Source organism: Muntiacus reevesi, chromosome 18 (genome assembly GCF_963930625.1).
Source record: "Muntiacus reevesi chromosome 18, mMunRee1.1, whole genome shotgun sequence".
Lineage (NCBI taxonomy): Eukaryota > Metazoa > Chordata > Mammalia > Artiodactyla > Cervidae > Muntiacus > Muntiacus reevesi.
The window spans coordinates 12,492,305-12,614,200 of record NC_089266.1 but is presented as its reverse complement, the minus strand read 5'-3'; the positions used below and the strand labels follow the sequence as shown (position 1 = coordinate 12,614,200).

General features: G+C 50.8%; 8 protein-coding genes, 1 long non-coding RNA gene and 3 other non-coding genes across 14 annotated transcripts; 6 read left to right on the top strand and 6 right to left on the bottom strand.

The window, feature by feature from the left end:
• Window positions 1-2,211: 2,211 nt before the first annotated feature.
• TRNAM-CAU (transfer RNA methionine (anticodon CAU)) lies at window positions 2,212-2,283 on the top strand. The gene has a single exon. It is a non-coding gene; the product is annotated as a tRNA-Met (tRNA).
• A 232-nt stretch (window positions 2,284-2,515) lies between these two features.
• TRNAQ-UUG (transfer RNA glutamine (anticodon UUG)) lies at window positions 2,516-2,587 on the top strand. Its single transcript has one exon. It is a non-coding gene; the product is annotated as a tRNA-Gln (tRNA).
• Window positions 2,588-4,804: 2,217 nt separating this feature from the next.
• Window positions 4,805-23,607, bottom strand: NARF (nuclear prelamin A recognition factor). The gene is made up of 11 exons (XM_065910956.1): window positions 23,453-23,607; window positions 22,445-22,525; window positions 19,415-19,558; window positions 16,992-17,124; window positions 13,746-13,880; window positions 9,796-9,914; window positions 9,092-9,221; window positions 8,829-8,892; window positions 7,789-7,926; window positions 7,360-7,517; window positions 4,805-6,463 (listed from the first exon to the last, which is right to left on the bottom strand). The coding sequence occupies exons 1-11, from the start codon at window positions 23,477-23,479 to the stop codon at window positions 6,222-6,224; spliced, it is 1,371 nt and encodes a 456-aa protein (XP_065767028.1). The 5' UTR covers window positions 23,480-23,607; the 3' UTR covers window positions 4,805-6,221.
• On the bottom strand, window positions 14,653-16,311 carry LOC136149877 (ubiquitin-like protein 5). The gene is made up of 2 exons (XM_065910513.1): window positions 15,169-16,311; window positions 14,653-14,877 (listed from the first exon to the last, which is right to left on the bottom strand). The coding sequence occupies exons 1-2, from the start codon at window positions 15,263-15,265 to the stop codon at window positions 14,753-14,755; spliced, it is 222 nt and encodes a 73-aa protein (XP_065766585.1). The 5' UTR covers window positions 15,266-16,311; the 3' UTR covers window positions 14,653-14,752.
• A 5,649-nt stretch (window positions 23,608-29,256) lies between the features above and the next one.
• On the top strand, window positions 29,257-34,405 carry CYBC1 (cytochrome b-245 chaperone 1). The gene is made up of 6 exons (XM_065910959.1): window positions 29,257-29,381; window positions 30,199-30,240; window positions 31,047-31,120; window positions 31,684-31,780; window positions 32,357-32,501; window positions 32,895-34,405. The coding sequence occupies exons 1-6, from the start codon at window positions 29,297-29,299 to the stop codon at window positions 33,013-33,015; spliced, it is 564 nt and encodes a 187-aa protein (XP_065767031.1). The 5' UTR covers window positions 29,257-29,296; the 3' UTR covers window positions 33,016-34,405.
• On the bottom strand, window positions 29,376-31,064 carry LOC136150225 (uncharacterized). The gene is made up of 4 exons (XR_010659755.1): window positions 30,606-31,064; window positions 30,119-30,286; window positions 29,869-30,010; window positions 29,376-29,654 (listed from the first exon to the last, which is right to left on the bottom strand). It is a non-coding gene; the product is annotated as an uncharacterized lncRNA (long non-coding RNA).
• A 906-nt stretch (window positions 34,406-35,311) lies between the features above and the next one.
• On the bottom strand, window positions 35,312-50,699 carry HEXD (hexosaminidase D). 3 transcript variants are annotated; one of them, XM_065910953.1, is made up of 14 exons: window positions 49,987-50,699; window positions 49,635-49,684; window positions 48,452-48,592; window positions 45,198-45,307; window positions 42,474-42,561; window positions 41,229-41,393; window positions 39,923-40,106; window positions 38,983-39,054; window positions 38,657-38,852; window positions 37,830-37,912; window positions 36,962-37,040; window positions 36,785-36,886; window positions 36,478-36,567; window positions 35,312-35,874 (listed from the first exon to the last, which is right to left on the bottom strand). In XM_065910953.1, exons 3-14 carry the CDS (start codon window positions 48,533-48,535, stop codon window positions 35,688-35,690), a joined length of 1,440 nt encoding a protein of 479 aa, XP_065767025.1. In that variant the 5' UTR covers window positions 48,536-48,592; window positions 49,635-49,684; window positions 49,987-50,699; the 3' UTR covers window positions 35,312-35,687. The 3 variants fall into 3 exon arrangements, with proteins under 3 accessions (XP_065767025.1, XP_065767026.1, XP_065767027.1); XM_065910954.1 differs by lacking the exon at window positions 36,785-36,886; XM_065910955.1 differs by lacking the exons at window positions 48,452-48,592; window positions 49,635-49,684; window positions 49,987-50,699 and adding an exon at window positions 44,769-44,995.
• Window positions 50,506-67,315, top strand: OGFOD3 (2-oxoglutarate and iron dependent oxygenase domain containing 3). The gene is made up of 9 exons (XM_065910958.1): window positions 50,506-50,690; window positions 53,141-53,358; window positions 56,499-56,574; window positions 57,718-57,760; window positions 59,532-59,596; window positions 60,518-60,574; window positions 60,841-60,994; window positions 63,070-63,193; window positions 65,266-67,315. The coding sequence occupies exons 1-9, from the start codon at window positions 50,617-50,619 to the stop codon at window positions 65,400-65,402; spliced, it is 948 nt and encodes a 315-aa protein (XP_065767030.1). The 5' UTR covers window positions 50,506-50,616; the 3' UTR covers window positions 65,403-67,315.
• LOC136150367 (U6 spliceosomal RNA) lies at window positions 51,661-51,767 on the top strand. Its single transcript, XR_010659801.1, has one exon. It is a non-coding gene; the product is annotated as a U6 spliceosomal RNA (small nuclear RNA).
• Window positions 67,316-77,179: 9,864 nt separating the features above from the next.
• Window positions 77,180-78,334, bottom strand: UTS2R (urotensin 2 receptor). Its single transcript, XM_065908903.1, has one exon. It carries the CDS (start codon window positions 78,332-78,334, stop codon window positions 77,180-77,182), a length of 1,155 nt encoding a protein of 384 aa, XP_065764975.1.
• An 11,375-nt stretch (window positions 78,335-89,709) lies between these two features.
• Window positions 89,710-90,762, bottom strand: LOC136150102 (testis-expressed protein 19.2-like). Its single transcript, XM_065910874.1, has one exon. The coding sequence runs from the start codon at window positions 90,760-90,762 to the stop codon at window positions 89,710-89,712; it is 1,053 nt and encodes a 350-aa protein (XP_065766946.1).
• A 20,448-nt stretch (window positions 90,763-111,210) lies between these two features.
• Window positions 111,211-112,239, top strand: LOC136150101 (testis-expressed protein 19.2-like). The gene has a single exon (XM_065910873.1). The coding sequence runs from the start codon at window positions 111,211-111,213 to the stop codon at window positions 112,237-112,239; it is 1,029 nt and encodes a 342-aa protein (XP_065766945.1).
• The last annotated feature ends 9,657 nt before the right edge of the window (window positions 112,240-121,896 follow it).

The following is a 121,896-nucleotide window of genomic DNA, read 5'->3' as shown; positions in this document are numbered from 1 at the left end:
GGCCCGGGCGTCCATCAGCGCGTCCCCGCGGAGGGGCAGCTCCGGAAGGCAAGCTGTCTAACGTGCGGCACGCAGGGTACCCTTACCCACGCCGCAAGCTGCGAAACCCACACATCCCACGCGGGAGCGCGGGAGCGCGGCGTCGCACGCAGACGTCCTCAGGACACGTGACTGCCCAGCCACGTGACCGCGCCCACATGACCGCCGGCGCCGCCGCGAGGGAGAAGCCTGGTTCTGTAGAGACCCGGCGCGATCCCGGGTGACTCCGTGGGCGGGCGCACGCCGTCCGCTGCTTCAGTCGCCGACAAGTGGAGCGGGTGCTGGGCTTGGCCGGGGGCCCAGGGTCACGGGTCGACAGGGCTTTAGGCCGAAAGCGAGGCGGCCTCCTCCCGAGCTCTTTCGCTTTGCTGCTGCGCTCTCACTTCTCGGGTGTGCTGAGGAAATACACAGGCGCTGTCACGCCTTTCTAGGGCACTGCCTCTGGGCGGTGAGGTACTGAAAAGGGAAATCCGTTCCCAAGAGCAGAATCCTGTCACAGTAAAGCCCCCTGGTTTGCCGGGAGCGGTGTTGTGTAGGGTGTGGTGAAGACAGTGGGGGTCCCGAAGGGAAAGCAGATTAAATCCAGGTGCGGACTTAGGGTCTCTTCCAACGTGGCCTAGCTCTTAGGTGGCTGGCTGCCCGCTCTGTCCGCAGCCAATATTGGGATGGAGGCTTGGTCACTAAAACTTGTACGTGAGGGTCAGCCAAGGCAGTTTTTCCTCTCTTGGTGGGAAACTCCATGTTGTCTCCTTCCCTGTCGCCACAGCTAGTTCAGTCCAACGGTGAAACCTCAGCAGAATGGCTGAAAAGAGTCTGACAGACATCTGCAGACTAGCTAGGCAACCTGGGTCAGCCTTTCCCACGGTAGAGACCTTTGGAAGAGGTTTCGCGTGGAGCATGACTCTTCTCAAATTCTGCACCCATTCGGAGAAGTCCCTCCGCACATGTTATCAGAAAGCTCTTTGACCCCTGCCCCGGGCATTGATGAGATGTGCGGCCCAGAGGCGTTCCCCGTGTCTTCTCCCAGTGGCTACCTTTTCCCCTCCGATGTACCTATGTAGTTAGATTTATCAGGCTCAAGCAATATCCTAGATGCTTTGGGCGTGATATCCCTTTGGAAGCTAAAAAAGGATACAAATGAACGTATTTACAAGACAGACACAGAGTCACAGAGGTAGAATGAATGAGTGAATTTATGGTTACCAGAGGAGAAGGGGGGAGGATTCTTAGGGAGTTAGGGATTGACATGTACACACTGCTATATTTAAAAGGGATAATGAACAAGAACCTACTACTGTATATATAGCTCAGGAACTCTGCTCAATATTATGTAACAATCTAAATGAGAAAAGAATTTGGAAAAGGATAGATACATGACTATGTATAAAAGAATCACTTTGAGGTATACACTATACTCCAACATAAGAAGTTTAAAAAAAAAAGTTCCAATCCTTTGATTGGTGTGGTGCTCAGAGTCTGGCCATAGAATTCCAGTAGTTTCAGTCTCTGTATTTCTTTTTCCTGTTGATTCTGTTGGTGTAAGAAAGGAGACAGCTTACTATCTGCAACAGTAAGCTTCATGGACAGTTCTTACATGAAAAGTCTCAACACAAATTCAAAGATTTCCCCCCACAAAGGATTTATATTCAGAATATTCTTGGGAGAACAGTTTTTACCTCTTTGAAATGCAAAGTTATTTTTAATGTTTTGCTTTGAATTAGAAAGCTGAACAGCAAGATTTTGTAACACTTTAAGCAGTTTCATATGAAAGAAACAGCTTCCTTGGCTATGGGGGAAGAAGTAGGTCAAGAGAAGAAACTGGATTAAAAGGAAAGTTACTGACAATTGGACAGATTAGGAATCTTTCAAATGATGGGGAGAAATGCTGCTTTTGCTCTTTTCTGAAATGCAGCCAGCATCACTGCAATACAAATCCTGCTGCCGTCGTCCAGGGACACTCTGGGTAAAGATTGGGCTGCTTGACATTTACTAAACAGCAGAAGAGGGCAGAAATTTCTCTTGATAAGCAGTTGAGGGAGGGAGAGCAAAAATCCACTTTATGAAAATGGGCACTGGCAGGAGGGTCCTTCCCTGAGTCCAGTTCTGTCTGCTGGTCTGCGCCCCAGGAAGCTTGGGGTAGTCAGAGGCAGACTCAGGAAAGGAGTACATTACAGCAGAGTGGCGCAGCGGGAGCGTGCTGGGCCCATAACCCAGAGGTCGATGGATCGAAACCATCCTCTGCTATAAGCTCACGTTTTTGCCTGCTATATGGCTTTTGGGTCCCCAGCTGTGGGACAAGGTTGAGCTGTGGACCCTGGTGTCAGGGGTGACAGCTAGTTCTATGGCGTCACCATCAGCACTCTGGACTCTGAATCCAGAGATATGTCGAAGTTGTAGTGGAACCTGTGTACCTCTCTTGTCCCATCCCAGGGGCACTTAGGCCAAGAGTGGCCTGCAAGGGGACATGATGACATGTGGTTCTATGGTGTAATGGTTAGCACTCTGGACTTTGAATCCAGTGATCCGAGTTCAAATCTCGGTAGAACCTGTTTCGCCTGTGGCCATTTTTGTCTTCCCCTCTTGTGTCCCAGGCAGTGGGACACGGGGACATGGTCTGGCACAGGACAGGCAGCAACTCTGAGACCCTGGTCTATCTGATCACCAGTGCTCCCCTTCCCCCAGAAGCCACATTAGGGATGTCTTTGTTCTTTTTAATGTCCTCCCTGCCCAATTTGACTTTTTCTTTTTTTTAAAGGACCAGGGGAATTCCCCAGAAGTCCAGCTGCTGGGACTCTGCATTTTCACTGCCAAGGGCCCAGGTCCGATTCCCTGGTTAGGGAACTAGGATCCCACAGGTCGTGCCATGTGGCCAAAAAGTAAAAAGTAAAATAAGAGACCAAAGGAGCTAATACTCTTTGTCCTGAGATGGCTCATCATGCACCCTTTAACCTCTGGAATCCCACGTCAGGACAATTACTTAACCTTCTCCACTGGCGAGCTTTCAGTGCAGGCTGTTTACTCTTTGTACAAACACAGAAAAGGGTCCTTTCAGGTACTGCCCACTTGGCACCTGGGTGGCTACTGTCATAGGGAAGAACATCATGCCTAGAACTTTTCATGAAGCGTATAAGAAATGTCTATATAGATCTGATTTAAAAGCAAGTCTTTACAAGGAGACAGGAAGATAAGTTTTTCCTTGAATAAATCCAGGTTTTTTGCAGCTTCAGTGTAGCTTTAGAAATACTAGTATGTCTCATACAATTCACTACTTGCATGAGTCACTAAGAGTAACTACCCTTCACCCTTAGAACTGTGCTTACAAGTTCTTTCATCAAGGTTTTGGAAACGTCCACATAAAACTAATGTGGAACACTTCTTACAGGGACATGGAAAAGAAGATACTATTTTTCTCAATTAAAAAGCCAGACTTTAAAAAAAAAAAAAAGCCAGGCTTTTCACAGCTTCATAAGCAGTAGCCTTCAATGAGTGCCTGGTTCTTTATCCAATATAGTACACCTATGACTCAAAAACACCGAAGACCAAAAAAAAAAAAAAAAAAAAAAAAAAAAAAAAAAAAATCCCCAAACACATGATTTATCTTTATTCAGAAAGTCCAGGGGCCTCTGCCCAAGTTTGAGGCCAGGTCCTCTACTTCCCTGAACATCAGAGTTGAGGGTTCACTTGCTTTAGACGGACTCTATGCTTGCTGTTACTGATCAGGAGCAAGGCCAGTGCCTGTGTGGAAGGAGGTGGTGTGTTAAGTGCCAAGGTTGGGCCCGAGGTGGGAGCCCATATTTGGTGGCCAAGTGGCCTGTGTGTTGCCTGCCTGAGCTGCAGTCCCCTCGCCTAATGCATCTGACTAGACTGAGAGTGAGACCTGAGGTCTCACTGCAGGCGGTGTGTCCAGAGGCTTTTGTTGCTCAGCTTTGGGCCAGCAGGTGAGGCCACAGAACACCTTTAAGTCAGTGGCAGAGCTTAAGAGCCTCTAGACAGGCAGTGCCCTTGCTCCACACCCAAGGCCAGCAGCAAACTGATGTGTGAGCAGTGCATGAACTCCAATCCTCACTCCAGCAGAGCTGCGAAGGAAGGACCAGCATGTACACTGGTTACAACTGGCCCAAGCTCAGAGGCGAGGCAGAAATGGAACTGAGAAATCTTGATTCTGAGAAGTTGGTCCAGGGCAAGAGCACCAGTCAGCAGCTACTTACCAGGATGGCCAAAACACACACACACAGGTACCCATGACACCAGAATTCAGGCAACAGCACTCCTGGAGGGCAGCTGCTGCGTGTGGTGCAAATCTGGACCTAGTCTGTCCCGCTCCTCATGCCAGCACGGCATTGCTCACTAGCAGACAGCCCCTGCACCCCACCCTAGCCCGACTGTGGGGCTGCCTCTCACTGACTGCTCGTATAATTTGAGTTATAATGAAGGAAAACAAACCCTTGTCCTACTTTCCTCTCACACAGCCATAACCAAAGGTGAGCTGCGGTTAGGACCTGATACCACATGTGAGAATACCCGGTCCCCTGGCCAAGGAGTGCCTTCGTTTTAGCCTGAACAGGTGGCTTTTGAGGCAAGAAGAGCCCACTCCGACTCCTGGCATCCCCCGCCCACAGAAGGCTTCAGGCAAAGATGGCCCTCTGGGGCTGTGCTGGCTCCGAAAGCACGAGGGAGGTCGCCTGGGGGTGCTGGTGAGGGAGGGCACACACAGGCCCCAGACTGGGGAGTAAGTGTCTGGTTCACACACTCTCCACACTCAGACACTCCTCAAGTGTTTATTCCATAATCAGTTACTGCAGAGGAGAGAAACCCAATTGTACATAGGTTGAAAGCAAAAAATATACAATTTCACACAATATATCCAGTTTTCAACCCCAATAGGCATACAGGTACAATACAACATAGAGTCAATGAAGTAAATCTAACAGTTCAGGCTTTATAAGCACTGAAGAATCCAAGAATGTTGCTGCCATCCATGTTAACAAAATTCAAGTGCTTTGAAGAACCAACTGGAGGCCTGTCCACAGATGTCTTTCGTTTCACAGGATGAGCCCTGATATGGAGTTTTGTGATTCTGTAATTTCCAATTCTTTGCTAGCCCTTTCTGTTTATAGGAAAACTGTTCTCTTCCATTTATCTTTAAGGCGAGCTCACACGAGCACTACATGCCAGGTTGGGGGGGGTCCCGTCAGGAGCCATGTGGCTAAGCCAGGCCCACAGTATGTGAGGATGATGGGGGGGCGGGTGGGGAGAGGCAAGACCATCGAGCAGCTGCCCCATCTGAGGATGGGGACAGAATGGCTGTCACCTGTCTGATCCCACCCAGAGAAGAACGAAGCAGGCGGACTCCTGACCGCACAGTCTGGCCTGAGCAGGTCAGCTGCCTCTACCGTCCTTCCATATGTAACACCTGTCACCCTTCGCAGGCCTCCCTCTGCCTTGAGGTGAGTTCACCGAAAGACTGAATGTGAAAGCATGAGCTTGGGGTATAAGCGGCCAGAGCCTGCCGGGCCCACAGTTAGACGGGCTGGTCCCAGGAGGCGGCTGCCACTGCACTCCGGCCACTGCGGCAGTGAGAAACACGGCCCACTGTTGCTAGAACTTTTTCTCTAGAGAAAATGAAAACCCAGATTCGTATGAGCCCCCCAATTCCAAAAGGATGCAGTTTCTTCACATTCTGGCAAAACCATTCTCAGGAATGAAAAACATGGTTTGTAAAAACAACAGCCAACTGGGAAGACCACAGACCATGGCCCACAACCCCCGCAGCCTGCCTGCTTCCTGTCATTGCCACATCAAATCTCTCTGGGGCATGTGAATCACAACTTCTGGGGTCTTAACTCTTCATAGGACACTTTTTGGATTTTTTTTTTAAGCCTGAAAGACAGCAGTCTGTCTCCATTCTTGTTCTTTGGAATATTTTAGTCTTAAAGGAAACTCAAATTGGGGCAACCCTTCTCTCCTGTTAAAATATTCCAATTACACACATATTATGAAGATAGCACCACATCGAACTGAGGGAGGGGGCTGCTGACAAATGGGGGTAGCAGAGGATTCTGAAAAACCAAAGTGGCAAAAGGAAAGCTGAGCTGTTTTCTTCAAGTGTCTCTGATACCCACACAGGGTAGCTCCTCCGTCCTCAGGCAATTGATAGGCCCGCCTCCCAGTCTCCTCGATCTTCACCACTTGATGTCTCGGCTGTCAGCGGGCTGCCCTGGGCCCTGGTACGCAGTGTGCAGGGCTTCCTGGACACGGGGGGAGTCGGTGCCGTCCAGCCACTCCTGGTACAACTCCTGCACGTGGGTGCTGGCCTCTGGGAGCTGCACGGGGATGTCAGCGTAGATGCCTTTCATCTTCTGCAGCAAGGCCTTGTCTGTGCGCCCATCTGCGGTCTGGGCTTGGCCTCTGCCATTAAGGCATCCTGAAAAACACAGGGCGCTTACTCTTCCCCTGCTTTCACCTTAAAGGGGAGATGATTCTGGAATAGCAGAGTGATGATGGCAGTGTGCAGTGTCTTGTGGCCAAAGCTTGGGCCCCAAGACCCGGGGCACAGGCTCACAACCCCAGGTGCTTCCTATTTTCTCCTCTTCATACTACGCAGGAAATGTTTTTACTTAAAGCTGAAATTACTTGGCAACCTTTTAGAACTGGATGGCTATGCATGCCCATCTGGATTTCCAGTTTCTCTTAGAATTCATCAAAACCAGGAGAGCACAGAAAGTATTAATGAACAGCTAAATCACTGGTGTCTGCATAAAGCCTTAGTGTGTGAGTCCACATGTGGGCTGCATCAGGGAGAGACGGGGGCTGGGGACCCATGAACCACACAGGAGCCCAAACCCAAACCCAAACACCTCGGACTGAATGAAGAACATGCCTTCTACACACTAGTGCTGTACGTGTGTGCATGTGTGCTAAGTTGCTTCAGTCATGTCCAACTCTTTGTCACACTATGGTCTGCAGCCCACCAGGCTCCTCTGTCCATGGGATTCTCCAGACAAGAACACGAGTGGGGTGCCATGCCCTCCTCCAGGGGGATCTTCCTGACCCAGGGATTGAACCCGAGTCTCTCATGTCTCCTGCATTGGCAGGCGGGTTCTTTACCACTAGCGCCACCTGTGCTACTTATTCTCAAACACGTAGATAATGTGATTTCTAAGATAAAATTCATTTAAAAGAACTTGCAGCAAATTTCCCAACCTCCCTACCCTTACCCCTTGGCAGCACCCAATGGTTACCCTCTGGCCCTCACATCTCACTCCTCATTTCCTACAGGGCTCAGAGGGGCCCAGCTCAGCCTGGCCTCTTGAGTCTTACCACCAGCACAGGCGAGAACCTCCACAAAGTGGTACGGGAACTTGCCCTTCTTCAGCTTTAGGACCACGTTCTGGATGTTTCGAAAGCCATAAGCTGCAGCAAAACGCAAGAGGACCTCTCCGCTCTTCTCAAGGGTGACCTCCTGGAAGTCTTTGTTCCTATGAAATCAACAATACAAACTATGACCCACAGGGTCCTTCCTCTGTGGTCAGAGAACTATTTCTAAGTTAGGGATGTTAGCAAAATTAAGTCTGTGAGTAACACATCAAAGACCTTTCCATCTTGACTGGTGTGAACTCTATAAATAGGATCTCCCCTCAGACCTGTAGCTGGCTGTAGCGGACAGGGGGTCCTATTACAGAGTTTACACCTGACAGGCAGTGCTGACCACACAGGCAGACGGACAGAGGCCTCCCCAGCCCCACGCACCTCAGGGCCCGGTAGGTGACCTCCCCCACGTCCTCGTTGAACAGCTCCTTGGCCGCGTGTCTGAAGATGTGTGCCAGGTACCCGTCAGAGCCGGCTCCATCATGGCGCCTCAGCTCCTCCTCCTTCACGTCACCAAACCTCACCAGGCAGGAAAAGAGAGGGCAAAAGTTAAACCCGACTCTCCAAGTTTTGGGATCCAAGGTCGCAAAACCCTTTGTAAGTACTTAGACTTAGGGCAAAAACCTCCTCTGTGCTGGAGTTCACTGGCCAACGTGAAGCCTGCAGGTGTGCCCACCACTGCCCAAGTGACTCCTCTGAGTGCACAGGCGTCAAGGCTCGACCCTGACAACCTCACAACTCGGGGCATGAGAACTGGGCATCTGAGGGCCACACAAGAGAGCATGCCACCATCTGTGGCCAGCCAGGAGGAGGCCTCTGGGTCCGCTTAGGCCCAAGCATGGGCTCTGGCCGTAAGGACACCAGCTGCTTGTTCTAAGGACTTCAGTCTGCCTTCCACCCCAGGGCCACATGTGGTCCTGACATCACTGCTTGGAGGACCTGCCATGCAGTCCGTGCCCTGAGGCACAGGATACAGTAGGAGTGTGGTTGGTGGTTGAGGCGACCACTGATGGCAGAAACCCAGGCTGTTGCTCTTGGGCAAACGGACCTCAGGGAGCCACTGTGTGGGGGTGCCGCCTCCTTCCCCCGTGAGATTCTGCCTCTATCCCTCGGTAGGTCCAGGTGTGATGTCAGGAACATGTGAAGTTCAGAAAGGAGGGTGTTGGTGTCCACACCAGACCACAGGCTGAATGGCATCCACTCAGCATGGTGCTGGCCATGTCCTTGTCAGAGCCAAGGGGTTGTAGAAGGGCGACAAGGTAGCTCGCCACGCCAGGGGCCATATCACACCTATGCCTCAGCAGGGCAGGTGGCCTCATTACAAAGGAGGAAGGTCCTGGGATGAGACCCTGGTAGAGATTACAAGGTCATACTGGAAGCCCCCAAGGGGCAAGAGTGCCCCTCCTTGCAGAAGCACTTACAGAGTGTCCAGGGCAGCATCTCTCACCGAGACGTCACTCTGCTCCATCATCTGAGCTATTTCACCTACAAGCAAAGAAGGAACATTAAGACGCCAGCAGTATCCCTGAGGACACATGTGCCTTCTGCTTTGCCCTGAAGGAGGAAGCTTCGCTGTGTCTCCAGGGTGGGTGTGGCTGTCAGGTCCTCATCCTGGACACACAGCAGCCGCCGGGCCGGTGCACTGGCCTGCCTCCCAGGGGCCTTTCCTGAGGCCCGCCCTCACCTGAGGTCAGCACGCAGTCAGTGCCCCGGGAACCCCGAGAGGCCATGGGGACGTCTTCCTGAAGGGCCTCCAGCTTCTTGTCATAGCACGGTGCCACAATGACATGGAAAATCTTGTCTGGGGACAGGTTCTGTGTAGAAAGAGCAAACCCATGATGGGGGCCGTGCAGAAGGGAGAAGGCAGCCAGAACGGAGCGGGCCTGGTGCTTTCCTGGGTCCAAGCTCCACCCCAAAGACCAAGTTCCTGAGCCGTGATGCCCCCAAGTCCACCCACAGTGTCACTGTGCTGCAGAACCACTGCCCAGACACTCACAGGGATAGGATCGCCACCTGTGTCCCCTGAACCAAGGGTACGATGATCAAACAAACATGGTGACCACAAGCTGCTGCTGGGCTGTAAATGAATGCACAGCCATTTCCCCACACTTTCCAGACGCTTCCCATGCAACCAGGCTGCCCCTCTCCATGTGCCCGGCTGAGCCAGAATCGCTGGCACCACTAGGAGCCGGCAGCTGAGTGACCGTCTTGGAGCCAGGTGTCTGGGCACCCCCTCTCTCATCAGGGCGTGGGCCCGAAACGACCATGCACATGCCTGGGGGAGACTCCTCCACCCTCCCTGGCTCCCTGAGCTCCATCAGCACCGGTCCTCACACGGAAGCTTGTCACCTGAACTCAACGCTGCCCCTGGGGAAAAGGCCAGCTTACCTGCCGTCTGGCAAAGTAGTCCTTCACCAGGGACCCCATGATCTGCTGGGGAGACTTGGCAGTGCAGAGGTGGGGGGTGACGGGGTGACCCAGCACCCGCTCAGCATAGCGGACCCAGCCTGAGGAGGGAAGGGGCCCATGTCAGCTCCTCACGGCTGCCCCATCGGAGTACAGCCGGGACACCTCATCTTCCAGCAGCCCCAGGCATACATGCCAGGCTCCCTCCATCAAGCCACCTCTCTTCAGAGGCTTGGCCATGGGAACCCCAGGGGCATGTGTCATGAGACAGGAGGGTGCTGGGGATGGGTGCCTCCCTCGGCCCCAGATCAGAGAGGACAGAGCAGGAAAAAGGGAGGAGTGGGGGTAGCAGGCTCCCCAAAATTGAGAACAAGCTTGGAGGAGCAGCTATGAGGCACTGTTTTGGGCAGCTTGGCTCCAGATCCCCCCTGCCAGCTGCTGAGCCACTCTCACAGCTAGGATGGGCAACTGCAGCTCAGAGAGGGGCCCACAGCCACCAGGCCCACAAGCTTCACCCATCTACTGGAATTTAACAGCCCAGTAACTGCCCACTTTTAGGACAATGAAATACGAGAAACCCACACCCCCTCAAGCAACACAATAAACAGCACCACCTGCAGTGTGCCCACGGCATGCCCAGCGTGGTGCGGAGCATCTCCCCTGAGCCGCTGACTCCCACCATGCCCTCTGAGTGCACCACTGCTGCCACGGTTCCCAGAGGGGACGCAGGATGGAGAGGCCAGTGGACCAGAGCCAGCAGCTCAACCTGCAGGGGTTAGAGCTCGCCCCCTTCTCCTGCTGGGTACGGTAATGAGTGTCTGGTGACAGAGTGGCACGTGTACCACAGCATCATGAGAGGGGTGGGGAGGGTGAGGAAACCTAGAGACAAGTTGCCCACAAGATCCCCAGGGCAGTCCACCTCCCCATGCCCACTCCTGTATGGAGGAGCAGCAGGCACCAGCCAGACAATCTCGTCTGAACTCAAACCACAGCCACCACCCGCTCGCCAGCCTGAGCACATGCAGGGAATGTCCATGGTCACTAGCAGAAGCCCCACAGAGAGATGCTGCTGCAGGACGGCTCCCCTCGTTCCCAGCCTCTGCACGTGTGCATGGAATGGTTCATGTTAAAACAGCAAACTAGGGAATTCCCAGCTGTCCAGTGGTTAGAGCTCACTACTCTGACTGCCAGGGCCCTCAGTTCAATCCCTGGACAGGGAACTGTGTAGGATGGCCAAAATAAATAAATAAAAGGGAAAAGAAAAACGATCAAAGGCCGTGGAGCATTTGGGGGCCCGAGGCCCCTCCCACCACAGGTCTGGCTTTGTCAGGGCCTGTGCACCCTGGTCTCGCCGCCTGCACACGCAGCTCGCCAGCAGACCCCAGCTGCAGGCTGTGTGCCATGAAGATTGGCACAAGATCAGGCAGAACACAGGCTGGAAGAGGCGAGCGCCCTGGGGGACCTCCTGGCTTGCAAGAGAAGACGACCAAACAGGGATGAGGAGGGAGAACCAGGTCACAGGATCCAGAGCACCTGTCACGAGACTGGAGTGGTAAGCACTTTCCCAATGGTACCCCTGATCAGAACTTGCTACCAGCACCAGCCGGGGGCCTGGTCAGCCCTGCTGGCTGCCCAGCTTTTTGGCAGCGTGGTGCAGACAGGGCACCCATGTCCTGCTCTGTCAGACCACCCACCTCTTCTCAGGGACCCTCCCTGAAGGCAGAGAAGAAACCTGCTCCAAGAAGTACCTAGTGCAAGGTGCCCACTCTATTCTCCTTGGATTGGAGAGATTACTTCCCACACTCCAGTTCAATGAGTGCTCCTGGCAGGTTCTCACAAAGCCCAAAGCCCTTGAGCACGTCCACAGCTGAGCAGCTCAATATGCCCTCGCCCACCCACCCCCACCAGGCAAAGGTGCACTGGTGAGGTGGCACTCCATCGGCTTGTGGGTAGCAAGAGCCCACCCAGATGTCCCTGTTCCAGCCAGGATGCGCTGCCCTCCAAGCAGTCTGAGGAAGCATTGCTGGGACACAGGGACCCTGCGTGCAGAAGCTGGTGAGTCAGTCCAGGGCCATCCACAGTCTGATTCTGCACACCAGATAAGATCATCCAACCTTGATGCTGCTTTAATTTATCGAAGTTGTCATAGGAAAGCAAAATGTCAGCGCCAAATCCTAGAAAAGGGTTAGTTTCGAAGCAGATCTCACCTCATCTCCCTGAATTTGAGAGGGGGCATAAACCTGAACAGTTACAGCTTTGACTGGCTTAGCTACGAAGAGTTCCTGGAAGAGAAAGCCTTATCATCTGAGAGCCCTGAAGAGCTCAAGGAGGCCACTGAAAGCAAATGCCAGGCTGGTGGAGGAGGGACAACTGGTGTGCAGCAGCAACAGGTGGCTCATGTCTCCACCAGCGCTGCCCTCACTCCTTGGACAGAGGGCATGTGCTTTCTGCAAGAATTCACCACCTGCCTACTACCCACATCAGCGGTGCTAGTTCCTGCCAGGAGTGGAGGCTTCCGTTTAGGCTCCATCCAACAGGGCTGCCCACAAAAGGGATCCATCACTATCTGCTGGGACGGTGTCAGGACAGCACAGGAATCCCTGTGATCCTGCTGACTGGAAGGTGGACGGGAACTCTGGAACCACTGCTCCAGGGGCACAGGCTGAGCTTGGGTCATTTTATGCTGCCTCTTTCTTGGGTGGGAGGGACTGAGCCAGTTGAGTGTGCCACTGAGTGAGGGCCCTGCAAGGAGCCGGTGCTGGAACCCCAGAGGCAGGGGTTCCACTGCAAGGCCTCTAGGGAGCTGGGCGGTTTCCCGGGGTCTCAGCTGTGCAAACCTACTCTTAAGCAGCTGTGCAAACATCTACAAGGACATAAACACAAAGGTGAACACCATGGCCCAGCAAAGTGTGCATTTAGTCAGTTTATGTGACTGGATACAGTCACTGCCTAACATGCCTGGAGAACTGGGAGCATCCCCCTGGGGGTTATCTTTCCAGAAGGATAAGCCCCACCTGATGCTGAGTGCCTCCTGCCAGCCTGTGGGCCACTGAAAAACATGCTCAGTTAATGAGTCGATCCATGTGCCTCTTAGACAGATGGCAAGTTTCCTCTCCATGGTTTTACAAGTGAATGGAAAGTATTTCCAAATTCTAAGCAACCATACATCAACATTCCATCTTATTAACTCATGATCCCAGTGACTGATAAGTGACATATAAAATGCTAGAAAAATTTGGAACCAGGAGGGATAAACTGAGATGAGAACTGTGAACAAAAACCCAAGATTAAGTAGACCACAACTCTCATAGACCTGATTTAGAAATAATTTTTCCCTAAATGTCACTAAATGTCACCAGTATAGCACTGCCTTCCTTCCCTTATGCATCATCTTTAGAATTTTCTTATTCCAAAATCTTCTATTTTTTCAGAATTCAAAAAACCTGTGATAAAATTTCTCTACTTCAGATATCAGGCTCTATATTATAACTAAAGATTTGTTTAAAAAGTGCTCCAAGATGGAATCTAGTATTAATGTAAAATAATTTTTTTTAAGTAATATTTTTTATCATGTAATATCTACTTAAGCTGGCAAAGGATCCATGGGTGTTCACCATATTACCTATAATTGTTTGGATGTTTGAAATACATACTTTGAAAAGAGATTTATTCTTAACACAGGATATGCCTGTCTCAAACTTCAGAAATATGGACAAATGAAGATAAGCTTAATTTACTTGGCTGTTAGGTTTCCCCATTAAATCACCCAGAATTAATAAATATATTGGTCGACATAAAACTACTCAAGGCCCGAGCTCCTCTTCAAGACCCACTGCCCCTGACCTTGCCCACTGCCTAGGCCTGCGCCCAGACAAACTGATGTGAAAGGGTGCATCAGGCCCCCACAGGCCTGGCAGCAGCCCCGTGCTCACCGGGACAGGCAGAGGTCAGCATAGGTAACGCGGGCTCCTCCTCATTGTGTTGGCGGAATCGACGCACAAACTCTTTCTGACTCTCCAGGATGCTGAAATCTGCAGCGATGGTTGTATCGAAGACATAATGCACCCCTGTGGGGAAGAGAGGTGCGTTGGGCTCCACATCACAGAATGTGAGATCGACCCTCAGTTCGCCTCGAAGACAAACTGAAAGGGCAGACTCCACAGACACTGCTAGATGCCCAAGTGCAGGACTGTGCCCTTTGCTCTCTCAAACAACAGCACGTATCACTTTTCACAATAAAGCACGTATTCTCCTGCTGCTTCTTTTCCCTTTACATCTATATTTACATAAACACCTTGCCATATTCCATATACAAATGAATGTAATTTTACAGGGTATTATTCTTCCAATTCACTGGCTAAATTAAACTCCAATCTGTAACAGTCTTTGATAGCTCTAAATAAAATGAGTAAACTGGCTGAGCATAGCTTTATAATGGTCTTAATTAATTACTATGTTGATTTTTAACTTGTCTTTTTTTTTTTTTTTTTAATATTTATTGATTTGGCTGTGTCATGCCTTCAGCGTCATGCCGGATTTTTCTGTGGCAGCGCATGGACTTGCTAGTTGTGCTGCACCAGCTCAGTAGTTGCTGATTGAGGGCTCCAGGGCACAGGGGCTTAAGTTACTCTGAGGCACATGGTGTCTTAGTTCCCTGACCAGGGATCGATCCTGAGTCCCCTGCATTGCAAGGCGGATTCTTAACCACTGGACCACCAGAGAAATCCCTAACTTGTCTTCTTAATAAATGTATGCTTCTTTGTTTTTAAACTACAGTTGATATACAGTATAAGGTACAGATGGGCAAAGTAGTGGTTCACAATTTTTTTTTTCAGTCTCTTAAGCTTTTATTAACATGAGTTTCCAAAAACAAGCATCCATATTAGTGTGGGGAGTGAGGGTGAGAGGAGGGGGAAGGGCAGGAAGAAGGAATTCTGCTCTATTGGTAATAAAGCTCCAAGTTCATCCCATCGTGGATTTCATAGTCCCCCAGAGACACGTGGTCCTTAAAAACTGTGTACCACTTCTTCAACATGATCTTGTTCCAATGGGTGCCAGTTTGGGCTGCGATCAGCTTCTTTTTTTTTTTTGATGCATTGGGTTTTTTAATTCAACAATATTCTTGCCTGAAAGCTCAAAAACTAATCATAGTTTTCATGCTATTGCCAACAGCTTTCAGGGCTTGTTAGAGTACATCCTTCTTTCAACAGAAACCAGTGCATATTTCAGGGCTGCTCTTAAGACAGGTATAGGAGTTCTTGTCCGTGGAGCGGAAGAATGGAATCCATAAACATGCAGACACTTATGGTACCAATTGAATAAAGGGGATGACAGAGGATAAGATGGTTGGAGGGCATGCGATCAGCTTCTTAAGGTCCTCGATGGTGTCATCTGTATTGCACTTAACGCGCACCTTCTTCCCCAAACGGTCGTTGCAAACAACCTCGATCATCCTGGCTCAAATAACCTGCACGAAGCAGATGCCACAACTTCCTCACGCTGCTGCTGAGCCCAGGCCAGAGTCGCCGCTCGGTTCATAATTTCTTAAAGTTATGCTACACTTATAGTTATCATAAAATATTTGCTGTAGGGAATTCCCAGGTGGTCCAGTGGTTAGGGCTTGGCGCTTTCACTGCTGTTGCCCAGGTTTAATCCCTTGTCAGGGAATAAGATTCTGCAGGTCTCGTGGCACGGCCCCCCCAAAATTTGTTTTTTTTGCTATACTCCCTGTGTTGTACAATATATCCCTGTAGCTTATTTTATACCTAAAAGCTTGTACCTCTTAATCTACCACCTCTATCACGTCCCTCCACTCTGCCCACTGGTAACCACTACTTTGTACTCTCCATCTGTCTTTTTCTGTTTTGTTATATTCTTGAGTTTGTTGTATTTTTCTTTAGATTCTACATGTAACAGATACCATACGGTATTTGTCTTTCTCTGTCTGACTTATTTCATTTGGTATCATACCCACCAAGTCCATTTATGTTGCTACAAATAAGTTCTAAATACTGGAAAATAAACCTAAGACAAAAAATATACTTTAAATAATTACAGTAAAATAAACAGAGCCAATAATTTTGCAACCAGTCTAAAACTTGATAGCAGTCAGTTATTCTTAAAAAGAAATACTATATCAAGTTAAAGAGTTACCTTAAAAAAAATCAGTTTCACTGTGGATACATTTTATTAACATATAACATCCAGCTAGTCTTAAAAAATCCCCCACCCCCTCCAAAATAGGGCCTTTCACTATGAGAAGGCAGAGCATTTTAAAACTTTGATCTCTGGTAACATTCAGTTAAGCTTAGGCTTTTTAAGATTAAAAGCATGAAGGATGACTTAAGGAGTCCTCGTCTGCAGCTGCAGCTTCAGTTTTGGTTGTGGCACGCTGTGCACCAACAAACAGCTCTGCACGGAAAGCAACATGCAGCAGCGAGGCAGGCAGGCTGGTGCGAGGATATTTAGTCTACGTGTCACTTTATTGCTAATCCCAATGTGTTTACATCTTTAAAAAGCCATTGAGGAACAAAAACAACTCTTACTTGGCAAACAGCTCAAGTTTTCCTCTTTAGAGCCTACCTGCAGGACACTTTAAGTCAAGGGGAAGTGAGAGTGTGACATGACAGACTAGCCAGAAGCATTCTTACTGCCCTTTATGAGGCAGTATTACTCTAGTACTCGTTCACATTTGAGTCCTCAGGTACTGAAATGACTAGCTTTCTCTCTTCACACAAAGGACACAGTCCATTCCCTTCCTGCTCTGCTCTTCAGAGAGTTTCCTGGCAAACCAGATGCCAATCATTGCAGACGTGATCCTCCATCAGATAACTGTAACCCCTGTGAGCCGAGCAATTTGACACTGCTGGGCAAGTGTGGGTCCCAGGTGTCCCCAGCTACATGCCCTAAGATGGTCATTTGCTGTCCCCAGAGGGGCCAGCACTGGCTGTAAGACAATACCCCATCTACATGGCAAGAGGGTAAGTGACACCTGCCTACCATGCGTGGGTCAGAGGCATGGTCCTCTTACGTTCCACAAGACTCTCAAAGAAGTTCTTATCTATCCTGTGCCCTTGAAAATTGAACTCTAGAGATAAAAAGGGCAGATAAAAACTCAAGTTATAAATTTGAATTATACCAAATCTATTTGCTACAAATAATATCAAAAGGCAGCTCACCAAGACTTTTGAGGAAACCACAGAGCCTTCTGGATGCATCAGTCACACTGAGGCTGAATTTAGCAGCAAAATAAGGCAAAGACTGAGGACACACTGACACTGCCAGCACCTTGTGCTTTGAGGTATCACATTTCTAGGAGAAATAGAGAAGAACATTGTGTATGTGGTGATTACAAAAGGAGTGAAAGTAAGACACTTTTATGAAAAGTCTAGAACAAACAGACTGTAACAGATGCCCAATGGAAAGACTAATAAAATACACAAGATACTGGCAAGCATAATTAAGGAAAAAGGAGAAAAAAATTTAGAATGAAAAATGAGACATCCCAAGAGATTTTGTCAATTTTAAGAACAATGTTAAATCAGAAATATTGAATATATACATCAATATTACATATAAAGGCAGTATCTTGATAAAATAGACACATTTAAAAGGAAAAATAAAAATTACATACCCATAAATAACTGAAACGATCCCTAACAATGAAGTTAAATGGAAATGGGGCCCCAAGGTCTGTCCCCAAGAGGCCTCAAGCCCAGGTCACTTAGTGGTAAATTTTAGCAAAATTTTAATTCCTAGATAATTCTCATCTTCTATGAACTCTTCTAATAAATACCAAACAAACAAATGTGAAACCAGCCTATCAACACCCTGAAACCAAAACCAGATGCTGGCAGTTCAAGAAATCCCTAGAAAAATATGAACAAATTGAGTTCAGAGGCGTGCTGACTCATCACGGACATGCAGGATGCAACCATGGGGAGCAGTGTGAGCGAGCATGTCAGGCATTAGAAAGTCAGCAGTGGGATCCCCTGACCTGGGGTCAGAGAGAAGATGCAGGATTATCATGACAGAGGCTGTTCAGGTCAGACACCACCTGCACATCAGGAAAAGTGGAAACTGGGACAGCAGTGTTCAGTGGCCACCATCCACTGCAGTCTACCTATGGACTGGCCACAGACAGGACAGTCTGGTCCTGTCCCCCCGCCCCTGCCTAGCAGCTCAGGTGAGACAATGCTGAGTCTGCCTGTCCCCTCTGGATGGGACCCCACCTTCATGTGATGCCTGGGAAGCCCACACCTGACAGGGCAATCAGGGCACCAACCTGGCACACACTGACCTCCGGCTCCCTGACAAGCTCCTATGATGCCCAAGTCAGCCAGGCACGGTTTCTGTGGTTTGTGACCAAGAGCATCCTAACGTAAATTTGGAAGCAGGAACAAGAGAGTACAAGTTTCAAATGCTAATGAAGAGGGTGGTCTGTCCCCAGCTTCAGCAGTCAGACTTGGCAATTCAAGTACTTCTGTCTGACACCCTGTCCAGGGAATTTCAAGGGCTCACCCCTCACTTCATTCTCACTTAAATTTCACCTCCTCTAAGGGAGCTGATCTGTGACCAAGCAGGAATCAGCCTGAGCCCCAGAGCTCAGGAACCCCAGAGTCCCAGGACCAGCAGAGAAATAGGAACTGCTTTTTCCTGTGGCAGCCCGGAGTGACTGACTCAGCCAAACCCAGAACCTCTTCCATTCCTAAGCTTTCAGTTTCATAAAATAACTAAGAATTTCCTTTTTAGGCTAGTTTAACTTGGGTACCCATTTTCTATAGCTGATATGCTGATTGGTGTGAGCATCTATGTCTCTTTAATAGTAAAAGACTGTAAAAATCTACTTAATGATAAAACTTCACCAGCATTCCCAGTGAAATCAGAAACAAGATGTTAGTATTATTTCTACCACCAATGTAATTTCAGGTTGATTTAAAGGTTCCAGACCATACCACCAGAAAAAATAAAATGTATACAGGTTGGAAAGAAATAAATTTGTTATTTGCAGTCAGTACACCCAGAAAGCAACCCGGGCCTCATGTGGTACCTGCACTGCCACGTGGGCCAGAGCACCCAGCACTGTGTTCAGAGCCCGTACAAACACTTCCTGGAAAGCAGCTGTGAGGGCTGCTCACCAGGTCAGACTGAGGGCAAACCAAGACATGCTTTTCGGCCTCATCTGCCTCCGTTTCTCCGTCTTTCCCTTTCACCTGTCTTCCTGAGTGACTTCGGGTAGTTCCATCTGTACAAGGGTCTGCAGGAATGAGCTAATGGACTGTGGCCCTAACCTCTGAGAAAGCCCCAGAGGCAGAGGAGCAGCAGCTCAGCCACCACGCCATCCCATGACCAAGCATGCGGAGGCCTCCCCCGAGCTAGGGGAGCCTGGCTGGTGGTGCCAGCCACAGCTGCTGCCCACATCAGTGAGGGAGTGTGACTGTGGGTGGGCTTTTATTGGCAGGGAGAGACTGCGGAGAGGGTCAGCTATCACAGGGGACACAAGCCAGGGCCAAGATGCACTCCCCAAGTCCCAGCAGAGGCTTCAAGCCTCACCTTGACGTCCACCCACCTCTGGTACCAGTGAGTGCCCGGGAGTCCATACCTTGTTAAGGTTCAGAACTTGGAAGAAGTCCTTGGCGTTCTGCTGGGAAACCTGGATTCCTTCCTCCGCAGACACACAGCTGTCACAGGCCAGGCAGTCACTCAGAAATATCTTGGCATCAGCCAATTTATGGAATTCTCCCTTCTGTGAAAAAAAAAGATGATGTTATGACTTGATTCTTCAACAGAAACTCTTTAATACTTGCTTCTTTAGGAAAAGTATCAGCACAAGCATAATACAGAAAACTGCCACAAATTCTCTGAGGGTCCCATAGATGGCAATGTGTGGGGAGTGGACTGGCACCATCAAATGCAGCTTCTCCTGCCCCCGTATCTTTCCCTGCTGCCTCTGGGGGCTCCTGAGTGGGTCTGCTCTGTACTCCCCGATGAGCTTGCCTAGTCCTTGGACTCTCCTCAGAAGCCTCCCTGACAGGCTTAGAACTGGCATAACTCACTGCTGACTTGTGGGCATCAGGGTTGTCACGCCATCCAAGTCTGAGTTGGGACATTCAAACTCACATCTCAGTGACTCTGTTCCCCTGGACACCAAGATGACAACCCTCTGCTGCGTCGTCTTCTCCTGGCTGCACCTGCGCTCACTCACTCCCTGCAGCCCACTCCCCAGGCTGAGGTCCACTAGAAGACAAGCCACACCTCTGCTGCTAGGGATCCCCTTCCCCATCACTCTCCCCACTCTAACTTCCAGTCGCCCTGGCCCTCCTTGCTCTGAGTCTCCCTGAGGGAAACACTCCCTAGAGAGCCTGGTTCACTCCTCAGACCCTCATGGACACCTGCCAGAACAGCTCTGAGCAACCTCTGGCACCTATGTGCTGGCTCTCTTCCCTGAAACGCAAGCTCTGAGGAAAGAACCTGTCTCATGCCCTTCTGTTCTCTGACATCCCCTGTATACAGAAGGTGTCAATAAATATGTGGTGGATGAACATACGAATATTCTGAAGCCTATTAGTGCCCTTGCAACAAATTAATGAAGTCTCCTGATGCTTGGTTGTACACTGCTCTTTCAAACAGGATTTGGGAAGCGAGGACTTGGGGGGTAGGGTGGCTCTCCTGTCCACAGCAGCGCCAAACAGGAATGCACGCTGTCACCTCCCTCCTCCACGGGTGCCTGTGTCACTGTGTAGTGCTCATTCTGGGGCCACGTTATGCTGCAGATGCTAATTCATGAGGTATGGATGGGAGGCAAGAGTTTGCCCTTCTAAAAAGCCCTGAGGGGGGGCCAGAGCAGCTGCTCCAAGGGTCTGAAGCACGTGGCCTGGCACACAGCCGGCATCTAATAGATGCTGTTGAGCTGCACTGAGAGTTCTGCCTCTGCTGCCCCTGTAGAGGTGCCCAGGACAACACTCTGAGCTGCCAGGGGAAGCAGGGCTTCCTCTCAGCCTGCTAGCCACATGCCATGCTCATCCTCCTAGAGCCCCTCATGGGCCAGGTCTGGTTCCTTCCCACCTGTCACAGTCCTTCCTCTTTCTCTTGTTCCATCCTAATCATGGGCATTTTCTATGGAAGCCTGTTCATCTCTCCTTCTCTCCAATTAGCCACACTTCTCAGAGCAGTTATCAGGCCCCCACTCAACCCCTCCAATCTCTGCCTCTAGGGAATGCTCTCCCTCCCAATATCCAGTCTGACATCCTGCAAAGTTTGTGTCCACGCAGCTCAAACTGCACTCTTCTCCCTGTGCTGCACCTCTTTTCCTGCTTCTGCCACTCTGGCTGGTCCATCCAGGCCCACCACCCTCAGCCTCCCCAAGTAGCTTCCTTCCTATTCTTCCCCTACTCTAGCCAGCTTAAGCCACCAGCCCTAAGACATGAGTCTGATTTGTCTCCTTACATTTCACACCTTCTCTGTGCCTGGTGAGCCTTCACCCCATTCCTGCACCCACCACCCTCAGGTCTCACCACCCCTTAGGATCCACTCCAGTAGCCACCTTCCTGACCTGTTCATCCTATCAGCGCATCCGCCCACTGTGCTGGAGGAGTGCCCACTTAAGCTATGAACACACATTATCTCCCAGCCACCATGGCTCTTGGAGAGAAGTAACCCAACTCCCCATGTCACTGATAAGGACATTGAGGCTCCCAGGGTGAGATGTCTGTCCAAGGCAGTGCGGACAAAGGGCAGGCGTGGGAGGCCCTGGGCCGGCTGCTCTGGGGCTGCAGAGCCCTCGGTGCTCCCTGTCTCTCTTCTGCCTCAGTGTCCCGGGTGCTTGTCTTATCCCCTGCTGCTCACCAAGCCCTACAGTCACCAGAGCACAGAGCAGAGCTGGTACACGAGAGGACCTGACCAACGCCTGTCTGACTCAATGTTGTATTAGGACTACTAGACTCAAGAAGACACCTGCTGCTTGCTTCTCCAATGTTGCCAATTCTCCTTTTCTAAAACCGGGACCAAAACTTTTTAAGGGAAGAAGGAACCTTAACCTCCCAGCACTGCGGCCTCCTCTATAAAACGAAGACAACTGTAGGGCTTATCTGAAATGCTCATTCTAGGCACAGAATGAGATCACATGTATAAAGTACTTTCTCGACTGCCTAGCTCAGGGTATGTATCCAATAAATGTAAACCGTCACTACTAGCTAAGAAAAACTTAACTCAAGAACTGAGAGAAGAAACCATTAGAAAAATAAAACTTACAGAATCATGAAATCCAAATTATTTTATAAATTTCTACCTAAAGCCCTATCTTTTCACTAAAAAAACAAAAACAAAAACCCAGCGGTTTAAATGTTACAAAACTATTTCTAAAAAAACAGCCAAGGATGACATTTTGACTTGTTCCTAACTTGGTATGCTTTGGCTTGGTGTATTCTGAGAAGACATGTTCTTACCTTGAAGATCATGTACCTCCAACTGACCTGCATGTTTGGCCTCTGGCATGGATTTTTTAGCCCCTTCATTTCTTGATTAATTTTTTTCTTGAAGCAATGATGTACCTGGTGACATGAGCCCCCAAAGAGAAGAAAAACAGCAGTAGCTGTTTACTCCAGGTTGACACAAAAACTGAAAAACTACTTGCCTCTCCATTCTCCTGGGCTGGACTTGGTACGTCGACTGATGCATTCTCTTGGTCATCGGTTTTTGTTTTTTTACTACATTCCTTGAAAAGGCAAAGGCACATATAAAAGAACAACTTTTAATCTAATTAAGAAAATTGTATATACTAGCTGACGAATTCATTTCATATCTAGAAACCTTTTCTACAGAAATAGAAGTACTTATAATTGCGGACACACAAACACACCCATACACATCTCTGTATCTGGACTGTTTGCAGGAAATGGAAACTAGAAGCAATGTGGTTTCTCCTGACAGGTAAATTGGTGCCCGACCACATGGACGCGTCTATATTTAAAATACAACAAATTAAGACTGTGTGTACTGCTCAGAAAATGTATCTCTTGTATAATATTAAGTGAAAGAAAGAGAAAGTGATCGAACAATATTTATGATAGGATCCAATTTTGAAAAAAACAGAAAAGTCCCCGTGCATTACAGCGTAGAAACAAGTGGATAAGGCTTTCACAGTTACTATGGTTACTCAGGTGGCAGGAGGTCCAGCCTCCGTTTCCTTTTTGCACTTCTGTATCGTTTTCGTTACTGTCAAACGCAAAAGTTTTTTGGTGGCATAAAATCCCTTAAAATCACTTTTGATCATCATGTCCCTCATTCACACCAAGGACGGTGTCTGCAACGACTGCGGACTGGTAGCTGATGTTGCTAGGTTTTTTTGGCAGCTTTTGGCTTCTAAGGTACTTTGAAAGGGTATATCTGCGCCCCGACATTACGGCCACCTCCGGGACACGGGAACAGGAACCGGACGCCTTGGTGGCCCACCCTCAGCCGCCTCCACCCCCGGAAAACTCGAGTTGCGGGCCAGCGCCCAGAGGTTCTGACAGGGAGGCAAAGGCGCTCGGAGCTGCCAAGCTTCCGACACCCCCGAGACTCCGGGCTTCGCGAGCTCAGGCTCCTCCGCGCCCCGGGCCCTGCCCCCAACCCGGCCCCGGACCAAAATCGTGGAGCCCACCTTCCGCGTGCAGTGCTCACACTTCATCTGGAGCCAGGCGGGCAGGTCTGGGTGCGCAGCCTGAGGAGAGCACCAGGAGACGCGGTCACCGCCGCCTGCCGCCCTTTGTTGTCGTCGCTCCAGTGCTGCCCTACCCCTAGTGGCTCGGCTCGGCCAATGAAAGCTCTGGGAGCGGATGCGCTACAACCCTGAACCAATAGGAGCGCAGGGAGAGCGGTGCGGCTCCACGCTACTGGGCTAGGCCTAGGCCAATGAGAACGAGGGAAAGGGGCAAATCGGGACCTAGAGCCAGTCGGAGCGCGCAGGGGCGGAGCTTGGCCCGCCCCGTCGGGACCTTGCGGAGGCCGTGGCCGATTCTTCCTTGGGTTTCCGCGGCGTGTGAATCTGGCTGCGGCTCTGAGTGGCCTAGCTGACGGACCCCAGGGGGCGGGCCGAGATCGTTACCAGGACGTTCTGGTGCGTCAGCTCAGTGCCAGACCCGCGCCGCCTTCCAGGTTTAGACTGGTAGAGACGGCGCCGCCCTGGTACGCCGCCATTTCCGCCCCGAGGCGCGTCACGTATGTCCGGCACGGAGGCAGTGCGCACGCGCGGCAGATCGGGAGCACGTGGCGCCGTCGGGAGCGGGTGGCGCCGTCGGGAGCGCGAGGAACGTGTGAAGCGTAGGTCGCCGATCCTGCGTCCTTCCGCTGCCGCTAGCAAATCAAGGTGGATACGGGACCAAATGACGTTGACCTTTGTCCCCTGGCAACATTTTTTGTAGTTAGTGCATGGTCATCCCGGCACCATCGGAAATGAGAACTGCGCCTGGAAAATAAAGCACTAGGGTGTGTCCATCAAAAACCAAGCAGTTCACGGGAATCTCAGGAATGGGCATTTCTCTCTCCTAACCTGGGGTTGGGGGGGGGGTCACAGGTCAGCAAAACATTCGAGGGTATTCCGAGTCCCAAAACCTTAAAATATTCCCCTTTAAAACTTTTTTTTTTTAACTATAGTTTTTGGTGCATACCGCTCTTTTACAACTTGCTGTCAGTTAAATTCAGGAGGTCCTATCTGGCTGCCAGATTAATACATTATTCAAATCTGTGTCAGCACCTCCTCTTGGAAAAACATTTTCAAGGGACTTCCATGGTGGTTAGGGTGGTTAAGAATCTGTCTTGTAGTGCAGTGGGTGCTGGCTCCATCCTTGGTCAGGGAACTAAGCCCAAGTGCCCCAACTACTGAAACCCATGCACCACAACTGGTAAGTCTGTGTGACTCAAGGAAAGATCCTGGATGCCACAACTAATACCCAAGGCAGCCAAATTAATTACTTAAAAAAGAAAACATTTTCAATTAGCAACTTAAAAGAATTTAGGTTGTCACTTATATTTTGTAAATGTTCTAAAAGTATAATGCAATATCATCATGTGTGGAAAAGGCAAGTTACAATTATTTAATTCATCAAAGGGTTTCCCAGGTGGCTCAGATGGTAAAGAATCCACCTGCAATGCAGGAGACCCCTGGGTTCTATCACTGGGTTGGCAGGATCCCCTGGAGAAGGGGAAGAAAGTGAAAGTCAATCAGTCCTCTCTGACTCTTTATGACACCATGGATTATACACAATCCATGGAAGTCTCCAGGCCAGAATACTGGAGTGGGTAGCCTTTCCCTTCTCCAGCAGATCTTCCTGACCCAGGAATCGAACCGGGGTCTCCTACATTGCAGGCAGATTCTTTACCAACTGAGCTATCTGTTCCATGAACAGAGAAGCCTGGTGGGCTGTGTGTAGTTAGTGTCCAGGTTTCCCCAAAGGTCTGTTCATTTTAGTTTCAATCTGGATCTGAATAAGGTTCACTGTTTCATTAGTCTGTATTTCAATTGGTTTGTGTGTTTCTTTCTTTTACAAAAATTTTGTTTCTAAAAATAAAATTAGTCTCACTTAGGAGTTCCCAGTTCTAAAGTTTTGGGGGTTTGTTTGTTAAATCTTCAGGTTCCATTCACATACCCCTATCTCTCCTTGCATATCATTGTTAAAAAATCAGGTTGCTCCATGGACGGAGGAGCCTGGTAGGCTACAGTCCATGGGATTGCAAAGTCTACACGATTGAGCAATTTCACTTCTCAGATTGTTTGACTGCAGGGTTTTCAGCAATTGCTGACTGCATCCATGTGTAGTTCTTTAGCATACTCTTGTTCTGAATTTTCAGTAAAGCATAGCAGGATCTTAGTTCCTGGACCAGGGTCAAACTTGTATCCCCTTTATTGGGAGCACAGAGTCTCAACCATTGGACTGCCAGGGAAATCCCAGGGAAAGACTACTTGCTAGGTGGTGTTGTGAAATCCCTCAGGCAGTTCTAGAGCCTGTCCTTTTGTGATGTTAATTTGCAACCATTGATGAGATGGCCTAGTTTCTTTAGGTTGATGTTTTAATCCTACCATTTCTTCATTAGCAGGACTGCTTCCATAATGAGAAATTTATTTTACTATTTGGTTATTCTGTTGAATTCTTCTGACAACACTAATAGTCTCTTTCCTTTTTGATACATTTCCTTGTACATTTCCTACTTTAGACCTGACATCTATATCACTGAAGGAACTCTGCTACAAAACCACTTAATGGGTCGCTGGGAAAGGTGGGGGATACTGGGTGCAGCTGGCCAGTGTGTACTATAAGAGCTGAACACTGGAGAAACCCTGTGCACTGTGGATCCAGGACAACAGAACCAGACCGAGAAGAGAAACTCTTCCTCTTGAAGTGTCTCCGGCACCTTCCATTGACAAACCTTAACATCATGCCATAGAGCACAGAAAAAAAAGGGGGGGGCTCAGCTGCATTTTCATAGAACAGGCAATACAGTTTGAATTTAAAACAAAGATGTAATGTATTGATAGCTGGTAAAATGTACAGATTTTATTCACTCAGTCCCCTATTTATGGATTTTGTATTTATTTCCAGTCTTTTGCTCTTACCTATATCCAGCAGGATTTTAATCAAATCAGACATCATTTGTTCTCTCATTTAACATTAACAGAAAGCCAGTGTAGGCTTCATTTTTAAATGGCTTGTACTCTGGTACAAAAGGTTAAGTTATGTCAAGGACTGTAATGCAAAGTGGAATTTTCTGGGTATCAATTCAGTTCTCCCTAAATTCTAAGGAATTACGATCACAAGCAGAGGGGACTTAAAGCAGGTGCTAAGCAATTCAAATGGACCTTCAAGATGGCATGTGATGGGACTTCCCTAGTGGTCCAGTGGTTAACAATCTGCCTTGCAGTGCAAGGGAGACAGGTTCGATCCCTGGTTGGGGAACTAAGATTCCCACATGCCTGCATGCCTCAACTAAGACCCAGCACAGCCAGATAAATAAATATTAAAAAAAAAAAAAAAAAAGATGGCATGTGATCTTACCACAGATGGCATTTCAAGGAAACAGAATGTGAGATGAGGCATCAGGTCAGGGAACCTGCCACATTCAGGCAGAACCTATTTTTGTTACAGCTCAGAGCATAAGCTCTCTGGGTGTGGTTCCCAGAACAGCAGGCACCAGCATGCGTACATTTCAAGCCCTATCCATCGCTGGAATAGATCCAATGGTTTGTGTTTCAAGAGCCCCACCAGGTGATTCTGAACCACAGGCGGAGAGTACATAGAGACTGGTGAAATAGAAAAGTCATCTCCAAATTTTTGACATCGTGCCTATATTGGTAAAACATCTAGGGTTATGCATACCTATGTGTGTTTATTTCTTTATAGACTGTGTATATATCTTAGGTAAATTATAGGACACATGAGAATAGACATAAAAAGTAGGAATACAAGCTCTAGTATGTTCTTCCAGCACTCCATAGATCATCTTGACCATCCCAGTTTGGAGGCAGTGGCTGTGTGATAGAGGCTCTCAGGTTTCAGGTAGGGTCCTTCTCTGTTGGGAAATAGGCAAATCAGAGTCCTGCTTGGGGCCTCATCTAGGGCCCATCTAGAGCGTTTTGGTGGAGAGTGGAGCAGGGAGGCCACCTAAGCGGCCATTTCAAGGTCTTCCTGGAAAAACTGTCTCTTACTACAATCCTCCTTCCCCAACACTGGGGCAAGTTTAGGAGGGGCAGAAAAACTGCCCTCACGAAAATGTGAATTTCCCAGCTACACTGAGTTTTTTGGGGGTCAAGGATCTCTAGGTCTCCCCTACCCTCCTCCACAGTGCCTTGCAGCGCTGTGCAGATTTTTCAACCTGTTGATACTCTTACTGAGTTCGCAATTGAATCTGCAGAGCAAATTGGGAGAATTCACATTTTTACAATAATTTTCCAAACCATGAACAACTATTTTAGTTCTATTTTAATGTTTCCCATTGAAGTTTTTACAGAATCTACCATAATGTTTGTACGTATCCATTGTGAGCTTAAATACATACTTCACGTTTTCTTACCATCTTAAATGGCTGTCTCGTGCTTACAATTTCACCTACCTCTGCGGATCCTCTAAAACTTGTAACCCCAGGCGCTATGTGTTGAGCGCCGGGGCCCGCAAAACCCATGGCAACCTCCGCAATCTCTACTGATTTGTAGCCAACCTCATTCTAGAGCCCCGCCAGTCCTCTCCTCTCGCGGCCTGAATCGAGGCCCCGGAAGTCAGGAGCCGCGCGCCCCGCCCCGCCCCCGAGTCCGGAAGCCTACTGTCCCATCCGCCCCCGCGGGTCCGGAAGTCAGCTGGTCCCTCCCCCAGCTCCGGAAGTTGGCGGCCGGCGGCTTTTGAAGTCGCGAGGTCCCGCCCGTCCCGCCTCCGCGCCTGCAGGTTTGTGTCCGCTGTGAGCGTCGGGGCCGTGCCACGGTTGCGGGTGGGGGGCGCGGGGCGTGCTGGGGGGCGGCTCCCGCAGCCGGGGTCCTTCCGGGAGCGCGGTCTTGGGACCCGGCCCGGGTCGATGCCCCGGGTGCCTGGTAGCGCTCGAGGCGAGGGGGGTGCACAGTGTGGCTGCAAGGGTCAGTGAAGAGTGTCTTAAGTAGCCCGTGCAGGTGACAGGAGTGATCTCGCCCCGCGGGCGGCTGAGTCGCGCGTGAGACAGGCGAAGCCAGTCAAGGGGAGGGAGCCGGGGATATCGCAGGATCTTGGCTTCCTTTGTGTGAATTGAATCCACTCTTTGTTGTCAGAAATTTGACTTAGCTTTACAGAGAATACCTGAAAAGCGACCCAGAACGGGGACCCTGGAGCCAGCATTTTGAACTTATTGCATCGTGCAGGGCAGAATTCTCCACGTGTGGAAGATCAATCCCCTTTGCTGACTGGTTCATTAAGCTGGTGGTCAGACCGTCCAAACCCTCCGCTGGGTGAGGACTGTTGTCTCCGCAGCTGCAGGAGCTGACTTTTTCGGTCAGTGCCTCTCATCAAACCATGCCTCTCATCAAAGAGACTTTCAGTTCTCTTTTTCATAGGCCTGTACAGGGAAATGTGGGTGTTCTGGTACGTTCTGATAGGGTGCCAGAAGTTTGAAGGCTGCTGGGGGCTAACGGTTTCCAAGAGACTAAGGTTTCCAGGTAGGAAGTGGGCAGGTGATGATCAAGTGTTGATGCTTTGTGAGCCAGAGCAGGGGACATAGCCCCAGTGCAACCATTACATCTGCGCAAAGAACCTTCCTTACAGAGGACATGGGTCCCTGGGGGGTTGACTTGCCTGACCACAGAGACTGCAGTCAGCACAGGCTGACTGGTTCCTGAACCTGTGTGGACCTTGTTAGTGGGCAGCTGGGCATCCTGTCCTGGAGAGGAGCTCGGTTCTTATCTGTTAGCAGTGGCCCGAGGGCTGCAGCTGTCTCTTTGTGTCCTTCCCCAGCTGTCCTGGTCTCCTGTTGAAGGTGGTGGCAGCACGTTCCAGGGATGTATATGCAGGTAGAGTCGCGCACCAGCTCCTGCCTCCATCTGAAGAGGGCTCCAGGCATCAGATCCTGGTCCCTGCTGGTTGGTAAGGATGTTCGTATTTCTCAAGTTAAAAATCCAACTTTAAAAAAGGATGAAGATTAAAATTTTCCTTGGTTCTGCTACCCCAAGAAGTAGCAACTATTATGTCTTTCCAGCTTTCACCCTTTTCAAGTGCTTTTACAGAGGGTCAGTCTTGTGTTTTTTCACCATTTAACATCCTTTGGTTAATAGTCTTCATGCGCCTGTGAGGTCCCTGTATTTCGTTTTTTGCTTGCTTTCATACGCCCAGTCTCCCGTATGTGATTTAAGTCAGGGCCTGTGTGATGGAGACAGTGAGGAGTAAGGGTTGGGAGGCCCCTTGTCCTCTATCCCTGTCAATCCCCATTGCCCTGCACTCCCTGGGCAGCTACACGTGTTGATTGGAACTGAGGTGTGAGGGGAGGTGCTGCTGCACCTTTGGCAGCCTGGCTCTGGGCCTTCTTTCCGGGGACTTCTCCTGTTTTGTCTCGTGCAGGGTCGTGATTCTTTACCTGCAGTCTTGTCTTCATTCCACACAATGTGCTGTCAGTGGATGAAACCCACATCAGGTTCCCCTTTCTGGTTCCCCCGTCAGCTCTGGAACCTCAGCATAGACATGTGACCAGTGAATACTGTGACTGATGTAGAACATTCCTGTAAACAGACTTCCTGGTTGTTTCCACAACTTCGGAGCCTGGCGGTTTTCTTGCCCCCTTACTCCTTGTTCTTAGCCATCCCTGGCAACGGGAAGGGGCTGCTTACCTGGGTCTGCGGGTTCGGGGAGGAGGTGGTCTCTGGGCTAGTGGTGGCCCAATGGGAAGGTACCTGTTTTCTCCCCACAGGAATCTTGTCGACTGGCCTGGCTGCTGCCTACTACAGTGGAGGTGAGGAACGTCATCTGCTCCGCCCTGCCCCTAGAAGCTTCCTTAGCTGATTGGAAAATAGAGAAGAAAAGGAAACCCTGTCATTTGTAATCTGATAGGCATGGTTTTGGGGATTGCCCCTGCCTCTAAATGGGGCTTCCCTGGTGGCTCAGATGGTAAAGAATCTGCTTGCATTGTGGGAGACCTGGTTTCTATCCCTGGGTTGGGAAGATCTCCTGGAGAAGGGAATGGCTACCAGCTCTTGCCTAGGAAATGGACAGAGGAACCTGGCAGGCTATAGTCCATGGGGTCATAAGGAATTGGACATGACTGAGCGACTAACACATTCACTTTCTGCCTCTAATGGTTTGCAGGCATGGTCTCACCTTCATGTGCTGGTGTTTCCCCCACAGCTTGCATTCATTTACATCAGCATTTTCATGTCATAAAATATTCAGAAAGGCACTCTGATGTCTGCCTCAGGTCTTGTGGCACGTATAGTCTGTGCTTTCAGCAGCTCCCTGGAAGTAGTCTCTCCTCTCTGCTGTCACACATGGTGCCATGATCGTCACCTCGAGGAGTCACCTAGGTGGAGAGCTGAGGGCAGAGCTGGTGGACCATGTCCTGTCCTGAGTGATAGGGCCCACAGTGATGGCCTTGACAGGGGTGGGGTGTCCTTGGAGGCATGGGCAGTCAGCTGGGCCCCCAGGGGCCACTCCTGCCCAGTGTCTGGGAAGCACCTATTCTGGGAGGAGGCACCCCCTGCAGGCACTTTGACTTTTGCCCCTCTGCCACCTAGCCATCGCGGTCTCCTGTTTGCTCCCCAGATAGTCTGGGCTGGAAGCTCTTCTACGTCACGGGCTGTCTTTTTGTGGCCGTGCAGAACCTGGAGGACTGGGAGGTAAGGCTGATGCAGGAAGGGTACCCAGGCTTTGGGGCTCCTGGGTTACCCTGCAGGGCATGTCAAAGGAAGAAAGACTCCAGGGGCCTAATGCCCTCTACCTCAATCCTGAAATGTGAGCCCAGTGGTTTCTGGCCAGCTAGACTTGGCCCCTGGACATTGCCTTTTTGTGACCATTTGTGGGCCACAGAATCCTCTGAAGCTGCTCTCCTAGATGTTCTAGAAGGGCGAGGCCACCTCCCTCGCCTCCGTTCTGTCCTTCCTCATGTGTCCTTTGGGTTGCTTGGCCCCAGTATTGTTCCCTGACCTGTTCCCTCATTTGATGACCTTATCCTCAGTGCTCACCTCTCTCAACTGTGGAGAGAAGTACCTGCTTCTCTTTACACCCGAGACCCTGGAGGGGTCCGGCTGCAGGAGTCTGGGGTTCTGACTGGGATGGGAAGGAAGAGGGCTGCCTCCTTGAGTGTCTGCTCTGGGGAGGGTGGGGACAGAGTTGGCGAGTTTGCGTGTATTGGACTGGCGCACAGGCCAGCAGCCAGATGACCACCTTGTGGCTGATCTAGGAAGCGGTCTTCAACAAGAGCACCGGGAAGGTAGTGCTGAAGACATTCAGCTTGTATAGGAAGCTGCTGACTCTCTGCAGAGCAGGCCATGACCAAGGTAAGGCATGAGGAGTGAACAGGACATGGTTTACTCTGGGGTGGATGGAAGGCAGTGAGAGTTTGTGTGACCTGGGAAGGGGAAGCTGGCTGCTCGGTCACCGGAGCTGTGTCCTGCCTCGTGGATGCTATGTGTACCCAGATGTGCCCTGGACCAAAGAAAATTGCTGGGCAGCCCCCAGCTCAGTGACTGACCATTAGAGACCAGGAAGGAATTTTCCAGCAGTTAAGGAAAATGAGGCAGAAAGCTGGGCAGTACCATGCTTAGCCATCCCCTGACATGTTAGACTGAGAGAACAGGTGGGCTTTTCAACGCAATAGGCCTGCCGGATGTTTCCTCTCTCTCAGACTGGATGTTAACTGGCAGTCACACGACCCTGTGCTGTGGTCACTTCCTGTGACATCTAATGTTGGGTCCCAGCATCCTCTGGGCCTCCGACCTGGAGTGACACGGGCTCCTTCATGACAAGCAGGCTCTAATCCTCTGCACTGTGTCCCCAAAGCCACTGTGCCAGCATCCAGGATAGAGGGGCAGGGTGGGCGGGGGACATGGCCACTGACCTGGCCCCGCCCACAGTGGTGGTCCTGCTCAGTGACATCCGGGACGTGAACGTGGAGGAGGAGAAGGTCCGGTACTTCGGGAAGGGCTATGTGGTGGTGCTTCGGTTCGCCACAGGCTTCTCCCACCCCCTCACCCAGAGTGCTGTCATGGGCCACCGCAGGTAAGCCAAAGACAGGGGCGATGGGCCACGGCTGCCCACTATGCCCTTGCCCCCAAGCATAGTGGCCCTCATAAGGGACTGTGGCAGGACAGAGAGAGAGGATTCAGGAACATGGAGGAGGTGGGGCTTGGGGAGACAGGCATGGTACCACCTGCTAGGGAGTATCAGGGGTCCCTGAAGGGATAGAGAGGGGAGGGGCACATCAGGGGTGCATGGAGGCCTGGGTTAAGGTCAGGTGAGGGTGGGGACCAGGATGTAAGGTGTGCGGTCCTGGCGGGGAACCCTAGAGGGTGATGCCTGTGAGGAGACTGGCGTGGTCTTCTGGCTCCTGCTGGGAGGCCAGGACCTCTGCCACGGTGACCTGTCCTCCCTCCTGGTGCCGGCCTGGACCAGCGATGTGGAAGCCGTTGCCAAGCTTATCACTACTTTCCTGGAGCTGCACCGCCTGGAGAGTCCCGTGGAGCTGTCTCAGAGCAGTGACAGTGAGGCCGACGGCCCGGGAGACCAGAGCTGACCTCCATGGTGCCCCTCAGCATGGTTCTGATGGAGCCCCAGCAGGACTGATGGGCCGCCTTCGAGTCCTCCTCCTCGGCTCTTGGCTGTGTCCCTGGCAGCCCCAGGGCAGGACCCTCAGCCATTCCTGCTGCTTGCTTCTGTCCTCCAAGCGAAACCACAGTGGGACCTTCTCTGCAGGCTGATCGGCCTCTTCCTGGAATCAGACAGCCTGCTGGGGCAATAGCCTGGTGTGGACAGGCCAGACCTGCCAGCCACGTGGGGCTCAAGGCCTCTGAAATGGGACGGACCCCAGGATCCCAGGGCACGACGTGTCGGACTGAGTTCTCTGGGTCAGGGTCTTGGCCAGAACTCGGTCCTGCAGGTTGCAACAAGGTTTCGGCAGGCGGGTGTGGCTCCTGACTGGGTCAGCCTCTGAGGATGCTCTCTGCCTGTTGTTCCTGCGAATCCCAGTTCCTGCCCTGCTCCCCATGTTCATCCCTCCCACCAGCCAGACATCCTCAGTGGTTGGAAGTGAGGTGCTCACCCGCGAGGTCCTGGTGCTCAGGGTGGATACCAAGGGGCCCATTTGCTTGGTGTGCTGTTGCCATAGTGAGGCCTCTACAACCCCAGATGGCTCATCTCGAGTCCAACTGAGGCAGGAATCAGATGGTGGGCTCCAGGTTAGACATTCACAACTGGCCTCCTGTTTGCATTTCATGGGGTAGGAAGATGGGCTTCAGGATGTATACCTACAACTAGGAACTTGTATTTCCTGAGACAAGAGATAGGTGGGTTCCAAGTAAGGCATTTAACTTTCCCAGGTGCAGAGCCATTTTGTGGGGCAGAAAGAAATGGGCTTCAGGATGTATAGGTACAACTAGCCTCCTCTTTGCTCTCCACAATGGAAATAACAGAAACAGGGTAAATAGTGTTTGTCTCTTTTAAACACCTTAAGGGAATAGTCATGCAAGGACAAAGAGGGGCAAAACCCTGTTTTGAGTAAAGGATTAAGGGATGTCCACTCCTTCCTTTTGGGACAAGGGAGACACTGCATATATGCAGAAAGGTTCCTTGGGGGTCAAAAGTCAGGGGATAATGCAGGCCATAATGAGTTTTGCTCCTCCCAGAAGCCTTCAGTTGGAGATCCATCTTGGCTGAGAGGTGCAGGCACACCCTGGGGAGTGTCTCAGGGTGGACCAGGTGTGGAAAAGAAATCAGATAACTGGCTGAAGGTAAATACCCGAAGAACTGACCTATATACATGACTTAACCACCTCTTTACAGCGTTCCTCCTTCTGAGGGGGACACCCGCACCCTTTCTCTCTGGGTGTGCATCTCTGCCTTGCTTCTCTCCTAACAAACCAGTTCTTTGCGCTCTTCCGCTTGTTATTATGTCTCAATAAACGTACCTGCATTAACAATTTTTGCCTCCTTGATAAATGCATTTTTCACCAGGGGCAAAGATCAAGGGAAAACCAGCTTCTAGCCTTTTAGCCCTTGCTGGTCTGGTGGCCAGGATTGCTGGTTCTCATCCGGGATACCAAGGTTCAATTCCTGGGTATTAAGGGAATTAAGATCTCACCTCATACCACCGCTCACTGCTGCCTCACCCAGATCACAATCAGTATTGCAGCTGGGCTCTCACAGGGAGGGTAACCTCCTGCCCCTGCCCCAAGTGTAGGCAGAGGTTTTCTCTTTAGTTCAGTTGCTCAGTCGTGTCCGACTCTTTGCGGCCCCATGAATCGCAGCACACCAAGCCTCCCTGTCCATCACCAACTCCCGGAGTTTACTCAAATTCATGTCCATTGAGTCACTTAAAAACTTGCACCCATCCTTTGGAACCCATATTCCCAGCTTATCTCAAACCCTGGTGGTTGGGCCTGTTTGTATGTGGCCAGAATGGGCCAGGCTCATGACTGCCCCTCAGCAGGGCCTGGGCAGCTGGCTGCAGCCACCCCCATGGAATCTGAGTGCCAGTCACACTGACCCTCACCTGCGCTGTTGGTTTTCTGCTTTCTCTGAAACCAGGTTCCTCCAAGGTATAGCATGTGCCAAGAGCATCTCGGGGAATCCACAAGGCTTGCACTGGGAATGACCTGGTAGACCCATAGACCCAGGGTTCTGAGGCTGCCTGGGTGAGAGCAACTTGAGGGAACTCCAGAGAAAGGAGATCCTCTCCTTTCTAAGTAATGGCTGCCAGCCAAACCTATGGGGACACAGTCACTTAAACATGCCAAAGTTAGGTTTCCAAATGGTTAAGTCTGGAGTGCTTTTCTCTTAAAAGGTGTGACAGGCTGTACACTGGTTTCTGGTGTGTCCATCCCAGGACTGGAGGAGGCTCCAGGACCAGAGGGATAGTGTTTGGCTGACTCTTCTCCCTGGGAGCTGGGTTGGGCGAGAAGGGTCTCCAGGGCATTGTGAGGGCCCCACTGTAAGCAGCCCGGGCCAGAGTAGTAATGAATCCTTTTGAATTCCTAGTAGCATGATTTCTGGATTCCACTCTCCTTTTTATTTCAAAAGAAAGTTCTGATGCTGACCACTGCACAGGCCCAGGGGGCCTTTTCCTTCCATATTTACTCTGTGGCTGCTGCCCGCTGGCATGGCTGTCCAGGACTCAGGAGGGGCACATGGGGCCGGGTGCAGCTAGACAAGGGTGCTGGGCTGCTGAAAGCCTGTTCTTGGCCTCTCCCCTCAGGGGTCCTGACCTGAGTCCTGCCTGGGGCTGGCTGCCTCACCCAGGTCCTGTAGCAGAGCCTGCAGCCGCCGCAGGCTGGGGTGCACGTTCTCCTCCAGCCACTCCTCCACCGTGTCCGGGTAGAAGACACGCTGCATGGCAGCCTCCAGCTCCCCTGCGAGGGTGTTCCACCTGGCCAGGAGACTGAGAACCAGTGAGACAGTGAGCCTGCCCAGTGAGGGCCCTGGGGCATATCTCATAGCCTCCAGAACCCCACAGGTCAGGACATCCTGGGCTTCAGTTTACTCATCCATGGAACTGAGCCCTTTGCACCAGCCTCATAAGGTTGTTGGGAATCAATCAGTGACTGTCAGTTTGACCTCTGAAACTAGCAGGCACTTCACAACTGGCTGGCAGGGTTTTTCTTGGTGCCTGAACCTGCTGTGACAGTTGAAGGCATCTTATACTCAGTGGGGACAGTCTGTGTTGGCCTCTGCTCACAGAGCTGGGGGAGCGGTGGGGAAGGCAGGCTGGGACCCTGTCCCCGTGGTGACACATGCGGCCACAGCCCTAGGCAGTCTGGTCCTACCAGGAGCCCTGGACCTGGCTCGGGGCGTCTGGTGACCCTCAACCCTCCCAGGCAGGAATGCCCCAGCTTCTCTAACACCTAAGGGCACAGCTGATTCAGTCAGGTCACCCAGGAGTCGGTGGCTGGGATACCTAGTCAGCTCATCCAGAAGGTTACCAGTGCGCAGTGGAGGGTGGGCAGCCCTGGGGATGGACACAGCAGGGTGGGCTGTGGGCTACCTGAGTGCCTGGGGCTGGATGTGCTCGATCATGACGGGATGGATGAGCTTCCTCCTGCGATGGTAGGGGCTGAACCAGCCGGTCACGTACCTGCAGTGGAGTGGGGGCCGGGGGGCAGGGGGCAAATAGACACACATAGGTGGGTGCACTGTGGCTCATAAGGCAGCCTCAGTGGTTGTAAAATAAGACCTTTGAAAATCTGGTAGAGACTTTTAAAAGTTGTTTTCCACCCAGGAAGCTTCCCTGCAGTATTAGCTGGCCCTTGCCCTGCCAGGAGGTGGTGGGGGTCACGCCCCTGCCTGCTCACCTGTCCCTCTCCAGCAGCGCGTCCACGGAGCTGCACAGATGGAGGCTGATTTGTATGATGAGGGCCAGGATGTCGCTGCCAGGGAAGGAGCCAGCACCCTCACTGCACAGGGAGCCGACATACTGAGGAAGGGCCCAAATGTGAGGGGAGAGGCAGGGCAGGGGCTGAGGGTGTTACCTCCTAAAATCCATTTCCTCCAGGCTCGAAACCCCAAGAAAGTTCTCCACTCTTGCTTTGACATTTTCAGCAAAGTCTCCTGAAACCAACCATAGATGGAGGTCAGAGGGGCCTCTGGAGGAGGTGGCCTGGACCCTGTGCTGGCTGGACCTCCCGGCCTTTGGGCACGGGTGGTGGGCAAAGTAGTCGAGAAGGACCACTGGCCAGGTCCAGCCACACACATGCTGACTTCAGGGATGGATGAGCCCAAGGCCACTGCAGCCTGGCGGGAAGCTTAGAAAAGGGTAGAGTCCCAGTATCTGTCCTTCCACATCCTTGTGGTTCAGCATAATCCTAAGTGTGTTCATTATTCAGTCCTCACTTTCTTCAACCATCTTAACATCTTTCTGCTCCAACACCACATACATCATCAATTAAATTCCCACCTTGTCTCGAATGGGAGTTTACATAACCAGGGCTTCGCCATCAAGCATGTCTGCTGGTTTCTTCCATCTCTAAGCATCTCTGCCTGCACCTGGCTGCTCCCACGAGAACCAGAAGTGAGGGAGCTGCCCTCGCTGGGGGCCACACCCACTGACTGGGCACTCAGGATATTTACACAGTGAGGATGGGCCCTTTCCTGCACCCTGTCCATGATAAGCTTTCTTGTGGGCTCCCTCTGCCTGAGGGGCCCGTCCCCCTACCTTCCTGGCCTCTGTCCTGGGTTTAGGCTTGAAGACCCAGGCTGCACTGGGGTGGGTGGGCAGGTGAATCAGGGCCATGGTGTGTTCCCCTCACCCTCAATGGTTGGAAGACCACAGTCCAGCCAGTGGAGGTGGCAGTTGGAGGCCCCGGGACTTGGCTTCCTGGGAGGAGCAGGGGACCATACCGTGCAGCAGCGCCTGCAGACAGACGGCCAGGGACGGGATTCCCACGGGCAGCAGCTCGCACAGTACGGAGAAGTGGTCATACCTAAGTACGCGGGAGAGAGACTCAGCGGATGCTCGGGCATGAGCCACCACGAGACAGGACAGGGATCAAGAAGCTTCTGCTACTTCCTGAGCTTCCTTGGTTTTGTGGGTGTGCAGCGGGCAGTCACACTCGGATCCCACCCTGAGAACCTGCCTGCGCTTAACGCTCTGTAGCTGCCACCTTGAAATTCTTGGGAGTTCATCTCTGACTCAGCTCTGTGAGGGCAGCTGACGGTCAGCAGTCAGCCCCGCCTCCAACTGCCTCCCGTGGGGTCAGGGCCTCCTGCCCTTGGTGTCGGGGTTACCTGGCCTCCCCCTCAGCATGGGACCTGAGGCCAGGACTTGCTTAGGACAGGGGTTAACTTGTAACTCTACTTTTCAGATGGTGTGAAATTCTGAATGAGCTGGGTCTGTCTTCACGCCTCTCCCAAAGTGGCCGGGGTGGTGTGAACACGCAGAGCCACGCATGGTGCAGACAGAACATGCACCAGGAGGGCCAGTGCCCCGGGGCGCTAACACCCTGAGCCGCATCCCCTCAGCAGTGTGGTGTGGGGGGCTTGACCTCAAGGGGCTTGTTTTGTGCGACTGGTCCTCCCACACCCTCCTCAGAGTGCTGGTTGCTTCCCCTTGACAGAAGGAGAGAACTGAGGCCCAGACTGGATGGGCTGAGGAGGGCCATGTGTCCTGAGTGACGGGAGCCACTTCGACCCTACTGAGGGCATCCCTGGGGCCCATGTGGCCTCACCTCTGCCAGCCAGTCAGGATGATGCCCCGCAGCGTGTCCGCTGGCACGCTGCCTGCCACCTGCAGCCACTGCAGGTGGTTTCTGAGGTGGTACTCGATGGGGGTCAGGCTCTGGTTCACTCCTGTGGCCCCCTTGAAGGCGCTGGCGGCCCAGAGCCAGGAGAAGCCGCTCTTCCGGTACTTCTCCACAAGGAGCGCTGGGTGAACAAGTAAGAAGTGTGAGTGGCAGGCCCTGAGGAGGTGCAGCTGCGAAGCCTGGGACACTCGCTTGTCTGGGTGGAAAACCAAGAGGAGCCCATGACCGGCAGGCTCCGTTCTGGTACTGACCTTTGCCGTGGATGTCCAGGTCAGCCCCGTAGTCCCAGAGCACAGGCTCCATCAGCTGTGGTACCCTCGACCCTGGGAGTGGAGAGAGGCCATAAGGGTGAGTCCCTTCAGCCCTCCTTTCTTGCATTAAAATGGATTTAAGTACAGACTCGGTACTGCACTAAGCGTTTGGTTATAAACGCTGCAGCCGCCAGGCCAGTCAGCTCTGGAAGTGACTGGACACTGCTGGAGCTGCTAGGGCCGAGCCCCAGGCCAGCAGCCCCAGAACTCCCTCAAGAGAGGGAGTTGCACTGTCTGCATGCGGGGCAGGCCCAGGTGCAGCAGGAATGCACCGCTAAGCGGACTTATTTATAGTGAATTAAAACCTAAGTGGCCACATGTGGTAATGGTTGCAGCCAGGACACCTGGACCTTGCAGAAGCATTTGTGGCAATCTCCGCGTCTCACCCCAGAGCCTCAGGCTGGGCCTTGCTGGGCTTGGTGGGGGCCTCTGCGTCCCTCGACCAGCCAGTGTGAACCTCAGTGGAGGCCCCTACAGGGCTGGCCATGCAGGCGTGTGGGGCTGAGGGCCCCAGAAGCACTGGATGCTCTCATGGTCTGCTGGGGGCCGCTGCTCTGCAACCCATCCCTTGCTCCTGACGGTCGATGCCCCCCCAGGGCCTCATGCTACCCTCCAGGTCAGTCTCTCACAACCACCCTCCTGCAAGACCTTTTAGGGAAATAGCACTGTCATATGAGAAACACGTGAAAGTGGCCCTAATAATGGAGTGGTCTGGAACTAGAAGCTTCAGTGCAGCTCTATGACAGGGTCTAGGTCTCTCCTGAGCAGCTGGGGGCTCGGAGCACTCGGCTTCCACCCCTCGTGGCACCAGGAAGCCCCACTGCCGAGTGTGACCTGCAGCACCACCACCCCCCGCCCGCCAGGGCCGCGCTCCACCAACCTGAGAGCTGGTCCTCGGGGATGTCCCGCAGCATGTCGTCCCACATCAGGGGTGTTGTGGTGGGGTGCCGGGCCCGCACATGGCTGGCCACCGCCTCCATGTGGGACAGACACAGCTTTGCTTTGCTGTTGGGCTCCTGCTGCAACCACTGTCTTGAGGTCTCACCCTCTCCAAGGTAGTAGACCTAGGAGGAGACACAGGTGGGTTGGCCCCAGGACCATACATTCTCACCCATGGGTTCACGCTGTGGCCTGGGAGAATCTCAGGGCAGCTGCCCGTGGGGAGGAGGCAGTGAAGGGTGCCCCTGCCTTCTGCACTGACACCCAAACTCAGCTCAAAGACTCCCTTGAGCCTGGGCACAGGAGCACCACAGGAGCCAGAAGGTAAAAATGACCAGATGTCCAGCAATACAAGATGGATAAACAGAGTGTGGCCTGTCCACACGCTAGAATATCACTCAGCTGCCATGTAGATGAATGAAGCTGGAGAAGGTGAATGCATGCATGCAGCAGCATTTAATTTATGGGGTGCTGGGGCGGGGGGATAATGCAGAGGTGGAAAGGAGATATGGCTGCAGAGGCAGAAGGCGAGGGGGTGGGGAGATGAGAGGCCCTGCACTAGGCAGGGATGAGGGCTGCACAACACTGAGAATGACTAAAAAGTTACTGGATTGTTCACTTTCAATTGCTTTCAGTGGTAAATTCTATCTTACGTGTATTTTATTTTAAAAAAAAGTTTTTTTTTGAAGAGGATCAAACTCTGGAATAAAATGTCCACAAACCACTGTCCCAGCTCAGATGCCTGAGCTTAGACAAGCAGAGGTCTTTGGGTCACTGCTCGGTGACTTGTAGTCTTCCTAAGACCCTGTGTTTCTTGAGGACAAGGTGGGGCACCCCTGGGAACTGCCTTTCCAGCCAGTACTCCATGATCCTAAAGTGGGATTTCCTTTCTCTAACTGTCTAAAACTGCACTGTTTCAGGTGGAGAAAACTAACCGGCTCAAACTCAAGGCGACCTTGGCCCCAAAGACATAAACGTGAGGTAACTAGGGGCTGCTCTGCTGTCCCGTGGGTGCCTGAACCCCACTGCACCCTGCTTGGCTCAGCAGGTTTGCCCACAGATCACTTGTCAGCTGGGACCAAGGCCCTCACTGGGGCACATCTCCTCAGCCAGCCTTTCTTTATTCCTGGAGCTACTTTTCTAATTAAGGGAAGATCCCATGAGGTGGGAGCAGGTGACCTTGAGGCGAAGAGAAGGGGCTGCCGCAGACTTGGGGGAGCTGCCTGCTGGCAAGGGGAGGCACCCACCTCGTCACAGCCGACGTGGAGCCACCGGGCGCCCGGGTGCAGCTCCATTACCTGGTCGATCATGGTTCTGACCAGTGCCAGGGACTCCTCTTTGTGGGGGTTCAGGGTATTGGGGAAACGTGCCACTTCCCGGAGGTGAGCAAGAGCCTCATGCTTCAGCACAAACTGCGGGGAGACGATAGGAAAGCTGGCAACCCTGGGGAGACGCTTGCGCCCGAGCTCCCCACAGTTGGGCTCCTGCCCCTGCACGCTACCAGCCTCGTGTCCATTAGAGTTCCCAGAGGGGCCAGCAAGGCTGCCCTGGGCACGAGAGCCAGGGCTCTGAGCAACCTGGCTGCTTGGTCAACAGCCCTTCTCCTTTCCACCTCTAACTGGGCCGAGTAAGAAAGTGGACAAGACAGTCTCACTTCACAGCAGAATTACATCTGGGTGGACTTCTTGCTCACGTGAAGAGGCTGGCAAACTACCCACTCCCCACCACCCTGCCCAACACACACATACACACACACACACAAAACAAGTACAAAGTGGAACCATTTGTCAAAAACAACAATTTCAGGCCTCCAGAAACCAACCAAAGGTGAACAACAAATTGGGAAATGTTTGTTCATGAAAGACTGCCACAACTTTAGGTAAAAACAGATTCTGCAGCTATACACACACACACACACACACACGGGCCCGGGGGGGCTGGGTAGAAAGCAGAAGCCATGGCAGATTGAGCACTGGCTGAGCTCTTAAATGTGGCACCCCAGCCCCTGGGGCACAACGTGGAGCCTTACGGGCTTGGGCACAACTACTGCCCAAACTGCATGGAATCACCAGCTGTCAAGACAGAAGAGTGACCCCCTAAGAGCAAAAACTAAAAACAAAAATAAAAACCCAACAGAGGCATCTGTGGCCACACACAGCTGGGGAGACAGATTAAATCCAGGCAATTTACAACTAACCATAGGGAAAGAAGTCAGATTCACTATAACATATGATCTGAAATGTCCAGTTGTCAACCAAAAATTGAGACATGCAAATAACTGGAAAATGGGATAGACACTCAAAGGAAAAACAAGTCTATGGAAACTGACATTGCGAGGGCCTAGATGCTGTATTTATCAGACAACAGCACCTTAGCTGTTCACAGAGCCTCTCTATGCAGCGCTGAGCTGCTCCCTGCAGGTGGCTGACCCTGCCCGTGCACCCCTCAACCCCACACCCGGGTGTGAGGTAACTTCCCTTCTTCCCACTTACCTCCATGTGCCCAAATGTCTGCACCAAGGGAATGACCTCCAGCTCATTCAGTGTGGCCAGGTGCAGGATCTCTTTGATTTCGGAAGGGCTAGAGAGACAAAGACCACCCTAAGAGGTGCAGGCCAGCCTCCATTTAGGCTCCCAATCCTCGCTTGTCAGGTTCCTGGGGGACTCTACTGAGGAAACCAGTAAGATCACTAACTCTGAAAAGCCCAACAGGCATTCTTAAGTTTTCAGAGAAGACTTCCATGCTACAGTTCAGGAAAACGATGCTCTGTTATGTCATCAAGTAACAGTTAATTTCTTACCAACTATTCTGGCTCAAACTCTACAAGAAGCTAAAGTCATTTTACCAGAAACTGAGCCACACAAGGAATCATAGTCTAGAACAACGGTGGTAAGACAGGGCCTGAGGGTAAATTCACCGCTTGTTTCTGTACAGCCCATGACCTAAGAATGGTTTCAACATTTAAAAATTGTTGAGAATGATCAAGAAAAGAAAAACATTTTGTGACCTGTAAAAACTGTATGGGAGGGCTTCCCTGATGGCTCAGTGGTAAAGAATCCACCTGCCAATGCAGGAGACACGGGTTCGACCCCTGGGTTGGGAAGATCTCCTGGAAATGGCAACCCACTCCAGTATTCTTGCCTGGGAAACCCCATGGACTAGAGAGCCTGGTGGGTTACAGTTCATGGGGTGGCAAAGAGTCGGACGTGACTGAGTGACAAAAGAACAAAAATTGTATGGAATTCATCCTTCAGTGTCCACAAATAGGGTTTTATTGGGTCATAGCCATGCCTATTCATTATTATCACCTGTGGCTGCTTTTATCCCACAAACAGTTGTAACAGAGATGAGATGGGCTGCACAGACTGAAATATCTATTGTCTGGCCCTTTACAGAAAAGACTGGTGACCCCTTTAATAGAATTCCAAGACTAGGTGGAGTGGCTCATCTGAGGCGGTTAGTAACCCCATCTATTGGGGCTTTCCAGGTGGCTCAGTGGTAAAGAATCTGCCTGCCAATGCAGGAAATGCAAGAGACGTGGGTTCGGTCCCCAGGTTGGAAAGATCACCTGGAGTAGGAAATTGCAACCCACTTCAGTATTCTTGCCTGGAAAATTTCCATGGACAGAGGAGCCTAGCAGATTATAGTCCATGGGATTGCAAGGAGTCAGACATGACTGAGCATGCATGCGTTTGTTTATCCATCTACAAGTGGATAAAACCCTTGGAAGGAAGTCGCTGTCAGCACGCCTGAGTGTTCATCCAGGTCAACATCCTGCCACTAAGACCACTGAGGATGCCATCCCAGAAGGGCCCCTGACCACTCTACTCTGAGTTGTCATTTATGAATTCATCTCAATTTCTGTGTTTGAACCATCTCTGAAGTTAACCAGTTTTATAAATGAACTGATTATATAAGGTTCTATCTTTAAATATACCTTTTTCAAGCTTCACTGGAACCCTGGTACCTTTTTCACTTTTAAAAACAAAGGAACAGAACACATTTGTTGTACGAAGAAACACGAATACCTCTGCCATCATACCACATTAATGTTCTGGATCACGCCTTTCCTGTTTCCCATTCACAGGAATGGGAAGTGTGTTGGGAGTTCTGTCACATGGAGCCAAGCGTCCTCCAGAATGGTTAGGCTGCTCTACAGCCCACCAGCGGGAGGCTAGTTTTTGCTCACCCTCGTGGACACAGAGCACTATCATTTTGTTTTAAAAGCGTCTCCAATTTGGTAACCAAAATGGCATTTCATTGTTCTATTATTATCATATACTTCTTTCTTTTGGGGGGGACAAAAATGTTCTTTGTCCAATTTTCCTTTGGGCTATTTGTTATTGATTTACATGGATACCCATAATTTTAAAGCCAAGTGCGGTATGCCCATGACCATGCTATCTGACTTTCCTGATTCTGATCCTTTCCCCATTAATCCTCATTTTTCTGGTGAAGATCCCACCTGGGGCCTTAAAGACCCTCCGTCCTTCTCCTGCATGGACACCTATCAAAGTGTCCTCCATGCATTTCACATCCACAGACAAGACTGAAACATATCACAGCACTTCCTTCTGGGGGATCATTTGTGGTTGTTGTTGCTCAGTCGCTAAGTCATGTCTGATTCTTTGTGACCCCATGGACTGCAGCATGTTAGGCTTCCCTGACCATCACTATCTCCTAGAGCTTGCTCAAACTTTGTCCGTTGAGTCAGTGATGTCTTCCAACCACCTCATCCTCTGTTGCCCACTTCTCCTCCTGCCCTCAATCTTTCCCAGCATCAGGACCTTTTCTAATGTATCAGCTCTTCACATCAGGTGGCCAAAGTATTGGAGTGTCAGCTTCAGTCCTTCCAATGAATATTCAGAGTTGATTTCCTTCACAATTGACTGGTTTGCTCTCTCTGCAGTCCAAGGGACTCTCAAGAGTCTTCTCCAACACCACAGTTCAAAAGCATCAATTCTTTGGCACTCAGCCTTCATTATGGTCCAACTCTTACATCTGTACGTGACTACTGGAAAATTCATAGCTTTGATTATAAGGATGCTTATTTTCTTTTAAACATTTCCAAATTCTCTTCAGTGAATGTGCTTTATTTTTATGATTAAAAACATGCATTTAACAATTCTTATCTCCCCTCCCCTCCCCTCCAGGTTGCTGCCCTGCACATCCCATTTTCTCTACAGAGGCATCGCCCTGCTTGGCAGCTCAGGTACCTGTACGCATGCTTGGCCCTCAGCAGCCTCAGGTGACCCTCATAGGGAAACATGTCTTCATACTCAATGAGGACGCCATTTGCACCCAGGGCACGGAACAGGGGGAAAATCTGGGGAGGAGACAGAAACATCATGAAAAAATGACTATTTGAATGGAAAACGACACACATGCAGGTCACAGACTCATTCTTTCAGCTGATGGACATGGATTATAGCTGATCTTTGGATTGATAATTCTCCTGGAAACTTTCCACCTGATACGTGTACTCTCTGTTATGCCAACTAAACACAAATGCAGTGACATGTTCACTTGACACAGGGACGGGGTTTCTGCATGCTATAGAATAGCAGCTTCCTGGTGGCTTAACTGGGGAGGCAGGGCTGGGCAAGCAGGGTTAGATGGCATCTCATCTGGATGAGACTCGCAGCGTGGGGGCCTCCTAGAACACAGGGAAGGGGCAGGCTGGGGCGATGGGAGCCTACAGGGCCCTGGAGGGTTAGTGGTGAGCGCCTGGAAGAAACCTACAGAAGGGAGACGAAGGAGGAAAGAGGTTGTCCCTCTGTGCTCACGGGGTTCCTGCCCTGGTTCCCTCCCACTTCTTTCTCCACCTTTATCTTGAGAACATGGACTCCTACCCTTCATGACTTTTAGGGCTGTATCTACTGTACACAGCACTGAGATTTTCTTCTAGCCTGGCATCACAGGCAGGGGTGGGGGCTCCTTCACGTATTTAGAATATAAAACCACCCCCAGACAAGGGCCACTACAGGTTTTACACAATGTGTAGCACTCTCGCTGATGTTGCTGTCAACGTTTTCTTTCCCCAAGAGTACGGGAACATTCTTAAACATGCTGGATAGAAGAAGGAAATCAGTTTGGGACCAATAATTCACTAGGATCATTTATAAAATGGGTCACCAATAACTGACTGCAAATTATAAGAGGAGGCTGATTGTGGAAAGGAGTCAGACTAACCCAGGTCAGTCACTTGCACAAATGAAACATAATGGTTACAGCATTTCCATATTTTCTGCAGTGTTTTTGCTCCTGGTATCCCTTGCAGCCTTTGGCCATCTGATCATTGGGTGGCCTTTTTGGCATTTCTATTGGGGCTGGTAGAGATCTTTGGTGCTCTGGGTGACTGACAGGCTGCTAAGCTCAGCCTGAGGAAGCCACTCAGCAAATCCTTGGAAACAGGAGGAATAAGAAATTGTTGTCTGAACCTGACTCTGTCCGTTAGCAGCAGCAGGGGGCTCCAGCTACACATAAACTAGGTCTTCTTTGCCAATCTTTCACATCTATCCATTTGTCACCGTGCTTTTCTCTCTTCATGTTGGACTTTTTTTTCTTGTCTGCTGTTGCTTTCTCAATACTGGTTCCCATGGTGTTTATTCACTTTTGTCCTTTTTCTAGTTTAGTCTCTATTTCTGATTTTTTTTTTTTCTTATAATTCATCCCTGAGTCTGGAGGCAATCTTTTCACAATCTACTTCTGTCTGGATGTTGCTTTCTGGACTTTTAAAAATATTTATTTGGCTACCGTGGGTTCTAACAGCGGTATGCGGGAATCTTTGATCTTCATTGCAGCACGGGGGGATCGTTAGTTGCAGCATGTGGGACTGGGATTTTCTATTTCTAACTTATGCTGTTCTTCCATAGCTTCTATCACTTTCTTAGTATCTCTGATCTCGTTCTGAAATATTAAAGAACTGTGTCATCTGCTTTGTAGTCACGTGGTCCTGGTGCACCTTCACAGTTACTCAAGTCATTGCCCTCTATTTTCTGGTAGTATTTTTGTATGGCACAACCACACTCCTTTCCGATTGCTCATTTTACAATGAGATGTGTTTTCTTCTATTTTGGAGAGCAGGTTCTAATGTTTGGGATGGAGCTGGGCTCCCTCTGCAGCTGTTACATAAAGAATTAGCAGTTACGGACTTTGTGCAGCTACTTCCATAGCACTCCGTCTTCACTCCCTCTGGATCCTGTTCCTCCAGCATTTGAAACTTCTCTCTCCTTTACCTCAATGTTACTCCCCAGTTCAAGATGGAGTCTTTTCCCAACATTGCATTTTGAGTGTGGGATTCTGTCCTTCTGGAAGAAGTTTCTAGAAAGTATTTTGGAATGCCTTGAGGTCTTGAGCACTCATCCTCAATGAGCATCTCAACCAGTTTCTGACTTACCTTTACTTGTTGGGCTATTTTGTGGGTTCCCTGGTCTTGGAGTCATCTGAATTTTTTTTTTTAATATTTATTTTTATTTATTTGGCTGCACTGGGTCTTAGTTGTGGTATGTGGGATCTTTGATCTTCGTTGTGGCATGCAGACTCTTATTTGCATCGTGTGGGATCTAGTTTCCTGACTGGGGATCGCACTTGGGCCCCCCTCTCCCCTAAGCACTGGGAGCTTGGAGTCTTAGCCACTGAACGACCAGGGAAGATCCTAAATTCTTTTTTATCTTTCCTCTACCATCCCCTGCCCAGCTGCTAACCCCACAGGAGTGTTGAGCTGTCCATGGTTTGGCCCCACCCCTTGCATTTTGGCATTCACAGGGAAACCCTAATAACTTACATTTGTTTTAGAGTACATGCTTTTCCTGTGGCTGCCATAACAAGTCATCACAAACCGGGGGGCTTGAAATAGTAAGAATGTATTCTCTCACAGCTTGGGAGAATGAAGCCCAAAATCTAGGTGTCAGCAGGGCCATGCTCCCTCCCAGGCTGTAAGGGGCATCCTCCCTGTCTCTTCCAGATTCTATGAGTTTCTGGCATCCTTAACCCTCTTGGGCTTGCAGATGCATCGATTCTAGTCTCTGCCTCTGTCCTCATGTCGTCTTCCCTCTGTGTCTCTTGTCCCCTCTCCTTAAACAAACACCACTTATTGGATTAGCGCTCACCCTGTTCCCATATGACCTCATCTAACGTCAGAGACATCTGCAAAGACCCTATCTTTAAATCAGAGGTCACATTAACAGGTCCGCGGGGTTAGGATTTAAACATATCTTTTTAGGAGACACGATTTGGTTCACAACAGAGGTTGTGGGTTTTTGTCTTTTCTGTTTTTCCTTTTGCTATCCTGGTTGCTATCTGCTTTGTGAGGGGATATGGGGGAAATACGAGATCTACGCTGCTGCCACCACGCCTCAACTCAGAACCCATGGTTGTGTTCCAAGAATGTATCTACAGAACGCTGTTCACAACTTCATAACCAAACCCGAGGCAAAGTGATTCTCTAGAGAAGAAAGGGAGATCTTACCTCCGAGAGGTAGCAGACCTTTGGCGGGGCTCCTTTCAGGTCCAGATGAACTAGTCGCATCTTAAATGGTGAGGAATCCGACATCTCACTATTTTTTGAGAAGTCATATAACTAAGAAATCTCTTTTCTGGGCACTTCTTCCTAGTGCAGAAATTCAGGGTTATGTCCTTCCAATGTCTGTTTCAATTCTGATATGAACTAGGAGGAAACTCATTTCACCAACATGAAATATATCAAGATGTCTGTATCCATGTTCAAATACAAGGACCCTTGTCATATAGCACTGGTTTCTTTATAAGATGGCTATAACCTACAATAATACAAATGACTGCAAAATAATCTCCTGTTTTAAAGACTGTCTTATCCTATACATACTATGCCAGTGAAAACAAGCAAATATCTCTTAAACATTATTCAGGCCCCACAGTTTTCTGTAGAAAACTGATCCTCAATTTTATTCTACTTTAAATAGTATTAAAAATAATTTGCATTTTTAGAGTTTGAGTCAGCTTGGTTGCAGGGAGGGAGAAACTGTAAAAATTTACCCTAGGTCAGAGAAAACTGTCTAGGATTTAAAATAGGCCATTGATAATTTAAAAACAGGTAAGTCACAAGTTTATCAGTGCTGACTAGTTTATGTTAAACTAGAGGAGGTATCTGGATGAAACATAAAACACATAGAATTAGACAGGAAAAGGAAAGAAAATCTCTGTATATTGGTCATATATTCAGCTCCACAATTCAAACTACTCATTCTGTGCAAGGATTCATAAATCCCTGGCCTTAGGGACTTTATAATATAGCAGAGGCAATAACATAATGCACAGAGAAATCAATCAGTTTGATTGAAAAAAATAAATTATATTCAAAACAATCTCAATGACAAAGTTCTTAAGGCAATTACCTAAACTTCAATCTGAGAAGTGGATGAGTTTAAGACAAAGCATTTTGAAAAACTGATATATTTCAAAGCTGAGTTGCCTTACATTTTCAAAAAATAATAAAAAAGAAAACTGTAACAGCACCCCCCCCCCAACCCAAATGTATTTTCTAGAGAATAGAGTTAAAAGAAAAATTTTTGAGCTAAGAAGTCTGTATTAGTCCTGGGTGTGCTTCCTTGTGTTTAGACAGAAATCTTAATTTTCCTATAGCCCTACAGCAGGAATGAACACTGACATCTTACCTGATTCAGATACATTCAGAGTTGTTTACCAAAGTAAATTGCTGCAAAATCTAAAGGGAAAGGAGAGAGAGAAGTTAGTATTCCCTCTTGCAAGTGTGTAGTTCTTTACTTTCATTCCCTCCTGCACGAGGTCTATAGATATATGATTATTTCAGACTTGGGTCAATTGTCACTATTGTTATCAGACAACCTGGTAGGTAGGTCTGCAATTGTCCTAGTCTCTTGGGCTTCTAGGTAAGTTGCCAGGCGATGGCATCTGATTTCCCCAGTTTGGGGATTGTTGGGCAGATCTCTTTTCTTGTTCAATGAGTCCAGGTTTTTTTTTCCCCCTCTGTATCAATAAATTACTCACCTTCTTTAGACTTAATCCTTATGAATGAACCTCACTGCTAATTCCGCTCATTCAGAATCTTAGGTATCTTGACAGGACTGGTTAAGATCTTACTTCTTGCCCACTGGACGGGAAACTGAATGTTGTAAACTAAATAGCAGGCCTCACAGATACTGAGCATCAACAGGACCCAGTGCCCTCAGGTGTGGCATGGGTCCAGGGAGAGAAGCGTTGGAAATCCCACAGGAGAGGGTGCGGGGACTCCGGGAGGAGGGCTTGGACACCGCGGGGAGAAGGTTTCGAGACTCGGAGGAATTGGAGACCCCGGTAGAGCACGCACGGCGGGGCAAGGACACACTTCAGTAGAAGGTTCGGAGGCTCGTCAGGTTCCGTGGAGGTCAGGGGAGGCGGGGTACGGCCAAGGCAGGTGCGCCGCGGGGAGCAAGCCAGGGTCCCCGCTCGGGTCCCCGCCCTGCCCCGCTCGGCGCTCGACCTCCGATTGCTCAGGCCTGGTCACCAGCCCCGGAGGTTGAAGGCTGAGGGTGTCGCTTCGTGTGCCCGGCCGCGCCGGCCTCGCGCTACCTCTCGCAGCACTTGTCCCGGGCTTGTGGCAGGTCCCGCATTCGGCTTAGCTTCGCGGCAGCGAGGCTAATGGCACCTCAGCGGAGGGGTGCTCCCAAGGCCCCCGAGGGCAGCGGGGCGGCGGAGCGCCGGCGCCAGAGCAGGTACCAGATAGCGCCGGGAGCGCGCGTACGGTGCTATGGGCGGGGCCTGGACGAGGGGCGGGGCCTAACAGGGGCGTGGTGTGGTGTGGCTGAGGGCGTGGCCCGGTCAGAAAAGGGTGGATCTGGTGCAGGCAGGGCCTTTCCGGGAAAGGCACTGCAGTGTGGGTGTGGCCTGGCCGTTATCGGGCGCCTAGAGGGGCGTGGTTGTCCGGGGGGCGTAGCTTGCAGAATCCGGCCCGGACCGCGCAGGAAGGGGTTGGGCGGGGTTGGGAGGAGCTGGCGGTCGGGAAAACTTCCCTGACCTCCCCGGTGTGTACCGACGGCTTTCCGCCGAGACTCAGAGGTCCGCTTCGTCTGGTCTCCGTGTGCTTTTCTCAGGGCTGTGCACGTGATGGTTCTCCGTTGGGGGACCCGATGAATGAATAAATGATCTCATAAGGTAGCCTTCGAGGGGATTCTGCATGAAGCTTTCAGAGCCGGAGTGTATTCACTCCAGGATAAATTACCTTCTCGTCGTGCTTGCCCCGGACCTTGCTCCAAACCCACTTCTGTTTTGGCAAGATTCTCAGTGTGCATTTGGGCCAGCTTACCCTGAACAGGGGTGCTTATTTTGAGGACACCTCAGGGAAGTATTGCTTCCAAATCTGGCCCAGGACGCTGTTTTTTCCCTTCTCGTCTCTACCTCTCTCTCCGTCGCTTTCTGTTTCAGCACCCGGGGTGTCCCAGGTGAAGGTGTCAACAGCTTTGTGCCCACAGTAGGATTTCAGCCCCTGCTGCTGAGATGGGCTGGCAGTCTCCCTGCACTATTGGGGAAGAGAAATATTGGCCCCACTGGAGTTAGGGGTCCACCCTTGTGTAGTTAGAGGAGACCAGGTGGGCTAGAGGCTAGACAGCAGTTCTAGGGGTGAGGGTGGGGGGGGGGGTCTGTGTAACTTGGGTATTTATGCTCCCTGTTTAAAATGACCATGTAGTGCTTGCTTCGGCAGCACATATACTAAAATTGGAACGATACAGAGAAGATTAGCCTGGCCCCTATGCAAGGATGACACGCAAATTTGTGAAGCGTTTCATATTTTTTTCATGTCAATGTATGGCAACAACCACTACAATATTGTAAAGTAATTAGCCTCCAACTAATAAAAATAAATGAAAAAAAATCAAGTCTTACTAGTGAATAGGCAAAATAAAATAAAATGACCATGTATCCACCCAATATGGTGTGACTCAGCTGTGCCCACATTGAGACTTATTTAATCGGAATTTAAGTGTGAAAGTGTTAGTCGCTCAGTCATGTCTGACTTTTTGCAACCCCATGGACTGTACCCTCCAGGCTTTTCTGTCCATGGAATACTCCAGGCAAGAACACTGGAGTGGGTAGCCATCAGCAGGTGGATTCTTTACCCTCTGAGCCTGCAGAGAAGCCCGCGTATGTTTTATATATAAAACAATTTGAAATGTGGAGGGACATATAAAAATAGAAGGCAGACTCCCTGCTTTTCAGGAATTAATCATATACTTGAAGATGCGAGGTGCACCTCCTGAAAGAATGTCCGGATTGCTTTTCTCATTTCTGCCAGTCCTTCAAGCCCTACACATTTTTCTCAGTTAACAGAGTACATGGCTGCTCAGTTACACATATGAGAAAACACATACACCATCCGAACACACATAGATACATGTGTGCATGCACACACACACACGCCTGCAACTTCTGCATAGGCGGTGTGAATCCAACAGTTAACCCAGGTGGTACAGAAAGTGCCTTAGTGTTGAATCATTTCTGTTGTACTTGCATTCCCTTCCTGGCTGGCTGGTGATTTCAGTGAAATGAGTTTGGTTCATGTTTACCTTAGTTCACCCTGGTAGCTCAGCTGGTAAAGAATCCGCCTGCAACGTGGGAGACTTGTGTTCGATCCCTGGATTGGGAAAATCCCCTGGAGAAGGGAAAGGCTACCCACTCCAGTATTTTGACCTGGAGAATTCCATGGACTGTATAGTCCATGGGGTTGGAAGAGATGGACACGACTGAGCGACTTTCACTACCTTAGTTCACATTGTGTGTGAGTGTGTACCCTAAGGCCAATGCATGGGGTTGTGTCAGTCATTTTCAGATGCAGGCAATGTGATTGATGCCACAGGCTCTGTCAGGATCTCCCAGATGGTTCTCCATGGACATGGCCAGGCTGGAAGGGACCCCGACTGGCAGTTCATCTTGTCCTCAGGGGCATAGTGAGCCCTGTCTGGTCACATGGAGCAAGGGGCACATTTCCCACCATGTCCTCCTATGCTGGCAAGTGCCTCTGGATTGATGGAGAGTAGCTCTGATGATGACCAGTGTGGGAACTGTTTAAGGCTGTAACTAAGTGTGGGTGTGGCCTCTGGTCACTGTGGTCTGCGTTTTTAGCACACACAGTTGCCTTTGGGTGACCACAGCTGTTTTCTGTTCTCAGCACCAAGAGTATCCGGGCGCCTCGGGATGTGCGCAAGAAGTGGTTGAGAGTCGCTGTCCTGGGGTCCTGCACTGCGCTCGCCGCCTGCCTGTTCTGGGGCAGCCTGGGGGGTGATGACGGCATCACTGAGGTCCTGGCTCACCGCAGCGAGATCCTGCCAGGCAGGTTCATCGAGGTGCCCTGCTCTGAGGACTATGACAGTCACCGAAGGTTTGAAGGTACAATGCTGAGGTGATTCAGGAAAGAGCAGCATGTTAACATGGAATTCACTGTGTTCAAAATGCGTCTTTTTTTACTTTGATGAATTGGTGGGAATCAGGTTGAAAGTAGTGTGGTGTGGGGTGGGGCAGGTGACCTTCCCCCCCACACACCCCCCAACGTTGGTTAGCTCACACCTGTTCCGGGAAGTGTGAGTGTTTCAGGCCCCACCTGTGTAGGGACAGGCCAGGCTTCACTGCCCAGGCTATGGCCAGTGTTTTACTGAGGTGCCCCCCACCTCAGTGTGGATTTCATCTGGTGGAAGAGGTGGTTTGCCTAGAAGGATGTAACAGAATTGGGAAGATATCAATGAGCAAGTTGAACTGAGAAAAGGCATTTTCTGTCTTAGGGGATTGTTACATTAGAAAATGTTGCAACAGGAAACGTGATACCAGAGTCTGTTCCCCCATGGCATATGTCCCATCCTGGCGCCTGCCTGCTCTGTGGAGGGCAGCAGTTTTAAAAGCCTAGCCAGAGTGAGTGGGTCTTAGAAGCAGAATTTAGTTTATTTTTCTATTCAGAGCAATGCTTTGGACTTGAACCAAGAAAAAGATTGCTGAGTCCTTCCACCAAGGGGCACTGTTGTGATGCGCACAAGTTGGGTTAAAGTGAACGGGAGGTGTGTGGGCCCCTTGGCAGAAATGGACATGACGAGGAACTGGGGTTCCCCTTTCCCTCTGGAGTCAGGAGTGGACAGGTTCTGTTGTGGGCATGCTGTCTCTGTCTTGGTGAACTTTTCCCTGAAAAAGTCCCAGCTTTTGACAGAGTATATTTTTCCTATGCTAAGTCGCTTCAGTTGTGTCTGACTCTTTGTGACCCTGTGGACTGTAAGCCCGGCAGGCTCCTCTGTCCATGGGATTCTCCAGGCAAGAATACTGGAGTGGGTTGCCATACCCTCCTCCAGGGGATCTCTCCTACCCAGGAATTGAACCTGTGTCTCCTGCGGCTCCTGCATTGCAGGCGGATTCTTTACCGCTGAGCCATTATTTCTCGTACCCCTTTAATAATTTATCAACATTAAAAACAGTTGGAATGAGGCAGAGGAGGAGTTGGTATAGATGGAGATGGGATTTCAGTTGGGAAGGTGAGAAAGTTCGGGAGATGGTGGTGGTGACGGTCACACAACAATGTGAATGTAGTTAATGCCCCTGAGCTGGCTAAAATGGTAAATTTGGGGTTTTATATATTTTTTTTACCAGAAAAACACAGCATCAAAGTCTCTGGACTCCCCCCTCTCTCACCTTTCTCGCCTCCCGTAGCTGACAGGGGCTCTGCCTGCCCTGGACCTGTGTGTCTAGTAGACACATCTGCATGCTTGTGTCCTGTGCCCTTGTGTATATGCACGGACATCATCAACCACTCACAACTCACTTTCTCGTCCAAACGATACTCTTAATACTCATTCATAGTCAGCATGTTGTGTTGCTGCTGGATTTTCAGATTTCAGGGTTGATGAAGTTTGAATTCTCTCTAATTGCCCGGTAGCTGGAGACCATAACCTGTATGGGAGAGAGTCGACTTTCCTGTTGGGCTAATATGTTTTTGTTAATGTTGCACGTATACCTGGAAAAATGTGTGTTTTTGAACAGTTGTTGTGAAGCTCTGAGTGTCTCCTAGTCTACACTCCTGTGGGCAAAGTCTTCTTGGACGTCTTGTCTTGTTCAGTTATCGGAAACTGCGAGGCAGGGTCTCCACCTCAGTGGTGGGTCTGGTGGCCACCTCACGTGTTTGAACTGATGTCATTTGGTGCTTCTGTTGCCCCTGCATCTTCCTGGTGAATCGTTTCTATTATCAGTCTCTTCCCCTCTCGTAATTCTTTTGTCTTTACGTGTATTTGTTTGTATGGTATCACTCCCCAAGCTGCTGTTTGGTTATTGTTGTTTTTGCCTTTATCGTCAAGCTTTAGGGAGCTTTAACTCTCATAAAAAGCATTTTTGTGTTTTAATAGAACCCAAGATCTTGTGTTAGTAGGGTTGTATTTAGCTCCATGGAACTGAGGCACCCCCTCTCTAATAACCCCCAAGTAGAAGTTTATTTTTTCCACATGATGAGATCCAGAGAAAGTCACCCCAGGTCAGCCTGGCTCCCTATGAGCCCTTTGCGCTGAGCCCCCAGCTCTCCCCCTCAGCGTGTGGTTTATGTGGTCCCAGGACACCTCCAGGCACGTTCCAGGCAGGAAGAGGGGAAGGAGGATGAAAGCTAAAGGTCAGCCAGCCCAGCGTGTCCTGAGAGTGTTCCATTGGTCACATATCCTATGGTCCACCCAGCTCGAGACAGTCAGCCTGCCCTTTGCACCAAGACACAAGGCACTTGCTGAGCTCGTCCATCTCTGGTGCTCTGCCTCATCCTGGGCCCATCCATCTGACCCTGGCTCTGTCCACCCTGACCCTGGCCACTTTACCCCTGGGCCTGTCATGCTGACCCTGGCTGTGTCCCCTGCTGGCCCTGATCCTGTCCACCCTGACCCTGATCCCACTTTGCCTTTTCACCCCAACCATGGCCCCATCCACCCAACCCTGACTACTTTCACCCCAACTCTGGCCCCATCCCCATCCAAGGTCCCCCATTTTCCTCCCTCTAAGCAGCTCAGTCCTGGCTGCAGGGACAGAGGGAGGCAGGGTGGAGTGGGTGGGGAGCACCTTGGAACAGCTCTGCAAAAGGATAGCAGCTACAATTGCAGGCACAGCTTTGGTCATCCAGGAGGGACTTGCCAAAGGTCTGGATCTGTGGTCAGTGATGGTTCAAGAATGTCGTGGATACCTCCTCTGGGCAGAGTGCCTGGTGCTTCCAGAGTGGCCTGCCTGGCGTGAGGCCGCCAGGAACACAGTGAAATTTGTAGGGGAAATTTCACAGTGAAATTTGATGTAGGGGATATGCATGAACTGGAAAGTCACCGTTGCTTGTCTGAAATTCACTCTGACCACATGGCCTGTAATTTCCAAACCTGGGCCCCTAATCCTGTGAAAGGCAAGGCCCCATCCCACAAAATTCTGTTGTCCCTGAGAAGGGGGGCCCACAGGTGAATGCTTGACAATGGCATGCTACTCTGTTGTCGGGGTTTGGCGGAGGCTGTGTGACATCCTGATTTGACCCTTTCCAGGCTGCTCCCCGAGGAAGTGTGGCCGGGGCGTCAGCGATGCCGTCATCACGAGGGATGAAGCCCGGAGGATTCGCAGGTACACACATCTCCGAGCTTCTGTCCTGAATGAGTGGGAGAGTGAGGCTGGGGTGGGGAGCAGAGAATTACTACTAAAAGGAAGATTTCAAGAGATTCATTTAGAATTCCTTAAGAATTCCCCTGCATACTTCCAAGGCCAAGATGGGCTTTTCTGATTTCCAGGAGGAAAGGCTGTTGCCTTCAGTGATGTGGTTGCTGATGGAACCTTCTGGAGGTCCAGGCCCTCTCCAGGGGCAGAAGGGGAGGTGGGGAGGGTGCTCTGTTTTGGCCCATTTGGGAGGTGGGGGGATGCTCTCCCATCAGCCATTGAGGGGCCCAGTGGACATTTGTGTAGAGACAGCAGGTTTACCCAGTGGCCCCAGGCAGTCCCTAGACAATATTTCAGTCTCCTGTCCAAAACTGATTGGGATCAGCCCTCCCACTAGCTCTCCATAACTCATGACCAGGCAGGAAGTCTTACTTATAAGTAGTTGGCATTGGATTCTTCCTTGTCTTTCAAAAGCAGATCTTGATGCTTTGATTTTTCCAACATGGAATTCAGACACAAGCATGTGCCTAGTGGAGCAGTGTCTAGTCTGTGTGTTGAGCTGAGTCCCAAGGGGAGACTCCTCCTGTTTCTAGATAACCTTGTAGGGGCCAGTTGGGTACGGGGGGGGGTCACTGGTATGAGGGCTGAATCCAGCCCCTAATCAGTTTCCAGGGTGGCCACCAAGCATCTGTCAGAGGCACCAGAAGCCCCTGCGTCTTCACTGATGCAGGTGGCCCTGTGAGGTCCAGCCCAGGGTATCACATGGCCTCTGCCTCCTGAGCTGGTGATTACAAAGTCTGCCTTCCAGCCTGTGATGACAGGAGAGAGACTTTCCAGCCCAGAGGAACCCATTCAACTCAGCACCAGGTCTCTGAACTAAAGATGGAAAGTAAGCCCACTTGTCCCCAAGGGTCATAGGATATTAGGGAGATGGTGACAAAATATTAATATTTACTTAACTTGAAAGTCGAGTACTTTGGTCCTAAGCATGTGATTCTGTCATAAACATTAAGCAGTCTGTTAACATTGTGTTAGCTGTGTGATTGGCGTCTGTCTAGAGGTATCATAGATGATGCTGTTAACTGAATTCTGACATAAGATCTTCTCCTACAGCATAGCCGAGAAGGGGTTGTCCCTGGGAGGATCCGATGGAGGGGTGAGTTGTGTGTCATTCCTGCTTCAGTTTTCTTCTTACCCTTTTGGCTCTGCTTTCCCTCCGAGGGGAAATGAGGGTACAGGATGTTCAGGCCCCCACAGATGCAGTGCATGGACTGTTGTCCACTGAGTGAGACTGCAGGGGGTTCAGCAGTGACCCCTGAAAAATGCACCCACCCAGAACTGTGATGGGACCTTATTTGGGAAAAGGGTATTTTGCAGATGTCATTAAGTTAAGGGTCTCAAGATGAGATCATCCTGGATTATCAAGGTGGCCCTGCTGCTGCTGCTTCTAAGTCACTTCAGTTATGTCTGATTCTGTGCGACCCCGTAGACAGCAGCCCACCAGGCTCCGCCCTCGCTGGGATTCTCCAGGCAAGAACACTGGAGTGGGTTGCCATTTCCTTCTCCAATGCATGAAAGTAAAAATTGAAAGTGAAGTCGCTCAGTCGTGTCCAACTCCTAGTGACCCCATGAACTGTAGCCTACCAGGCTCTTCCATCCATAGGATTTTCCAGGCAAGAGTACTGGAGTGGGTTGCCATTGCCTTCTCCCAAGGCTGCCCTAGATTCAATTAAAAGAGTCCTTGTAAGAGGAAGGCAGAGGGAGGTTTGAGACTGAAGAAGGGGCCATGTGAAGATGGAACAGAGTGGAATGACATGCCACAAATCATGTCAAACCCCTGGCACCACCAGAAGCCCAAAGATTCAAGGAAGGATTCTCCCCTGGTGCCTTCAGAAGGAGTGGGACCCTGCTGACACCTGGATCTCAGCCTTCTGGCCTCCAGACCTTGAGACAATGAATTCTTGCTGTTTTAAGCCTGCCATTTACAGCAACTACAGGGAACTCAGACAGGCCAGTGCAGCTCTGCAACTCATCTGCTTTCTGGGTAGCCTTGAGAGTCCATATGTGAGAGCACCTTACATTGGAGTTCCCACATGGTCCCAATGGGGATCTCCTTGCCCAGTGTGTGGGTCCTGGGGGAACATCTGCTCTCCTCTGGATAGTTCAGTCATTATCTCTATGACTCTTATCCTGCATACTCTTTCTTTTTGAGTTCTAAAAATTAAACTTCTCCTTTTATTTTGATTCAGTTCAAGGGGAATATTTACTAAAACCTACTTGTGTGTGGACTCATCTTTTACTCTCTGCTCAGCATTTACGTGAAAAGTTGTCTTGCAGGGAATCATCCAGGTTTGATATCTTTAAGGGCATTTAACATTTTTTAAGCCCAGATTGTGTTCAAACAAACCCTCTGGGATGGTCATTGCATCAGTGAGAAAAGACACTCAGACAGAGGTGCTCATGCCCACTTTCCACTTAACACATGAGGAAGGCCTCCTGGAGGCAGGATGGGCAGGGGTCGGAAACACTGGTGGTTCATTAAAGAGTGATGATCCTGTTATTCCGCTCCTGGGCATTTACCCAGGAGAACGAGAGCATCTCCCATGATAAAAACGTTGTCCGTCAGTGCCTTATTTGCAGCTGAACTGGGAGCAGCCCACATGTCTGTCTCCCGGTGAGTTAGTCACAGGGAGGAGCTAGGCTGAAAGCGAGTGCACCTGCATGACTCCAGGGCCTCCTGTTCTAGAAACTAACCAGCACCTCACACACCTTTGTCCAAATGTTTTGAAACCCAGCCTGTGTGCACTGTCGCCCTGACCTGGGTGTGCAAGGACAGGTCTCAGGAACTCGTGTTTAATGTTGGTGGCTTTCAGAGCTCAGTCACCTGCCAGGCAGCCCTCACACCACTCTGCCAATGTCTTTTCCAGGCGTCCATCCTGGACCTGCACTCAGGGGCCTTGTCTGTTGGGAAGCACTTTGTAAATCTGTACAGGTGAGAACCTGGGGTGGGAGAGTCTGCCCGTTTTTTGTCCGAGGACACCTGAGTGAGACTTGTGTGTATGGATCAGAAGTGGTTCAAGTCTTGGGAAAACCTTGACATTTGCCATCAGACTGAGGCCAAGAGAGGACTGGGAGATTAAGCTCTTCTGAGGGGCTGGGTACTCGCTCACGTTGCTTTATGAAACAGTCTAGGTAGGGAAGGGGCTGAGGGATGGAGTCAGAGGGAGAGGTGAGTGGCAGGCCAGGCTCCTAAGAGCTGCCTCCTGAAGGCCAGGAGAAGCAAGAAATCTCCCAACCTTAATAAATGTCACCCTACCTGGTGGCTCATACGGTAAAGAATCTGCCTGCAGTGCAGGAGACCTGGGTTCGATCCCTGGGTCGGGAAGATCCCCTGGAGAAAGGAATGGCTATTCACTCCAGTATTCTTGCCTGGAGATCTCATGGACAGAGGAACCTGAAGGACTATAGTCCATGGGGTCAGTAAGCATTGGACATAACTGAGCAACTAACAGTTTCACCTGCCAGGTACCACCCTCCCACCCCCCTCCCTGTTCTCACATGGTTATTGCAGCTGCAAGATAAGAAGGACCAGCTGATTCTCAAGAGCTTGCTGGTTAACTAGAGGAAAGACTGAATTTAAAGGAAATGTGTTAGTCGCTCAGCCATGTCTGACTCTTTGCAACCCCATGGACCATAACCAGGCTTCTCTGTCCATTGAATTCTCCAGGCCAAGAATACTGGAGTGGGTAGCCATCCTCTTCTCCAGGGGATCTTCCCAACCCAGGGATTGAACCTGAGTCTCCTGCATGGCAGGCAGATTCTTTACCATCTGAGCCACCAGGGAAGACCCAAAGGAAATAAGGAAACATTAATAAAATGTCTCATTTGTTAATACTGCTTATTCTTTTCACAGATACTTTGGGGATAAAATACAAACTATCTTCTCGGAGGACGACTTCCAGTTGTACCGGTGAGGGAAGGAACACCCGGGTCAGAGGTGGGGAAGGTAGTGGGGGCCTGGGAGTGCTGGGGTGAGTCCTGCAGAGAACTGGCACTCAGGTTTCGGGTTTTGCACATGATACCCTGTCACATGTGTGTGAACCCACGGGTGTATTTGCTCACCTTTCCTCCTTCTCCAGTTCACGTCTTTTTGTGGTGTAGTTTGATATGGGTCCCATGGACCCGTGGAGACTCCTCTTCCAGCTGCTCCCAGTGACGCGTGTATCCTCTCGGCAGGGATGTGCGGCAGAAGGTCCAGCTGGCGATCGCCCAGGCATTTGGCATCAGTGCGTCTTCGCTGTACCTGACAAAGCCCACCTTCTTTTCCCGCATCAACAGCACGGAGGCTCGGACGGCTCACGACGAATATTGGCATGCGCATGTGGATAAGGTGAGTGCACCTGGGGCCTGTCCACTGAAGTGCTGTCTGTTCACGTAGTTGGGGTTTTAGACGTTTCCTCTCTGGTGATGCTGTCGAGGAAATAAGACTTGTTTCTCATGTGGTGAGGTGAGAGAAGATGGTGAAACACATGTTACGGAACAGGGAGGGCCTGATGGGGACCATCCTTTGCTACTTGTTCCCAGATGCAGAGCTGTCTCTACCTGAGCCATGAGCTTCATCAAGTGTCACCTGACCCGGCCTTGATTCAGCCTTTCTGTTGGGTGGTCTCCCCTTGGACATGCATCCCCAGGAGGCTCCCTTTTCCCCCTTTTTTTGAGGGGGAGATCTCTTGACCACTCTGGATTCTGTGGATTCCTCTTCTTGACCTCCTGTTGTTCCCTAGACACGGTGACACCTAATCTATCAATGGTCTTCATCAGCCACAACTGAAGCCCTCTCCCGTCTGCCCCTCAGCCCCACCCTAACCTCCTCGGCCAGCATGCCCAGCGTGGCGCCAGGGGAGAGTTGGCCACAGAAACGTCTGAAGGCTGTTGGCGGTCACCCAGCTGCGAGTGTGCTCAGGTGACCCAAATAATCTCTGCATTGCTTGGTGCTGGAACAAAGGAAGTGAAGTGAAAAATAAGCTGAGGGTTTGGGCAGAAGCTCACAGATTGGGCTTCTGCCTGAAATTCGGTCAGACATTCATGTGTTTATTTAATCTCGTCCGTCTGAGCTTGACGGAGGAAGGAGCACTTCCCTGTGGTTAGTGAGACTGAGGAACCCAGTATTTAATTAAGCTAAACTGAAGCAGCTGTATGTGGCCAGTGGCTCATCTGAGCCAGTGTAGCTCAGGGGGTTCGAGGGGACTCAGGTTGGAAGTTTGGGCATCACCCCAGACTTGCGTGGTTGCTCCTGTGGGTTTACAGTTGATCACTGGGTTCAAACTCATCCAGCCACCATCAAGCTTCCTGTTTGCTGTCACCTCACAGATTTAGCAGCCACTGACTCATTGAATAACCATTGTCTAGATGCATTATTTCATTAGGAAACCAGGGCTGAGACCTTCAGTGTAAGATCATCATAGACATTGCAGAGGGGAAAACAAGGTTCTATGGGATTGAGGGCAAAGACAGCATGTGCAGAGGACAGACAGGTTCATGCAGCAAATGGGGAAGGGAACCTAGAATTGGGAAGGAGTCTGGGAGAATTTCCCTGCGTGAGGAAAGAGCAGCCTTCTACATACTGGGAAGGGTGGGTTTAAGAGAGACAGCACTGAAGGTAGTCTGGTTCTGTGATCCAACTTCAAAGGAAGAAAGATAAGGAAGATATTCTTCAGGCAGGGAAAACAAGTCAATAGTGATGAGCAGGGTGGCCTCAGATGTGTTAGAGCTAGGAGGTCTTGTGACAGGGTGTACAGGACCTGGGTGCTTGTCATAGCCAAGAAGTCACTCATGCATGGATGTGGCAAAAAGATGTCCTCCCATGAGGGGACTCCAGGAGTGAAGCATCTGCTCCTGGCTGTGGAGCTCCCCAGCCTCTGACTCAGGACAGCTCAGGCCCCACCAGCCTCTGCCATCCCCACCACCTGCCAGAACCTGCCTCCTTTCCAGGTCACTGTGCTCACATGAGTTTGGGGTGGTTCCTTTGCAGTATCTGAGCTGGGTGGGTAGCAGAGGGTGAGGCTACTGGACACCCCCCATCCCGGTCTCTTTTAGGTTCTGTGCAGCTTAGTGGATGTGAGGTTCACTGCTGAAGCAATTCAAGGGCGCTTCCCTGAGCTGTTCTCAGGTTTAAGTCACTCTGATATTTGTTTGGTGCCCTGATACCAGAAAAGGGACCCCCAAATGGGGTCTTGGTGGGGGTTGTGGAGGGAGCCCAGGTCAATGTAGAAAGTCCAGCTCCACAGACAGTGTGGTACTGAATTCACCAGAAGGTGACAGGGTCTTGGTCACCTTGGCAGGCTGGTGCTCAGCAGAGGGTTTTCTGAAATTGGGAGGGCGGTGTGAGGCCTGGATTCTGTCCTTTCCTGAGAACCAAGTCCTCCCACAAGCAGATGGTGACATACCCTCATGCTTTGCCCACAGGTGACCTATGGTTCCTTTGACTACACATCGCTACTGTACCTTTCCGACTACCTGGACGACTTTGGTGGGGGGCGGTTTGTGTTCATGGAGGAGGGGGCCAACAAGACGGTGGAGCCGAGAGCAGGTAGGACTCACAGGTGGACTCTGGAGTGCTTGACTGTGGCCTTTCCTGGGATGCTGAGTTTACAGTTGATTATCTCCTATGAAAATTAACAGGGAAATATGCCAAGTGTTTTCAGTTTTCCCACCTATTCACTTTCCAGCCCCCTCCATACCCTCCTGTGCATCCAAGTTCCAACAGGTACATTCCTCTTCTGCCTCAGCATTTCATGGTGTGCTGGTCTTCTGGTGATGACTTTCTGAAAATATTCTTTTCAGCTTTTTTCTAAAGGATATTTTCACTGGAGGTGAAATTCTGGATTGGTGGGTTTTTTTCTTTTTTAAAAAAAAAAACCATTTTCCTTTTCCTCTGGCTCCCTTGTTGCCATCACCACTGTCACCTCCCTGTAGAAGCTGCCTCTTTGCTCTCCACCTGCAAGCTGTTCTCTAGTCTCTGGTTTCATCAGTTTGACTATGATGTGCCTCAGTGTGAATTTTTTTTTTTATCCCACTTGAAGTATTTATCCTACCAAGCTTATTGGGTTAAAAGTCAAAGTCTTCATCACAGTAGGGATGGTCATTATTTCTTCAAATCGCCTTTTTCTGCACCAGTATGAGCTTCTCTTCCCTCCAGAGCTCCAACATGAGGGGTGGACGGTTTCCTGATGTCCCATAGGCCATGAGGAGATTGACTTTTCCTCAGTCTTTTCTTCTCTGTTCTTTGCTGCCTCTGTTTGCAAAGTGTGCAGAAACACTGGGGGCCCCTAGAGACCCCCCACTCTTGCTGCAAGTCAGTGATATTTGATAACTGTGTCTGCAGGGGTGGGGGTGCACAGATAGTATGGATGGGCAAAGAGGCCATTGAGCCCACTGTGCAAACTGGCCTGGCTGCTTGTCTGACGTCTTAGGTGTGATTGAAACCAGAGAAACAAAGGACAAAATGTCCTTTAACAACGTGGGCCTCAGGAAGTGGTGTGACTCTAGACTGCTCTGGGAAAGAGTGTTTCCTTCAGGTCAGGAGCAGCCTGGCTGGTCCAGAGGAGGGTCTGAGTTCTGATTGTCCCCAGGCCCCCAGGCAGAGATTTCTATGTGTTACATGTTTCCTTTTGTTCTGCTGTTTTTGGGCAGAGCACAGTTCTTTTGCTTACAACCAGAAAACAGTGGACTCTGGGGTAGACTTTTCTCCTCTTTCAAAGATTTAGCAGTCAAGTTCCTGGCAGTGACCTTTGAAGGGAAATGAAGTTGTCATGGAAAATTTTTTTAAATTAATTAATTTGTTTATTTGGCTGCATCTAGTGTTAGTAGTGGCACGTGAGGCCTGAAAGTGGGATCTTTCATTGCGGCCTGCAGGCTTAGTTTCAGGTGGGACCTTAGTTCCCTTACCAGGGATTGAATCCATGTCCCCTGCATTGCAGGGTGGATTTCTAACCACTGGATCACCAGGGAAATCCCTGTCATGGAACATTTGGTGCTGGGCCATGTGGTAGGAACATGGCATCTGTGGGATCCCAGGGCTCCTCCCTAAGGACTCCATTAGGGTCAACTCCATTTGTCCTAAAAAAAAAAAAATCTACAGTGGTATATGTGAGGCCAGTTAAATATTGAAGCACATAGACACTGGGTCCTCTGAACACAGATGGCTGGAGGACCCACCCACTCCAGGACCTTCAGAAGCCCCCTCCTGTGTCCTGTCTTTAGCTGCCCTGGGAGGGAGTTATAGGTGTTGGGTGTGTGCCTTGACCTGTTTTTCCTAATTCTCTGTTAAAACATTGTCATCACCCTCCAGGGTTTGGTTTTGTTCCATGTGTGATTAGAAATAAGATCCTCAGGTGGGTCTGGGGAGGTCACATGGCTTGTAGTGGCCCCTGGGGTGGGTGGTAGGGCCTCACTGCAATTCTAGGCTGACCTACAGAGAGGCTGTGCCCAGGCCTGGGGCATCCTTCATCCTTCAGGTTTGACTCCAAGCCCACCTTCCTGCACCAGTGGTTTCCCAGCCCACCAGGTTCCTTGTGTCCCTGCGTCAGCCTGAACGCAGGTCCTCTGAGGCCCGGCTGTGTGTATCACCTCGAGGTCACGCTCTGTTCTCCCCTCTCCCAGGTCGGGTATCCTTCTTCACCTCCGGGTCTGAGAACCTGCATCGGGTGGAAAAGGTCCACTGGGGCACCCGCTACGCCATCACCATTGCCTTCACCTGCAACCCCGACCATGGCATCTCGGACCCAACACTCACGTAGCCCCAGGCAGCCTGCCCAGCAGCCCTGCCCGGAAGCAGCCATGCTGGACATGCACCCCTTCCCTCCTGCTCAGCTCATTTCTACCATTTCCACTGAACAAGGTGCCTTATGGATCATCCTGAATTTTGATTTGCTAATGTTTGATCATTTTTCAACTCTGAGTAAATGGAGGGGACCAGCTTCCCCTCACAAGGATCAATGTTGACTGTCCTGTGCTGACATGGGGCCGGGGAGCTGGCAGGGCAGCCACGCCCTCCTTTCTCAGGAAGGAATCCTGTGCCCAGGGTGGAGTCCCCATTTGTCGGCGGACAGAGGGTCATTCCCTGGCCACTGGAGACCGACATAAGTGCAGACGAAGCCAAGTAGGGCCAGCAGCCTCCACTCAGGGAAGCAGAATCAGTGATCATGACACCTTGGAGAAGGTTCTGGAGGGAAGGCAGCTCCAGGGGCAGCAATAGGGGGCCTGGGAGGGCTGATGGCACTGGATTCTGGGTGAAGGTGAGCATCTGATATTCTGGTAGCTGTGTGCAGAGCACCCCAATGCTGCCGGCCCCTGAGAGTCAGGGGCCCTGACACTGTGTTCATGCCAGGCTGGGCTCTGCTCCATCACCGGCCAGGGTCCCCGACACAAGCCTGGAGTGTGTTCCCAGTGTGGCCATCCTCAGCTCACCTGGGGCCCCCTGTCCAGCTGAGGGTCTGTCTGCACAAGTTCAAGTCGTCTCAGAGCCATCCTTGCCTATTACATAAAAGTAATAGTCGGGGGAGCCAGGAATGGTAAATAGACCAGCCATGGGGGAGGCCTGGGCAGCACAGCCCAGGGGGAGGGTTGTGTTCATCAGTTGGCTTCTACCAGGGTTGGGCAAGTTTTCAGGGCCACCCCACAAAGCATCTGGCCTGGGGTTTGGGTACCTGCTGGGAGAAGAGTTAGTCATCCTGCCCCACCCCCCTTGAATACAAAGAGAGCCCCAGAAATGGCTGTGGGGGCAGGACTCTCCGGGCCACCCTGACCCGGGAGGAACCACAGCACCTTCTCCTCCGCCCGCCCACCCAGTGTGGACACTTGCCCCCTATGCTAGAGAAGGCTGCACCCTTGGCCACCACAGCCCCACAGTTTCTCCAAGCTCTACAGCCATCAGGCTCCTACAGGGAGGGGCAGAGTTTCCGGACCCTGGGATGAATCCTCCAAGGCCTGTAAGGCTTCAGTGGGTGTCTGGAAGCTGGGACCCCTGGGTCTGCACCTCGGTCTTCTGGGAGTCCCTCCTGCCCACGGGCGGTGAGGGGGCCAAGCTTCCACATGCAGACGATGACGTGGGGTGTGCTCCCCTCTGGATCATGACTGCAGGTTGTGGGGAGGTGGGGCCTCCACCCCCACAGGAGCTTGGATCGTGATTCCTGTTTTGAAAGGACTTTGGGCAGATCTGGGAAGGATGAAGGTCAGGCTGTGGGTGGCAGACCGGGGTGACCTTAGGGTTGTGATGCTTGGACGCACTGTCTCTAGGTTGGACCAGTAGCCTCAGTCTGTGCAGGAAAAGCTATCTCCTCTCATCCGGGTTGCCCTCTGGCTTCTCCCGTTTTGGCTTTTCAGAGGTTGGTTGCTCTGGTCTCGGAATGGGATGCTGTGAACTCTGATAGGAAAACCCAGTGTGGGCCTCTCTTTGTTCTGTAACTTTTGAGTTATCTGAGTGACGCTGTACCCTCAACTTGAGGATGGGCAGACATCCCTGGGTGTTCCATGGCCCACATGGCCACTTGCTACGTCTCGGGGTGGTGGTGGGGCGGCCGTGGGTCTGATGGTTTAGCTGTGGTTGAAGTGTTTTGGAAATAACTAAGATACTGGTTTTAATTGACAGTCTTTGCTACTTATCCTATTCATACTCATCACAGAGGTTCTTGGACAAAGAAATAAAGATTTGGGCGAAAACAAGAATGTCCTTCTTTTAAAGAAAAAATGTGTAAGCCCCGGAGATGTATGTGCCTGTGCTGGGCGGCCCCCAGCAGTGCTCACCTGGGGCCGCGTGAGCTCCTCAGTCCTGCGGGGAGGCCCTGACCGAGGGTGGATGTGGTCTGTTCCAGGGAGAAGTGGGGGTCCCGACATACCCCATAAAATTCACATGAGAATTTTATTTCCTATTAAAAAGTGTTAGCATCTGGATCAAAGAATGTGAGCATTGGTCTCTCTACTGGGAAGTGGGCCTTGCCACTCTGGCTCTCTTGACGAGCCAGCCACCAGGGCCAGACCTGAACACGGCCGAGCCTCCATGAGAGCTGAAGCCGAAACATCAGGTCAGGAGCTGACCCAGTCAGGGATGGGACCTGAGCTGGCTTCCTCCCTCATGCTGAAAGTTACCTTTCCTGCCCTGCACAGGAGAAAAGGGCAAGGGATTGCAGAAGTGGCCGCAGTGTGCCAGGGAGGGTGTCCAGGGCAGGTGTGGCCCCACCAACTGTGTGAGAGTTGGGCTCGGCCAGCGCAGGGAGGGTGGCGTCACTTGTGTCCACCTTGAGGCTGGCTTTGCCGGTTACAGCCTGGCGCCTCCGCTCTGCCAGGCCTCTGCCTTCTTACCAGGTGGGCAGGTGCAGCTGATGCCTTGCCCAGCACAGTGCTGCCCGGGCCTCAGGGCAGCCTGGGAGGAGAAGGGTCTTGGGGTTTGGGGAAGCTTGGAAGGTGCTCGGCAGCAACAGATGGCAGGGCCAGGCATCAGCACGAGCAGGCAGGAAGGACGTGGCTGTGCCATCCCCATGATTTGCATGAGGCCCATGGGAAGGGGCCGCAGAGCAGGGGGCTGTGGCTTCAGGGGGTTGTTGCAGGGGCCACAGGGCTTTACTGGAGGGATAGGGGATTTACAGAAATCTCCACAGCTGTCCACCCCATCTCGGGGCTGATCCAGAGTGAAACACCAGTCTGTTTGTTTCCCTTCAAGTTACAACTGGTAGCGCCTTGAAGGGTCTTGGGATCCATGCTGGTTCTCAGGTGGATCTTCTAATCCTGGATCCACTTTGCTTCCATGTTCTCCCCTCCAACACGGTCTTCACATGAGAATTGGGACCAAGCCACCCCAGCCCCCACCAGCCCTCAGCCCCCAGGCAGCACCAACTCCCAGGGACCTTGTGGGCTTGCACTGAGGGTTTTCTCATGCAGTCTAGGGAAGTGGTCCTCACTGCCAGCCCCCTAATTGGTGGCATCTCTGCCCTGCAAGCTGGGTACTGGCTCATTTGCCTTCAGCATCTCAGGGCCTCCCACACATTCTAGAGGTTTTCACAGGGAGGAGGAGTGTGGGGACGCTCATCCCTGAGACTAGGGGACCAAAGGACCTAAGACTCCAGTGACGTGAGTCTGCAGTGACGCAGCATCTTCCAGAAACCAAGCCAGTCACACCAAACTCTGGGCCCTAGCAGCGCTCAGCCTGGAAAGGAGGGTCTGGGGTGGAGGGGGATGGGCAGCAGGTGGGGGCAGCAAGATTTTATCCCCTAGCATGTGTACATTCTGAGACATGTTGACAAATTACAAACCAGTAAAGCAGATGAGATGGAATAGCAGGCTGAGGCCAAGCAGGGGAGAATACCAGTGAACCAGACATCAGTCAGGAGACTCCTGGTGGCCCCGGGGAAGAGGGAGACATCCTCAGTCCTCATCCAACCCATCTCAGGGTCTCCTCAGATGCACTGACATGTAAATGCCAGTTTCTTATCTTGATCTTGAGTTTCAGGAGAAGTGTAGAGCCCCCATTCCTCCCCGGAAGAGACCCTTCAGGCTTCTAGCATCCCAGCACCCCCCGCCCCCCAGTTATCCCTCTGTAACTGTTCACCCCTGGGGGCCTGAACCTCCCCTGCTGGCCAGCGCACATGCCCTGTAGAGTAGTGGGAAGGGTCTGGACCGGGGTGGACGTCCGTGCTCTGCCTCCTGCAGATCTGTGGCCCCACCTTGATGTTCCTTCCATCTCAGCACCTTTGAGGCCAAGCAGATCCCAGTGGGGCTGGGGGTGCAGGTCAGCCCCCCTTCCTGAGGCCATCAGGGACACCACTCCCCCCTGCAGCTTGGGGGTCGTGGCTACTACCCTCCATCCCAGTGAACCCAGAAGGCGGGAGCTTGGAATCTTGCTGTGGCCACATACCTGGCCGGGTGCCCAGCTTGAGCCCCTTGCCCCTGCCACCTGTCCCTGGGTTTCCCAGACACGGGGGCACTTACGCATCTCCTCCCATTCCCCTTGATAAAGAACAGAGAGCTGGGGGGCACTCAGGAAGGACCTCATTCCTGAAAAATTCTGGTGAACAGGGAGGAGGGGGGGGGGGGAGAGAGGAAGGGGAGGTGGGTGGACGCTGTCCAGGGTTTCTGCACACCCAGGGTGGGTCCTGGACTAAGACCTCCTTCCCAGGTAAAAGCGGGCCATGTGCCTGCTGCCCGCTCCCAGAGTCCCCGGCCCCCCAACACCCTCCCTGCCCACCCCACGTAGCCAAACCTCCCCCTCTCCTTGCCCTGGAGGGACTCCGAGGCACTAGCAAGGTTTGTGGGGTGAGGGGGATGTGGCAGGGAGGTAGGGGCTGAGCAGTGGGTATTGTAAGGTGAGTGCAGAGAAAAAGAGAGTGAGCAGGGCAGTCAGGCAAGAAAAGGAAATTTATTGAGGGAAAAGAGAGGGTGACTGGCTCTTAAGGAGAACCAGCGTTCTCCGTTTCTGACAGAGTCCTTCTTATACCCCACCAATGAAAAATTCTCTGAAGGGATGGTCATGTACCTTGAGGTCTGGAATCTGGTGATCTCGCAGCTTTGAGAAGATAGGCGCCAGTGAGATAACAGGATGCCATTTGGGCAATTTGGCCAGTCTCATGGATCACTGTGATTTATTCTTTGTTTGCAAGGTTGACATGACGAGCCGTCTTATCAGTGAGACCCCGTGTGGGCCCTGTCAGGTGTCCTCCTGTGCCTGTGTCTCTGAGGACAGTGCAGAGTTGGGGTGGGGTCTCTGTTTCCTGGGGACCCCCGCCCTCCATGCCCACCAGCTCCTCGGAACCCTCGCTGAGGCCTTGCATCCAGGGTGCGTGGGTCTTGCCTCCTGGAGCTGGGTTTCAGGCACAGACCCCTCAGAGGGGTATCCAGACCCCTCAGCCGGGTTCAGGACCTGCCCAGGAGACCCCAGCTGGCGCCCCAACTTCACTGTCAGCTCAGGCAGCCCTCCCACATCCCTTACAGGTGGGCACGCAGGCTCACATTACTCCTTCAGCTCCTCCCCCCTCCCTGTAATCATTCATACACCAGGACCACCTCCTGGCTGTGTCTCCTGGGCTTCAGCTGCCCACGGCTCAGCCTGGCATATCATGGGGCACACATGGTCCATCGTAGCTCTGCCCATCTGCTGCGGGGAGGGTGCAAGATGAGGAGAGGAGTGGGGAACATTGGGAGACCAAGGGCAGAAATGGAGGTTCGCATCCCCCATCAGGCCCCAGACCTGGCCTCGACTCGTCGTGGCCCTGGGGAAGAATCTTGGCACGGGTCAGTCAACTCTGATGCCCAGGCAGCCTCGGTATTTCATACTGACACACAGTTTTGGGTTGAAACCAGGCTCTGGGCTTTCAATCACACTGCGGGGTGCCCCAGGCCATGAAGGGCAAAGGGGGTGGACCCATTGAGCTGAGGATGGGTGCTCCTGGCTCCTGTGGGTCCCGTGTGGCCTGGTTCCTCAGCTGTGAAGTGGGAATAAAGAGAATTTTGTAAAAAAGAAAAAGAAAAACGATGACCCAATGGTGAGCTCGCTAAGGGGCCCTCCTGGGGGGCCTGGGAATTTGCACATGAAGGAAGGGCAGAGGGGGTGGACTGGAGTTCCTGGGCCACCGAACACCCAGCTGCCTCCTGGCTCTGATCCTGCTCAGCACTCAGGCCCACCAGGCCTCCGTCTCCACAGCTCCGGGAGGGGAAAGGTGGCAGGATAGAGCCATCCAGCCTGGGGGCCCACCCTGTGCAGCTCAGGTGATGGGGCTCTCCTCGCTTGGCCCCAGGAGAACCCCCCACCCCACCCCCTGCATAGGGTTGGGCCCTCAGCCAGCCTGGGAAAGGCAGGAGTCTGGTGCTCTTGGCTGCTGGCCGTTGGCAACCTCTCGGTCTTCCTGCTCAGAGCGTCATCCGTCTGGAATTCCAATGGAAAAACCTGCTCCTGCAGGTGGCCCCGGGGCTCTCAGATTCCCAGTTTGGTGGTCTGTGGATGTATAGGGCCCAGGCTAGACTCTGGCTATCCCCACCCCCTACGTGGGGTGGGGGCTCCCACCTTCTGCTGGCTGAGCTCCCTCCTCTCTCTTGCCTGGTGGGTATGTAAGTGGAGGTGCCTGTGAGCTGAGGGTTTTCTCCAGGCTGGAAAGGAACCCCAGCATCCTGCCCCCCAAGTCTGGCCCTTCAGATGGGCGTGTTCAGGTGTGGAATCAGGTGAGAGTTCAGGTCTCTGCCAACTGGCTGGGCCACCCTACCAGGGAGGGCCCCTGTTGCTGGTACTGCCTGCCCCCGAGCTCTATTTGAAAAGGATGGTCTACAAAAGCAGAGAGAACTCCCTGGGCAGGTAAACAGCGGTGTCTACTGGTTGTAGGTGCAAATCAATTCCCAAAGAATGAGTTCCTGAAAAAATTAGGGGAAGCAGAAACTTGGCCTGTGTGTGTTTCTTTGTTGATGAGAAATTTACACCAAGTGCGGCAGTTTTGGGCATGTAGCCTGGTGAGTCGAGCACTTCGTGTGCTGATGCGAGAGCTGGGCTCTCTTTGTCTCTCACCCCTGGGGACCCACGGAAGATGGGAGGGAGGGACTCCCGGCACAAGTTTGTGGACTGGGACAGGCCACTCTCCTGTCTGAAAAAGCCCACGGGTCAGCAACCAAATCCTGGCCAAGGTTGAGCCTCTTGAAAACTGTTTGGCCTGCGGGGCAGGAATGTGCCTGCACCTGGTAAATCCATCACCAGAGCCTCCACCAATAGGCTCCTGGATGCCCCTGCCTCCTGCGAGCTTGGCTGTGAACTTGGCTGTGAACTCATCCGCCCCTGGTTCCTTCCCCCTTCCTCCACCATCTCCAGGAAGACCGACAACAGAATATGAGAGGGCAGCAGGTCCCTAGTAGAGGGACACAGTTTGTCCACTCATGCATTCATTCATTCATTCCCCAGTGGGTGCCGACCACCACTGTCCTAGTCACAGGCCCCACAGCCTGCCTGATCACTGTCCCCACTCCTTGTTTTCGCTATAGAAACTAAGGGGAGTGGGGTGGGAAAACTCAGGGAAGAGGGTGCAGGAGCTGAGGATGGGATGGGGAGACATGCCCATAGGCCTGGCACTGATGCAGTTGGGCACCTAGTCCCCATGGCCCTGTGCCCAAGGTCTTCCAGAGGAGCTTCACGTACCAACCCTACCAAAGACCTCCCCATCCAACCTGTACCCTATTAACCCAGATTCACGGCAGCCCTGCTGGAACAAAATCCATATTCACAAAACATTCCATTGGAGCACAGTTAGTGTCTCACAGAGGGATCCCGGCAATCTATGAAAAGAAATTCATGCCCCCAATGCAGGGTGCGGGCTGGCAGTGGCCCTGGACAGTGGTCAGGGACCCAAGTCAGTGCAGTGGTACTTTGTAAGCTGTCAGGAGCACTGTGGCCAACACTGAGCCTGGCCTTGGCGTTTTGGCTCCTCATCTGCAAGTCTGGAGGTTGGGTGGCTGGCATTTAAATGCCGAGACCTCATCCATCACCCTGGGTGACCTTCAGCCTGAATGCTCATCCATCAGACAGTCGACAGCCTGCTCATCCCCACTGCTATCCACCACGGCCCTGGAGGCCTGGGCTGGACTCAGACAGCAGGTCCTCTGAGCCCCTGACATCCTGTGCAGTTGCAGAGGAGCACCCGCTGCACCTCCCATCCTCCCTACTCACTTACCATCCCGTCCTCCTCCTCTCTTCCCCCATCCCTCCCCTTTCCTCCTCCCTCCCTCCTCCCTTTTCCATACTCCCTACTGGTCCCTCTGCCCAGCAAGACGGTGGCCCCAGGTGAGACCTCCACCTGGTTTCAGCAGCTCAGTTTGGGTCTGATGCTTGCGGAGTGGACAGGGACACTGTCACCATATTCTGGAGTGGTGGCCCATGTCCCGCTCCCTCCCTCCCCAGTTGCATGTAAAGCCTGGTGGTCTCCTGCTCAGGAGGAACAGAGGCTGTCATCCAGGACACCCAGTGCAGACTGTTGGGTCACTGGAGACCCTGCAATGCGGGAAGGATGCTTGAGCAGAGGCCCAGGCCCAGTGGCACCTGTGGGGGCCTGAGATTCTGGGGCAGGCAGGGAAGGGACAGGAGGCATGCGGGGAGCAGCCCACCCCAGGGAGGGCTCTGCAGGAGAAGGCCCCTCACCACAGGCCCCAGGGTTTATCAGGCCCCAACTGTGGTTGGGGTGTGTGGGGGTTAAGGTCAGAGGGCCCCAGCGCCCAGAGGTGAACATCCCTTTGGGGCTTCCCTGGTTCTGTTCCCTATGACCTGCTCCCATGGCATCCACACTGCCTCCCATGGTGTCCACACTGTCAGATCTCCAGCAAAGCCCTGTGGTCTTAAGCTCCAGATAACACAAGGCAATTTGCAGAGGGAACCCCAGGTTCAAAGCCCTCCTCCCTGCCTTTGAACTGTTGGGAAATACTCGGCACTTGGAGAAGCCCCAGCCTCTCAGCAGGATGTGAGGCCTGTGGATGTGCCTGGTCAGTGTCTTCCTGGGGACAGAGGACAGGAGACCTGGTCATGGCCTTCCCTAGGTCGTGGGGATGTCGGGTAGTGACCTGTCCAGTGCCTTTCTGGGGACATGGGAAACTGGTCATAAGGGTTCAGATGACCCGTAGAACCAAGACGATCCACAGTGAAGGTGGCCATGACGATGCCCCCTTCTCCTGAGGGGTCCTGCTGCCTGCCCCTCCCTCAGTACACGTTACCAGGTGGGGATGCTCCAGGTTCCTGGGACAGAGCTGGAGGTAAGGAAGCCTGGACTCACCCCTGTTGGGAGCCAAGGTGATACGGATGGGAAGAAGGGTGCCCCTGCCCCCCACCAGCCTGCCACCACCCATCGAGCAAGGCCTAGGGCCCCAGCCCTGCAGATGCGTGACTCTGAGAGACGGTCACCATCACAGGGCCACCTGTTTCTAATCCGAGTTTACCCAGAACAGCTGCTCTTTTGTCATAAAACGGTGCCTGCCCAAAGCAAGGGCAGGGTGGGCAGGATGAAGCCAAGAGGCCAGGAGCCCTCACGCAGGGCGACTAGAGGGGCAGCAGATGTACGGCCACACGGGTGGTCACGGTGGCCCTGTTTCACTTAGGGAAAAGGTGGAAGTACCTCAAATGCCCACAACCAACACGGGTTCATCCACAGGGGCACATTCAGCTCTGCCCACGCTACAAAAGGGCGTCTGTTCCCGGAACATGGTGGGTGGGGCTCCTCCAGGCACTTAAAGGTCTTCCAGTAAAAACTGAGATTTCTGGGAAAGAAGGAATTCTGCCCCAAGGCTGCAGTGTCTTCTGAGTTTCCAGCCCGCAGGCCTGCTGCCCCACCCGCCAATGGATCCCAGACATGCCAGTCCCTTAATCACTATGCCTATTCCTTCAAAGAACGTTTTAATATTTATACATCTGTCTTATTGGTTGATTTCTTTGGAGCTTCCTGCCTGACAGGACAGAGGAGCCTGGCGGGCTCTACAGTCCAGTGGGGTCACAAAGAGTCAGACACAACTGAGCAGGCACACCTGGCCTGACAGATGCCCGGAGACTGAACTGTGATGTTGGTTACATGACTCTGTCCTTTCACTGAAAATCATTACTTGTACTTTCAGTGGGTGAGTTTTATGGTGTGAAACTGCCCCAATAAAGCTGTAACATTTGAACAGAAGCCCTGACCTGCTATTCTAGAGCACTATTCTAGCCACACACAAGCTCACCCCGGTTTGCCCCTCACCCCAGGGCTCTCTGCTGTCCGGCTTGCCAAGGGCCAGGCACCATGCCTGATGGGTGGATGACTGTGGGTCTTGAGCCAGACTAAGCCTCCATAAATCACCGGTCCCTGACTGGTGGGTCCTGGGGGCCTGTGGTGAGGGGAGTGGGAGGGACTGTGGGCGGTGGATCCAGGGAGGTCGGCCAAGATGTAGTAGGCCAGGAGTCTCCACGTGGCTGTGTGAGTGAGTACACAGACGTGAGAGCCTGCTGGACATTTTTAAGCACTCTGAAACACTCAGGCTGTTATCATGAGGCTCCCCAAAGGCTGGCAGGATGGTGGGGGGCACTTCTAAGTGGGAGGTGGGAAGACAGCCCCCGCAGCTGTCCCAGGCCTGGCAGTGGAAGCTCGGCCGGCCCACGCGGGATCATTAACTAGGGTACTCAGGTCTTAAATTTGGGGCCAAAAATATAAGTTTTTCAGCATCACGCCAAGAAATAGTGCAAAGAACACCTTCACATGTGCAGATGAATGGGGACTTCAGGGACACTTGGGTGGGGGAGGGTCTCTGTTTTCCAAGTTTGAGGGCTTCTGGGTAAATCCTGGAGTCAGGATTCAGGAAGCAGAGACCTGGGGTCTTGATCAAGGTGAAAACTTTGGGCTGTTTTCTTCCCAAAACATTGGGGGTCCCAAGTGAGGCCCCTCACACTCCATACTTAGGGGCCAGATCTCCTCCTGCCCACACATTAGGATCCAGTCAAGGCCTTGAGTCTGGTGTGCGTGCAGCCTTGGCTGGGGCCCAGGTGTGGGATGTGAATTAGGGGCATGTGTGGAGTGAACTGATTGCCAGAGAGTGGGATAGGTGTTGGGGTAGGTCCAAAACCTTTCCCCATGGGTTTGGCTCTCTGTGGGCAGGGCCTGATGGTCTTGGTGTCCACAGGAGGTCCAACCAGGATGCTGTACACAGGAGGCATGAGATTAAACCCCTACATGTGTTGTATATGATCCACCCCCCACCGTCCCCCCAAGGTCTGGGGAGGGAGAGGCAGGTGAGCTGCAAATAGAGTAATTCTGGCCCGTGGTTTCAGTTTGGGCTCCAAGTTCCTGCCCTGGAGTGCTGTCCCAGCCGCCCGTCCTCCCTGAGCAGGTTGAGGCCGGTGGCTCCCGCCTCAGTCGCCCCAGGGTCTCAGGCCCCACACCCAGGGCCTGGTTCAGCCGGACGGCACCCGTCCACCACGTCAGGAAGGCCGAACGGCCAGATGTGTCCCCTCCCCGGTCAGGCAGACGGGCTCCTCCAAGTGCAGGAGGTTGTTTGTCCTGGGGGTCCTGCCTCCCTTCACAGCCCACCCACACTGCTGCGGCAGACAAGGCTCAGGGAGCTCGGCGTTTATTGTTCCAGGTGCTGAAGCTGTGAGGGATGGAACCGCATGGCAGTTGGGAGGAACGGGTGCCACCGCGGCCGCGCTCGTGCCAGGAGGGGAGGTCCCAGGCAGGCAGCTTGTGTGGGGACGTGGTGTCACCTGCCACAGTGTACCCGGTCCCACGTCAGGTACGCACTCACGTCTGCAGGGGGCCGCTGAAGACTCCACTCACCACGGTCTTCAGGAGCTGGCCCTGGGCCCGAGCCTCCTGCAGACCCTCACAGATGGACAGGGCAGGGGGCACTTCTGGGCGTTCTGAGGAAAGTGGCTGCGCTGATGGAGCTGAAGTGAGTGAGGGGTGAGGGAGAGCCCGGAGCTTTCTGGAAGAGGACTGGGGGAGGGCGGCAGACAGTGGGGGGGGGGGTGGTCCAGGAAGGACCTGGGCTCCGGGGGCCACTCCCCACGGCCTACCCCCAGGGCCCACAGGGAGGCTGGGGCCGCTCAAACGCAGAGACTCCCACAGGCCGCCTGGGACAGCGCGATGGTCTCAGTGGCCTGCTGGCTGCTGGAGGACACGGAGCGACCCGAGCCGCGCTGGCAGCGGGTGTGGCCCTGCGGGAGGCTGCGGACGCCCACAGGCCCACCGGCGCCCCTGCTGTGGAGCGAGCGTTGGCGGTAGTCACGATAGTTCTTGGTGAGCAGCGTGTAGAGGAAGGGGTTCACACAGCTGTTGCCATAGGTGAGGCAGGTGGTCAGGTAGTTGACGATGCGGGCGGAGCGGGGAGCGAGCGGCGGGGCCCCGCGGTACTGGGCAAGGAGCTGCCACAGCCAGAAGGGCAGGAAGCAGGCCCAGTAGAGCAGCACGATGCCCAGGATGAGATAGAGCACCCTGGGGTTGGGCAGCCGCCGCGTCTGCGTGAAGGAGGCCCGCTGCGACAGCCAGTAGGCCCGGGCCAGGCGGACGTAGAGCAGCCCGATGACCACGCCGGGCCCCACGATGCTGGTCCCGAAGAGCAGCGTCAGATAGGCGCGGTGGGTGCGCTGGCCCCAGGCCGGTAGGCAGAGGCTCTTGTGGCCCCTTCGGACCAGCCGGATGGCCAGCATCATGGGCAGTGCCAACAGCAGTGCCAGCAGCCACGTGCCCAGCGCCAGGACCTTGCGGTAGCCCTTGGAACGCTGCACCATGTCCAGCGGCCTCACCACGGCGGCGTAGCGCTCCCTGCTCATGAGGGTCAGGGTGAAGATGCTGGCGTGCATGGTCAGGAAGTCCAGGCTGAAGAGGATGCGGCAGCCCACGTCGCCGAAGTTCCACCTCTTGGTGACGTAGGTAGCTACAATGAAGGGGATGCTGAGCAGGTAGAGGAGGTCCGCCAGCGCCAGGTTGATGACGTAGACGTACATGGAGGCCGAGGCGTGCAGGAAGCGGCACATGACCGTCAGCGTGTACACGTTGCCTGCCATGCCCACTACGCCCATGGCCGAGAGCACCACCCCGATGGTGCCCGTGGCCACCAGGTCCTCCAGGGAGTTGGGCTCCGTTGGGCTGGCCAACGAGCTGTTGAAGGACGCATTGGGGGCACCAGGCAACTCGGGCATGGCGCTGCCCATCGTAGCCGGCACCGGGAACCTGCTCGATGGCTCTGGGCTCAGTGCCATCTCTGCCACCTCACACTGGGCTCGGGGCTGGGGCCGGCTGCTCCTTTAGGCAGAGAGGGGGCATCTGTGGGTAACAAGCTTGTCCTGCAGGAGAGGATGCTCGTTAAAGATGCAGGTCAGGCACCCCTTCCCACTCCCAAGAGGCCATAAGAGGCCACAGTTCCCACCGGGCTGGGGAAGCCTGCAGAGGGACAGGGCTCACCAACTGTGATGCCCCCTTGGGGACTCTCCAGTGCAGAACTCTAACACTCTGCCTCAGTTCCCCAGCTATCCAGGGAGACCAGAGAACCACCCAGACCAGTTGCTCCCATGCATGCCCCAGTAGCACTCCCACCCTGGGCCACAATGCAAGTTCAAAGGCCTCTCAGCTGGCTGGCCTTTCCTGAAAATCAGGGCACAGCAGCCATAATCCAGGATGGTTCACTCCTGGATGAACCAGGAGTCCTCACTAGGCCTCCTCACTTCCTCATCCGTGAAGGGCAGGGAAGCCGGGCTGACCCCTGTGTCTTCCTCCCCATTTAGTTCTCCTGTATGTTTTTTAAAAATACATTTTGTAAAAAAAAAAAAAAAAAAAAAAAAATACATTTTGTTCAGATTGCAAAAGTAATATCTGCCAACTTTAAAGTTCAAATAGGAAAATATGTTAGATAAAGAGGGGAAAGCCCTCATAATCTTCCTTTATTCACATGGGGGAAATAAACCTGACTCCTATTTCCCACCACACAAGAAAACAATTCAAGGTGGACTGTGTACCTGTATGTAATAGATTAAATCAATTAATTAATCAAGCTCTGGAAGAAATGTAGGAGAATATCTGCACGACCGTGGGTAAACAAAAATTTCTCAAAAAAAAAAAAAAAGAGCATAAAGTACTTGTAGTAAAAGACCCACCAATTGGATTTCATGAAAATTAAGAACTTCACTGAGAGAGTAAAAGATGTAAACCATGGACTGGGAAAGATAATCTGAAGACACATATCAGACAAAGAACTAGTAATCAAAATACGTGAAAGAACTACAAATCAATAAAGACCAATGACTCAACTGAAAGAAAAAAAAAAAGACAAAATTTGAACAGGAAATTCATAAAACTGCTGGGAGGACATGAAGGAAATGAACTCCTGAACTGCTAGTGGAGGACAAGAACAGTGCAGCCGCCTGTGGCAAACACTGGCATCCTCGGTAAAGTTGGACACGCGCCTGTCCTCTCATCCAGCAGTTCTACTCTTAGGTTTATGCCAAGAAAAATAAGTGCAAATGGCCGCAAAAAGCAAGAGTGAGAACGTTCATAGCAGTCAGAAGCTGGAAACCACCCAAACGTCCATGAATAGTAGTGTGGATAAAGAAACTGTGACACCCGCCCCCCCCCCCATAAAAATGCTCCAAGGCGATGAAGAAAACGAAATTATTGAACAGCCAACAACTTGATGAAACTCAAATATGCTCTGTTGAGTTGGGGGGGTGGGGGTGTGGGGAAGAAACGAAGCACACAGGAAGAGTACACACTGTAATTCCCTTTCCCTGAAGCTGGGGAAAAGGCAACATCTCTACCAGTGGTTGAAGAGGGTGCTAATTGGTAGGCGGCACCAGAGAGCACTCCAGGGAAAGGACTTTTGCTAAGTCCTCATGTGGCGCTGGTTACAGGGGTGTCCTGGTGGCTCAGATAGTAAAGAATCCGCCTGCAATGCGGGAGACCTGGGTTTGATCCGTGGGTTGGGAAGATCGTCTGGAGGAGCGCATGGCAACCCACTCCAGTATTCTCCCCATAAACAGGGGAGTCTGGCGGGCTATGCAGTCCATGGGGACCCCAGGAGTCAGACAGGACTGAGCGACTAAGCACAGACATGTAAAAGCTCCTGGAGTTGCATACCCATGACCCGTGCTTACTGTTGAAAATTACCCTCATAAGAAAAAAAAAAAAAAAAGAGCTAAAACTTGAATACTTGAATGAGAGGAGAGGCCCCTTTATCTCCCGATCTCCCCACATCCAGGGATAATGTGGCCGGATAAAACTGGCTCCCGGTTTTTTCCCTCTGAAGGTACAGCGTTCGCACTAACATGGATAAACTCGGGGTGTCCAACCGGAGTGGCGTGGTCTGAGCCCTCGGTGCAGATAGGCAACCTGGGTGCAGAGACGCTGTCCTAGGCCCCCTTCCCGTGGGACCTGGCCCAATGTCGGGCCTGGCGAGGGGAGCTGGGGTCCTTCCTACAGGCTCGAGGCGCCCTCCACGGCCGCAGCCCCCAGTGGGTCGGGGTTCCAGAGACCTCCCGCAGGGGCTGCCGCGAACCTGGCGGAGGACCTCCCAGGAGGGACGCGAAACAGCCGCCGAGCCCACCGCGCACACCTCACCGCTCGCCACCCTCCGAAGCGCCGCGCATCTCCCCAGGGGGCGCTGGGAGGGCTTCGTGGTCGAGAGATCCTGCCGGGGACGGCGCGGGCCGGCGGGGAGGGCGCCCCGCGCCCCGGGTCCCGGCCCCTGCTCCCGCCCCGCACCCTCGCAGTGCCTACGCCCACCTCCGTCACCAGGCAGTCAGGTGTGGTCGCCGAGCCCCCCGGGGTCGTGCTCTGGACTGGCGCTTCGTCGCCAAGCGTCTCCAAACGCTCAGCGCGGCACGGAAACCTTTCCGAGGGCTCTGCCCGGTAGAGGCGCACAGAGGACGTGGGGGCTCCCAGGGGCGCGTGGTGGAGGGGAGCCCGCCCGCCGGTCTCGCCCGGAGAGCCGCGCTCTGCGCCCAGGCCCCTGTCGTCGCCGCCACCTGCCCGACTGCCAGCTGGGAATGCGCGGCGGCCCAGCGCCCGGCCCGGATATTAATAACCCGGGGGAGGGGGGCGGCTGGAGAGGGGGCGAGGATGCGCTGCGGTGGGGGGAGCCACGGAGGCCCGGGGAAGGGAGGGCAGCAGGGGCGGTAGCGGGGGGTGGCAAAGCGAGAGGGCAGATCACGGTCGCAGCTGGGACCCCAGACGCATCCGTGGAGTGAAGTTCAGTCCAGCCTGGTTGGCCCCACCGCGGAGCGCCTCTGCTTCCCTTCGCCCTCTACACTCCAACACCCCTCAGTTTCCCGGACACTGAGCCTGGGACTTGGATTTAGATTGTCAGTCAAGCCCTGGACCCTCCCCTGCACCTGGTGGGGACGCACTGGGTGGAGGGTGGTTCTGAGAGACCCATGCGAGGCCAGGACTCAGTGTCATTAAAGACATTCATAATCTGCACTCGTCACTATTTCCAAAACCTTTTATCAAGGCAAACCTTTTATAGTCTCCATTTGACAACTCCACATCCCACTCCCCCTGACCCTGACAACCACCATTCTCCTTTGGTCTCCATGGATTCCACTACTCTAAGGACACTCTGTGAGTGGGACCATACATTTGTCCCTTAGCGTCTGGCTTCTTTAACTTGCCACGATGTCTTCAAGCTTCCTTCATGTTGTAGCAAGGGTCAGAGTTTCCATCCTTTTCAAGACTGAAGAGTATTCTGTGAAGACTGAAGAGTATCTTCTGATTGAAGATAAACCACTTTGTTTTTCCCTTCATCCCTGATGGATTCTTTTGGTGATGGTGGCTAGTGCTGCTATGAATATTTTTATTTATAATTTTCTGTTCCTTTTATGCATCATGGTCCTTTCTTTATTTCTTTGAAAAATCCTAACCGTCCTTAGTTGTCAGATCTTTTCCAGATGACTCCGTTTTCAGGGACCCTGGGGCCCTCCGAGCACTGCTGTCCACTCCTCATTGACCCTCAGCCTGGAGGCTCCTGGTATAGGGGTGTGCCTGAGTCACCCCACTGCTACTCTCGGACAGGTGGACTCATAGGCAGGTCTTCTTCTCATCCTCCTGCCCTGTGGACAGGTGATTCAGGCTGGTCGGCCTCATGGTATTCAGGCTCACCTGCTGCCTTTGGTCCAAGCACCCTGTGACCAAGGGCAAGCCCAGGTCACAGAGAGAAGCTTCCAGGAACACAGCCAGGGTTAGCTGCTGGGGTCACTGAGCAGCCTGGCTTGACATAGGCCCTCAGGGCTGCAGGCTGGGAAATATGGATGATCAAGGACAGCATCTGTTTAGGTGCTGGTCAGCTCCCTGCCCATCTCAGAGCAGCCTTGGTCTCATTTCCTGGTCATGATGTCCTGCAGAGACACAGGCCACACAGCCCATGGCCTCCTCTCTGTTTGCACCACGAGGGAAGGACAGACACCCATCCATCGTGCATGTTAGACAGACCCCATGGACGGCAGGGGAGGGGCTGGGCTGTCCTGAGTGTGAGTGACAGGACCCAATGGAAGGAGGGGGAAATATTGTGAGACCTGAAGGTGACGGTGGCTGATATGTCCTCTCAAGGGACGTCATCGGGGATTATCTGAAACTCTTTCTCTATTGCACTGTGTCCTTAGCCTGGACCTGAGAGGACCTGAATGCCTGCAGTGGTTGGGCTCGGGGCTTGAGAGAGGGCCAGGATCCTGCAGGGAGCTGGTGCTGCTGTCCTCAGGTTAGTGGACTACATCTCTAAGATCTACTGTGTTCTTTGCAAACTTAACTCTTCCTGTCTCTGATTCACTTTATGGACCATTAAATCATAATCATAAAGCTCCCACTTTCCCCAAATGTGACTTTAAAGCTTTGCTCTGCATGTAATGGGGTTTCCCTGGTGGCTCAAATTTGAAGAAATTGTCCTGCAATGCAGGAGACCCAGGTTTGATCCCTGGGTCGGGAAGATGTCCTGGAGAAGGGAATGGCTACCCACTCCAGTATTCTTGCCTGGTGAATTCCCTGGACAGAGGAGCCTGGTGAGTTACAGTCTGTGGGGTCACAAAGAGTTGCATGACTGAGCCTGTCTCTGATTCATTTTTATGGACCATTAAATCATAAATCAGAATCATAAAGCTCCCACTTTCCCCAAATGTGACTTTAAAGCTTTGCTCTTCATATAATGTGTTCATTATATTTTGAAATGATCATTTTTCTGCAAGAACTCTTTTCCAGCTGAATTACTAAATTAGGTGGAAAATGAGATGCCATAGGCTGAATCTGGCTTCATGGGGTCTCTTCACAGGTGCCCACCCAGCCTGACCACAGACTTGTCAGAGGCACGTCTTATCACTGTCCTGTCCCCCCAGCCCCTAAAAAAATGCCCTGGAAGAGAAAGGGGAGGGAGTAGGACTGGGGGTGGAGGGAAAACAGGCCTCAATGCACCTGTAAGAGTCTAGGCCAGCCCCTTGCAGGAGAGCAAAGACTGGAAGGAGTCCAGAGTTGGGCAGACATGGCCCACATAGCCTCACCAGTCACTGACAGAGACTTTCTGAGGCCCAACGGGGGGCCCCTGCCCCAGAAGGAGGTCCCAGAAGGGACACACCTGCTTGGCCACCCCTCCCCCAGCCCAGGGCTCTTTTGCAGTCAGTAGCTAACTGTGTTTTCTAGGAGATTCTTCCCTTGATGCTGTTGCTAATGTTGTTACTTGATTTCAATTTCAGAAACAATTTCCCCAATCCTTGTCTCATATACTCAAGATCTGAGACCCAGCTGGAGGGATGAGTATTGCAATCAAACCAATTAAAACCTGTTCAGGTCTCCAGCTGGAGGCGGGCCCCTATAGACTAGCAGAGAGCCTCCAGGTTCTGAGCAATCCACGTGACTGAAGTGCATGAGAGTTCAAAGAGGTCCCGACTGTAAATATCCGGGTTCAGGAAAGCTGGATGCTGGGAGAGGGAGGAGAAATGTCAAGTACACACAACACTGTCTCTCTCATTATTGACATTGGGGCCCCTAGGGGAGCCCTGTGGCCCTTTTGCCTAGAGAAGAGGTGCTGCAGGTCCAACGCTGCTGCCTCCCAGGTCCCAGGGGGCCATACAGGCTGGGTAGCCTATGGAAAAGGGCCCCAATTCAGAATCCATGAAACTGTGTATTCTGAGTGAAAAGGCTGGAGGAAGAGGCCCCAAGAGCCCTTCTGGGGATGGCAAAGTGGGAGTTGGTGCAGGAGATGCGGTAGAAACCCCAGGGCCTCCAGTTCTGTCCTGAAAGCAGGACAGCCAAGGCCACGTCCTCACATTCTCCATGGGCTCTAACTCCTGATTCTGTCCAGGTAGCAGAGTACAGAGGCCCTGCTCCCCTCAGCATGGCCATCACGCTCCTTCCTGCCTCCTTGGGAAACCAGAAGGTCAGGGCCCCACCTTCATGAGGCCCTTTAGCCCCACCCCTGAAGACAGCAGTGGAGTGGGGTGCCTGGGCCTCTAAACTAATGGAGGTACATCTGCTGTAGCCAGAATCTGAGATAGGAGGTCCCTGTTCCTACAGGTCTCTCCTGGAGTATTTAAGTGCACACTCAGATAGACTTTAGGTTTAAAAGTCTCCAGGACCATTATCACCATCAACTTTACCACCACCTCCATCACCAGCAGCAGCAGCAGCAGCACCACGATCAGCAGTGGCAGTATTTTTACCTTCACTCAGTACATAACACACACCTGGGTGCCTCCGTCTAGCTCAAGTGATGGTATTTTTCCATATTTGCTTCCAATGGTTGTTTAAGGAAATTATGCATCCCCAGCCCTCCAAGTTCCCATTCTCCTCTCTCCCCAGAGGCACCGCTGTCCTGACTTTATGGTGACTCCCAGACTTTGTTTTTGATCATGTCTTTTCCATGTGCAATTCATAATGTGCTTTAACATTTTTGTAAATAGAACATACTGTACCTATCTTTTTGCACTTTTATTTTTTCTCTTAACCTGACAGATATGAGCTCACTCGCCCTCTGAAAGTCTCTGTGGTGCTCCACGCCACACACATCAACTAATCTGGTCTTTCCTAGGGCCAGATGTTGACCAGAGTCAGGCAGAGAGCCCTGGACCAGATACGGAAATGGCCAAGGATGTCTGGACGCCAGCTGCCTCGGTGTGGATCTGGGTGCCTTCCCTGGGCAGCTGCATGGCCTCAGGGGAACTACCATCTCTCTGTGCCTCAGTTTCCTCATTTGTAAAATGTGACTAAAAGTAGACCTTTTAGTCACATCTGAGTGTTGAGAGATTTAAATGAGTTTATGCTTGTTAGTACTGGTGGCTCTCAGTAATCACTGGTGGTCAAGACAATGATGGCAATGAAGATGAAGGTGACGCCACGGTCCCTGCCTTTAAAAAATGTTCGATCTAGTGAGGAGAGGAGCCATGATCACCTTTCATGTGGCTTCCCAAGACAGAAATGCAGCTGCATCTGGGCTGTGTTTGGCTCCTGGCTTAGTGAGGGGAAGAGACAGACATCCCCTCTAACCACAGAGGGGGGCTGGTCCAGGAGGGGGTCCTGGAGGAGGGGGCTTTCTGTGCTGTGGGACTGCTAGGACGTGATAGGGGGAAGTGATTCTCCTAAATCCTAGGGGTCCGTGCGGTATGACCTGCCAGGCACAAGGCTGAAGCCCCCAGAAGACAGAGATTAAAGCTGGAACAGGCCACAGTCTCAGCTCAAGCCAAAAAGTGGTCAAACGTCCCCTGGTGCAGTGAGGTTCTGGGTGCCTGGACATCTGCCCTGTGCTACTGTGGCCTGTGCAGGTCAGGGTGTGGCCCATCAGCAGCCATAGCACAAGGCCCAGAGGCCCTGAGACCTGGGTCTTCAGAAGGTCAGGCTGCAGGGAAGCGGGTCCATGCCTCCTTCATACCATGCTAGGACCCCCACGGGAACAGGCCACATCTGGACCCCATGTCACCTCCTCAGGTGCTCGCAGTGACTGTAGCCCAGCCCTCAGCTGGTGAGGGGGTGCCTGAGGTTGGGAAGTCTCAGTCCGTAGTTGTCTTCCCTGCCTAACACAGATACTTCTAAAGAAGGCCCAGAAACGTTAGCAGTTTTCTGTCTGTAGGTTGGGGCAGGGACCCCTTTCCTGAAAGCACGCGCTTCACCCATGTTGCCCCCAACACAGAAATCGTTGCTGTGGCAGGACAATTTGTGGAGCTACTTCATCCTTCCTGCAGTGTTTCCTCCAAGGGCCCAGGGTCTGGGCACTGGAGACCATGGACCACCGCAGTAACAGAGGCTCCTGCAACACAAAGATGCCCCCAGGCCCCAGGGGCAGGGGTTGGCTTGGACTGGAGCAGGTCCCTCAGAGGCAGGAGCCCCAGGCCTGGCTGTGGTCAGCGACATGGACACACATCTTGATCGTGTCCATCAAGCTCCTTCCCTGCACAGAATAGCAGGAGATCTGGCCAGTCCTGTCCTCCTGCTTCCCTCAGAAATACCAGAAGCTCTGGGGTCATAGGTCCCCACCCCCACCTCACTTGATGGGCAGCTGCTCTCAGGGTGGTTTGGAAAAACCATGGCGTACATCGTACAACCCTCTCTGTGGCCCTTCCCAGGGCCGGGAATGCTGCCAGCCCTGCAGCAGATGTTTCTGGAAGGGGCCTGCTCCACAGACGGTGGGATGCCGCATGCCCATGCCCTCTCCCCTCCCTTTGGACCCCACCCTCTCTGTCCTGTGTTTTTTCCAGTGCTCTCGGCCTAGTTCCTCACCGAGCCTCACACCAGGTCTGACCTTCTGGGGCCAGCGCACCATCGACTGATAAAGTACAGAATCCAGTTAAATTTGAATTGCTGATCAACGACAAATTACTTTCAACGCTGTTTGCGACACCTGACAGAAATATCCCTCCACAGGCACCCAGGCTGTGAATGCAATAAGCATAATTATTTGTGCTGCTGCTCCGGATTTGAGAGAAAATCACCATGTAATTGTATACAGTGGGAAGGCTAGAGTCTCCACTAAAGGCCAAAGTTGACTTGCTGTTTTAATGGAAAGAATGGATTAATTCACATTGGAGGGGTATGGAGGGGCTAGGGGGATTGTTGGCATTGTTCTTCACAGGTCCTCTGAAAAGAGAACAGGCAATTATCCCTACTCTGGGCCAATGTTCTACATATTTTATTTTTGATTTTTTTTTAATTGCAGTGAAATTCACATAACATAGTTAACTATTCAGTGGCTTGTAGTACTTTCACAATATTGTGCAGCTATTACTTCCATCTAGTTCCAGAATATTTTCGTCACCTCAGAAGGAGACCCTATACCCACTAAGCAATTATTTCCTCCTCCCCCTTTCCCTCAGTCTCTGGCAACCATTCGTTGCTATTGTTTCCATGGATTTGCCTATTCTGAATATTTCACATAAGTGAAATTATACAATGCAAACTCTTTTGTGGCAACTCCATTCACTTATCACAGTTTTTAAGATTTATCCATGTTGCAGCATCAGAACGTCACTCCTTTTCGTTTTTGCTTTAGTCACTTCAGTCCTGTCCTACTCTTTTGCAACCCTGTGGACTGTAGCCCGCCAGGTTCTTCTGTCCATGGGATTTCCCAGGCAAGAATACTGGAGTGGGTTGCCATTTCCTTCTCTAGGGGATCTCCCCAACCCAGGGATCCAATCTGTGTCTCCTGCATTGGCAGGTGGATTCTTTACCCCTCAGCCAACAGGGAAGCCTCATTCTTTTTATGGCTGAATAATAATACCCCACTGTATGGCTAGATCAGTTGATGAACTTTGGGTTGTTTCCACCTTTTGGCTATTGTGAATAATGCTGTTATAAGCATGCGGGTATATGTTATTAAATTATTTGGGTATATACCTAGGAGTAGAATTGCTGGGTCATATGGAAAATATATGTTTAATCTTTTTTAGGATACACCTGATCTTATTTCATCTTCACCATTATCTTGTGAATTGATGTTTTCCCCATTTTCAGATGAGACGAGCTGAGGAACTAGCTGTAACCTCTTGGCAAAGAGCTGGAACTCTTGGGTGTTATTTCAGGGTTGCCTCCTCCTGACCTCAGCATCACCGCAGTACTGCAAAGCAGCTGGGTCATTAAAAAAAAAAAAAGTTAGCCTGCCTAAAACAAGGGTTTGCTGGAGCCATGAATAAATGGACTGTTTAACCTGGAGGGACAGAGAAAGGAGGGGGTGAAGGCAAGACCACACTCTTTATTTGGAAGAAGAGCCAGATGTGTGTTCAAATACAGACTCCAAGTCGATAAATGCCTACAGAGTTATGAGATCATGTTGAAATGAAGTGTTTTGAGTGACTGCTATATTAATGCCTTCCCTCCATCTAATTAGCATCAGATGTCTTTAAGACCTGCCTGGAGATTCACATCTGAAAGATATGAGAGAAAAAGACTGTTCCCAAATGTCAATGAAAGGACCTTACTGCTATGTCAATACCTACCATAGCAGCAACTCCCCAACTCCCACACCTAGAGTGGGCCCTTAGACTGGCATCTTTCACTGAAAGGGATACAGCTCATCTTTGAATCACTGGAGGCTCTGCCAACCAGAAACTCCCAGCGGAGGATTGTGGAACCCTCTAGATTGGTTGTTTATAAGGAAAAGAAGTCACCAATTAAGAGCTTCTTTCTAGCACTTGGACAAGACCTCCAAAGCTTCCTTCTCCTGTAAGTCTGTGCAAAGAATGGAGAGGGTGATGCACATGGTCCCCCATTTCCCTCCCCCATGTCATGAACATTATTAGCAATTTTTGTGCATGGTTCTACCTCTAGTTTTTTTGTTTGTTTGTTTTTAAATATCAGGGGCACAAATTTAGATTGACTAAAATCTGCATTTGATGACACAGTCTCATTGTTCAAAGTATGGCCCTTTGTTATTTTAAGCATGTGTGTATGTATTTGTTGTTTATAAATAATGTGATAAATACCTGTAAGCACTAGGAGCCAAAAAACTGACCAGAATCCTCATCTGGCCTGTGCTGCTCCCCTCTCTGTCCCCTGCTTCCAGGGGACTTAAATCTGTAAAGGTGACTTGGCCGGGACACTTAGACAATAAGGACTAGCTGAGGATGAATCAAGACAGGGCTTTGATGCACAACTCTTAATACTTTATTAAATTAAAAAAAACAAGAACTAAACGGTCAAACTGCATTAAAAGGCCAACATTTAAAACCGGGCCTTCTCTCACTACAGACCAGAATGTCCAGTGCTGCTGACAGGGTCCTGTGGAGACCCAGAGACCACCTGGTGACCCTGTCACCCAAGACTGAGAGTATGTATCCCACCCATGACATTTCTCTACAAGTCAAGGGCACGACTCTGCACCCTGCTCTTCATGCCACATTCTACAGCAGTTGTTCACACCAGCACATCCTTGTCGACTTCATGCTCCTAACTCCATGACAGGTGGCTTCTCTCCTCAATACTGATATTTGTGTTGTTTCCTTGTTAGGCTGTGGTAGGTCCCATTTCTTAACCTCTGGCCACTCACCATTCTTCCTCTCCAGGCCCAAGTCCCCATCCAACGATAATGGCTACCCAGGCTGCTGTGGAGTGGTCAGCCCTTCTAGCCTCTGATGTTCTGGGGAAGCCAGGACATGGTGACCATGTGGACCTCAGTCCCTCAGTTCTGGGACCCTGGGTTGAGGGGCTGGAAACGTGGCAGCTCTCCCAGGGCCGAGGCTCCCACAGCAGCCAGGTTCTCTCCAGGCTCCAGCCCACTGGTGCTGGCATCTGCTCCTTGGGTGGAGGACTGTGGCCTAGAGGCTGAGTCCCCCTCCTCAGACTTCCTCTTGGCCCAGGGTGAATAAGAAAGGATGGTGAATCCCCTCTTAAGCAGGGCTGAATCTGCAGGCACCAGCTCTTCAGTCTGCCCTGGAAGGGAGGATTCCAGAATGCTTAGCTTCCAGTGGTGCAGTTCCTGCTTCTGGGGTGCATCTTGGAGTCTCACCACCCACACCTCCTCAGGCTCCAGCAGCAGTTTCCAACACTGGCCTGGGGTCATTCGGACCCTTTTTGGCTTCATCTTCTGGAGGTAGACAGCATCATAGCAGCCCACCAGGGAGAGGATCTGCAGGTCCAGTAAATAGGCTTCAGCCTCAACAGGGTCCATGTCCTGAGTGGTGCCCAGCTCCAAAACCATGGGCTCTCCTGGAGGCAAGTCCACTTTGAAAAACCCCTCCCACGGAACAGAGGGGCTTGGCCAGTGGGAACAAGTAGGGATTCCCCCAAATCTCCAGGGAAGGCCCTGGGTCCAGTCAGCATCTTCAGCATCCAGGCCCAGGGGTGCCGCATCCTGAGGCTGCAGCTCAGTGGGCACAAGGTGATCATCTATGTCCATGTCTTCTGACTCCACAGGGCCTGATGCCAGGGTGTCCAATCCCCAGTCCACAGACTCGCCCTGTGCAGGCTGCCATAGGCCCTGTGCCCAATTTGGCCCCATCCCTGGGGATGACCCTTGCTCAGACCCTGTCTCTGAGTTATCCATAAGCTCAGGGTCCCAATCTCCATCTTCCCAGTCTTCTGACTCTAGCTGCTGCTTAAGGTCCAGAAAGGCAGCCTTGTAACAAGCAAAGCAGATCCTTAGCTGGCTGCCATGTTGAAGCTGATACATCCAGGATGCATGGAGATAGGACATGCCCTCTGCCCCATATCGCTTGCTGACTGGAGGGCACATGGCCAAGCTGCCTGCCTCCTGAGAAAGAGACAGCAGGAGCAGGACTAGCTGTGATCTTAGATGGTCTGGTCCACAGAAGGGGGCACAGAAGAGCAAGGGTCAGGGAGGAGGGGCAAGAGAACAGAGAAGAGAAAGTTAAGATCACCAGGAGAAGAATTTGGGGTAGGGGTAGATGAGCTGGGTCTCAATCCAACAGGGACCTGTAGAGGTTGGGAGCGAAGAAACTCTGGAAATAACTTCTGCTGATACCAGGGCTCGGTCCTCTGGGAGCTGCAAAAGGAAAAAAAAAAAAAAAAGCAGTGAGGTTAGGGCGCCCCCAGCAGGCAGGAGGGAGCAAGTCACACAGGGAGGAGAATCTGACCACATCTGACAAAACCTGAGGGAACCTCTCAGGACCTGACAGAACCAGAAAGAATCACTCAGAATCTGAGGGTCCTGTCAGAATCTGACCAAATCTGACAGAACCCGAGAGAATCGGTCAGAACCTAAAGGAATCCGTCAGAACCTGACCAAGTCTGACCGAATCTGACAAAACCTGAGGGAAAATTCAGAACCTGAGTCTATTAGATCCTAAGGAAACCTATCAGAACCTAATAGGATCAGAGACAATCAATCAAAACCTTAGGGTCCTGTCAGAGTCGCACCAAATCTGACAAAACCTGAGAGAACATGTCAGAACCTCAGAGAATCTGTCAGAACCAAAGGAAACCTGTCAGGACCTGACAAATAGAATTGATCAGACCCTGAGAGAATCTGTCAAAATCTGTCAGAAACTGAGGGAAACTGCGAGCACCTGAACAAACCTGACTAAATGTGACAGAACCTGACCAAGTCTGACAAAACCTGTTGGAACATGTGAGAATGTGTGAAAACCTGAGGGAACCTATCAGATCCTGACCAAATCTGACAAAACCTGCCTGAACCTGACAGAATCTGAGAGAATTGGTCAGAACCTGAGGGAATCTATCAGAACCTAAGGAAATCTGTCAAAACCCAACAGAGAGAATCAGTCCGAACCTGAGGGATCCTGTCAGACCTGACCAAATCTGACTGAATCTGACAGAACCTGACTAAATCTGAGAGAACCTGATGGAACCTGACAGAACAAGAGAATCAGTCAGAACCTGAGGGTCCTGTCAGATCTCACCAAATCTGATAGAACCTGCCAGAGACTGACAAAACCTGAAAGAAAGTGTTGGAACCTGAGAGAATGTCAGAACCTGAGGGAGCTGGTCAGAACCTGACCAAATCTGATAATATCTGTTAGAACCTGTGAGAATCTGTGAGAACTTGAGGGAATCTGTCAGAACCTGAACAAATCTGACAAAACTTGACTGAACCTGACAGAATCTGAAAGAATCAGTCAGAACCTGAGGGATCCTGTCAGACCTGACCAAATCTGTCCAATCTGACAGAACCTGACTAAATCTGACAGAACCTGATGGAACCTGTCAGAACCTGACAGAACCAGAGAATCAGTCAGAACATGAGGGTCCTGTCAGATCTCACCAAATCCAATAGAACCTGCCAGAGAATGAGAAGACCTGAGGAAAACTAACAGAACCTGATAGAGCCTGAGAAAACCTGAAGGGACCTATTGGAACCTGAGAGAATATCAGAACCCAAGGGAGCTGGTCAGAACCTGACCAAATATAACAGAACCTGACAGAACTTGTTAGAAACTTTTGGAATCTGATAGAGCTGTCAGAACCTGAGGGAACCTGACAGAATGTGTCAGAAACTGGTGGAAACTGACAAGAACATGAGGTATCTGTCAGAACCTGAACCTTATAAAATCTGAAGGAGCCTAACTGAACTACCCCCACCTGAGCTAGCCTGTTTGGCCTGAGGCCACGCTGGACCACATTGGCACTGCAGGCTCCAAGCCTCACACTGTTAGTCTGTAGGCCTCACTCTTTTACTTCAAGGGGTTCTCACCCAGCTTGGTACCGCCCTCCTGTGGGTACACGTGGGGAAAGGAGGGAAGGGATCCTGACTGAACATATAAAGAGTCATTTCCCATGGTGCTCTGGGCTCCATATTTCCCATGAGCCTCAGCCCACCAGGAAATGAAACTGCTGAGTCATCCTCACTTCCCTCCATCCCAGGAGAGCCTGTGTAGCCCCCAGAGAGGGCAGTCTTGTTCCTCTAACCCTGTCACCAGGGTGATTGTTCCTGTGATATTTGCTCCTCTGAGGGCTGAGAAAACTGTTCCCATTGTTCTTTTCATTCTGCAGGTTTCTGAAATTGTGTGGGTGATCCTCTGTCTTATGGTTATTGTCGCTTTGTGGGTCCCTTGGGTGACTGCCTGATCACAGAGCTTGTCTTTCTGTGGTTAAAATGGATTCTTTCTTGTATCTCTTGATGAAAGTTTCTTTATGAATTCCAGAAACTGATCAATTGCCAGTTATTTACAATTTAGGCATATTTCTGTCCCTCTGACTTTTCACTTCTAAAATAAAGGCTCTTTACCTATAAATAATAAATAATTGCTGGAGAGGGTGTGGAGAAACGGAAAACATTGTTGGTGGGAATGTAAATTGGTACTGCAAGTATGGAGAACAGGATGAAGTTTTCTCAAAAAACTAAAAATAGAGTTGTCATATGATCCAGTAATCCCACTCCTGGATATGTATCCAGAGAAGACTGTAATTTGAAAAGAAACATGCACCCCAATGTTCATAGAAGCACTATTCACAATAGCTAAGGCATGGAAACAATCTAAATGTCCATTGACAGGCAAATGGATAAAGAAGATGTATCCCAAGTGGCACTAGTGGTAAAGAATCCACCTGCTAATGCAGGAGGTATAAGAGGTAGAGTTTCAATCCCTGGGTAGGGAAGATCCTCTGGAGTAGAAAATGGCAACCCACTCCAGGATCTTTGCCTGGAGAATCCTGTGGATGGATGAGCCTTGCAGGCTACAGTCCATGGGGTTGCAAAGAGTCAGACATGGCTGAAGCAACTTAGCATATATATATAATAACCCATATATATATACACAATGGATTACTATTTGGTCATAAAAAAAGAATGAAACATTGCCATTGACAGCAACATAGATGGACCTAAAGGTTATCATACTAAGGGAAGTCAGAAAGAGAAAGACAAATACCATATGGTATTATATGTGGACTCTAAAATACAACACAAACAGAAACACTCTCACAGACACAAGAAACAGACTTGTGTTGCCAAGAGAGATGGGGGATGTAGGAGAGAAGGATTGGGTGTTCGGGATTAACAGATGCAAACTATTATATAGAGAATGGGTAAACAATGTCATACTGTATAGCAGTGAAAGTGAAAGACTCCTAGTTATGTATGATTGTGCAAGCCCATGACTGTAGTCTGCCAGGCTCTTCTTTCCATGGGATTTCCCAGGCAAGAATACTGGAGTGGGTTGCCATTTCCTTCTCTAGGGGATCTTCCTGATGCAAGGATCAAGTAGTGGTCTCCTGCATTGCAGGCGGATTCTTTGCCATCTGAACCACCAGGGAAACCCACTGGATAGCACAGAGAACTATATTCAATATCCAGTAATAAGCCATAATGGAAAAAAATATGAAAAAGAGTGTATATATATGTGTGTGTGTGCTTAGTCACTCAGTTGTGTCTGACTCTTTGTGACCCCCATGGACTGTAGCCCATCAGTCCCCTCTGTCCATGGGGTTCCTCCAGGCAAAAATACTGGCATGGGTTGCCATGCCCTCCTCCAGGCGATCTTTCAACCCAGGGATTGAACCCAGGTCTCCCATATTGTGAGCAAATTCTTTACCATCTGAGCCACCAGGGAAGCCTATATATATATATATATAACAGAATCACTTTGCTGTACAGCAGAGATTAACACAACATTGTAAATCAACTTATACTTCAATCAAATTTTAAAATAAAATAAAGACTCTTTAAATGAACACTTAAAAAATTAAGCACTGCTTTTAGAACAGTTTTGTCTTCATGGCAAAACTGAGGAGAAGTTAGAGAGAATTCTTATAACTACCCCTGCCCCACACAACACAGCCTCACTATCAAACTCTACACCACATGGTACATTTGTAACCATCAACGAACCTATAGCGATACACCATTATCACTCAATGTGAACAGTTTGTATTAGGGTTTACTTTCAGTGCTGTTCAAACTATGGATTTAGACAAAAGTTTAATGACATACATATGTGATAGTTTTACTGTCCCTGTTCTCCCAATTTAACTCTACCTATCCCCACCCCTGGCAACCACTGATATTTTTTTTGTCTCCATAGTTTTGCTTTTTCCTGAATGCTGGATAGTTGGAATCATACAATAGGTAGCCTTTTCAGATTGACTTCCTTCACTTTGTAATATGTAGTTAAGTTTCCTCCATGTCTTTTATGGCTTGATAACTCACTTCTTTTCAGCACTGAATATTCCATTGATTGGATGGACCATAGTTTATTTATCTACTCACTTACTGAAGGACTTCTTGCCTGCTTCCAAGTTTTGGCAATTATAACGAAGCTGCTATAAACATCATGTGCAAAAAAAAAATTACATGCAAGTTTTTGTGTGACAAAAGCTTTGAACTCATTAGGCAAATACCAAGGAGTGGGATTTCTGGATCACTTGATAAGGGTATGTTTAGTTTCTTAAGAAATCCCCAGTCTTCCAAAGTGGCTGCACTATTTTGCATTCCCACCAGCAGTGATTGAGAGTTCCTGTTGCTCTACATTCTGGCCAGCATTTGGTGTTGTCTGTATTCTGGATTTTGACCATTCTGATAGGTATGTAATGAATGGTATCTTATATTGTTTTAATTTGCAATTCCATAATGACATATAATGTGGAGCATCTTTTCATGTGCTATCTGCCATCTGTATACCTTCTTCGGTAGGTTTCTGTTTAGGTTGGTTGCCTAGTTTTAAATCAGGTTGTTTATTTTCTTATTGGTAAGTTTTAAGAGTTCTTTGTATATTTTGGACAACAGTTCTTTATCAGATGTGTGTTTTGCAAGGGCTTCCCATGTGGCACGATGGTAAAGAACCCGCCTGCCAATGCAGGAGATGTAAGAGATGTGGGTTTGATCCTTGGGTGGGGAAGATCCCCTGGAGGAGGGCATGGCAACCCACTCCATTATTCTTTCTTGGAGAATCCCATGGACAGAGGAGCCTGGCAGGCTACAGTCCCTAGGGTCACAAAGAGTTGGACACGACACACACGGTTTAGCATGCATGCATGTCTTTTGCAAATATTTTTTCCTAGTCTGTGGTTTGTCTTCTCATTCTCATGAGTGTCTTTTGCAGAGCAGAAGTTTTTATTTTTAGTTAAATCCAGCTGATTCTATCTCTTTGATGCTACATCTAAAAAGTCATTGCCATATTCAAAGTCATTTAGATTTTATCCTATTATCTACTAGGAGTTTCACAGTTTGCACATTATATTTAGGTCTATGATCTACTTTGTGTTAGTTTTTTGTGCAAGATCTGTGAATAGATTCATATACTTGTATGTGGATGTCCACTATTTCCAGCACCATTTTTTAAATAGACTATCTTTTCTTTACTGTATTGCCTTTGCCTCTTTGTCAAAGATCAGCGGACTATATTTATGTAGGTAACAGACACTTTAAAACAAAGACTTGTTTAGAGTCTGATAATCAAATGTTAAACATTTCTTTTGAAATTTTTTTGGATTTTAAGTATATCCCACAATTCCAAGACCATGATGTTACTTTCCTTCATCTAATTCTTATTCTGGAATAATTTTGTTAGTTTGCTTCTTGTATTAGTGAGCTAGAGCTGCCATAAGAAAATACCAGACTAAGGAACTTAAACAGCAAAAACTTTTCTCACAGTTCTGGAGTCTGTAAATCCTAGATCAAGGTGCAAGGATGGTTGGGTTCTGGTGAGAACCCTCTTCCTGACTATGCAGATTGCAACCTTCTTGCTGTGTCATCACATAATAGAGAGAGGGAGATCTAGCTCTCTTTCCTTATAAGGCCACAATCCTATCTGATTAGGGCCCCACTCTTATGACTTTATTTAACCCTAATTATCTCCTGCTTCCCAAGGTGACTTAGTGGTAAAGAATCCACCTGGCAATGCAGGAGACCCGGGATCGATCCCTGGGTCAGGAAGATGCCCTGGAAAAGGAAATGACAACCCACTCCAGTGTTCTTGCCTGGAAAATCCCATGGACAGAGGAGCCTGGCAGGCTACAGTCCATGGGGTTGCAAATAGTCAGACACGATTTCATGACTGAACCACTACCACCAATTATCTGCTAAAGATCTTATTCCAAATGTAGTTTTAGTGAGGATTAGGGCTTCAACATATGAATTTTGGAGGGACCTATTTAGTCTACAGTACTTCTCTTCGTTTGTATACAAAATACAATTTAAGTGGGAGTTGCTTTTATTAACAGTGTTAAGAATGTAGATAGACAGCTTTTAAAACGATTTGCCAATTTAATTGTGTAAATCAATCCTTATTTCCAAACTTCAACAGATATATTCAAGCACACCAGCAGTGTCTCCCCCGAGATGTTTGTGGCACATCCCAGGATGAAGGAATCTGTAGTCGGCCTCTGGGCCTGGATTGGGCAGTGCCTGCAGGAAGGAGAAAAGACCACCTCTAGAATCAGGCAACTTAAAGGTTGGTTCCCAGATTTTGCTCCAGGTTAAAATTTTCTTGGGAGCTTTGAAGAGTCCCAGTGGCCACATCATAGCATGCGGCAGACACACCTGAGGTGTGTTACACCCTCAGTTACAGTCAGTTACACCCTCACTGTGATTAGTGGTGGAGCTTGTGACTTGCTTCCAACCAAGAGCAGTGGTAAAGGTGGTGGGTGTCTCTGCCTTGATGAGGTTGCATTATGTGGGAAAATGTCCCTCCTGCAATGAGGAGGTTATATTATGAGACAAAGTGTCCCTTCTGCAATGATATTACTCTAAGATTAAGTAAGACTCTTACCCAGCTCTTGCTCTCTCCTGGAGGCCTTGAAGAGGGAGAAGAGCCGTGCTGTCTGTGAACTGTGGGGTGCCTCTGGGACCAGTTGACAGCCAGCAAAGCCGAAGTCATCGGCACTAAAACCACAAGGAAGTGAATTCTGCCAGCAGAGAACACAGCACAGCCAACACCTTGGTTGAGACTTTGAGCAGGAGGCCAGTCAGAGCATGTCCCAACTCCTAACCCATGGAAACTTAAAAAAGAAATGTGTGCTATTTGGTAAACCACTAAGTTTGGTAATTTGCTACAAAGCAAAAGATAATTTACATTCACCCCTTACCAGTGACATCAGAATTCTTACATGAGACACAGGCATTGATGTCTTTTCAATCTCTGCATGTGCTTCCAAAGTGCTGTCCAGTTAAAGAACCAGTACCTAGACCACTGGATGATGTTAGAACTTTTCCCATATATTGGGTCCTTTGATCCCTCCTCTCTTGCTAGTAAACCTGGTCTGAGTTCAATCGATACCCAAGCCAGTCTCCACAGGACCCTCAGTAGCCATGGCCCATCAATGACCAATGGGCCCCTCGTGACTCAGATAACCCACTGTGACCTGCCACAAACTGAGTAATTGGACCTCTCTTGAGTTCCTGACTCACGTGGCCTTCATGCAGCCAGAGTCATGGTCCAGAAGCCAGCAGGGCCCAGAACCTGCAGGACACCTAGACCCTGCCCATGACTCAAAGACCAGTCCCATGAACCCCGGACACAGGAGTTTTCATAATGGAGAAGGGTGAGAGAGAAGATGATGGTCAGCAGGGCTGACAGGCCAGAAAGGCACCAGGATGACTGCCCTGGTCCAGCTCAGGGCCCCATGGCTGAGTGCAAACACTGGCTAAGACTCTCGGAAGGAAGAAGACCAAAGCCCCACCATGTGCTGCCGGATCACCCGCACCTTTGTGCTGCAGCAGAAGTTACTGGTTTCACCCATTCAGCCTTCCACAGTTCCTGAGGCTCAGAACATTCCAGAGATGTTTGTGGGGTGGACACATTCCTGCTCCTTCTCTGGCTTGGTGACCTCCATCCTCAGGATAGCCAGTTGTCACACTGTTCCTGACCTGCTGTATACCCGGGCATGGCCCCTGTCTCCCCAGACTGGTTCAGAGCCAGTGTGGGCCAGTGCCTTTCCCAGACACAGCCTCTGCCAGTGTGTCCGGGAATCTGATCTCAAGACAGCCAGTCATGCCCAGAGAAACCACCCAACCCATGAAGCCGTCAAACTCCTGTGGGATCTGTGGGCAAGTGACCCAGCTGGAGTCAAGCCCTGACAAGAAAGAAAAGTGTGTTTAGACAATCAAATGACTCACCAAATAGAACCTTCTTGAAAAGTATTGTAATAATCAAGCTGAGGAAGGGTCACTGCCTATTCCAGTGAAGTCTAAGTACTTGAATCTTAAACATTTACATTGTTGCTCTTGTATTATAAAGCAGAGTCCAGCCCTCACCTCCAGTCTCCATATTTACAGCAAGTGTTAGTCACTCAGTTGTGTCTGACTCTTTGAGACCCCATGAACTGTAGCCTGTCAGACTCCTCTGCCCATGGAATTCTCCAGGCAAGAATACTGGAGTGGGTTGTCATTTGCTTCTCTAGGGAATCTTCCTGACCCAGGGATGGAACCTTGGCCTCCTGCACTGCAGGCAGATTCTTTTTTTTTTTCCTTTATTTTTATTAGTTGGAGCCTAATTACTTTACAGTTGTAGATTCTTTACCGTCTGAGCCACCAGGGAAGCCCAACCAGGGATCATTTGCCCCAAGCATTTCACTAGATTTTTATTGGCTTTCCCCTCTCATTCCTCCTCTCAGGCAATAAAGAAGATGAACGATTTAATACCTTCTTGCATGAGTTCACTACAGAGAGTTCTTCAGAGGGATGCTGCCTGTTGATGAAAAGGAAAATCTCTGCTTCAACAGGGAGCAGGCACCCAGAGAGGCCCAGAGGATGTGAGACACCATCATTGCTGTGGAGAATATATGTGCTCCGCAAAGTTTGCCTGACAGTTGATTTTCTTTCTTTCTTTCTTTTTAAACTGATTTTACTGAAAAAATTAGAGTTGTATTTCTAAAAGGAACAGGAAGCCATAAAGACAAGGACACATAAGAATTCTCTGACCAGCTTACGCCAGTAGGACTCAAAGTCAGCCATAAAAATGAATAAGGCTCATGAGCTTACTGAAAATTAATGTACAGAGCCACTGGTTTCTGTCTCTGCACCCCTTGGGGGTAAAATGGGGGTCACACACTAGTGGGGGCCTCCAGCATCATGCTCCAATTTCCCTTAGAGGCACATGCTTCTATAGGGACATTAAATTTTGAATGCTGTGATAAATCTGAAGAAATATCAAGAGTCTTGGATTTTCATTTTCATATTGTATGCACCTAGGCATAAGTCATTTTCACTTGTTTCCCTCTTACCATTAGAAGTTAATGCAATTAAAGAGTTCAGCTGCGTCTGTTCCCCTTCTTCCCTGACTGGTCTTTGTTGGCCAGTTTCACATCCAGGCATGGCCCCATCATCCTTTCTGCTTCTAGCTGCTTCCAATTAGAGGTTTGACCTCAAAGGACACCTTCCCCTCAAGCAGGCCTTGTGCCTCTTCCAGTCTCTGGGCATCACAAGCTTCAGGGACTTCTTGGGGATAATATAATGCAGATTGTGCCTCCTTATGCATTTCGCCTCTTCACGTGCTACACACTGCAGGGACATGCCCCATGCATGGTCACACTCTCCTTAACATCAACCTGGACTTTTACCATCTGAAATTAAGGTGTTTCTCTGCAGAGGAGATAATTGTTAGACCCCCTCACTAAAGGGCTTCACAGGTGGCGCTGGTGGTAAAGAGCACGCCTGCCAATGCAGGGACATAAGAGATATGGGTTAAATCCTTGGGTTGGCAAGATCCCCTGGAGGAGGAAATGGCAACCCACTCCAGTATTCTTGCCTGGAGAATCCCACGGACAGAGAAGCCTGGTGGGCTGCAGTATATGGGGTCACAAAGAGTTGGACATGAATGAAGAAACTTAGCACACACGCATACCTCATTAAAATGGAACCTGCAGAGCAAGAAATAGCCCTTTTGTTTGTTTTCACTTAAAAAAATTTTTTTTAATTGCAATATAGTTACTTTATAATGTTGTGTTAGTTTCTGCTGTACGATGAAGTGAATCAGTTATATGCATACGTACTTCCCCTCCCTTCTGGACTCCCCTCCCCCTCTCCCCACCCCTCCCCTCTAGGTCATCACAGAGCACTGAGCTGAGCCTCTGTGCTTTATAGCAGGTTCCCCTAGCTGTCTATTTCATACATGGTAGTGGGCATATGTCAACCCTAATCCCCCAGTTCGTCCCATCCTTCCCTCCCCTCCCTGTGTCCACAGGTCCACTCTCTATGTGTGTCTCTCTGTTCCTGCCTTGGAAATGGATTCATCAGAAGCAAATCAAAATTGCAATGAGGTATCACCTTACACTGGTCAGAATGGCCATCATCAAAACATCTACAAATAATAAATGCTGGAGAGGGTGTGGAGAAAAGGGAGCCCTCTTACACTGTTGGTGGAAATGTAAACGGATAAGTTATTGTGGAGAATCTTATGGAGTTTCCTTTAAAAACTAAACATGGAACTACCCATATGACCTGTCCTTTTCTTTTAACCCTTGAGTTCCCCCACCCAGGACAGGCCCTCAGCATGTACTGTCCCACAGGTGGGCAGGTGGGCTGTCAGTCCCAATAGGAGGGGTCCCAATGGGCTCTAGAATTCACTTGCACTATGTCACTGCAGCTGGACCTTTATGTGCGGCAAGACATGCCCAGCCCTCCATACAAACCTGCCAGACTCAGATATGGCAGGGAGATTCTTTACTGTCTGAGCCACCAGAGTTTACCAGAATGAGGTAAATGATTTTGTTGTATGATGCTAATAGGCCATGTCTTATAACAGGAACTTGGGCTGCAGAGTTTCTAGGAAAGGGGCACCTCAGACACAGTGGGGCCACCAGGGGAGTTGACGCTATAATCCCAGGATCCCAACTAGAAAGAGGATGTGTGCAGGAGGGGAAAGAGTGTTGGAGACTCGAGACTCAACTTGAGCCTCTGACCAGGCAGAGGCAGGGAATCCATTTAATTCTTCATTTTCTTTTCTACTACTGCTTCTCACAGCAAATGCGCCTTTTGGGTCTTGTGGCCCCAACTGACTATAATTGGATGGATTCCTTCTCTTCTCAAGGATTGTTCGGATGCCCTTTAGAAACATGGACGGTTTGTGCATAGATGTCATTTTGGGAACTTCTGGGCAGTAGAACCCTCTTCATATCTGACACTGAAGGGAGATTTTTATCATCGTTTCAGATTTTTCTATCTTCCGGGCAAACTCCGAGAGATAGTGAGAGACAGGGAAGCCTGGCGTGATGCAGTCAGTCCATGGGGTATCAAAGAGTCAGACATGACTTAGTGACTGAACAACAAGATTGTTCTGTCGGGTGTGGGGCATTAGAAGGGCCAAAGCAAAAGGGAAAGGAGGTGTGTGCTCCGAGATCCTAGCTTTTCTCAGCCCCTTGGGAAGACGCTTGCGACAAGTTGTCCCAGAACTTGGAGCAGAGGGTGGCCTTGAGCCCCCACTTATGACACATGTGAGTGTCCAGTTTGGTCCTGTGGAAGAAGTCAGCTCCTGAAAGTCAGGGCGCTTCCCATGAGTCCTGAGAGATAAGATCTTTCCGGAATTTCAGAACTGGACAGGAATCAGTGAGAGCATAGGATGGGTCAGCAGACGGCTGGACAATCTCCCCGAAGATGTCCACTAATCCCAGGACCTATGACTATGTCACTACACACAGTGGAGGCTTTGCAGGTATGATTAAGTTAGGAACCTTGTCATGGTGTGGGTGGATAGCCTGGAACCAATGGCATCATCACCATCCTTACAAGAGTGGGGACAGAGGGGAGAGTCAGAGAGACAAGGTGTGAGGACGGAAGCAGAGATCACAGGAGATGATGTTATACTGCTGACCCGGAGAGAGAGGAAGGGGCTGCAAGCCAAGGGATGTGGCTCCTCTGGAAGCTGGAACAGGGAGGGAGGGGTTCTCCCTGGGAGCCTCCAGAAAGAGCCAACCCTGGGCCCACTGCAGATGCCAGACCTACAGACTCAAGAGAAGAAATTATGTGGCTTCAAGCTGCTGAGTTGTGATGATTTGGTAGCCACTGCAAACTCACAGGATGAACGTGTTTCTCCCTGGATGGTTCTGAGGGGGCTCTGGCATAGGGGACATCGAGAAGCCCCATTTTCGAATCTCTCCCTGAAGTAGAGACAGCTGTGTCAAGGACAGTGTCAAGGGGATACGTGCCTCCCAGCAGTGCATCAGCAGGGCTGGGTTGGGCTGATGATCACTGCTTGTGGGAACATGGGGAGGACATGATGATCACTTGCTGGGGGAATGTTCACCCTGAATCTGGCTCTTCTTATGGTGACCACAACTCCTGGAACCTCCAATGCCTAGAGGTAACCGTGTCAATGGCCTAGCTGATGGATGTGTGCACAGCCACACAGAGTCTGAATGGATGTGGTGGCTATGGCTACTGTGGAACTTCAGACACAAGGGTTGACATGAAAGAACCTAAGGATGGTTCCAGAGGCTCTAGAGTCATCCCTCCAAGGGCTCTGGGCACTGGAAGGCCCCTGGGTTGGAGATCCCAGCCCTGTCATGACCCTTTGGAGAGAGTGCTCACCCTACTGTCTTGTCCATTCACTGAGTGCCAGTCCCTCAATGGAGTTTGGGAGTGTGAGGGTTCACAGTCCATGACAGCCTGACAGGCAGGCACTGGAGGGTGCCTGGGGGAGGCAGGCAGTGGAAAGAGCCATGCTCAGGACTCCAACCAGAAGGGACTGGTATAGACCTCACCACCGCCCTTGAAGCACTTCTAAGGGCTTTCAGTGGCTGCCAGAGGTGCAATCATAGCACATACTTATTCTAGAAAATTAGGCAAATATGGAATCAATGAAGAAAATCCAGTAACTCACAATACCGTTGCAGGAAGGGGGACCACTTCCAGGGCCCGAAACTGGGCTCTTGCCTAACATTCAGAAATGAATTGTCCGAGGAGACACATGTGCTTACAAAGCAAGAGATTTTATTGGGAAGGGCACCCGGTGGAGAGCAGGAGGGTGAGGGAACCCAGGAGAACTGCTCTCCCGCGTGGCTCGCAGTCTTGGGTTTTATGGTGATGGGATTAGTTTCCGGGTGGTCTTTGGCCAATCATTCTAATTCAGAGTCTTTCCTGGTGGCGCACGCATCACTCAGCCAAGAAGGATGCTAGCGCGAGGGATTCTGGGAAGTGGACAGACACGTGGTGTCTCCTTTTGACCTTTCCCGAATTCTTCCAGTTGGTGATGGCTTATTAGTTCTGTAGTCGTTACCAGGATCTCCTGTCATAAAACAACTCAGGTGAATGGTTACTAAAGGGCCTGACCAGGGTGGGCAGTTTCATTCAGTGTGCTTCCCCTAACAATACCACACTCAGAGGTAATCATGCTGATAATTGGTGTTTCCATTCTTTACATGCTCAAGGGGTTAAATCTGATAGGCAGAGTGCCTGAAGAACTACGGACAGAGGTCTGTGACATTGTACAGGAGGCAGGGATCAAGACCACTCCCAGGGTAAAGAATTGCAAAAAGGCAAAATGGTTGTCTGAGGAGGCCTTACAAATAGCTGTGAATAGAAGAGAAGTGAAAGGCAAAGGAGAAAAGGATATACCCATTTGAATGGGTATATCTTCACGACCCAGATAATCACGATGGTGTGATCACTCACCTAGAGCCAGACATCCTGGAATGTAAAGTCAAGTGGGCCTTAGAAAGTATCACTAGAAACAAAGCTAGTGAAGGTGATAGAATTCCAGTTGAGCTGTTTCAAATCCTGAAAGATGATCCTGTGAAAGTGCTGCACTCAATATGCCAGCAAATTTGGAAAACTGAGCAGTGGCCACAGGACTGGAAAAGGTCAGTTTTCATTCTAATCCCAAAGAAAGGCAGTGCCAAAGAATGCTCAAACTACTGCACAATTGCACTCATCTCACATGCTAGTAAAGTAATGCTCAAGATTCTCCAAACCAGCCTTCAACAGAACAAACTGTGAACTTCCAGATGTTTAAGCTGAACTTAGAAAAGGCAGAGGAGCCAGAGATCAAATTGCCAACATCTGTTGGATCATTGAAAAAGCAAGAGAATTCCAGGAAAACATCTACTTCTGCTTTATTGACTATGCCAAATCCTTTGACTTTGTGGACCACAATAAGCTGTGGAAAATTCTGAAAGAGATGGGAATGCCAGACTACCTGACCTGCCTCTTGAGAAATCTGTATGCAAATCAGGAAGCAACAGTTAGCACTGGACATGGAACAGCAGACTGGTTCCAAATCGGAAAAGGAGTATGTCAAGGCAGTATATTGTCACCCTGCTTATTTAACTTATATGCAGAGTACATCAGGAGAAATACTGGGCAGGATGAAGCACAAGCTGGAATCAAGATTGCCAGGAGAAATATCAATAACCTCAGATATGCAGATGACACCACCCTTATGGCAGAAAGTGAAGAAGAACTAAAGAGCCTGTTGATGAAAGTGAAAGAGGAGAGTGAAAAAGTTGGCTTAAAGCTCAACATTCAGAAAGCTAAGATCCTGAGATCTGATCCCAGCACTTCATGGCAAATAGATGGGGAAACAGTGGAAACAGTGTCAGACTTTATTTTTTGGGGCTCCAAAATCGCTGCAGATGGTGACTGCAGCCATAAAATTAAAAGATGCTTGCTCCTTGGAAGAAAAGCTATGACCAACCTAGACAGCATATTAAAAAGCAGGGACATTACTTTTTCTAGTCAAAGCTATGGTTTTTCCAATAGTCATGTATGGATGTGAGAGTTGGACTATAAAGAAAGCTGAGTGCTGAAGAATTGATGCTTTTGAACTGTGGTGTTGGAGAAGACTCTTGAGAGTCCCTTGGACTGCAAGGAGATCCAACCAGTCCATCCTAAAGGAAATCAGTTCTGAATATTCATTGGAAGGACTGATGCTGAAGCTGAACTCCAATACTTTGGCCACCTGATGCAAAGAACTGACTCATTTGAAAAGACCCTGATGCTGGGAAAGATTGAAGGCAGGAAAAGGGTACGACAGAGGATGAGATGGTTGGATGGCATCACTGACTCAACGGACATGAGTTTGAGTAAACTCCAGGAGTTGGTGATGGACAGGGAGGCCTGGTGTGCTGCAGTCATGGGGTCACATAGAGTCAGACATGACTGCAGTCATGGGGTCACATAGAGTCAGACATGACTGAACTGAACTGAACATCCTCAAAGACATGTGATACCCAACATGTGTGTACACGGCACAGAGTCTCCCAGACCTGTGACACTTACATGTGCAGATAGACAAGAATCCACTTGCACACATCACATCTGACACTTGCACAGGTGGCCACAGATTTTTTTTCTTTTAAAAAATCAAAGCAATACTATGTATATAACTTACAACCTGATCTTCTCTTTTCACTGAACAGATGCTGATCACTTCACAGTATATCTTCCTTGAAGCTTGTTGCCTATAGCTATTCATGTTCCATGGTGTGGCTGTATCACAAGCATTCCTACTGTGAACACTGTTCTTGTTTCCCAATTTCCATTCCTCACATCGTGACAAAATGGATGTCCAGTTTTGCAGTTTTAAACTTATTCCTGTAAATATCGGTGTCTTTGCTGACATCTTGTGGAAATGAGTTGTAGTCTTTCTGTAGTGCGGGATCATTTCCTTCTGTCTCTCTCATGTTCATGACCCCATGACTGCAGCACACCAGGCCTCCCTGTCCATCACCAACTCCTGGAGTTTACCCTTCACCCTCAGCCACTGCCTTTGGTTTCTGAAGAGACCTGAGAGGAGAATCCATGGGTTTGAGGCTCCCCAGGGTGTCCTAAATTCTAGATCATTCCTCCCATGGACTCTCTTGAGCATTCTGAAGGGTGCGTGGATGTTGGGAAGCCTGTGCCCAGGACTCCATGACACTGAGCTGCCATCCCTCCCAGTTTGGGAACTGCTCCAGAAGCCGTGCCAGCCCCCAGTGTGTGAAGCCGCTGCAGAGGCTTGTTTCTGTTGTCCTGGCACCGTGCTGACCTTTTGTTCTGGCCCCTCTTCTAATAATTGGGCGTTCTGCAGGGGTGAGCGCTCAGCCTGGGTCAGGGGTTGTTGGTGCCTGTTGAACAGATATGTAAATAGATCTATGAAAAACCAATGACCGGATTCATAGGAAGAGAGGCGACGGTCCTCTAATCCTCTATTCTGATCTAGAGTTGCCAGGGGGGGAAGGGGAATGGGAAGATGGGGGGGGGGTGGTGCTGCCCTCACTGGGAGTCTAAGTGCCTTTGCTGTCCCCTATGCAACACACACACACAGCCAGGAAGCCAGGTAGGTAGCCATCCCTACTCAGACCCTGGGTTCAGGAGCCAAGGATGTCACCTTGAATGCTGGAGTCCATGAGAAATCATGGTTGAGGGTAGACCCCTCCATTGTGAGCCCCAGCATCAGATGGCAGAAGGGGCCTGGGCGCTCGAGAGGAAGTTCCAACAGGCCAGGGTTCAGATGCCCATGCTTGGCCTCCTTGCTGTGGGGGCATCGCCCCCCAGGCTTCAGCACTGTTCATCTGCTGGAAAGGGAAGCTGGGGTCAGGTAAGTGGTTGGGGGCACAGACTCTGCCATAAAGATGTCCCAGGTGGAGTTGAAGCCTGACAACCATGGGCATTGACAAAGGGATGGGAGAATGATTCCCCCAATGATTGAGTTTTGTGTTCTGAGTTTCTTCTCTATGTTAGAGACCTGAGTCAAAGTTAGCCATCTACTCTGGGTGGCTGCTGCTGCTGCTGCTGCTGCTGTTGCTAAGTTGCTTCAGTCGTGTCTGACTCTGTGCGACCACATAGACGGCAGCCTACCAGGCTCCCCTGTCCCTGGGATTCTCCAGGCAAAAACACTGGAGTGGGTTGCCACTGCCTTCTCCACTGGGTGGCTGACAAGGAGGAAAAGATAAAGATGTGTACAGAAGACAGACTAGTGCTGGGGAGGTGATGGCTCACTGGGCTCAATGAGTGAAAACTCACCCTGAGGGCCGTTGCTATTCATTAGTGTCCCAGGCTTAGAGGGGGTGTCCCTATAGGTCACACAATGTTCCTAGCCTCCAAGTCCGCAGCTCTTCCAAACCACCTGAAGCAGCCACCTATCCCTCACGGTCCCTGCCCAGCAGATGAGAGTCAGGGGCCCCAGAACACCAGCCTCCAGCCACAGTTCACAGCATGGAGCTTTCCTTCCTTAAGTACATGGGAGACAAAGCGAGAGTCTGCACATGTACACATGTGTATGTGTACATGTAAGTGATGTGTATATGCATAAAGATATAAATATCTGATAGTATACGTATGTATAGAAAATAATGTGTCATATATAATATATGCAGTATGTATGTATTTATAAAATAATGTAATCAAGGGGATGACATCCATTACCTTGCCACTTCCTTGGTTAGAAGCAACTCACATTTTCCCCTCCAATCAGAAGGAGGTCATGACTGCCTAGGGGGTCACCTCAGGGTGTCTGCAACATGCTATGATGTGGGATTTCTTAAGGTCCCAAGATAATTTTAACATGCAGCAAAATTGAGAAACAACTGATCCAAGGAATTTTATTGTCATCTAATTACAAAGGTGGGTGGGTCTTCTGGCAGACCCATGTGTTTTGACCAGGAACCTAGATGGAAACTCATTTACTTGCGGACACTCAGATATCCTTGGGGAGATGATGCAGATGCAGCTGGATGTACTGGTTGGAAGTTTGGAAGGAAGGGCTAGATGACGTGATTAATTTAGCAAATTATTTTAAAAGCCATTTTCAGGTTTCCCTCATTATTCAAGCAAAGACTACCTATGAAAACTTTCATAAGCTGAAACAGCCTGGGATTTCAGAAATGGATATTAACGTAGGACTTTGTGGCTCAACTGGTCAAGAATCTGGCTGCAATGTGGGAGACCTGGGTTCAATCCTTGGGTTGGGAAGATCCCCTGGAGAAGGGAAAGTCTACCCACTCCAGTATTCTAGCCTGGAGAATTTCATGGACTGTATAGTCCATGGGGTCGCAAAGAGTTGAACACAACTGAGCGATTTTCACTTTCACTTTTCATAAAAAAGAAGTGGCATCAAGAGAACTTTTGCAAAGCGGGGGATAGAAAGGGAAGTCGCTCAGTCGTGTCCGACTCTTTGCAACCCAGTGGACTGTAGCCTACCAGGCTCCTCCATCCATGGGATTCTATACCTGTATGTATTCTCTTGTATTATAATTTTCTTTTTTTACCAAAGCAACTTACTTACATTTAAATTAAGTTAAAAATTAAGAATCAAAGGAAATTAAAAAATGTGAAAGCATTAATATGAAGACACAAGAAACCAACATTGTGTTCTTGGGGAACTGAAGATGTTCTTTACAAAGACCAAGAAAATATTTTCTTGAAAACAGATGGACACATTTCACCATAAATAAAGACTTTGAACAAAATGAAACAGTGAACCACAAAAGTGTAAAATGTGGTTAAAATGTATTTTCAAAAGAAGTGTTCGTTTAAAGAACACTTTATTTTAAAAGTGTTTAGCTCTGAGAAGAGCTAAAGAGACAGAAATATGCTGTCAATTGAATAAAAACACGCAACCTAAAGGTTGAAAACTATGTTTAATTCAGCAGAAATTTTTAGGCCTTAAACCCAGGAGATAGCATCTGAAACAAGCATGAGAGAACTGTTTGTTCCAAGGAGGCAGAGGTGGGGGAGCAGGTTATGTAGAACTTTTGCAACAAAGTACAGGTAGCCGGGATGTCAAAAGTTTTTTTGTAAATTAAAGAAAACAAGATAACCCAAATTAAGGAATTTAGCCTGTTTCTGTATATGGGAAGATGTAACTGCCTGGACTCCCCGAAATCATTCCTTTGATATGCACCTCAACTCTGTGGGGCCAGTTTCCTTTGTTTTCACACCCTGCGCTTTCTTTCCTCAGGACTCACTGGTAGGGAGTTGGCTACAGTCCAGACGGCAGGTATTCTTCTCCTTCCTGAGTTCCCTCAGGGTTCACTGGCTCATATTGGAGGGCTGCAATCCACTGATGACAGTGACATCCTTGTTTATTGAAATCCCAGAAAATATTCCATTTCTCAGTGCTTAAAACGTAAATAACTGGCAATCAGTTTCTGATATTCATTAAAAAAAAAAAATTTTTTTAACCAAGAAATACAAAAGAGGAATCCATTTCAACCACTGCAGGACAAGGCCCTTGACCAAGCAGGTCACCCAGGACCCGGGACGGGACAATGACCATAAGGGAGACGCTCACCCGCACAATTTCAGAAACCTGTGGATAGAAAGAGTGATGTGGATAGTCTTCTCACCCCTCAAGGAGAGAATATCACAATCACCTTGGGGACAGGGTTAGGGGAATAAGACTGCCCTCCCTGGGGCAGGACAGACTCTTCTGGGATGGGGGTGGGGAGGGAGGATGACTCAGCAGTTTCATTTCCTGGTGGGCTGAGGCTCATGGGAAATAGGCAAATGAGCCCAGAGCACCATGGGGAATGGCCCTTTAAATGCCCAGACTGGCTCTGATCCCTCCTTTCCCCTCAGGGTTACCCACAGGAGGGAGGCACCAGGGAGGGCGAGAGCCCTTCTGAGTAAGAAGTGTGTCTAGGGCCTACAGGCTGGCAGAGTGTGGGGCTTGGAGGCTGAAAAGCCCGAGGTTTCAGTGTGGCCTCAGGCCAGACGGGCCAGCTCAGGTGCTGGTGGTTCTGTTACGCTCCATCTGGTTAAGTCAGGTTAACCGTTTGGTTAGATTCTGATAAGTTCCCTCAGTTTCTGACAGATTCTCTCAGGGTAAGTCAGATTCTGTCAGGTTCCCTTAGTTTCCCCCAGGTGAGGCTGACGGGGTGTCAGGATCCCTGAGGTGGCGGTGGGGTGGGGAGTTGGAGGGGTGAGAGGAGGCTGTGTGGTCCACAGGCCCCAGGTCAGCTAAACTGAGCAGAGACAGAGTGAAAGGGCCAGGTCTGAGCCCAAGGCCCCCCTGTGCCCTGCTCCTCCCTGCAGGGCCACCACCTGCGCCCACCTGGCTGCTGGCGGGGGCCTAACCTCACTGATTTTCTTTGCAGCTCCCAGAGGACAGAACACTTGCATCAGCTGAAGTTAATTCCAGAGTTTCTTCCCTCCCAATCTCTATTTTGACCCAGTTCATCCACCCCCACCCCAAATTCTTCTCCTGGTGATCCTCATCTTTCTTCTCTGTTCTCTTGCCCCTCCTCCCTGCCCCTTGCACCTTACTGTGCTCCCACCTGTGGGCCAGACCCCCGAAGAACACAGCCAATCCTGCTCCTGCTGTCTCTCTCTCAGGAGGCAGGCAGCTGGGCAATGTGCCCTCCAGTCAGCAAGCGGTATGTGGCAGAGGGCCTGTCCTACCTCTACATGTCCTGGATGTATCAGCTTCAACATGGCAGCCAGCTAAGGCTCTGCTTCGCTTGCTTCAAGGTTGCCTTTCTGGACTTTAAACGGATGCTGGAGTCAGAAGATTGGGAAGATGAAGACTGGGACTCTGAGCTGATGGACGATTCCGAGGCGTGGTCTGAGCAGGGGTCATCCCCAGGGATGGGGCCAAGCTGGGGGCAGAGCCAAGGGGAGCCTGCACAGGGTGGGGCTGTGGGCTGGGGGTCAGGCACCCTGGCATCAGGCCCTGTGGAGTCAGAAGATGTGGGCTTGCACAATCACACTGTGCCCACCGAACTGCAGCCTCAGGATGCGGTACCCCTGGACCTGGGTGCTGAAGATGCTGACTGGACCCAGGGCCTTCCCTGGAGACTTGAGGGGCTCCCTATCTGCTCCCACTGGCCAAGCCCCCTTCCTCCATGGCGGGGGGTTTTCAAAGTGGACCTGCCCCTGGGGGAACCCATGGTACTGGAGCTGGGCACCACCCAGAACGTGGACCCTACTGAGACTAAGACCTGGTTACTGGACCTGCAGGTTCTCTCCCTGGTGGGCTGCTGTGATGTCATCTACCTCCAGAAGATGAAGTCAAGAAGGGCCTGGAGGACACCAGGCCAGTGTTGGAAACTACTGCTGGAGCCTGATGAGTGGTGGGTGGTAAGACTCCAAGATGTACCCCAGATGCAAGACCTGCACCACTGGAAACTAAGCATTCTGGAATCCTCTTCTCTGGAGCAGAATGTAGACGTGGTGCCTGTGGAATCAGTCCTGCTTAAGAGGGGACTCACCATCCTCTCTTTTTCACCCTGGGCCAAGAGGGAGGCAGAGGAGGGGGACTCAGCCTTTAGGCCACAGTCCTCCACCCAAGAATGGGATGCCGGCACCAGTGGGCCCAGAACGCCTGGGGAGAACCTGGATGCTGCGGGAGCCTCGGCCCTGGGAGAGCTGCCACGTTTCTAGCCCCTCAACCAAGGGTCCCAGAACTGAGGGACTGAGGCCCACATGGTCACCATTGTCCTGGCCTTCCTACAACACCAGAGGATGGGAAGGATTGACCTCTCCACAACAGCCCCGGTAGCCATTGGCAATGAATGAGGACTTGGGCCTGGAGAGGAGGAATGGTGAGTGGCCCAGAGACTGAGAAATGGGGGCCCACCGCAGCATCAGGGGAAAGGGACACAAATGCCTGTAACTGGGAGGGAAGTTCTCTGTCAGATGTCATGGAGTTAGGAATCTGAGCTATTCAGGATGTTGTGGGTGAATGGATGCTGTGCGATATGTGAAGGGAATAGGGAATCGATCTGTGTAACAGCCCTTCCCTGGGGAGGGATGTCTGAAGTGTAACTCACTCCTGGGAACATGGTGGTGGATTCGGGACCACAGGGATATGTGCTTGTCTTTAGTCAGTGGGCTCTGGGCTCCACAGGACCCGGTTATCAGCACTGAGGACTCGGCAGTGTGAGAGATCTTGTTTCAAAGATTGGCTATTTTATGTGGCTTGGCTATTTAGTTTCTGTCTCTTTGTGTGTCATTTTAAACTAAATAAAGTCATAGAGATTGCAACGAACTGTTGTTCAGAGCTCTTCCCCAGAAAATCTTTGTTGGTTCTCTTTGTCCTCTCCCTCTCAGGGACAAATCAATCCTAGCAACCCCTACTTCATGAGTCACAGTTGTACAGGATGGCTAAGAATCTATAGCTTCTAGATTAGTGATGGTAAGGAAACTGAGGGTGACCCTGTGTGGGAAAGATGGAAGCAAAGGTGTGTGTGTGCTCAGTTGTGTCCGACTCTTTGTGACCCTATGGACTGTAACCTGCCAGTTTCTTCTGTCCATGGGATTCGCCAGGCAAGAATACTGGAGTGGGTATCCATTCCCTTTTCCAATTTCCAGGGGAACTTCCCGACCCAGGGATTGAACCCGATTCTCCTGCATTGAGGGTGGATTTTTTTACCATATGAGCCACCAGGGAAGCCACAGAGTGACCCTCAAAAATGCCTTTGCATCTGACTGAGCCTCCTCCAGTGTTTGGGGTTCCCAGCCACATCCCATGGCTACACAGACAAACTGGGCTTACTGTATTTAATTCCATGGAATATAGCAATATTGTTTTTTTTTCTTTCATAAAATTTATGTGGGCAGCTAGCAGCTGAAACCAGATTTCTCAAAATGTCCATCTCCCCATCATGGCTGAAAGCCACCTATTCTTGCAAAGGGTTCTGGTTTCAGACCACCTGCCCTCCCAGTTCGTGGTCAGCGTGCCCATCTCCCCACGTAGGAAGAGAGTGGCTGTGGGATCATGCCCCTTGTCTCATGGGTGCCTGAGGCAGGCAAGGTCACTGCAGGCTGGGTGGGGGGTGGCAAATGAGGGGGAAGAAGGGACTGGGCGGCTGTCACCACTGTCACTGAGAGTTGTTTGCCATCGATGGCTCCCTTCTCCCACCGCTGGCAGAAAGCTCAGTCTTGTCACTTCCAGCAAGATCAGGCCGTACCTCTGCCACCAGCCCAGTGTGCCCTGGGTGTGGCCCTGTCGGTGCTCCCCGCCCAGATGCCTAGAGACATGTGGAAGTCAGAGTACCTTTGGAGTTGGGGTCACAGGCTCGCCTGCTGGAAAGTTCCCAAGGAGGGAAGGCAGCACCACACCTCAGCTCAGATTCCCTCTGACTCCTGCCTCGCTACCTCCCCAATGCACAGGTGGTGGGGGAGGTACCCCTTCCATCCTGGCTTTCAGGTCTCCACGTGTCCATCCTGCCACCACCAGCAGGAACAGATACTCCCTGTGACCCAGGATGGGGTTCCCCTGGTTCCCTTGAGGCACAGAGCAGGACTTGAGCTCTGTGACCTGGGCCCAGCTACCCCCGCGCCTCCCTACCAGGCCACCGAGGGGACTTAGGATTCATGCTTCTGGATTGCATGGATTAAGGAAAGTCTCTGATCCTAAAGGCCTGAGTGATGCTGATTTGGATGAAACCTCCCACTCTGGCCCCACCTGACAAACGGAGAGGTGGCCCCACAGATACGGAACCCATTAGCCATAGACCTTTGCTTAAATACACCAAACACGAAAGATGTAAACCCGGGATGCTTCTGCTGGACTTTCTTTTTTTTCTCTCACCACCCTGTAAAAATATCATCTCCTTTAAAACACACATTCTAGGAAGCTAACAGAAAATGCTGAAGATTAAATGTTCTGGGAAAACCATAGCAATGAGGCCTCGGTGACTGGCGGCCTGCCCTCATGGAGAGCGGGCTCGTCACTGTCTGTCATCTGGGTGGATGGTTGAGGTGCTCGATGAATAACACATTTTTCAGTTAAAAAGAATTTCTAAGATTTATTTCAGTTTGTTTGTTTTGAAGTCAGAGAAAAACCAAACTAGTATGGAGAATGAGCTGGGAGGTTCAGACATTTGAAACAGGCCCAGGTCACACTCACTCAGCCTTCACTCCAAGACGATCCTGCCCATAGGCTGTAGACTATCCTGCACTGGAGAAACCACAGGATATACGTGGGCAGCTCTCGTCATCGCCACGGACCCCACTGCTGGACACGGTGGGGGATGCCATGAGGGGACATCCTGAGGGGAATCATGAGAGGACCCACAGAGGAGACACTATGAAGGGATAATCATGAGAGAATGCCACAAGGAGACACCATGAGGGAAACATCATCAGGGGATGTCGTGAGAGGACACCATGAGGGCAGCCATGAAGGGAACATCATGAGGAGACGCCATGAGGGAAACCACTGGGTACACTATGAGAGGAACAGGTTCAGGGGACTCCATGAGGGGATAATAAGGAGGAGACGCTGTGAGGAAAGAAACATCATCCAGGGAAGCCAGGAGGGAACATCCTGAGGAGATGCCACGAGGAGAATATCAAGGGGAACAGTCATGTGGGAAACTTGAGGGAAACACTGAGAGGACTCTCGGAGGGGATATCAGAGGGTGTGCCGTGAGGGGACATTGATAGGCACACAAACTGTTCCATGGAGGCATAGCCACGCCTTCTACTTTACCTAATGGCTCAGCTCCCAGCTCCAGGTGGGAAGAACATGCCAACCCCTGGCCAAATGAGGACCTTGTCTGGAAGCAGGAACATAGATGTGACAAAGACCCTTCTCAAGTGTCCCTGTTCCTGCTGTGTGTTGCACTTTTGTTTAAAAACCCACGACTAAACAACACCAGCACGTAAACACAAGACTGAATCACACCCATAAATCTTTGGGTGATGAAAAGATTATGGAAACTGGGGGCTTCCAGGAACCCTTGACCTGCCCCACTGGCCTGTGGCAGGCCCCTCAAGTTCCTGCGGATCCCAATGACACTGGGGAGCAGCCCTGGGGTGGGAGCTTCGGCTCTCAGGCCTGGGAATCTGGTGCTGACTTACTGTTTGCCAATGGCATCCCTGGTGGTGACTTCAGGCTGCATGGACTGGTGTGTTCCCACCCCAAACCGCAGGCTTGTGAAGGGAGCCGCAGCCCAATGCCGGCCTGGCTCTCATCAGAACTGAAACTAAGAGCCTGTCCTTTAAAATGTCCAAGATCTCCCGACTCTGATCTGCTCTGGCCTCTATTGTCTGATCTGTGGAATAAGGATGTTGATATGGCATCCTCAGGGTCCGTTGTTCTCTCCCGGCGGAGCCCTGTCTGGTGGGTTGGGGGCATGTGGAAGTCATCCCCCAGTCCAGCCCTGCTGCCACACCAGCCCCGAGACCTGCTGTGAGTGTGCACTTGTGTGTTTGTCTGTGAGTGTGGGTGTGCAGTGTCTAAGTGTGCACGCATGTGCCCCTGTTGTTTGGTGTGTTCCTGGGGCCCTTGGAGCAGGTACCTTGGTTCCTAGATCCCCCCTGCCTAGGCCAGGTCTAGTGAATTAAAGTCGATAGAAGACTTGATTAAGAACCATAGGACCTTGAGATGCAGAGGGCTGGACCCCGAAGGCAAGAACCACAAACTTAGAGGACTGAGAACCAGATGTTGGCCAAGGCCAATTTGGGGAAGGATTTTCTGGTTATCTGTATTTTCCAAGGCTTCTAAAATGAACATGAACTACTGTGGAAATAAGAAAACACGCAACTGTAACATTCTCACCTAGTGTGTAGCCTATATCCACAGTCTGGGTGAAGCAGAGACACAGAGAAGCATCAAGAAGGACAAAGGGGCGACCCATCCACCCTTCCCCTGCAGATGGAAAACCCAGGCCATGCAGAAGCCTGTGAGTGGGGTGCGGGTGTGTGGGTCCTATGTCAGTGTGCTGGGTTTGACACCAAAGGGGCAGGGGGCGGTGTTAGGGAAATTAAAATGGAGGAAGTCTTGTTCAGGTTTCAGAACTGGAGAGCAGGCCTCTGACTGACTTCTGATCTTGCCTGGACTATGTGCCTGCTTGCAAACACACAAATTGTTACCAGCAAGTCAAGTGGCACTTTGGATAAGGAAGGGAATGGGACTTGGATTTTCTTGAGCCCCTGGAGTCTGGCCAACTCCCTGGGGTCTGGAAAATCTTCTGACCCACAAGGTGAAACAAACAACATTGTAAAAGTTAAAGAAAAACCAGAGCTGCATTTTTGCACACTCACTGATGATGATATTAGCTTGCAGCCTAGGATTATAAGCAGGAGCCTCCAAAACTGCAATTTGAAGTCTCACCTGCATGATGTGGACCTTTTCCCAATTGGGACTCCATATGACTGTTACCGAGGAACTTTCCAACTGTGCTTAAGTCTGGATGTTTGTCGGCCCCATGTGGTGATGTGTGTGCTGTTACTTTTCTCTGTTGTTTCTATTTCTCTTCTTTTAATGGCTGTATATTGAAATTAAGCCAGATAATCTCCTAGTAAATATTGAAAGTGTTTATTATGTGACAAGTGGTTTCTTTTGTTAATGAATCCTTCGAACCAAAAACAAAAGTAAAACTTTCAGCAAAATGGTGAGGGGATGGTGTGGATCTGAGGTCACCCAGCCAGATGTGATGTGGCACCATCCTTGAGGACCATTTTACCTCTTTTGGTGACAATAGCGATTCTCTGCAATCTCAACAGACTGTGCTGGCAGCATAGGTACCCACGAACACTCCCTGTGATGCTGGGAGCAAGTGATACTGCGACAGGGGTGGTTTCCAAATTGAGTCCTGGAGCTCATCTCTGTAATAAGACTCCGGAAACAGTCATGCTTGTCTGGGGTTCATCCTGTGCCAGGCCGCATATGACATGTGTGTGCTTAACACAGGGCATCCAACCCCGAGACAGTGTGAGGCCAGTGCCAAGAAACTTCAAAACAGCCAAGTTCATGCCAGACTGGTGGGGCTCAGGGCCCCCACAGCTGGGTGTGGCCCCTCAGCTGGACTCTAGCCTGGGTCAGGCCCCCTGAGAACTGGAGAAACAGAAGGTGCTATGTCAGAACCCAAGGTCCTGAATCCTCCGCCAAAGGTCACTCCCATGCGGAGAAACTTCTCTGCATCCTGTTCAGGATCTGGCGTTGACTGGTTCACACCCTGGGCATCTTGCCCTGAAAATGACCCTCTCTGCCCTAACTTTAAGTTCACCAGCAGAAACACCCATGACTGAGCGTCGTTTCCACTTTGGCTAAGTCTCTTCATTCTTTCTGGAGCTATTAGTATCACCACGAAAATGCTGTGGTCCATGAAGGGGCTAAGAAGGTGTATGTGCCATTATCATGATGCTGGAGATTCTTCTAGGTGGTTGTCAAATAGCTTAGCAGAGTCAGTGGCTGGTGAGTGCTGTTTTGGTGGACTTTGCTTCTTGGGATTTGGTGGCAATTCCTTTTCATTCTTTCCTGATTCTGCAGAAAGAGAAACTGTAGGAGCAAGTCCTCAGAACACTCTGGCTTCTAGCAGCACAGTCTTCAGTACCCCAGCTCGTCCTTGCCCCAGTAGAAAGGAGGTCACTATAGTGGTGACTCGGGAGTGGGCTGGGTAATCGGCCTGGTGGATGGAGGTCACACCCTAAAACACAATCTCTTCACATCCAAGCATTTCGAACAGGCGGAGTAATGGGACAGAGTGACACGCTGTCCCTGTGGTGGGATGGGGCCTGTCTGGGGAGGAGGAAACGAGCCTTGTCCCAGCCACCCCATGCCCGGCCCTTGGTTAAAGCTGCAAGTTCTGCTCCTTTTTGGAAAGCAAGACTCTAGATGTTGGACTCTCAGGACATTTGGGCTAAAATGTACTCATATACTCAGACGACACAGGAATTCTCTGTCAATTTAAATGTCATTCTCTCAGTAATAGAAGTTTAAAAGTCTTTTATATCAATGGCTTGGGGAAACAGTATTTGTGGGTCTTAGCAGATGTTTCCCCTTTTGCAACAGTCTTATAATTAGGAAAACCTCTAAAAAAGAAGCTTTTAAACCATATACGTGGTTTCCAATCTAATCTCAGGCAAATGAGAAAAGGAAGCACATTTCCCAAGTGTTAGGAAACCAAAACTGAGAGGGCCAGGAATGCGGTGGAGGAGGTAATAGAATCATTCACTAATTAAAGCCATTGCTGCCTCCCCAGGCTTGGCTTCCAAGCCACTGCTGGAGGAAACAGGAGAGACAGGGTAGAAATGGCAAAAGGGGGCCAGGCCATTGCTGCCCTTTTTCTGGTCACTTGTGTTTGAAGAAGAAGGAACTTGCTGCTTTTGCAATAGGCTGCCAAGTTCCACATTTCTTCCCTGTGATCTTGACTTCCCACCGTGATACCAATGAAGACCCTCATCCTACGCCTCCCTTTCTCTGGAAGCCCTTCCACGCCTGTGCAGTTGGCGCCCTCTGCAGGGTGGCTCAGCAACTTACAGGTTCATCATGCACTCACCCATGGGGGACAGGTGTGCTTTCCAGGCTCCCCTAAAGAAACTGGTCAAAGGAAGTTCTCAAAATAAAACCTGGCAGGGAAAGACCAGAATGAACACCGTCAAATCATCCATCAAGCTCCGTGCATGACTATGCTCAAGACTGTTTTGCGACTTAATGAATGAACGGAAACTCTACCTCTGCATGTTGAGATTTTGAGGATTTTATAACGTCACGCACAGTGCTTTGAATCTGCCAACATGTCCATAATGAACATGTACTTATCCCTTTGGCATTTTTTTAAAACTGGATTTTGTTTGTTTGTTCACATAGTGTGTCTTAATCTGCTTGGGCTGTTACAATAGAGCACCCCAGGCTGGGCAGCTAATAACCAACAGATATTTATTTCTCACAGTCTGGAGGTTGGATATCGAAGATCAGGGTGCCAGCAGATTCGGTATCTGGTGAGGGCCCTCTTCCTGGTTCCTAGCAGCTCTTTCTCACTGTGTCCTCACGTAATGACACAGAGAGGTAACTCTTGCTGTTTGTTGCTGTTCAGTCACTAAGTTGTGTCCAGACTCTTCTGGGACCCCATGGACTGTAGCCGACCAGACTGCTCTGTCCATGGGATTTCTCGGGCAAGAATACTGGAGTGGGTTGCCATGCCCTTCTCCAGGGTATCTTTCCGACAAAGAGATGGAACCTGTGTCTCCTGCATTGGCAGGCGGATCCTCTACCACTGAGCCACCTGGAAAGCCCAGAGGGAGCTCTTGGGTCTCTTTTCTGCGGACATGAATCCCTTTCCCTTTTGTGTGGCTCCGCCTCCTGACCCGGTCACCTCCCAAAGGCCCCATCTCCTAACGTGGTCACAGTGGTGGTGGGTTGATCAGGATTTCACACATGGATTGGGGGTATACCCGCATTCAGCCCGTGTCACAAGCATGAAGATCAGCTTTTGTGCTGAGGTCCCTGTGTGCACTTCTGCATCTCTGTCAATGACTCCGGGAGGACCATGGGGAGCAAAAATGCTTTGGCTGGAGGGCTGGCCTGTGATATTAGTGACTCTTCAATACCAGCTCAGGGCCAGGTTTCTGAATAAGCACAAGAAATATAATTTACACTTATTTCACTTGTGCAGTAGCTCCAAATGGACCAGTGGTTTTTGTTTTGTTTTGTTTTTTACTTTAAAATATAGAGGGGTTGGTTTGCTAAAATACAATGAGCAGATACCTTTAGAAATGTGCATCAGATGTCGGGATGGGTGAGTTGGAGGAGGAGAGAGAGATGAAGAAAGGTTGTGAGGTGATGGCCAGGGCAGGACGGTTGTAGCAGCCAGCCCGAGGAATCGCAGGACACCTTATGGAGGGGCCTCAGCCCTGATGACCCCTTTCCCCTGCCCAGCAGGCGGGGGCCCATTCCTCCAGCTCTGGGTCCCTTTTGTGTGTCCTGAGGCTTTAGTGTCTTCCATCCCTCCAACCACTGGAACTCAGAACTGAAACAGAAACCCAAATCCCACTTTTCCACGACGAGGACAGGTTAAAATGAAGCTCCTCAAAGGAACATGAATCAGAAAGTCAGAAGGCTTTAGCTCTAATGAAAGAAAAACACGAGTCCTTTGGCGTCTCTGGCATTCATTGGCCCAGTGCTGTGCTGTGATCTGCCCTGACTGTGTGTCCTGCAGGGTGATAGAGAGAGCTCTGGCCACTGATCAGCCCGTGAAGCTAGGGACCCCACTCCCTCTGGGCTCCAGCCACAGGGGAAGGTTTTGCCCCTGAGAGGGCTGGCCAAGGTGCCTGCCTGTGGAGCTGGGTTGGAACCACCTGAAGCAAATCTGTGGCCACCAGGTTTGTGAGGTGTGGGCCAGCATGAGGCATGGCTCCTGGACCCCTCTCCCCGTGGGGTCCAGGAGCAGCAGCAGCTGGTGAGCAGCACACAGCATGGCAGCTGTCCAGACCTGCGGAACCAAAGCTTCCACGTGATCCGGTGCCCGAGATATGTACAGGCAGTAGGCACGGTCGTTCACACCAGGCACTGTCCTGAGATCTGATGTGGTCTCCTGTGTGTTTATGAGCAGTGTACTGTCCTCTCCTCTTCAGCAGTGCTTAATTCTAAAATTAAAAGTTCTCCTGACAATTTTTAACCCTAAACCTGTCATGGAGCTTTATTCATTGTCTGACACCAGGATAGCAGAGATTGCTCCCAGCCCCGTGGCTCCATGGCGTGCCCCACGTGAGCATACGTGAGCCCGAGCCTGTGAGAGCACCGGCTGTGGGCCAAGTCGAGCCCAAGGGCAGTGGCCACCGTCATGGGGCAGATGGGCTAACGGAAGTGCACGGTGAGCCCGGCAGGACCGCACCGGGTGCTTTGGGGCAACCTCCTGTGGCATGAGGGGCTCCAGCCATGCTGAGCTCCAAGGTCAAGTCACTCTGCAGAGTCTCAAAGCTGTCTCAGTAAAGATTAAACAAACGACAAAAAAGAAAAATATACATGCAAGTTGTGTCGAAGACTGTTTTGAGAAGAAGGTGTAGATCTGGGATGGAAGGAGACACGGGCAAAAGTGACCCAGGGCTCTCCCTATCCTCCGTGAACTGCCCTGCAACAGTGACAGCGACACACGCAGCCAGGGCAGGCCCAGGTGTGATCTGACGGCGACAGTGTCACAGGTGGAGGGGCTCTGGCTGCCTGGACCCCTGAATGACCGTGTGGCACAGGCCCCCTGCACAGGCTCCCAGGGAAGGGGTGGAGGCCCCTGTTTCCACAGATCCCCCACCGCAGACCAGCACCAGGAGGCCCCTCTTCCAACAGAGGGCACGGGCGTTCGAGGGGAGACC

Coding starts and splice junctions, on each gene's coding strand:
- LOC136149877 (XM_065910513.1), bottom strand. CDS start 15,265: ATGATCGAGGTTGTTTGCAACGACCGTTTGGGGAAGAAGGTGCGCGTT. Junction 14,878..15,168: donor CCTTAAGAAGCTGATCGCAT/GCCCTCCAACCA, acceptor AGCTGATCGCAG/CCCAAACTGGCACCCATTGG.
- NARF (XM_065910956.1), bottom strand. CDS start 23,479: ATGAAGTGTGAGCACTGCACGCGGAAG. Junction 22,526..23,452: donor GTGAGCACTGCACGCGGAAG/GTGGGCTCCACG, acceptor TGCCTTTTCAAG/GAATGTAGTAAAAAAACAAA. Junction 6,464..7,359: donor GGTTCTCGCCTGTGCTGGTG/GTAAGACTCAAG, acceptor TGTGTTTTTCAG/GATGCCTTAATGGCAGAGGC.
- CYBC1 (XM_065910959.1), top strand. CDS start 29,297: ATGTATATGCAGGTAGAGTCGCGCACCAGCTCCTGCCTCCATCTGAAG. Junction 29,382..30,198: donor ATCCTGGTCCCTGCTGGTTG/GTAAGGATGTTC, acceptor TTCTCCCCACAG/GAATCTTGTCGACTGGCCTG. Junction 31,781..32,356: donor CAGAGCAGGCCATGACCAAG/GTAAGGCATGAG, acceptor CCCCGCCCACAG/TGGTGGTCCTGCTCAGTGAC.
- HEXD (XM_065910953.1), bottom strand. CDS start 48,535: ATGTCGGATTCCTCACCATTTAAGATGCGACTAGTTCATCTGGACCTG. Junction 41,394..42,473: donor AGACATTTGGGCACATGGAG/GTAAGTGGGAAG, acceptor GTCTCCCCGCAG/TTTGTGCTGAAGCATGAGGC. Junction 36,568..36,784: donor GCGCTGCTGGAGAGGGACAG/GTGAGCAGGCAG, acceptor ACTCCACTGCAG/GTACGTGACCGGCTGGTTCA.
- OGFOD3 (XM_065910958.1), top strand. CDS start 50,617: ATGGCACCTCAGCGGAGGGGTGCTCCCAAGGCCCCCGAGGGCAGCGGG. Junction 59,597..60,517: donor CACTTTGTAAATCTGTACAG/GTGAGAACCTGG, acceptor TTCTTTTCACAG/ATACTTTGGGGATAAAATAC. Junction 63,194..65,265: donor GACGGTGGAGCCGAGAGCAG/GTAGGACTCACA, acceptor CCCCTCTCCCAG/GTCGGGTATCCTTCTTCACC.
- UTS2R (XM_065908903.1), bottom strand. CDS start 78,334: ATGGCACTGAGCCCAGAGCCATCGAGCAGGTTCCCGGTGCCGGCTACG.
- LOC136150102 (XM_065910874.1), bottom strand. CDS start 90,762: ATGTGCCCTCCAGTCAGCAAGCGATATGGGGCAGAGGGCATGTCCTAT.
- LOC136150101 (XM_065910873.1), top strand. CDS start 111,211: ATGTGCCCTCCAGTCAGCAAGCGGTATGTGGCAGAGGGCCTGTCCTAC.